Below are 144179 nucleotides of genomic sequence, written 5' to 3' on the forward strand. Positions count from 1 at the left end.
AGGTGCTGATTTTCATGAGAGTTTTTCTTGCAAAATTTAACCTCGGACCTCTTTCTGATACCTTCTGGCAGTGACATACCAAAGATCATTGAGTATTACTGGGCCTGTTACCTGAATATATAAATCTTACATTTAGTTCATCCATTGGTCTCCCTCCATCTTCTATTTCCTAAAAAGTTCTTGCCAAATAGTCTTGGATAAAGAATGCTTTTATTCCATTTTATTATTAAATGGGGATATGTTACATCCCCATTTTGTAGTGCCTTCTCTCTAACCACAGAATTGGTAGCCATATACAACATTCAGCCTCATTAGTGGCGTCAGTTCCAATGAATCTCAAGATCTGGTTACATCACTGTTCCCTTTGCCACCTAAATCAGCCTGGCTAAGCTAGCTCTGAAAAATGAGGGAGTGAAGATAGCCAATAAAAACTCATGAAGAAGGAATGAAAAATGGAACCCTGTTATTAGTAGCCTTCGACCCACAATAGAATCACAGAATGGTTTGGGTTGGAAGGGGCCTTTAAAAGTCACATAGTCCAACACCCTTGCAATGAGCAGGGACATCTTTAACTAGATAAGGTTGCTCAGAGCCCTGTCCAACCTGATCTTGAATGTTTCTGGAGATAGGGCACCTACCACCTCTCTGGGAAACCTGTTCTGAGTTTTAACAAGTTTAATACATAGACTCACTTCTTGTACAGTCATAAAGAGCTATAGAGGTAGAGGCACAAGGTCAAAAAGAGGTTTGATGAACTCATGGCAAGAGGTCTATAGATGGACACTAAAATGGTTGCATGAGATTGCTGGATTAATGTGGCGATTGACCAGGAAGGTGACCATGCTCATATACTCTCTTGAAATAGTATCTCCTGTTGCTGTCCTCAGACCCTGGCTACTGCCTGAGTGAGCAACTGGTCTGTCATTTCAGGTCCCTTTTATGTTTTTTAACCCCTTCTCTCACTGTCTGCTTGGTGCAAGATCAGTGTGCACATGGAAAAGAGACACAAAGCAAAGCAGAGCCCAGTCTCTTGCCGGGAGATCTTTGCAGTCCCCACTCCCCTCAGAGGCAGATGGCAAAGTATCACACCAGGAGTCAAGTATGAGTATCCCATACAGCTGAGCACAGTTCTCATGCTCAGCTCCTGAAGGAGGGTCAACTTCAGGAAGGTCAGCTTTCCTACCAGTGTAAAAATGGTGCCATCCACAGAGAGCAATAATTCCATTTTCAAATACCTGTTTCTAAAAATGCTCAACTTGTATATTTTCTCTAAAACCTTAAAAAGTTCTGTGAATGTTGAATTCTGTAGAGTTTTATTTTCAGCAAGTTTTACTAGAGATGACTGTTAATTTGAGGGGTTTTTTTCCCTGTAGAAAATGCAGAGGAAAAGAAATAAGCCAAATTATCATTGCCAAACACCACAATAAGCATACTTTGACCATCATACATGTCATTATCTTTATTATGGCACCATTTCATGTGGATTATAAAATGTCATAGAAACGTCATTGCTCCTTCTGTCCAAAGAGATATAACAATAATAATAAAAATCTCTTACAAGGTTTTTTTCATCTCTGGATGTCAGAAGCTCTTTAAAAAGATCATAATTATCTTCCCCTTAAGGCAGGGAAAAAAATGCAAAGGCCAAGCTGTTCCTTCTAGCTTTAGGCATCTAGGATCCTTCTGCCATCAGTGAAGGCAGAGAGCAAGATAAGTATATGCAAGGAGATCTGAGTCACTGTTTGGAAGGGACAAGTCCTCTCTGTGACTGCCTCTTACCCACGAGTTGCCTAGTGCCTTGCTGGGGCCTCTGTCAGACAACTAAACTCTGGAGGGTGAATTAGAGCCTTATCATTTGTGCCACATTTCTACCCATTCAATGACAGAGAGTGAAACATACTCCAGCTCCTGATTCCCACCCTCATGCTATGTCCTCTCTATTTCCTTCTGAAATAGTGATAACAGTGTGCTTCCAGCACTACTCTTGCTGTCAAGCTAGCATGGTATACTGCTTTTGCCTGTGCTAGAGTTAATTTTCTTCACAGTGGCTAGTTTGGGGCTAGGCTTTGGATTTGTGCTGAACACAGTGATGATAATATGTAGATGTTTTTGTTATTGCTTACAGCAGCACTTACACAGAGTCAAGGTCTTTTCTGCTTTTCATACATTGCCATGTAGGTGAGGACACTAGAGGTGCATAGGAAGTTTGTAGAAGATACAGTCTGAACATGTGACCCAACTGACCAAAGAGACATTTCATACCATATGACATCTTGCTCAGCATATAAAGTGAGGGGAAGAAGGAGAAAGGGGTGGACATTTGGAGTGATGGCATTTGTCTTCCCAACTCACCGTTTTGTGTGATGGAGCCCTGCTCTCCTGGGTATGGCTGAGCACCTGCCCATGGGAAGCAGTGAATTAATTCCTTGTTTTGCTTTGCTTGTGTGCACAGCTTTTGCTTTCTCTATTGAACTGTATTTATCTCAACCCATGAGCTTTCTAGCTTTTATCCTTCTGATTCACTCCCTGGTCCTGCTGGTGGGAGGCTGCATGGGCCTTGGTTGCTGGCATGGGTTAAAACACAGCATGTGGCTCCGTGTGTTGACAAGATTTAAAGCTTGGTTTGGGGCAGAGCAATTTTTTCCTGCTCATGCTGGATGGTGTAGTAGATAAAACACTGAAAGAAATATGCACTCAAGGTACTCTGCAGCTCTGCTTTCCTAAACACTCAAAACTGTCTGAAGTACTTTATCTGAGAAACCTTACCTTCCCACTGCTTTGTTATGTGGGGCCATGGGTCTGCTCTGGGATGTGTGGAAGTGGGGTGCAGGCAGGTGGAGGTGGGTGGTGGAAGTAAGGTGGAAGCAGACTAACATTCCCTGTCCCAGGTCCACAGCAGCCAGAACCATGACAAGAAATTCATCCAGCCAACAGCCCACTCTGCTTCTACCAAGGACACTGCAAACTAGCTGCTGGTCATGAATCACGAAGCATGATTGTATTTGGCCATGAAAGCGTCCTTGAAATTTGTTTCCTCCCTTATGAAAATAATTTGAACATTGCCAGTATTTCCCTAATTGCGTTTTTTTTTCTTTTGTGGTGGAGGGTGCCAACATTACTGCTGTTGATTTCACCTACAGCACAGGTTGACCCAGTGCAGTGGTTTCCCCTGTGTGTTTGTGGTATAGTTTTCCTTCCTGCACCTTATTACACTTTAGTTCTCCTGGGGAAAGCTATCATAAGTATCTTTTAAATTCTGCAGCTTCCACAAAGAAAATGTTTAAGAAACATGATACTTATAATAGAGAAAATAATGGAGTTATTAATCTAATTCCACACACACATACTAACATTAGTGTTAATGTGTTAATACAAATGTTAATGTGTACGCGTAAAATACAAAAAGGATTCTCACAACCCACTTGCAGAAGGGAGTTTGAAATTGCTGGGCATTTATGCACACTGAATGGCCTCCAACCTAATGAGATGCCCTCAAAGTTGACACTTGGATTGTGAAACCCACTTGCCTTGTAGTCAGCAATCCCGTCTGCCTGGCTTCTGGGCTGGGTAATTACAGACAGGCAAATTCACTGGGTGCATCCATGCTTGGTCTGACAGCTATCCAGATGCCCATAACCAGTTTGGAGAGCTCTCACTTTTCAATGGTGCAGAGTCCTGATCTATTCAGAGGGCCTGAACCCAAGCTGTGTTAATTTTGGAGACTCCTCAAAAGTCAGATGGGTAGTGACAGTGTAGTGTCACTCCTCCTGCACGCCATCCGAGTGAAGCAGAGTTGTGAAAGAGGGTTTTTATGCTGTGCTCAGACCATGAGAGATCAATGCTATTGGCTGATGATGGGAACACCAAGGTACTGAGTGAGGCTGTCATTGCACAATCAGACATGAGAGCAGGCAAAGCAGGAAGGAGAAAGCCCGTCTTGGGCCTTTGATCAATGTGTTCATCCAGTTGTTTGGGGACAGGGAAAACTAAACCTCTAGCCAACTGTGCTAACTCCATAGCTCACCCTACTTTGAGCAGGAGGTTAGATTAGGAAGAAAACTTTCAGAATGCTCTCAGGTTAAAGAAAAGATTGAAGGTAAATCCAAGACTTTAGCACACCACAGTAATCAATTTGAGGGGATTTGTTACCCAAGGAAGAACTCAAGAGAATAACAGCAACTAGTCAACTGCACTATGGTTCAACTGTATAAAACAAGATGCTTATACTGATCAATTCTTCCATACTTCTTGCTTCAGTAGGTTAGCACTTGTAGATGAAAACTCAAGGCATTTTTCCTACTGTGCCACTCTGTGTCTGAGGCTGTATTCAAAGTACTTGTTAACAACAGCATGCAGTGAAGGCCATTGCTCGGGGGCATATGGGGTCCTTTCAGATATGTGCAGCTTTGCAGAGCACTGCAATGCTGACCAGAAGGACTCGTAGAGAATAACCCACACATTTAATTTTTATTCTGGTTTTTGTCTACTCCATGCCCTATCGTATGAAAGAGCATGTGCATGTGAAAAAATTAAGCAGCTGTTGAACGACATGTTAAATTCACTCAGACCCAGTATTCAGGTTACCCTCTCTTCCTATTGAAACACAGAAGATTGTCTGAAGAGCAAGATACAATCTGACATGGCTAAGAGCAGAGGAATCAAGGGTCTTCATTCCTCAGTAGCCTGCAAAATACTTTGGTCTCGCAGTGCAATTCTGCTTTCTCTTGATAACAGCATTGTAACAAGGCTGATAACAACAGGCCACATGTTGTACCTGTTGCACAGCTATGAATGCAAAGAAAACAAAGGCCAAATGTTACCTACTCACGTAAGGACAAGGTCATTTGATCACAATTAATAAAAGAAAACACACCAAGGCTTTGGCTAACTGTGTGGCCTAACACCCAAGTCCTGGCACTGGACTATGAACTGCTGCAAAGCAAACACCATCAGTCTATTGTATTTAGTCATAAATAATTCCTATCTCAGCACCTCCGGAGCTCTTTTCTTTATCAATCAGTTGATCTGTACAATCTTCCTGTGGTGAAAGGGAGGCAGTGCTTATCCAGGGTTCCCCAGGCTGACCCTGGCTTGGTGCCCAGGCTCTGCTCTGGCAGCAGACAGTGCTGCTGGTTCTGCTGCAGGCTGCCTGCGTGGCCACAGGCAGTGTTGCAGGTCTGTCTGGACCACCAGGCCCCACCTGCCTGTGAAAGGCAGACTGTACTTTCTTTTCCACCTCTATTCTCCCTCCTTGGACAGCTTTTGTAAAGGGGATTCTTCCTTTCATCTATAGCCAAAGGACTCTATACTAGGAGCAAAGTCTTTATGGCCCCCCTATGTTGGTTAAAGTTCCCTTTTTTTAACAGCAAATTACCACTGGAACTCCCTTATGAGTCTATATCAAATGTTTTCAACACTACAGACACTACCTGCTGTATGTACTAACCATATATCCTTGAAAAATACTCCAACAACCTGCTCGTAACAGAGTTTACAAAACCTTTCTGAGTTATTTTCAAACTTTGCTTTGTTATTGTTAAGTGCAGCTTATGAAAAGTCATCAAAAGAGACCACCCACTGAGCCAGGCAGTGCTGAGCTGGGGTACAACATGCTGGATCCCAGCCGAGGGCTGCAGTATCATGTGGCTATGAGGTGAGTGACATGAGTGCCTGATCTTTGCCACACATTGAAGGCAAGGCGAAGGCATGTAGCTGAGAAGTGACACAGGGCATGGTGCTGCACGGATGGGCTCTGTGGAGACTAGGTACTTAGTGGGGCCTCAGAGCAAGTGTGGGGCACCCTGGCTGAGGAAGCAGCCCTGGAGGCTGTACCACTCTACAAACACCTGAGTCATAATCCTCTGTCCTCCTCCTTCCTTCTGGGAGTGGCAGCAATTTGTTATTCATGTAAGCCTGCCAGAGCAAACCCCAATCAGAGGCCAAGGGACAAGCCTCCACCCCACTGTCCACCTACACCTTGCCCTCCTGTTCTGGGAGGAAGGGAACAGGAAAGACTTTGGTTGTCTGGTCCACGCCTGGGCCCCAGGTCTTGAGCAGCTCTGAGTTGTCAGAGGTGGTTTTTCCCAGGATAGTTTTCTTTCTTCTGTTTTGAGTTTGTTTGGTTTTTCTGCATGCAGAGGAAGAATTTGTTCTTGCTCTATCCATGTGTGGGCATGCTGCCAGAAGGTGGCTTTGGCAGCTTTTCCTTAAAGGTAATATTCCACCCACAACACCAGACCATCACTGGGTCTGTTCACCCAGCCTTTTCCCAAAGGTTTTACAGAGTAACTCTCCAAAGGAGGTAATACATGGCTCTCAGTGATTTCATATCTGGATCTGAGTGCAGCTTCTGAGGAAGGATCCTTCCATTTAAAAAAGCAAGTCACCTGAACTCGTCTAGCTCAACAGTTTCATGAATAATAGAATGGATAATGAATAACCATTTATCACCTTGGAATCTCCATTCTGGCAAGTTATGTAGGAGCAAGTGTCTATCCTAAATTCTGCATTTCCATCCCCTCTAGACTAGTGGAGTATGTGCATTAGTTCATTCAGAAATATATTTTTGGTCTCCCCATTTAACCTACTTATCTTAAACTATCTATTTGCCCCACAATTTCTAAAAAGATCCTACCACAGGACAAGATCATTCTTGTGAAATTTTTGTATGTATTGGTTTAGTTTTGGCAAAGTTAGGAGGTAGTTAAAATGAGACTTATAATGGAAAGCTAGCTGCTAGCATCTCTTCATAATATATGTCTACCTTGCAGGAGAGTTGTGAGGATTAATTAATTTGTGTTTGTCAAGCACTTTAAGATCCTAAGATTAAAGGTTCTATGGAAATGCAAATTGTTATTATAATGATAAATTCTTTATATGAGCTCATATGTTTTGCCTTAGAGGCACAGTCTCACCCTGAGTTGCGTAGTTATACACGTAAATCTTCAAACATTATGATGAAAATGTACCTTTGAGGGCCTGATCCTTCCTTCTGCTCTACCACTTCGTGAATAGTGTTTCCCTTGACTTCAGGCAGGTTCCATCCATGGGACAATCGCAGGATTCAATGTGTTTAGGAAAAGAAAATCCATTGTGTGCCTCCAGGCTTTGCAATGAGACACATAACTTTCTGTCTCACTCCATTAAACTACTTCAGTAGTTATGTTCATCTTATTAATGAACGTCCAGGGATGGCCATACCACCTCTGTCTCAGAGCTGTACTACTCTACTGGACAAGTTTCTCCTGATGTCCAACCTGAACTGTCAATGGCACAACTTTGGTTCTTGCTATAGTGTCTGAGAATACTGAGAGGACTTTTGCACCATCTTTGTACCTACCCTTCAGCTAATCATCTCTTAAACTAATCCCAAATTAATCTCCAGTGATGATCCAAAATGTGAGGCTTTCAGCATGAGGTGTTGCTTCATGGCTGTTTGCAGTGGGTATTGCACAGGTGAGATTGCATCTTACCTGAATATGAACTAAAAGTAAGGAACACTACCTATTCAAAGACTTGTACCATTTGTTGTGTAGTCTTAAAAGATTTCTATTGAAAGCCTTTCCAGGAGCAGAAAGTATGACATAGATATTGCATTATTCCCTTCCCCTGACACGGAAACATTCAATTCTCAATCTGGAATCTGTCTGCTATATGATACATACCTAGAATTATCAACAAAGTGAATGAATACTTATTATGTTTAACATATCCAGAATATAATCTTCTAAATTCTACACTTGTCTTTTTTTCGTCCAGATGTTCTGGGCCCTGACATAGTTTGGATGCACTATTCAATACATTCATTTCTACCATTCACATTATCAATTCCTCCTACCAAACATGATAACTGAAGACTAATATTGCCATAAACCCCAGGAAGCCACGCTGACTTCCGGTGGGCTTCTTATATTTTCTACTATCATAAGAGGAAAAGATGTCCTACATGTTACTGACACTTGTCTATCTGAAGACAGCAAAAGTCAGAGGAAGATTGTGGGGAAAATCAAGACACTAAGCTTTCTAGCTGTCCTTACTTTTACTGCAAAGCATTAGTGTGTGTTCAGAGCTCTGCACTGGGACATACGTTACTCAGAAGACAAACTTTTATGAGCAAATGTCAGTATGAGCAACATGCACACAGAAAGTCCTACAGGGCTGGGCTCTGCTCACCAGCACGTGCCATGGGCTGCTGTCATCCTCTGTCACCTTATACCATGAAGGGAACTTTGCATCAGCAACTTCAGCTTTGCTGGAGCAGTCTGTAAACTCACTGTGTTTGCATAGCACCTGAAGATCTGATCTGTGGGACAGATTTTACAATTTAAGTCTGCAAAGTGTTAATTTCTGAAAATTGTGGCATATTTCAGGTTCAGCTACTGCTTTCCTTGTTGCACATCATTCTCCTTTCTGAGTGGCCATTGCAGTGTGTGCCAGACAAGACACATACAGGAGTCAGATGCAGCACTGTCACTGTCAGTGGTCATCATTTGATGTGACACTCAATACATCTACAAGCACCAAATACTTGCTCACTCAAAACTGCTCAAACCTTCAGGTTGCTTCTTGAGTAAATCAAGGACATGCTCAGGTCAGCTCAGAAGCTGGCTATAACAGCAATGCTCCTTGGTCCCAGCAATGTCTTCACCGTGGCAGAAGACAGTCCTTTATATGAGAGAGACATGCAGTCTATGGACTGAGCACTACAGTGCTGTGCTAGGAGGACAGGCCATTGCTTCCCACTTGCTGGCTGCACACATGGAATCAGTCTGTCACTTCCATGGCTCCCTTTCCCACACTGATCCCAGAGACCAGGCTGACCTCTGCTTTTTAAGCTAATACTCAAGAGCTTACAAGAGCTCTTCTTACTCTTCCTGACTCAGAGAATGTTGAAATTGTCTTTGTTGAGAGCAAGATGAGAAGTCTACTAAGATAGAAAGTTTTTAAAAACTCTGCTGTACCATCATACAGAATCCATGTATTACCAATAACAACACTTATTATCTGACTCACCTCTGGTGGGTGCTGAGCTCATGGCGAGGAGGATGATGATGATGATGCTCAAACATCTTGATGTATCTAGTATATTTAACAACATGCATATGAGAGCACTGATTTTTTTCAATTTCTTTTTTTTCTATATCTCAGATCTATGAAGGATCATAAAAGCCTCAGACACAGAACTCATGCTGTAATGTTAGAGTTATGTGCTTTACCTCATAGCATGTAAGGTTTTGAACTTGTTTTGAACATATGGGGACTACTAAGCCTAAAAAAGGCAATTCAGAAAACAGATCCACAAGCATTTCTGCAGTTGAGTTGCAAAGCAAAGCTTTCCAGTAATTTCACAAGAATTTTGGTCGCTACATCTTTTTTAGTTTAGCCATTGTAAGGAGTTATTTTAGTTTATTGCTCTGACTCAAAAGCATACAACATCACATTTGCAGCACTGAGTGGCAAGAAACTGCATTTGAATGCTGAGAAAATGTGTAATAAAAGATGATAAAAATGTATTCTGAAAACATATTATTTTCTCTAATGGTCTTTCTTGGATGACGAGGACAATTTGTAGCTTTTTTTTTTTCTCTGTGCAGTGGTCAACAAACTGAAAGGAAACAAGGAGCTGCTGCCACAGGAGAGCTGGAGGTAGCCCCACCAGATTCCCTCACGCTCATATCCTGCACCCAACAAGATGTAGAGGATTTCCACCTCACACAGGCCCACAGCTCAGCACACCCCTTTTCGGATTTTACTGTCTGCAATCCTGGGTAAATCAGTGAATCTTCCTCTGAGTCACTTTTTCATCCGTTAAGTGGAGGTACTATTTACTAACCTCCATGAGCTGTCATGAAGCTTAATTTCTTACGAAGCGCCAAGTCCCTGAATAGACTCAGAGGGAAGGAAAGCAGACAAGAAATGACAGGCATTACCTTGAGCTTTCCCCCAAGTTGCTGTGATGGTGATGGCCAGGGAGCTCTTCCTTCTCCCACTGGGCATTTCTCACCACCTGGCCAAAGCGGAAGGAATCTGGGGCTTGGCTCCAGCTCCTCCCAAATTCAAGGGTCTGCAAGAGCCAGGAGACCATCATTCAGCAGGACCAGGGACCATCAGGTTGCTGCTGCTGCTGCAAGATGTAGGAGACACTGATAGCTGTGGGGCAGCCAGACTATCCTCTCCATCCCCTGTCCCTCCACAGCAGCAAGGGCCCTGCTTGGAGAGTGAGAAGGGGAAACAGTAAGATGTGGCCACAGTCTCCTGCCAACAAATGCTTTTCCAGTGCCCTCTTCTGGAAAACATTTTTGGCCCAAGCAACTGCTTCACATAAGGTAGTTTGAGACTGGTGGTTACTTGCAGGAAGCTGCAGGAGCATCCTCCAGCTCTTCACACTCAGGATCGGCTCTGCTCCTGTCACCTGTGAACCTGTGCAGCTCCTCATGCCCTTCAGAGCAGCTTGGCCAGACCCTCAGGGTACTGGTCAGAAAACGGGCGGCAAAGGACATGCCTCCTTTCTCTCATCTGATAAGACTGTAAGCTGTCCCTGACTGTCCTCTGGCATGAGCACCCAGGGGTCCTGAGCTGGAACACCTCCTGCAAAACTCATGCTCCTCAAATGCAGCCCTTTGTCACCACAGCAGCTCTCAAGGATACTCCAGAGACAAAAACTGGGAGATGGATAAAATATCTTGGTAATCCCATCCTTTTGAGGATCTGATGTCACATTGATACTAAGTACCTGCAAACAGCTAATGAGTGCATCGTTCCTCAGGTAATTGCATGCCATGGTTGTTCTTGTCACCTCTTTCCCTTGGAGTAGTCCAGCCTTTGCTCTCCAGCCTCAGGTACAGCTCCATGTTGTCTCACACCTGAGCAGTGTCTACCCACTGGCCACTGCACTCCAGTCACAGCCAGGGTTGGCCAACCTGGACACCAGTAGGGACAGAGCCACAGGCTCTTCTCCAAGGCTATCTGGAGTGTAGAAGATGAAGATGGAACAACAGCTGGTACTAGGGACATGGTGGAGTGCTAGGACCAGGTGATGGCCATTGTCCATATCCAAACCCTTGCTTTTGTGCCAGCTCAGTGAGCAACTGGCTCCTGCAGTGGTGGCACAGCCCTTCACTTCCCTCTCTGGCTGCTTTTGCAACATCAAAATTACATCTGCTGCCCATGGAATCAAATCTAGAGGCCCTGTTAATTGGCAGGTGAGGTGGTGTGAGATTCCTCTGGGGTTTTGATGAGTTACCTCAGCACAGACAACACTTGTGCAGTGACAGAAAAAGCTGTGGAGGGCAGGTTGTGTCCTGAGGACCAGCTGATGCGGGTGCTGCACACTGGGACAGTTTTCCCCAATGCTTGCTTGCTGTTATTAGAAAACCTGTAAGTCATGTGAGGATGTGTGGCCACATACCCCCTCACCCCCCAATGAATATTTTAAAAAATCTTTTCAGAGTTTTTGTTCCTTCTTTCATTACATTATTTTAACCAAAACCGGCAGCTCTGTCCCCTGACATTTCTTCTGGCTATATTCCAGCTTGCCTTTTGTTCATTACCTGCTTGATCTTGGTGCTTTCCTTTAATTACTCAAGGGATTCTTGTACAGCCCCCTGCTGTGCCTTCCCCCCAACCAACTCTGGCAGCTGAAGCCTGTGAGGTGCTCAAGGACATCCCATTGATCTCCATCTGCCTGAAATACAGTGGGTTTTCCAGCTAAGCTCAGTGGGAGAGATAGGAGGACGGGACTTGTCAGGCCAGTGAGCACAGCCTTTTTGGTATCTCCACAAGAGCATCTTGAGCTCCACAGCAGTCAGCACTTCCCATCACTTTTCCCTATGCAGGACTGAGGGTTTTCCTAACCTTTCAGTGCTCATCTACCAGCTCTGCAGAATGCCAGATGTCTCTGCCTCCAGACAGTCATGAAAATACCCACTGGTGAGTTGGAGATGGAGAGCAGGAGCACCCTGAGCTCCGTCCTGCAGCATGGGCTGCAGAAAGGTTCCCTGCCTCTCTTAATACATGCCCCCGAGGCAGTAGGATGTGAAAATCCCCTTTTCACCCTGGCAAGGGCAGCCCCATCCTTTAGAGCTTCCACAAATATCAGCAGGTCAGGGAGTCAGTTCACAGGGATGTTGTATGTACCATAGGGTAAAGCTTGAACTTTTTAGAGAGAGAGGAAGAGAGGCAGAAAGTGCCCGACTCAGCAAGGGCAGAAAGTGCAGTCGTTCCAGGGCTAAAGCAGAAAGAGGTTAAAAGGATTGTGCAACTTACACCTGCTTACAATTTCCACCAAAGCCCATTTTAAAAACAAGTCAACAGTACAAAATAACCTTACAGCGAAAACAGCGATCACTGTCAGAGCAAAAGCAGAGGTGTGGGGGGGAAATGTGACTGGTCAGTGCTAAGGGAAGTGTTTCGGGTCATCTCGGTGTGCAGGAACGGGGGCAGGGGCGGGGGCAGCGCCGCCGCGGGGGCAGCCAATGCCGCGGAACCGGCACGGATGGCTGCCAAGGGACAAACCGCGCCAGTGTCACCCCCCGGACAATCCGCGTGTGGCACTCCGGGTCCGCATTCAGCGGTGCCTCCCCAAAGGGCACCAAAAGCATCGCTGGCAGCCGGAGCCCTCCGGCCTCCTGCGGCTGCTTTTTCACGATAAGGTGCCGAACCTAGTGTACTGAAACGGGGGCACCGAACTGGGGGTACCGAAACGGGGGTATTAACCGGAGGCAGGGGCGGCGCCGGCCGTGCACCTGCTGGTAGCGGGCAGGGCTGGGGTCGCACACACGCGCCGCAGGTGGATGCCGCACTGGGCGGGCCCGCAGGGGAAGGGGATGCGGGGCCGGGCCCTGTCGGTGTCAGTGGCCGTGGCTGGAGCGCACGGCGGGGGCGCGGCGGGGGCCGGGCGGGGCGGGCGCGGGGCGGTGCTGCGCATGTCCGGCCGTGCGTCACAATAGCGGCGGTGGGAGCGCCCCGGTCCCAGCCGATCGCGGCTGGTTTGAGCTGGTGCGTTGCCACAGCGACGTGCTGCGCTATAAATAAGAGCGCGGCGGCCGTGGCGAAGCTTTGTCAGCCGCGGCGTTCCGCTCGCCCCGCTCCTCCTCGGCCGGCCCGGCGCTCCCGCCCGGCTCCGCGCACTGCGCCCGGCTCGCAGGAGGAGGAGGCGGCTCGGAGCGAGGAGATCAGCCGCCGCCGAGGCTTGACAGCAGCTCCGGCAGCGCTGCCCGAGGCGAGGTGAGGCGGGCGGCGGGCTGTGCCGGGCGGCGGAGCGGAGCCACGTGTCTGCGGGGCCGCTGCCAAGCGGCGCGGCCCGGGCCGGGCGCCGGCTCTGCCGTCAGGCACGGGGAATCCCCGAGCCCGGCGGGAGCTCCGGGCGGCTGCGAACGGGCCAGACGGGCTCGCCGGCTCGCCTGGGGAGTGTTGGCGGCGCGTCCCGGGAGCGGGGGAAGGGACGGCCCCACCGTGGCCGCCGGGCTGTTTCCGGGGCGGGGAAAGGCAGGTGCGTGGCAGGAACAGCGCTCGGGGCGCCCGGACTCACCGGTGGGCCCCCTTGCACAGCACACCCTGCCTGGGATGGGAGGGAATCGTGGGATGGTTTAGATTGGAAGGGGGCCTGGAAGATCATGTCGTTCCAACCCAGTTGCCCTCCAGCAGTGCCCAGCTGGCTCCGGCGGAGGGGCCGTCAGTGAGTGCGGGGCACCGGCCCCGTCCGTGCCCCCAGCGCTCTGCAGGGTCGGGATCACCTCGGGCACCTTTTCTAGACACAGCTTGGCTGTTTGAGTACAGACCCTGCAGGCATGACTCAGCTCTGTCTAAATACAGCTGCTGAATAAGGGAATGTTCTGGAGAACAAATTGTAAATGAGCACAAATTGCCTTTCTTCAGGGAAGCTGCAGACACTTTACTCGCAGTCCAGATAGAAATATACTCGAGGCGGCTTACCATTTGCACCTATATCATCATATTCTGTGTAATTACACTGTAGTTAAAATTGTGCAAGGAGATGGAGATGGAAAGAACTTGCAATAACTCCTTAATGAAGTCTGTTGTGGCCAGTAAAAGTAATTTCCCTTTTAGAGGTTAATAGGAAAAGTGCTTTTCATGCAGAGCTCTGCAGAGGAAAGGTTAAACTAAATTCTTCCTGATGGTGTTCACTTCTCTTAACCACAACTGGAAGTCCCTGAACTGCTTTCTGCAAAACTGCAAAAGAAAAAAAGCTGTGATGAGATGCAGCTGCTTCTTAGTACCGATCACCTTCCTGAGAAGTGTTTAATTTGCTGTTTCTTAGGGTCCTTTCAAAGAGGCTGTTAACAGAAGACTTTAATCCAGCTTGTGGAAAAATTATTGCTGCACGTGAATGAGAGCAGGGGGAGAATGAGGCTTAATGGATTATTGGATTTATCAGAGTCAAAGCTTAATCTAGTTTGAATCCCAAATTTGATTTATCTCTGATAAGTGAGAAATGATTAAGAGTAGTTCTTGACACTGGCCGTTCAGGTGCTATATGTTTCTAGAGGTTGAAATGAATTAAAATTGCTGATGTTTCCAAGTTACTCACTAAGTCGAGTTCAATGAATTTTGTTATACATAGTGTATGAAGTGAATGATTCTGTTGGTCTTAAAAACTTAAATCTGTAACAGCTATAAAATATTATTCTTCAATTGGTTTATAGCCAGAGTTTTTGAAAATAGAGTGAACAGTGATGTAACTAAAGATTAGTGAATAGTTTAGAGTTTGTATCCTTTTCAGTCCAAATCTGTATGACTAAAAAAAGGCTGAGACAAGGAAGAGGGTTGGATCCCGTTACATGAAACCATATCTTCCCTATGAGTCACTTGCAAGGCTGAGATCTTTAAAAGGTAGCACACACTCTGCTTAACAGCTTAATGTAATATGCTGTCATTCTCTCTTTGGGCTACCCAGTAAAAGGATGGCACATACATTTTGCCATGGCCTTGCTTCGTAGTTCGTGGATGGCAGAGGAATGTGCTTTTGCTCTTTAGTTCTGGTTCTCAAGGGACTTTCTGCTTGGGAGGTAGATTTCTGCCAGCAATGAAGATTTGTAATGGACTGCTGTAAAATCATCTTCTAAAGTGTTAATTGGGATCAGTATTAAAACTTTGTCTGCAGGTCAGAGTTAGGAATCAGTCTTTTAGTGCCACTCCTGACAGCTGAGATTTTCATACAGCTTGGAAGTCATGAGTAAACGCTCAAACCACCAAGAGAGCAACTTCAGGGAAAGCCCATGTCTCATGTCTGGTTTATGCTTAGTCTGAAGTGTAATAAGAAGTCAGATACTTGTCTTGGACCTAGTAGGAGTTGATACTACTCAGAAGTCAGTAACAATCTTGGATTCTGTATGAAGTAACGAGTAAACTGTTTCTGACTAAATTGGCAAGCTAAAATAGTGCTTAAGACTATTGGTTTTTTTCTGTGAGGAGGTTGAGTACATCATACAGTTGCTGAACAGAGGAGAACTTGCCTTCCAGCTAGCAATATTATTGTGGCATGCTTCCTTGATTCTGCTTACATCTGCTCTGTCATTATGCAAGTTTCCAGTCTATGCAGCTATTAGTGATAACTATAGGAATTGTATAATTGTAAGTGATATGAGCATAATGTAGTGGTTATATAATGACTATATGAATCCAAGTGAAGTAGTGAATGTAAACCATATGAATTTAAATGAAGTAATTAATGTTGGGGTTTTTTTTTTCCTCAGCAGTTCATACTTAAATCCTTTCACATAAATCTGAAATCTTGGAAACATGAGTAACTTCAGCAAAGAAGAATTTGAGCTGACCTTCCTTGATGAAGGCTTTACTGCCAAGGACATCCTTGACCAAAAAATAAATGAAGTGTCATCTTCTGTAAGTATGATGGGAAAACTGCTGTATTTCGTAATGTTACAAACTTATAAACTAATGGAACAAGTTGTCTTTGCAAATGATCTGCAAGGCAGCCTCCTCAAATGCTGACCTCTCGCGTTATCATGTTATCTGTTGTTTGTAATGTTAAGATGTGTGTTTGCTCTAGGATGATAAAGATGCCTTTTATGTTGCTGACCTTGGAGACATTGTGAAGAAGCACATGCGATGGCATAAGGCCCTTCCCCGGGTAACCCCCTTCTATGCCGTAAAATGTAACGACAGCAAAGCTGTTGTGAAGACACTTGCTGTTCTTGGTGCAGGATTTGATTGTGCCAGTAAGGTAAGATCTTGACTATGTTCTGATCTGTAATGTTAATACATGTTCAGCTTTACAAGATGTGCTTATATAAAATTAGGCATAACCCAATGGTGTTGCTTTTGTTGTTCTGATTACTTTAGTCATCCAACCAGAAATATCTTTTACAAGTGTAGTCTCTTCTTTCTTCAGACAGAAATACAGCTGGTACAGAGCATTGGTGTACCATCTGAGCGAATAATATATGCAAATCCCTGCAAACAAGTATCTCAAATCAAACATGCTGCCAGCAGTGGTGTACAGATGATGACATTTGATAGTGAAGTAGAACTAATGAAAGTTGCAAGGGCCCATCCGAAAGCCAAGTAAGTCATGCTAATTGTTCTATAATTCTTCCTTGTGTTCCCAAAAAACATCTGCTGTTGCCTGAAATTTGTTCTTTATTAGATAAGATAGGCTGCAAAATTGTGAGAAAATAAACATACTTCTAACCAGTGATATCTAATCCTGTATAGATTACTGGTGCATTTGGAAGAGATAGACAGGGAAGTTTGTGTCTTTAAGCTCAGTCTCATTCTGAGGTCATAGCTGCCTGATAATGATGTCTGTTCTACTGAAACTTAACTCCTCAATTTTTCCTATTTCTAGGTTAGTCTTGCGCATTACAACTGATGATTCCAAAGCAGTTTGTCGTCTGAGTGTTAAGTTTGGAGCTACACTTAAGACTAGCAGGCTTCTTCTAGAGCGTGCAAAAGAACTTGACCTTGCCATTGTTGGAGTTAGGTGAGTTGATAATGTCAAAACCCAGTAATATTAAATAAAATTTATTTAAATGTTCTATCTGACAATAGAGATGCCTTTGCATGTGCTGATAGTTTATAGACTTCTTGACTAATTTGCTGAATAGCAACTGATATTTTGTATCTTTTCACAGTTTCCATGTTGGAAGTGGATGTACAGACCCAGAGACCTTTGTTCAAGCAATTTCTGATGCTCGCTGTGTGTTTGATATGGGAGTAAGTCTTACTGTTAAATGCCTCTCTGACATCTGATCCCGTCAGATCTCGGAAGCTGAGCAGGGTCAGCCTCGGATTAGTACTTGGATGGGAGACCTCCTGGGAAATGCCGGGTGCTGTAGGTTCTAGTCCTGAGGACTTCACTGGCACGGTCCAAGCTCGCTCGGCCGTGGCAGATGAACCTCAGGACTTAAACGGTGGGGCCAGTTCTGCGCATGCTGAGCCTCACCTAAAATCCACTGTGCAGGCTGGAAGGGCACACCCACGTGGGGAGAGCCCTTCCCAAATCTTCGTTCGTGAAGTTTGGCCATACATACAAGTCTTACTGTACTTTCTCTGGAACTACTGCTCAGCTGTTGTGACAAAACTGAACAAAGTGTAAAACTGCTATGGGATTAAAAGCTGTCTAAGTCACTGATTTCATGTTGGAATTTTTGAGGTCATAATGGCTTACTTTGACCAGTTTGGCAAAACTCGTCTACAAATGCACTAAAATTGGTGCAATAGACTCAAGTGACTATTACTTAAACATGATGTTTCAGCTCTGTTTCAAATATTAATGGAATTACCTAACATTACCTTTTAGGCTAAAATAATAAATTAGCAACTGATTTCTTGACAGTATTGTTAATCTCATTTTAGGCTGAACTTGGCTTCAATATGTATCTGCTTGACATTGGTGGTGGCTTCCCTGGCTCTGAAGATGTCAAGCTTAAATTTGAAGAGGTATACTATTGCTAAGAACTTCTCAGGTTGTGTAGTCTCTTTGAATGTTGATCTGGATTAAACAAAATGGGTTTTTTTCTGTTTGTATGCAGACACATTCGCAAGAATGTCTGCTTGGTCAGAAATGTAATTTAGAGGAAAAGAGGAATTAATCTGAAAACTAAAATTTAGATGAACTCATTAGATACATAGCTAAATGACTGCATAAACATGCAGAGATCTCAAACTTGAAAAGCAAATTTTAATTGTAGGCTTGATTCTTACTGGCATAGACTTCTTCCAGTTGATGCTGTACTTCAGACTGTCTAGATTGGCACTGCTCCCAGATAGGATGAAAAAAGTAGTCCAGAACTCATACTGCCCTTGAGTGGCAGCAGACTAGATCAGTGTCTGATTTGATTTCGAGCTAGCTTTTGGATAATTTTTAAATTGTTCAGTGTTCTCCAGTCTGCTTTCACACAGTAGTAGTTCTGCTTTCAGAAGAGACAAGGGGGCTGGATATTAATAGGTCTTCCACTTAAAGCAATGTTGTCAAGCACCTGCCCTTCTAACCTATGGTGTGTTAAATATAGTTACATACTAACACAAGGAGACAGTAAGTTATATAACGAAGTTTGGCTTGTAGTGTTAGTATGGGTATATGTGAGACATCAAGTGCAAATAATGATGTCATTGGGCTGCATGGCAATATTTAGTCATGCTGTGGTTGGGGGCAGCTTAATGTTAACTTACAAACTTGGAATTAACTGTTCATGAAGGCAACTGAATTTCAAATGTGATAAGACCCTCTGTATTCTTATGATCCTGTGAGATGACTTCTTTAGGATGCAGTCAGATGAGGAATATTGCATCATTAGCAGAATGACAAGCGGACTAGAAATCAAATTTGAAGTTTGGGAACTTGCAGGGCATTAATGTTGGTTTAACGAATCTAGGAATGATGATTGCCTTTAGACTCAAACATGAGCTGGTTTGTTACTTAAATTTTAACCTGCAATTGATGCCTGCTTTTGTTGCTTCGTGTAAATTTAATCGCAAACAAGACTTTGAATAGAAAAATAAAGAAAAAGTAATCCATAGAGATTATAATAGGTGTTAATAGATGGTACATGTTTGACTAGTATATAATTGTGAACTTGAGAGTCTGACTTCATCTCAGCCTTTTAAAATAGCAGCTGAGTAAGTGCTGAAATTCTAACATTGGCTTCTGATTCTTCCCTAGATCACAAGTGTAATCAACCCAGCACTGGATAAATACTTCCCTTCAGATTCTGGAATAAATATTATTGCAGAGCCAGGAAGATACTATGTTGCATCAGCATTCACGCTGGCAGTCAACATCATTGCAAAGAAAATTGTATTAAAGGAGCAAACAGGTTCTGATGGTATGTAAATCTAGACCTACTCTTAGTTCTAGCCAGCTGTGTGTTTCTTTCCAAGCATTCTCTTTACTGATGTCTCAACTTCTTCCAGATGAAGATGATGCAAATGACAAAACTCTTATGTACTACGTGAATGATGGAGTCTATGGATCATTCAACTGCATCTTGTATGATCATGCACATGTTAAACCAGTTCTGCAAAAGGTATGCCCATTCAGGAGTACCACATACTAGTCATGTGTCATGGATGTAGGATAATCCTTGTCACAGCAGTCACTTCTCAGTTCACTGCACCCTTCCATGTTGCCAGAGTTTGGTATTTAACTCAGGAAGCATGCAGTGGAATTAACTCAAAGCCAGTGGTGAAGAAGGATCTGCAAACAGCTCTTTCTCCTTGGCGAAGTGGAATGTTACACTAATCATGATACTACTTTTGGAAGGTCTGTTTTGATAGTCAACTAATTATACTCTTCTCTCTCCTTTAGCGGCCTAAGCCAGATGACAGCTGCTACTCCTGCAGCATATGGGGACCAACCTGTGATGGCTTAGATCGTATTGTTGAGCGTTTTAATATGCCAGAGTTGCAAGTTGGTGACTGGATCCTGTTTGAAAACATGGGTGCCTATACTGTAGCAGCAGCTTCTACTTTCAATGGATTCCAGAGGCCAACAATACACTATGTGATGTCAAGACCAGCATGGTTAGTAGTGAAGTATTTTGATCCATCAGTGCTTTTGATACAGATGACTGTAGTCCATGGCCCATGTCAGTTGGCTGCCCCTCAACAAGCAGGGCCATAGTTTTCGTGCTATAGCTCTTTGGGTTGAAACCTCCTGGTGTGGGAAAAGGCAGTGCCTCTGAAGGTTTTGCCATGTGCTTAGAACATTGCTGACACTATTATTGTACTCCTTTTCTCTGATGTACATACTTCCAGGAGAGGTGCTTTTAAAGGAGCAATGTTCAGAGTTTTCATTAATCTGGGCTTCTATCTAGTGTTTTCACTTCGGCATAACACACAGAATCATTAAGGATTCTTTACAATTAGGTTCTGTGACCAGTAGTTAGAGACCAGTCAATCACAGTTCTAACAATATGTTGTCTTCTAAGTTGGTAGCTTGCTAAAACCTGATTGCAGGACACACAACAGTGCTGCTTCACAGTATGATCTGTCTGTTTATTTGAGAGCTGTTCCTTGGTTCAGGTTGAGCTCTGGCTCATTGCTCAGTGCAGAGTGCTAGATCTCCACAGGAAGTTATTAAACAGGTAAGCAAAGAAAGCAGGACCACCTATTAAGTGCAAGGGTACTGTGAAACTGCACCGTAAACAGTAGTTTAAAGTAACCTGGATGCTCTTCTGTGCAAAACAGGTTAATGGATTGCATCTTCTGTAAAAGTGGGATCTCTTAAGAGGAAGCTCTATATTGATATCTGCCTCCTAAACTGGCAGAAGGCATTTGGTCAGCAGGGTTGTGTTAAAGCGTGATTAACTCTCCTGTTGGGTTGCTTTCAAATTTATTGAAAGTTCTGAAGTTCAGGGAAATTCCTGCCATTTAAGTAAGGGGAAGCTTTCTCCATTGTTTTACTAGCTTTGTCTCCATAAGCAAGGCTTGTATTACTCCTTTCCCTTGGTGAAACCTCCTGTCGATTTAAACATTTTTCACATCAAATTAAGCTTTTAGACTTCCTCTAAGGCTCCAGAATTATGTCTAATAGAACTAAAAATGGCTCTGTAGGGGAATAATTAGCTTTTTCTCTGTCACACTAGGTTTCTATTAAAATTTAGTGTTTGGTCTGAGGCATACTGAGCTTAATTGTGCAGACATAACTGTTATCCAAGGCCATGGCCCTCTTTCAGCCCTACAGGACTGCCTGTGTTTTCTGTTTTGGCAAGAGAATTCTGTGATATAAGCTGGCCTTTAACCAAGGGTAATGCATCAATGAGATTATTGTGCAGATTTTTGTAGGCCAGGGAAAAGTTGTTTGCAATGTAATCTACATGTTATAAAGTTGTACAACTAAATTTGTGGCTAGAAACTGAAAGATAAGGACAAAGATGATTAGATATGTCTGTGAGTAAAAGCTAGTAGTACATGAGGAGCCATGTAGTAGCACAACTCTTTGCCCTGCATATCTAAGATAATTAGAACTATAAGATGACATCAAGCTGAGTGGTGCTTATGACACTCCTGAAGGACGGAATGCCATCCAGTGGGACCTGGACAGGCTCGAGAACTGGGCACATGGGAATCTCAGGCAGTTTTAACAAGACAAGTGCAAGGTGCTGCTCCTGGGTCACGACAACCCCCACTATCAGTACAGGCTGGGGTATGAACAATTCAAGAGCAGCCCTGCCAAAAAGAACCTGGAGGTGCTGGTGGATGAGAGGCTGGACATGACCTGGCAATATGAGCTTGCAGCCCAGAAAACCAAACGTGTCCTGGGCAGCAGGTTGAGGAAGGGGATTCTGCCTCCCTGCTCTGGTGAGATGCCACCTGCAGTGCTGCATCCAGCCCTGGGGTACCCAGCACAGGAAAGACATTAACATGTTGGAGCAAGTCCAGAGGAGGGACACCATGTTGATCACAAGGATGGAGCACCTCTCCGATGAGGAAAGGCTGAGAACTGGGATTGTTCAACCCAGAAAAGAGAAGGCTTTGGAGTGACCTAATTGCAGTCTTCCAGTACCTGAAAGGAACTTACAGAGAAGATGGTGGGGCAAGGCTTTCTACAGAAGCATGTAGTGACAGGGCAAGGGAGAATGGCTTCATACTGAAAGAGAGTAGGTTTAGATTAGATATGTGGAAAAAATTTACTGTGAGGGTGGTGAGGCACTGGATCAGGTTGCCCAGGGAAGTTGTGCATGTCCTGTCCCTGGAGGTGTTCAAGGCCAGGTTGGATGGGTTGGATTGAGCAACTTGGTTTAAATTGAAAGTGTCCCTGCCCATGGCAGGGGGGTTGGAACTAAATCTTCAAGGTTCCCTTCCAACTCAAACCATTCTATGAATCTATGAACTAAGTCCAAAAACTCAGTCAACTGAAATTTTTCTGAAGTTGTCTTTTAGTGCAACTATCTGAATATGGAAGGAGTTACATAGTTCTCACTGGTCAGCTCCTTTATATTCCTAGTCTGTCATCCATACTTTTACTTGATTCAGATTACCCAGAAATGTGAGAGTGTGGGGTCAAGTTGTCAGGGATTTTCAGGTCTCAAATTCTGAACTATTGAGAACTACGTCAGTAAATCTGTATAGCATGAGGTATACAGATGTTGCTACAGGCATATAGAGACATCTTTACAGATCTAAGTCCTACACAGAAATGGTGAAACCAACTTGGTATTGACATGTGCCCTAAAACTTAGCCAGCCAGAAGTGCCCTGCATGGATTCTGTTTTATTATTTTTGGTTTTTTCCCCTCTGTGGTAATAATGCCTAGATTGCAGATCATGAATAAAGTGTTCATTTCATACTCCCTGGCAGTGAAAAAACCCAAAAATGACCTTGCTTACTTTTTTAGGCAGGCTGTAGTGAAACACTTTTTGACTTTCTCTTCTTTTCTTTCTAGGCAACTAATGCAGCGGATCAAGGAGCAAGGGTTCCTAGCTGAAGTGGAGGAGCAGGATATTGCTAGTCTGCCACTCTCTTGTGCCTGGGAAAGCGGAATTGAATATCCAGCAACTTGTGCTTCAGCTAGTATTAATGTATAGGTAATATTTAGTAATTAACTGCAAGGTTAGTCGTTGAATTTAGGGCATTTGAGGGACCATTAACTTAATTCCTGCTAGGATTTTTAAGTGGTTTTTTTAAAGTTTAGGTTTGGCATAAATGCAACAAAATGACTAGGAGATGGGTCACAATTATCTGTGTTCCTATGGAAACTATTTGAATATTGTTTTATATGGATTTTTATTCACTTTTCATGTATGCTATTAAAGACTGACCCTCAACTGTCAAACAAGTATTTGTAGCTTGTGTATGGCAGAATGGGCTAAGCTTAGTGCTTTGTGACCTACCTGTTTTAAAATAAAGTATATTGAAATAACTGGTCCTGTGTCTGGTTAATCTGTAGATAATTAACGTGTCACAAATGGCTCTTTCAGCATGTATGAAGGCAGATCAGATGATGTGAGCACAGAACTTATTAATTAATGAGTACCACAATTGCCATCTCCCCTACCATTGCCCTCCCAGCTTTCTCAGAAATGAAGGAAACTCTCAATGGGTAGGGAAACTAAATTGTGTCCTTTTTTAATATGTGATTAGGAAAAGTTGACTGTCAACAAATTGGATACTGTGTGAATTCTTGTGGATTTGCATTTGTTTTTCTCTACTGAACATGGGCTTAACACAGTTTGTGTATTGCAAGGTCAATGCAGTGCTGGTTTTATGAAGTTAGTCCAAAAGTGTTGTTGCCAGGACTGATGGCTGTTTAAACACATCTAGTTATTAATGAGAGAATATGACACAAGCTCCATGGCTGCTACTGACAAGTTGCTTGTTATGTGCATGAGAACTAAAATATGTTACGGGAAAGCTGAAACACTGTGGATGACTCTCTGACCCATATTGCCTACGGCTTTAATATAAAATGGGTAAGAAATGGGACTTGACATCTTTGGTACAAGCAATATAATTACAAGCTCTTGTTTAATGTTATGAAAATACATGGTACCCTTCTGACAGGATTAAATGTGATAGATGACACTAAGTAGTAAGTACTAGGAGCTAATACAGTGTGTTGATGATAAAATAGTGAGTCTGCTTATTGAAGTAGAGCATTCTGACTTCTGTTTAACCTGATGCTAGTCTGCTGCCACTTGTTGCACTAAAATTGGAAAATGTTTCTGACAAACTGGTCCCAGAGCTGGATCTGATCCTTTTGCCAGAAGGTCCTGGACTGCAAGCATGGCACAGCAAATGTCTGATGTGTAAACAGGAAAAAACCTTAACATGTCAAAATGTAAAGCTGAAGATGACTTAGAGTAAGTGTTAAAATTTAAAGTGTTGTCCAAAGATTGGCATTGCTGATGGAAACAGTGGCTCTAGCAAGATGAGAAATAAAGCTGTTTCCTTACAAGTAGCTGTGAAAGGCCATGTTTAACCTCCACTCTGTGCTTTCAGCTAAGACTATGCTTTCCACTAGTTGAACTAGTAGGGTAAATGAAACTGAAGGTATCTCATTCCTGAGGCTCTTGAAGCATTCCAAATGACTTTTTTATTCACTTTACTCTTAGCTTCAGGCTTGCAGTTGAAATGGCACTCACCTTTATTCTCATGCATACAGCACATACACAGTGGAGCCAAAGCCTTAATCTCAAAGAAACTCCCTACATCCAAACCAGGGTTTCCTTTAGCTTCTCTGAATTCACCTGGAAACTTAGTGATTCTTAACATGAAAGCAAAAGTAGTGACTGGAAACCAAATGCTAATATTGTAAAAATTCCACATTTATATCTTGCCCTAGGAGACCTAAGTGCATTTAATTGTGGAAAAAAAAAACTTAACAGGTGTGCAGAAAAAGTATTCTTTGAGAAACTGCAGTTGTCCACAGGAGACAACTGTAGCTGTTTCATCAGTGTGCCTGTTTGAAGGCTGGGGCTGGTTGAGTCAGAAGGGAGTATGGCTGCAGTGAGACTGTTTTTGGTACCTTCTCCAGGATCTGGTGTCCTGATGGGCAAAAAGCACAGTCTGGCTTCCTCTACTGCCATCTCTAGCAGGTAGTTTGGAAGCAATTACTTATGGAAGCTAATTAGTAAGCTTCACCAAGAGGAATTTGGCAGGCTGCCCATTACTTTGACTAGTTGTTTTAGCAATTTCACTAGGTTTTGTCTCAAGTTGGGTTATGCTGAGCAGATGTTCGGGACTTTGAGATACTGAGTATATATCCTTTCATCTCACAGCTGCCCTGCTCCTGGCTTGCATGGAATCTTGTATGTTCATTTCCACTTTGTTAATTGATCATAAAATACCCCAAGTGACATGAATTGGTCTTAGGGTGATTGGGGATTACCTGTGCTCCCCACTAGGGAAATATGTTTCCTACTGGAAGTTGGAGCAAGATGTAACAAAGTAAGCAATGAGTTCTAGTTTGACCTCCCTTTGATCTCCTTTGCTCTGTTTTGAATTGATCAAATCCAGTTGTTCTAACTGCACATCTTAATTATTCCTCCCTGGGCAAGCCTGACTGATAAGGAGGAAGGGAGGAGCTCCATGCCAGAAAAATTGAGATCAGCTGCATGTGTCTGTTGTGATTAGCTCAACATTAAAGTTGGATCCAAGAATAGCCTATGCCTTTGAGCTCTCTCCTGGCTAACCTTGTTCTGTATGATGATGTCTGTCTCACTGTGGGCTTTGCTGGCCCATTTGTGGGGACTGTGGTGTTCCAGCATTTAACTCACATTTTAATTTTTAAGCTACTAACTTGTAGTCTACAATACAGGCCTTGCAGACAAAATGTCAGTGCAGGATTCCCTTGGAAGAGTCAAGTCTGGCTCACTTTCACCAGCAGAGAAACACAGCTGGAAGCAGCGTGGTGCGGGGACCCCACAGCTCCACCTTCAGGAGCAGGAACAAGCCTGAGCCTGAGGAGAGCTCTTCTGTCATAGACCTCACTCTCAGAAAGTACTGTAATTTAAATAGGTGTTTTATAGCTAAACACAGCACCAATTTGCAGCAAGAATGAAGTGGACAGCTTCCTTCCTGGTCAAGACCAACCTTTTCCACAAAACAATAAAAAAATCATTATCCACAAGTATTGCAAGAGAAGCTTAGGTTAACTGAAATGTTATTTAATTGTCAAGAAGTAAAAGATCATCAATCATTGCAACAATAATTATTATTTTTCATTTTCTCTTGGAAGAAGCACTGATCACTACCAAAAGAAGTGAGAGTGACTTGCTGCTTTGGAGAAGTGCCCTGGTTTAGACACAAACCACCTGGTTTTCTTTACAGTTTGAAGGCAGTTTCAGTACCCCTGTCACAAGTGCCTCCAATGTACATTTGTCTTTAGCCAGTTAAAACACTGACTACCTGAAAATACCTTAAGAGCCAGGAGTATATACAGGCCTGGGACTTAACATTTGGGCAAGCTTTGCTATTCAGCTGGTTTGCAGTCCTCAGTACAGGAAGTGTTTAATGCAGTTAAACCACAGTTGTGGCACCACTTTTAGAAAGCTGATGGTGAGCACTCAGAGGGGCACAGCCACCAGGACGTTGCCCTTTGCAGTGTGATCTGAGAGCTAATAAAATGGTGACCAATTTGGGCATGAACAACACTGGCCTTTGAGTCCTCTCCATTTCAGTAAGGAGAAGCCACAAGCATTACAGGCAAATGCTTAAGTGCTGGCAAACGAAGGGAGCTCCCTTAGGGGAGCTCACTGCAGTCCTGTGTGTGTCCATGTAGTCTTGCAAATATCACTACAGTCCAATAAATATTAAACCCTTATTTGCATGTGTTTCTTCATGCTTTTACTACAGCAACAATTTGCCTCCATCTGTTAGTCATTGCCTAAAGACAAAAGTTCGGCATGTTGAATTCAACCCTCCCTTTTCTTCTCACTTTAGAGAACCGGTGCCAGTCTCACTCACAGTATTCCCACAAAAAAGAAGTGCCTTCTGGTCTCTTCAATTCATACTCTCCAAGTGCTTTGCAAAGGACTAATTGGTTTACCCTGCTTTTGTGGTACAGGGCCAACTGCCATGTTTCAGCCCAGAAAGCAGCCAAAGACAGCAAGGCTGTGCAGCAATTCAAGGAAGGAAGGAAAGGCAAAGACACTTTCAAACCAGTGCTCCCAGCTGTGTCTCTACCAACACCTTAGCATTGCTAGGGAGGTGGTGAGTCAGACTGTACCTTGAGAACTCAGCAAGCACTTCATATGAGCTGAGAAAGGGTAACTGCAGTCAGTACAAAGAATTCCCAAAATACTTTGTAATCACAGATACTATTTCATCTGTCCTTATATGGCAGTTCCCTACCTGGTGAGAAGAATAGGATTTGGACATTTAGTGGGTTTAAGCATCACCTTTTTATATTTGGCCTCTAAGCTCACTAGCTGTGAAGAAAAAAATATCGGTAATCTTGCAAAGAACTGGGTTGCAGTGCTTGAACAGGATAATGTGGGTGCAGTTTTCAGTTAGACAACAGACTTGCTGTTGCCCTTACTGTGAGGATAAGGAAAAAAAATCATCTATTTTGTTCATAGATTTAAAAAAAAGCCTGCTTAAGAACTCCAGTCACTTGCTGTTAGCTATAGCTTATCAGTAGTAACAGCATTTCACCGTAACAGCTCAATATTTGTCAGAAATGATTTTTCCACTTTCCTGCAGTCAAAACTTGCATGAAACCATTAAAGCATCTTACTGGAGTGAAAAGCAAAAGAAAATCCAACTCAACACAGACTGATGATTTGGAGGGAGGGAGATTCTTCCTTCACCCTGCCAGAATGACTCACAAACTCCCCAGGAGGCAAGTGTTATGGGACTCACCTGCTTCTGCCATTCGGGTTTCATCCTCCAGTGGGAAATTCGATCATCCTGGTGTAGCGGAAGGTGTCCCTGCCCAGAGTAGGGAAATTTGAACTAGTTTTAAGGTCCTTTCCTAAGCAAACCGTTCTATGATTCTGTGGTTGATTCTATGGTTATACTTGACTGCAAGCAAAGTGAGTGATGTTCTTCTGACCCGGGTCAAAGGAGATCTCAGAGATATGGTGACTAATTAGCCATGCAAAAGCCCACAAGATGGAGCTCAGCTCAAACAGAAAGTATCAAAGAAACCCTGTTTCAGAGCCAGAGAAGGTGAAAGAAAGCAGCGAAATGAATTCCACACTCCTGATGTTAGACTGCAGCATGTGTGAGATGTTATTAGAGAGAAAAAATGCAAATAAAAAAGTATAAGGGAAAAGTATGTACAAAGTAATTAATTAAACTGTTGCATAGCTCAAAAAACCCCCAGCCAAACAAAGCTCTCATCCCATCCATTCACAGAGATGGGAAACAGAGGATTTTGAGGTTTTTAATACACAGAAAACTTCAAAAAGAGTTAGAGCCTTTTAAATTACTTACTAAGGCTGTTACCTCAAATGTCCTGTCAGCTTTCAGCTTCCTGCCTGGAGCCCAGTCTAAGGCTTGGCTCTTTCAGTAGCTATTCCTGTGATGTTTTTTATTCTCCTCTCTTCCTCCTGGGGTTAATTTAGGTTTGCTGAGTAAGTGCATGGAACCAATTTATGCCATTTTCTGTAGAGCAGCTTTGCAAGATTGCTGATGTCAAGTGCCAACGAACAGAAGCTGGAACAAAGGGGTCAGCCTGAGTGCAAGGAGAAAGTTGCCTCATGGGGACAGCCAGGAATGGTAGGATTGGTCAGAGTCCATCCCTGGAGACGTTTGAAGCATGATGGGTCAAAGTCTTGAGCAACCATGGGCTGATCTTGCAACTGATCCTGCTTGGAGCAGAAGTTTTGACTAGAGACCTCATGAAGGCCCTTCTAATCCTGTTGCGCTTGTCCTCACCCTGCTCCACAGTGGGTCTGGCAGTGCCATGAGTGGAGCTGAGCCCTACAGCACAGTCCCCTCAATCCAGCTACAGGTTTTGGCAACACTTACCAGCTCCTTGGCTGCCTTCCCTCCTGTGGGGGTCTATTTGATAAGGTGCCTCTCCTCCAGTGCTAAAACGGATCTAAAATGGGCAACAGCCTCTGAGGAGCTGCTGAGGAGAGAGGACCTGCTCCTGCCTCAAAAAAATGAAAAAGTGGTGGGGAGGCACTGGTAATGGATGCTAAACCAAAGCCACAGTGTGGCTGTTGGAGCAAAGGAAAGAGCCTTGTCCTGCTCCATGGGGTGAAGAAGGTTCACCTAGAAGCCCTGACCCTTACATAAGGTGGTGTCTCGTGTTCTTGAAGCAGTTTTCCTGTGTCCACAGCTGCATGTGCTGATCCCTGTTGGCTTCTACTCTTGGGTCAGCCAAGAGCTACGGATGTTGCAGGGAGAAAATGGCTTCAAGAGCAGAGATCCACTCCCAGTCTCAGGTTTAAGACACTGGGCAGAGTGGTGGGAATGCTGCTAGATCCAGTATCTCTCCCAGCATCAGGGCATGAAGGATGTCTTCCCCCAGGAGAGGTGAATCTCTCTGGGTCGAAGGATGCAATGCAGCATGTGTGGACCCACCACACTCACTGGATGGGAGCCCACGATGAGCAGGGGAGAGCAAGCGGCAGGTCCTGCTCTTGTGTGACCACTGGGCTGCTGCATGCCCTGGCACAGCTGTAGCAGCAGTCTTGGAAAGGGTGAGTTAAACAAAGAGATCTTAAAACATACCTTCTCCTTCGTGGCTCAGAAGAAGAAAGATGCAGAAAATCAGTAACTTGCACAGAAAATACCTGAAGAAGGTCGTCTGGGCGAGGGCTGAGTGGCGGCAGGCATGGCTAGATGGCAGCAGCAGCCCACACTACGGCATTGCTTCTCCTGCACCCTCGTGCATCCCCAAACTGGATGTCGTGTCTACAGCCAGGTGCTCCTCAGCAGTCCAAGGCCCTCAGCTCCAGAACCTCCCCAAGGCTGTGGTTACTGCCCACACACTTCATTTTAGGGAGGAGAGAGGAAATTTCTGTATTATCATCAAATAAATTGTCCGGTATTGAGGCAAGCTGAGATGGAAGTAGGGCTTGCAGGAAAAATATAATTCCTTAAATCTTTGGCTTTTGAGCTGGGGGGAAGAGGGTGGGAAGAGAGGAGGTCAGAGTGGAGGGGCCTAGCAAACATTGCCCAGGATGCATCCCTCCAGGTGGGTTGGCCAGGAGCTCCAGGCATCCTTCTGCCCATTGTCACCAAGTCTAGGGCTTTGTGGGACACAGTAGAGAGTCTCTGGAGTGTCTGCAGCTGATGAGAGACGAGGGCAGGGTTTTGAGGGGTTCCTAAAAATCTCTGCAGGAGATGAGCCAAGCTGTGCCCAGCTCCTTGCACTCCTGTTCATGCCCCCTTTCCAAGGCCAGACAAGCACTCTAGGTCTCAAAGAAGGCTGGAGTTAAAAGTCTTGCAGTGCCTATTGCAAGTGGGAAGTGAAGGTCACCTCATAACCAGGGCTGGACAGCTTAATCTGGGTGTAAGCTGAGGCTTGTATACACCTGAGCTCATGACCTGGGATTGGTCCTCAGTTTCTCCCACTGCTGTTGCCTCCTGAAGAAAACCACCCTGCTTGGGCAAATCATACCAGTGGGGCTGCAGCGAGCCAGAGCACATCTCCACTGGCCTGGCTTCTAGATACTGTTCCCAGTAATGCCCAGGAACACTTTGCAACCACTTTCTGCTATTCTGCCAGTCTCTCTGTGCTTCCTCAGAACCTGCACAGGCAGAAAGGGGAAAAGGAAAGACAAAGTGGAAAGGAACAAAAAGCTACCCTGGTCAAGCTCTTTATTACTGCGAGTATTAAGTGCTGAATTGCTGGTGCCTAATGAGAGGTTTTTTTCTGTCCTGAGCAATACCATGCAATAAAGTATAATTTATCTTTGGGACAGATGGATGCAGCTGAGTCGGTACCAGAGTTAGGACAAAAGAGTATTGACGTCACTCTCAGGAGTCCAGCAGCAGATGTTTAGCATTGTCTCCAGCCTCAGGCCAAAGGTACAGTCCTGGTACACAAATTATCAAGGCAGATTCATTGGCCTGCACTAGCTGCGGGGTCAAGAGGAGCTGATCATAATGTTCCCTGCTCTCATTAGGCAGCTGTGAAGCCATTTGCCATTGGTCTACATGACTATATGGCTGTCACTGTACATGATTTAGCCAGGTACCAGCTGCCATATAAAGAGCCTCAATATTTAAACTGTTAAGCAAGAATCTAAGGGCACAGAAACACAGACAGGCAGACTGCACAGGGAGGACATACTGTGCCAGAGCAGAAGAGAGAGGTTTGGGAGACCAGTATAACCCCACATGATATGTATGATGGTCAGAGAACCACTTTACCCAGGGCAATAACAGCCTTAACCATGAGATTGCACAAAAGCTTATTTGTCTTGTAAGGTGAACACTGAGCTGATATTTTCAGACCTCTACCCAAAGTGATCCCAATACCATATTAATCTGGGCCTCAAAGTGTATGAGTAGCTAGGACTACTGTTTTTCAGACATCTTTTGTTCTTAACTAAGCTTTAGTTAATGAGTAGCTTTACTACCTCATTATGAATTAAGAGAAAAACATGTGCAATATTTTGCATAATCTCTAATGATCCTAAACCATCCTGTATTGCCAGCAATCAATCTATCTATCTATCTATCTATCTATCTATCTATCTATCTATCTATCTATCTATCTATCCCTTTTCAAACCATTTAAGAATGTGTTACCTCTTCATTCCTGCAGAGATCACAGATTTATTAGGTACAACTTCCATTTACAAGAACTTATTTTATCTCTTCCCCTTATACACCACACTTATCTTAGCATGTGCAATGTCTTATAGCTTTGCTATAGCTTCTATAGCACCTTTTTCTGGTGCAGACATCAGGCTTACTGATTTGGAGTTCCTCAGATTATGCCCTGGAATCATTTAAAAAAAACCCAAAACACACCAACTACTACTACTACTACTAATTTGGTGTGATGTTTGCTGGAGACTGATTTAAATATTATGCTCTCATCCTTCTGCTCTTTGGGTGCACACAGGTGGATATCACCTAACCCAAGCAATTTATTTCTATTCATTTTATCACGGTGTTAGAAAACCTTTCCTGTAGCATTTCAGGTGGTGGCAGCTCCTCAGCCTGTGTCACTGTCAGCAATAACTGTAGGGGACTGAGGCTGCAACTTTTGATTAAGGAAATGAAATGTTGAAGCTTGGCTTCTCACTGCCATGCTGGTGGCATAAGTAGTAAAACATTACTATTTTGGGATGAAAAAATAAAACCTTGCCCTACTCTAAGATACATGGATAAAGGCAAAAACCTGCCTGGGTCAAATACATTCACTTCAGCTCTTCTTACCTGTATGAGACCCCAGCTTACCCAGGTCCTTACTGAGCAACTCCATCTTCTTTTCCAGGACATGACAGAGTATGCCCGTGGGCTCCAAGACAGGTAAATCACTAATTAGTCATCCAAGATGTTTGTTCCGCCTGGTAAGGATATGATCAATTTGATAAAGTACCAAAACATCCTCTCAATCCCCTGGATAGAGCAAGTGAACTTTGAGCTTGGCTTCCAGAGGCAAGCCCACCACACCAGCACCTGCAGCTGGATTAACAACTCCCCACACCACTCTTTTTCACATTAAAAATAATTTCCCCCTATTTTTAAGGAAAAGGAACGATCTGGAAGCAGTCTAAAGAACAAATCTCACTGCTGTTCAATGATGTGGTTGGTTACATCCACAGCCCCTTTGGGGGTCGTTTCCAACTACCTTTTGATTAAGCACTGAAATCTCTCTGTTTCAGAGGATGCTGGGCAATACAGAAAAATCTACCCACTGTGCCTGTGAGCTCCTGGTGCAGGTGAAGGCACGATGCAGGCAGGAATGGATTCAATGCCCTGGTAGCCCCCCAGGTGGCCCCTACAGCACTCAGAAACTGCTTTTCGGTATCAATGTAATGCACAACATGGAGATGTACCATTCTTTCCTATTTGTTCCCTTTTCCTTCATACATCTGCAGCGGAGGAACAAAGTAATCCAAGTTTGGCAGCCACTTCTCAAAAACCATTAGAAAGTAAACCCATTTCCTAGAAGCACCTTTCTCTCATTTAAGGTGCTAATTTGTTCTTATTGCCACAAGGTGTGGAAATGACCAGTGATTGAAGGGTGATTTGAATCACATTACTGAGGAGGGAATTGACTAGCGGTCTTGCTTCAGAAAAAGCCTTTAAAGCAGAGCGGTGCTACTGAGGGAAGTGAAGATTTTTGAAGTGATTCATGCTTCAGGTCAGAGGTAGGAATTGCTAATCCCAGAGAAGAACAAGGCAAACTCAAAGGTAGGATATATAGCTATATCCTTAGGAAAGTGCTTGTGCGTATAAAGCAGTGCAGCAAGGAACCACACTGTCAGTGCCATCGGGTTTGTGCTCTGCTGGTGGCATCAGCCAAGGGGTGGACATTTTCAAGAAAGTCTCCTTGCTTGATGATTCTAAATCCTACATCGGTGCTCTGCCATCACATGCATGTGCTGCACCACAGGCTCAACTCCCACTGCTAGTCCCTTTCTCTTTCTTGTGCCTACTCGTTCCTCCCTTGTTTCTAAATGCTGCTGCTACTGCTGAATTTTGTGCTTGCACAAAAGGTTCTGGTTCCAAAGCATTCTACAGGGAACTCAGGAACAGGAGATCTTTCTGGCAAAACATGTGGCTGCCACCAGTGCCTGCTGCTTATCCACAAGTTCAGCTGTGAGGAGGATTGCTGAGATTTGTGGAACACCTGAACCAAGCAAGCATAGGCTGCTGGAGGAGTTACCATCAATTGGTGCTGGCTCAAGCGTGAAAGGGAAATTTAAAAACACAGGCCACATAAGAGCACTGAAACTTGTAGCTGGATGGAAGAAGTTCAACAAAGGCAGCCAGCACAGAAGAAACTAAAACTAGAAAAATGATGGTGGAAATTCAAGAAAGAGCACAACCTTGCTGGCCGATGGACAAATGGTTTGTGAGCCTTGCGAATCAGCTACCAGAATACAGAAATATAATTGTTCTTCACAGTCCCCTTTGTCCTTTTCTCTGTATTCTGGGTAGTATCAAACTCCACCAAAAAACCCAGGGGAGTGCAAAGCACAAGTATCTTGAGAAAAACTTATTGCTAGAACAGAGAAGAGAAAAAGAGGAATTTGGTCCCTTCCATTGTCTCCTCACTAGACTATCCCATGTATGCTTTCACTCATGCTGCTGAGCAAGGATATTTCGTCCCATTCAAGCATCCTCTCCAGTGTGAATGCTGTGAACTGTGCATGGAAAGTGACGTTTTCCTTCAAGCAAGTTGCTTTGCTTTGAAAGGAAAAAAAAAAAACAAACAAAAAGCCCCTGGACTCCTGGCTCCTTTTTGTGTGTTGTCATAGCAACTGAGATGGCCCTGACCTCTGCTCTCTGTAAAGCATCATCTGGGTACCATGTGGGGGGCCATAGGAAGAACCCATGGAGGTGGAGCCAGGGTGGCCAGCATCTCCCTTCACAGGCATCATGGCAAAGCCTCACACTGAAGGTAAAAAATCTTTGTGTCCTCCCTCCTTTTTTAATTTTTTTGTTACATAGTTTTCAGCACCAGTGGTGGTAGTTACTAAATGGCTGAGTAGACTTGAAGTTGGCAAGTTGCATTGATGGAGCTATCCTGCAGGTTTCACCAATGTGGCCCATGACGCCTTGGTCCCAAAAGACTTTGAGATTCTCACGGGAGAGCTTGATCTTCACAGGGGCCTGCTTGGGGAGCCTTTCTATACGATGCAGCTGTCAGCAGGACCCACAAAGGACTGATGGTGTCATGCCTGAAGGTTGGCTGATGGCACCAGCAGCTCAGTGAAAAGTGGATGTGGAATCCCCTGCCAAGTAGCTCAGAAGAGTTCAAAATCTGCTTTTAAGCTGACTTAAGCCACTTCTGCTTAAAAATGAAGTTATTTCCTTACACATAATTTTCTTTAGCCTATAGGACTCACCAGGTGGTGCACGGGGGGGCTGCCAAAGCCAGCTTCCCTGAAGACCACATTTCCCCAGTGTGGCCAGGGTGTCTGGCAGCAGCAGCTCACTTGGGCATTACTGCACATGATGCTGGTGAGTTGGAGGATGGCACAGTGGGGGGAACCCTGGCACCTGCAATCCATTTCTAGAGCATCAGCACTGTCTGCAGTGTGCAGGCAGCCTTGCTCCTGGATGTCACTGTACTCATGCATTGGTGATTCCTGTCTCCTCCAGCAGGCATCAAACCTGCTTGTCACAGGCCTCACAAGTATTACTAATTCATAAGGAAAGCAGCAAAGGAATAACCATGGCTGTGCAACACTAACACCTAAATTAGCTGAATTAATTTTATTTTCTCAAAGGAAAGTGTGTGCAGTCTTTGTGTTTTGTTCCTGATTATAAATGGCATATTAAAGCATAGTCATTGCACTCACCTTTTCCCTGAGTAATCAGCTGCCAGTGTTGCACCTGCTGTCCATGGCATCTGCTCAGCAGTGGAATTTCCCCTGGAAAGGGTCCAGGAAAATATTGAAAAAAAGAATAAAGAGAAAAAAATATATGTGTTCAGTCATTGCTGCAGCCCCAGGAGCAGAGTGTTTGTTCACACCTGTTGGGTCTGTTGGGAGGAGGGAGGGTCTCTTCTCCCTCCTCCGCTTTGCCACTGCACCTTTGCACCAGAGAGGAGAGAGTGATAGTCCCCCGCAGGAACCCTGGGGGAGCTGGAGATGGGAAGCCTGCTGCTCCTGCTGGCTGCAACAAATGAGGGCTCAGTGTCACCAAGAGGATGACACTCCCCAGCTCCATGCTGTGACGCTCAGCACATGGCATTTTCCCTGGCTGCTTCCAAAACACTTAAAAAACACTCAAAAAGATATCTTGCTCCTCAAGAAACAGCCTAAATTGAAGACAAATTCCAGCTTCAGGCAGAGGATTATCTGTACCAATTCTGCTTCTCCATAAGAGCGGATGGGCCAATATCCTAATGATACGAGTTAGCTGATGCTCATCTCTGAGCCTGGGCACCTCAGCATTTCTACAAACAAGCCCAATTTCTTTTGTTGGATTCTTGCCCATTATTCACATGTTTGGTTTAAAACCTGGGTAAGGAACACCCCAGCCTTGCTCCACAGATTCCCAGCACTGGGTCTCATGGCCATGTGCAGGGGTGGATGTCCCTGCAGGCACTGCCATGGCAAAGATGCAGCAGAAAAGTTCTCAGAAGCAATGAAGGTCCTGCAGAGATGAAAAGGAGATTGCCTGCCAGATACTACTGTTGGAGTTCTTGACTGCTGGTACAGGCTCAGCACAGTACTGGCTACAACCCAAACCACACATGGGAGGAAGAAAGTGTTTCTTCTTGCACATACCTACAACGAAGATACCAGAGAGACATGGCAGTTTGCATCTTCTTGTGCAAACAAGTCAAGGAAAGCATTAGAGGTGCTTTAGTACACAGAATAAATACATGGTTGCTCTTTTCAGTGAGGACAGGCTAGAGCAGAACCATCCACAGCCACAGGGCTGGGACTTCAGACTTACAGAATCATGCAATCATTTAGGTTGGAAAAGACTTCTAGGATCATAGAACTATTTATGCAACCAAGGCCACTACTAACCCACAGCCACATCTACGCATCTTTTAAATACCTCCAGGGGATGCGGACTCAACCACTTCCCTAGGCAGCCTGTTCCAATGTTTGACAAAAGTGAAGAAATTTCTCCTAATACCCAATCTAAACCTACCCTGGTGCAACTTGAGGCCATTTCCTCTCATCCTGTCACTTGTTACTTGGGAAAAGAGACCAATGCCCATCTGGCTACAGCCTCCTTTTGTATAGTTGTAGAGGGCAATAAGGCCTTCCCTCAGGCTTCTTTTCTACTGATGTTGCCAGTAAAAGTCTGGATTCAGTTCTGGCTCAATGTATATACACATTCGGCTTTCAGGATAATACTTATTTCACTTGGAAACTAAAGAGCAAAATGGAAATATTGACAAGAAAGACTTCTGTGTCCTGACCTGGGGAAAACAATGGAAATTTATGCAGTGGAGGACTTTGACAGGATGGGACCCTTAGGCAGGACCTGTCCTCTGCTGCAGTGCAACCCCACCCCCAGTGCTGGGAAAGAGCAGGCACAGCCAGCATCACCAGGGAAAAACAAGCTCCCTTGCTTACACCTCATTACCTGCAGAATGGCCTGGGTGACAGCAACAGGAATCCAGAGGCAAACAAGCCAGGATATAATTTGTCATATTGGCTATAATTTATCTGTGACCAATTTGGACTTGAGTGTGACCTGCCTTATGCACCAGGTTCCGTACTGCTGCATAGAACACTTTAGGCAAAGGAAAAAAAAATAAGGCAAAGGAAGCTGCCAAGGTCCCAGGCAAAGTGTTCCAACAGTGGCACCGGTTGGACAGCTAAAAAATTGCTGGAGTGCAAAGCCCTGGGAGTACAGCTGTGAGCCAGCAGTGCTCAGAGATTTAGTGATGCAACTCCCATTGCCAAGTACAATGTAGAAAGGACACCAAAGATATGCTCAGAGCTACAACCCTACTGGCAGGAAGAGCTTGAGGGAGCTGAGTGCCAGTGTCAGTCTCCACTCCCCCATGCCCCAGGAGCAACAAACACCAAGGTATGGGAAAGTGCACAGAGCAGACCGAGGAGGGGACCTTGCTTTTCACCTTCAGGTGAGACAACTCCCTCTAGTGACAGCCCAACCAGTAAAGATTTTGTATTGTTTGGGATTTTGTTTCTCCACCAGGAAGAGCCAGCCTGCTGTTAACCTCTTAAAGTAACCTGTCCAGCTGGTGATTGTGGCCTTGCCACTCTGTCCGTGAAGACACCAGGAAGCTGCCACAACAGCTCCTTGCCTCCTTCTGGCCAGTGTTTTCTGACTTGTGTGACATGGCTGAAAGCCTAGGATTAACACGACCTTCAGGTAATGCACTGGTTGCCCTTTAACCACAGTGACCATGGAAGGGTTTTCAGAAGTGTGTCTGTGTCCAAACTATCACACTTGATACAGGTGGGCAACAGGCAAAATCTGCTGGCACACTGCTCCCAGCAATGCAGGCATGTCTCCAAAGCTTCTACACAGAAGGATGCTCTGCTCTCCTTCTCCCACTCTTTTTCTTCTTTACAGTAAAGCATCTCTCCTCCCAAAAGAAACAACAGCAATTATCAGGTTCATTAGCAATGTACCTGCCATGGTACAGCCCAGGAAGCTCAAAATGCCAGTCTGCCCACTGGACCATTAAAGTCAATGGCTGTTCTTAACCTTTAAATATGAAGAAAGGGTGCCCTGCATATTGGATCAGGGACTATCCATGGAGACCATCTGCCCTGTGGCTGCAGAAATGCTCACGTTGTTCTTCAGAGGAAGAACAGGAGTTTATTACTCAGAGGCTAATGCTAAAAATACATTGCAAAGGGCCTTATTTAAAAACAAAGGGACAATGAAAGTTTGGCAAGGGAGAAACACAAAACTGAGCCCAAGCACCTCCATCACCCAGGCTGGAGTTAGGCTGCGACCAGACAGGTTTTAACTTAATTTGAAAGGCAATGACATAATTCTGAATTAGCTTAACAAGACCTGCAATTCATACAGAAAAGCCTGAATTTATGTAGTAATTAGTCAGAGCTTTCAGAGTGCTACATATCTCCATGGCAAGAAAATAATTATATAGCTTATTAAAGCAAGGTAAAAATGGATCCATTGGTGACGGGTTTTTTGTGCAAAACCCTACTTTTGCTAAGTTAAGACTCCATTTTTGACTAATCATACAATTTGCCAAAACACCAGAGTCACTTAACAAGTTGAAGTTTTCTATTAATCACTTGGACTTCATTTCCCAAGTGATTAACAGCTCTACATACCAGTCCCTCTTCAAAAGACACCCCTGGGAGCTCAACAAGCAGCAAAGCTCGCTTAGTTTTTCATTCATTTCTCTGTTGGTTTTGAACTCTGTATCAACACTCAAATGACATCCTGAAGAAGGAGCCTGAAAATTCTCTCCCCTCCAAGTCCTCATTACTAGACAGGAAAGCAAAGACATCCTCCAAGGAGCTGTTCAAACACAGCCAAGATGATCAAAGTTGCCCAGTGACTGTGGATGCACAACTTCAGCCTCTGAAGCAGGTCTAATTTTAAGAGAGCTGCTTGGCAGTAGCAGATAAACCCCTTTCCAGTACTTGGTGAGCCTGTAATTAAAAGGTTCCCATGTCAGAAGCCTCCTTTGAACAGCTCAGCCTGATTAGGTTTCAGAGCATCTCCCACTCCTCCCAGGATGCCATGCATGACCACCTTTCCTGGGCATCTTCCTTCACTTTCTTCCCAAAAGGTGAGGAGCACCTTCCTTGCATACTGTGTGCCAGCCCCAGTCTGAAGTGGAGTCAACCCATTCTGTCCTGGAAAGAAGAAACTCCTTAAAAGCTGTGAAAGCAGTAAGGGACAATGTAAAAAAAAAAAAGCCAGACCTGGGACTGTACAGTTTAATGTGGCAGAGAGAAAGGCAGAAGAAATTGGGTCAGATGAAGCAGGACAAAATCCCAGTGTCTGCATGTGGGGCTTGTCAGACCACAGCAGAAAACTCCATTGTGGATACCTTGGCCCATTTCAGAACAAAAATTATAACATCAAAGAACTGGGAATTTTTTGACCTCTAAAATTCAAACTCTTTCACCTTCTTTCTGCAAAAACAAGGACAAAATGAGGTTCTATAAGGCAATTTTTTTTTCAAATGAGAAGAGTTTTGGCTTTGTTAAACAGCTACTTAAACTTGCTATTCACTACAGACAGCAGTGGAAACCAGAAGAGGTGAGGTGTCAGGAAAATGGGGAAAAGGCAACAAAAGTCCCACTTAGAAGAGCAGATGAATGATGACAGAGCTGCATTTATGAATGTTATAACAAAACAGTTTTTACACCTTTGGTACCCAAGAAAAGATATTGTGCAATGCTTGATGGAAAATATGCTTGACTCATTTTAAGATTACACAAATAAGATTCAAACGCTGTGGTCCCTCTCAGAGGTACCATCCCAGGACAAGGGCAGAGATGTTTTCTGACACTCTCCTGAATGCAGAGATGATAAAACCCATGGTGACCAACTCACATCTAAATAACTGCTGCCCAGTCCATGCAAGAAGAGCCATTAATGTAAGAACATCTGCATCATCTCTAACACCCTAAGTACCTTGTGACAAACAGCCAGCATGAACACAAAAAGGCTGGGGACAGTCTATCAGCAACCACAGGAATTACAATTTTTTCAATAGTTGTCTTTTTTTGCTAGGCTCGCCCAGGGAAAGCAGGCAAGCTTCTGATTAACCTCCCTTTCAGGGTTGCCTCATCAGCAGGGTATTGTGGTTGAAAGCACTGCCAGTTTAAGAGCTCAGATTTGAATTTCCAGGGAAGAAAATGAACACACTATTCTGCTCTGCAGCATTGACACAAGTCTTTATTTTAGACCAAGTCTGACCTAACAATGTATTGCCATTTGGATATTGCAACCATTTCTCTCTTTTAAAGTATTTCACCTAACCACTACTAGAACATTATAAACAGCAAAAATCCTTTAATTGCACACTCGACATTAACTTTGTGCCAAATAATTTGTTGATACTTTATTTTGCAGAGGACAGGCTTATGCAGCTATCTGCAGACCTGATGAATGTGGAGAAAACTGTTTCCCATGCTACCAATGTCAAACGTTATTCCAACAGGAGGTATCTGGTACCTGACCAGAGTTTTATTTTGTAAAGCTGTGGCCATGGTACCCAGTCAGCAGGGCCAGCAGCTTTTTCTTCATGGCCTTGAGCTGCTCTGCATCCAGCAGAAACTGAGCTATCACCTTCCTGCAGTCTTCACCTTGGATTCATCTGGGATGGGGCAGAATCCAACAGGCACCCACAGGCACTAACACCACTATGTTAACCCAGCCACAGCAGCTGGCTCCTCAAAACCCTACTTACTTACAAGGCAACATGTCTCAGGCAAGATGGGGACATGCCAGGCAGGGAACCAGCCTCGTCCTTCCCCAAACACCTGACACTAGGAACTTGTTGGATGGGTTAGACCAAGACAGACAGTGACAAGAAAAGTAGTCTTTTATTTCAATTAATATTTCTTGGCATTAGGCAGATATTAAATAACACTGGAATGCACAAGACTATTAACATATTGACAGCAAAAGGGAGGAGGTGTAGCCAAGTCGAGAACAGCAGTGCCAGTCACATCACCTTGGGGCACTCAAAAGCCATTTAATGCAGCAACCACCAGAAAGTAGGACTCCACTGAGAAATACAAAATGAGGATGAACTCCTTTCAGGTCTTTTGTTAATACAGTAACATTGGAATGACTGACAGTAAAAATGAACAAATATTTGCATTCAGGAATTAAACAGAGTGAAATATCCACAAACTGCTAGTCATGCATTTCTTTTGAAACAGCAATTTGCTAATGCATAAATATCACAAAAAAAACAATCTCCAAGATTTGAATAAATCACAGACAACTAGAAGAAACAAAGCTTGAATTCTATTTTATGCTTTAAATAGATGACCTAAATATTTAAAATTTTACTTCACCATATATATATAATTTATATATATATTAAAAGAAAGTAAAGACCATTAGATAAGTGCAAGCAATTTTCCTCAAAAAGAAAATTGGAACCATGCCCAGGAAAGCTGCTTTTTTTTTCATTTTTTCTTTTTCCTTTTTTTTTAACTTTCTACTCCATTCAGTCCACTTTTTTTTTTTCAACATAGTAAATTCTGAAGCAAAATAAATTATCTACCATCTGCTATGTTGGGTAAAAGTCCTACCTAGCATCTTCTTAGGAACTACTAGAACATCACCTTTTCTTATGGACTAAGTGAAATGGTATCTCACCAGTGATTGAACTCTCTCGTAGCTGCATGTAAACATACCTTTCGATTAATGTTTAAAATGTGTAGAGTGAATTGTAACATTACGGGGAAGCAGAAACGGAGCTGCCGAAGGAGAACTGCACTCGTGTTAGTGGGGAGAGCGAGGGCTGGTTCGCTCGGACACACACACACAATCTGGCAACGGGATCTTATCCGCGAAGTGTGGAGGGATGGTTGAGAAGGCATCCGTTTGCGAGCAAAGCTTGAAGGACACAAGCCGAGATTCTCTGAGCACACTGTCCACTTTAATCAGAATTGACTCGCACTACTGGGGTCGCACTGTAACAACCGCACGATGGAGGGATCACTCTTGGCACCTTTGATGAACTCTTCCAGTGACAGTTTACCTGAAAGGGAGAAAAACTCAAGTGGAAATAATTTTTGCAAAGTCAGTTGTTGCCACCACCATTACTGCAGCTTAAAAGAACTTCTCCGCACCAAAGCAACATACATTTATTTAATCTATGGCAAAAGCATTGAGGGGAATTTAGTGCAATGCACAGTAGCTAAATCCTACTCAAGCCTTTAAGCCCAAATGCATTTTTCTCCTGCAAAACAATCCAGTATACTGTTATTTTTTTCATTTATAACGACAGTCCTAAATATAAAAACAACTGTTCTAACATAATTTGGCAGCTTTTAGTTCAGAACCAGGGTATACAGACATGACACATGAACAAAAGGTATGGTACCTGAACACCTGTACACCTTGAAATAATGCTTGTGTTACTACAACATTTTAAACCTAAATATTCCAAACATCCACACTTTGCCCCCTTATTTGTTGTGACATGTAGGGCTGAGCAGTGATGGCACGTCCTAAACATACCAGATCAGGTTGGATGGGCAACCTCATCTAGTTGAAGATGTCTCTGCTCATTGCAGGATGGTTGGGCTAGATGACCTTTAAAGGTCCCTTCCAACCCAAACTATTCCTTGATTCTGACATTCTGCAAGCCACTTGCTGTGCCCTGCTGGAACAGGATGGATTTCATGGGGCAGCAAGAAACACCAGCCTTGGGGCAGCCATCTACTGCTGTGTGTTGCTCCTGAGCACTTCTGGTTTATACATCTTCAGTTTAGTCCAGAGGCACTAACTTGGATGGACCTGTAACAGTCTGAGGGTCTTAAAAGGTGACCTCTGGAAGAACAACCACGAGGAGCATCTATGAGGAGCAACCACCCCGACATCCACTGGCTCCAACAATCCTATGGCATGGCACAGCACAACATAATACGGCAACGAGGAAAGATCCTGTCTGGTCTTTCAGACCTCATCCTGGGGTGACCCAGCCCACTGGCAGGTTTTTCCTGAGCTCAGGACTACTCCCCTGCACAAATACCACAGGAGCCCACGAGCAGCCTCTGCCTTGCCTGCTATCATCAATAATCTCTTGCTCCAGCACTCTGAAAAGTGGCAGGAATAAGATGTAGAAATATTATTGAGATATGAAACTGTTTTCCCTATGAACTGGAGGAGAGAAGCATTTGTTACATTCCTAACAATGTCCAGTGATCTCCCATTTATGTCATGCACTCAGCACAACCTACCCCTGCCATCACACCACACAGCCCAGGGCCATCCTTACCCAACCTAAACTGCTACACCCAAGACAGGACCCATGCACAAACATCTTGCACTTGGCAGTTGCCTGCTGCTGCTTTTGGGCACATGCACCCAAAGGGAGGGAGGCACCACTTCATTGTGCCAGTTTTCACCAGCCCCAGGATGCTATCATGGAGATGGAAGAGGAATTACCTCAGTGGGCAGCACCCAAATCAGGATGAACAGGGAGGAAACTCTTCTCCCAAGTAACAAGCAATAGGTTAAGAGGAAACAACGTCAGGTTGCACCAAGGAAGGTTTAGATTGGATATGAGGAAAAATTTCTGCATCAAAATGCTTGTCAACCATTGGAACAGACTGCTTAGGGATAGGGTAGTTATCATCCTGGAGACATTTAACAGATGTGTAGATGTGGCACTTAGCAACATAGTTTAGTGGTGGACTTGGTCATTTTGGATTAATGATTGGACTCAATGATCTTAGAATCTTTTTCAACCTAAATAATTCTATGACTCCATGAATGAGCAAGCCTTCCTCTTGTAGAAATTACAGAAGCTCAAAAACCTGTGACACACCTTCGTCCTAATTTCTCACTAATGTTCCCAAACCAAGTTCTTAATCAGCCCGAAAAAGATTACTCCTAACTATTAAGACATTTATTAGTTTCCCCTCTCCTTGCATTACTTAAAAGCAAAGCACATATTAAAATCTATTTGCAATGCCCAACCAACAGTCAACTGGGGAAGAAGAAACATTTCCAGCCAACAGAGCACACATGCGCAGATGTTATTGCTTGGCACTGCATGGCTTGCAGGGCTGGTATTTTAGTGTGAATATAATGATTTTATTTCAGTAACAAAGTTGTGATGGGTACCCTGTCAGATAATTTATCAAGGAGCTCCATAACTGGCTTGGGAGCAGCTACATCCCTCTGATGTGCAGAGTGCAACAGAACAAACAGCACAGGCATGTGAGTGTGTATACGGATGTATACATGCCACGAACATGCACAGAAAATAAATACTATGGACCCTGGGGAAGTTTTGTTTTCAGGACATGCATTACTGATGACAAGCTCAGGAGTGCAAATCTGTCAAGGGCAACGGAAACAAAACCTCATGCTTAGTTTGTGTTACACCCTGATAAAATAATCCAAAGACAATGGACTTGGGAATTTTAGAGATGCCTTATCAAAAGGGGATTCACCCATGAAATGTTAGGAAAGACTGCTCTTATCTCAGCCCCCCAGCAGGATAAGTCTCTCACCCACTGCACACTGCCCACTTATTCATACTATTTGTCATGGAGTGGAGATGCTCACTGAGGCCAGGCAGAGACCAGAGGCACCAGTGGGGACATCCCTGCCCTCTACTCCCTCTCCCCAAATACCACAAACTACCAAGGCTAGGCTAAAAAACCTCTATTTCTAGGGCCAAGGAAGGGGTGCCCCTGGCGATCCTACCATCATTGTTTGTGTCCATTTGTCTGAAGATCTTGTCTGTTCGCTTCTCAGGGGTGGATTCATCCTCTGGCATTTTCATTACTGATGAAACCATTTTGTAAATTGCCTGAGTATTTAAAAGAAAAGAAAAAAAAGGAAAAAAATAAGATATAGGAAAAACACAACCCAAATGATCAAGCACCAGGGCAGAGAAAAAGAATTTAAGCCTGTAGCAATAAAAATAGGCACCTGCCCCTGGCAATATATGACTGCAGCTTTTTCTATTTCTTTCCTGTATTCATTCATGCTTCAAAAGAAGTGCTGGATCAGTTTAACTGAAAGTCAGGGTCTAGATTAATGTGTGAGCAGGAATGAGCTAAAATACAGGAGGCAACGGTGTGTAATCCTCTCTTCTGCAACTGGGCTAAGTCATCATCTCTTTGGCTGGCTCTCATCATACACTCGGTTACGTGTATGCATGTGGGGTGCTATATGGATTATGGTGAAGATGAATATATAGGAAAAGGGGTTGTTTTTCTTTGTGGATGGGTAAGGAAATGCATTTTCAGAATTACAAGAATGTGAATAAAGATGAGATCTCTTTAGGGTGTCTGCAGTCCTAGACTCCCAGCTGAGCCACAAGGACCAAGCGTCAGGACACTGCCTGATGCAGTACTCCTTTGCAGTGCACAAGTAATATATTTTAGCTGCAGAGCAGATGCCAAACAGCCCACTGGCAAGCCAAGCCCTGGATGGCATGGGGGGTAGGGGCACAGGGGGCACTGTGGTCTATGTGTCCTCTGCCTTCTGGAGACAAACACACACTACAGCCTTTCATCCAGAGTTCACATTGACTCAGAGATGAAGTTTCAAAGTGTTAAGTTTGAGAATAATCAAGTCAGTAGAATTTGCATTTAGGGTTTTTTGATCCTATTAACATCCCACAAAGAAATCCCCAGGGAGAGCTGAAGGATTTTGGCTGTGGGCCAGGTGCACAAGCGCCTTGTTCATGTCTCAAACCCTTTCCTCATCTCATACGTCCCACCATGGACCATAGCATCCTTTTGAAAACCATGGGCTCAGGAACCTCCCTGGGCAGGAATGACCCAGCTTATCGTGTTCCTCACCTCCAGCTCCAGCTGTCTCAGGGTGGTGAGGTTACAGCAACACAAGTAAGACATACAATAGAGACAATGCCTCACCTGCACTATTTCTAGCATTTCCCCACGGCTGATGTACCCGTTGCCATCCAGGTCGTACATGCTAAATGCCCACTTCAGCTTCTGTTCCAGCTTGCCCCGAGAGGTGACGCTCAGGGCGATGATGAATTCCCTAAAGTCAATCGTCCCATCGCCGTTCGTGTCAAAGGTGCGGAAGACGTGTTCCGCAAACTTCGACGCGTCGCCATAGGGGAAAAAATTTGCATATATTTTTTTGAACTCTTCTACAGTCAAATGGCCCGTTGGGCAATCTTTTAGGAAGCCCTTGTACCACTCCTGCAGCTCGTGGTCCGTGAACTCGGTGTTCTCACGCAGGTCCTGGAGCACCTCGGGGCGCAGCTTGCTATTCTGCTTCCCCATCCTCTTCTGCGTCCGGGTTCAGCAGCTGGAAAGCAAGAGAAAATCCGTTTGAGGTACAGCCCCACTAGGCAGACAAGGGACAGGGACAGGTAGAACCCTGCAAGAAACAGATGTCCCCTGGAGCAAGGGGGGAAAGATGAAAAGTACACTATAAAGCACCAGGAAAAGATCTAATTTCATTCAGCCTTCTTTCGACTCTCCTCTAGGTTCTCCCAGTCACTAATATGCTGTGGAAGGGAAAGTAGTTTGGGAGGAAATATTAGGGAAATATTAATCCTTATTGTTAATCCCAATTATCTGTGAAATAATAATCCTTATTATTTTATTTCTCTGCTACAATCCCACTCCTCCATCACTCCAGCTCTGGGTTCATCATTCCAGTTCTGGATTCCTACACTTGACACACTCCAACAGGCTGATCTTCTGCAATGACCAAGCAGGAGTGGGCAGGGACAGCAGCAACGATGAAAAGTAAAATCCATCTATTCAAAAGTGAAAGTAAGTGGGGCTGAACAAGGAGAGGAAGGCCAGATGGCTCTGTGCCAGTCACGTTTGTATTGTCCAGATGCTCTTTGAAAGCCCTTGGCTTACAGAGCCTCTCCTCCCTTCCGGAATCCCTCACCCCGCAGCAGCCCCTAAGTGCAGTGGGGCTTGGTTGGCATTCCTTGTGGCACTCCGTGGCTCAGGAGAGTGCAGAGGGGTAAGCACAGCCCATACTCAACAGCATCACCCTAAAAGACTCCTCCCTCTTTTTCTCAACCATGGACACAGCATGAGCAGATGGATCACTGTGACAGCAGCACTGGCACAAGGAATTTCATCCTTTCCAGCCCTCCCAGACAACCAGAGAAAAGGGCTTTTTAATGCAAAATGTTTGGCAAAGCTACTCTTTCCAGGTATACTAGGGTTTATACTTTTATAATTCAGTAGGTTTAATATTCCCCAACAGAAGCCAAAAGGCATTTAAATTCAGGATTTCATCAGGATGTCAGGAAAGGGCAGGGTCTGTCCTCTCCTTTGACAATGCTCATGTTTAGCCACGCAGGTGAGAGTGCCCAGCAACAGGAAAGGTCCTTTAGCAAAATGAAAGATGACCAATCTGCATTTAGGCAACAACAGGAAAAACCCCAAAACCTTGATAAATTTTTTTCTCTTATCTCTTGCAGCCTTTCATGGCTTCCCAGTAATATCAAACTGCATAGCCAGGCTAGAGGCTGAGAAGTATCTCCTTCCCCAAGCTCAAGAAGTTTATTCACAAGTTTACACAAAGTCACATCCAAACCATTGTGACTGGTCCCACATAAATGACATTTTTCTGCACAGCCTGTTGTGCCCATTAGGCTCACTCACAGCCAGCCAGTGGAGAAGACAGGTTAGTAACAGGCCAACACTGCATGATTACTTGAAAGCTGCATGAGCAGAGCAGCAAAGCATGCAGAGATCAGGAAAAATAGGGGCTAAGCACTTGTCAGAGTAAAATCCAAGGCATGCGTAAGAACCCTAAAAATTAAAAAGTTAAAGGTCAGCAAAAAATAAATTGCTCCACAGCAGAGAGATTTTCAGCCGTTGAATTTAAGCTTGTTTGTATTCCACGTAGTCTCTGCATTGCCTCAGCAATGTAAAAAATCCACATCCTGCTCTGTGGCTTAATGCTCAGAGACAAAACCCAGCCAGCCGCTCATTAGTTCAATGTATGGGGCTTAACGGAAAACTGTGTTATCATTAACACTTCTGTTTTCTAGCAAAGCTGCCAATATTTCAACTCCACAGCTTTACTTTTGTCCATTATATTGCAGTTTTCTCAACATACCTGACATACCTCTGCTTACTCCCATCATGCGGGGGTGGTACAGTTCCTGGTCCCTGCCAGCATCTCCCCTAGCAGAGAACTGGGCTGCCCTCCAGTTAAACCACTTGCTCTCAGCTGCTGCCACTGCCTTTTCATCTTTGAATCTCCTCTGCTCCAGATATTCATCCTTGTAGTGCCGAAGGCACAAAACACAATATCCTACTCTGCAGCAGTCAATTTGCAGAAAACAGTGGCTTGGAGCAAATAATGGATCAGATGTAGTCCTTTCTCTTTAAGAGCAGAAATTGTGACATTTCATGATTCCCAGGTCCTTTGTAAGAACTAGCGACAAGGTTGAAAAGCAGTCCCTGCCTCACCAGCCAACTGTCTTGGAATTCTCTGGGAGAGGGGCAGAAGGAACAGTACAGCCCACTTAATGCAGGAGCTGGTCTTTAAGCAGAAATAACCTCACCTTTAATGAACTCACAGGGTTAAGGACTGTAAAACTTCCAACTGGTGGTTACAAGAGGTTTGAAAAGGCTTAATGCCATTTCTCCCTGTTCCTATAATATCTTTATTATTCCTGTTCCCTTAAAAATAGAGACCACCAGACAGACGAGAGGCAAGATGATAATTCCATTTATTAGATTTCACTACTTCTACTAGTGGTAAGATACATCTTGTTATTTGAAGGGATGATCATTTAATATCAGCTTCAAAAGCTTTATATTCAAGCAATTTTTGCATTCAAAAGACTACAGGCTACTTCAACCCTTCCTCCTCTTTTCTATCATTTTATATCAGAAAAGGTAAAATGCTCTGAACGCAACCCTTTTAGCATATGAGCTTTCAGAAAGGCTTTGTAATGTGTTCACCCCAAATGCAACTCTGCACTTGTAACGAATTTGTTGCAAATAATCAAATAAACAACATTAACATTAATTTATTAAAGCCCATCTAAAAAAAACCAGCTTTGATGTAAATTGTGTTGCAGGTAGCTCCTTCAAAATGAAATGCCTAAATATCTCATTAATCATGACAGCAACCCCTGCTGCTGGCATCCAACTGACATTTCATTCGATTGCTATAAAATGCTTTCATCAAATCACTTTCCAGAGGCTCAGCTGCTGATTTAGCCACAAGACCACTCAGAGGATGGCTGCTAATGGAAATCACAGAGAGCAGGGCTGGGATGCTCAGGCCAGTCCTGTGATTAGGGCAATAGTTTGGGGTTTTTTTTTTTCAACAAGCCTTACCACTCACTGCAGTGGGTGTAGAAGGCAAGGCAGGAGAGATATCCTTGCACCCAACATTGCCCTGGGCAGTCAGCAGAGACCTAATTCCAGCACAGCCTGCCCTTCCCTCATTTCCCATCATGCCAGAGTGAAATCCAGGAAAGTAATGCCACATATACTGCAGCAAGGTCAGTCTCTGCTTACCTTGATGAGCAAAAGCCCTCAGAGCCTCTGGCACATCAGTAAGAAAAACAATCACAGCAATGCCTTTGAGGTAATCAGACAAGGAAAGCTTGGTAGTATAAATGCAGACCAGAGGACTTCACAAGTCTATCACTAATCAGAAAGCAATGCTCAGCCATGTAAGACTTAAACAGGGGGAAATGCAAATGCACTTTTGTTCCAGTTTCACACCAAAATGTTTGTTAAAATTACGTGCTGCCTGCCTGCAATTCTATCCAGTCTCAAAACTGAGCTGCCAGAGAACTCCTACTTGAAGAATGTAATCTCTGCCCTTCTAGGCTCAGCAAAAATAAACAATAATCACATAGCAAAAGCCTAGCCATGAGTGAAAAGGTCTTTTACTGAGGCTGAGACACACACTGGTGTCCTGGTTTCAGCTGGGACAGTAACAGGCACAGTGCTGTGATTTAGATTTAATGAGAATAATGTGATAACACACTAAAGTTTTAGCTGTTGCTAGGTTGTACTTACTCCAAATCAAGGACTTTTCAGTTTCCAATGCCCTGCCAGTGAGGAGGTGCACAAGAAGGTGAGAGGTAGAACAGGTAACCAAAGTGATATGCCATGCCATAGAACCTCATCACGGTCAGTATGTAAACTGAGGGGAGTTGGCCAGGCAGGGGGGCTGATCACTGCTCAGGTATGGACTGGCATTGGTCAGTGGGTGGCAAGCAATTGTACTGTGAGTCATTTGTTCCTCTTGGGTGTTACTGCACTGCCTTTTTTTCTTATCTCCCTTTTCCTTACAATTATTATCATCATTATTATAATATTATTTTATTTCAATTATTAAACTGTTCTTATCTCAGTTTACCTTTTTCCCCCCAATTTTCCTCCCCATCCCACAGGTTTCACACAGTCAGCAAGCAGCTGTGTGGCATTCGGTTGTCAGCTGGGGTTAAACCACAACGCCCAGTTATGCAGCACTACTGTAAGTAACTATAGCAAACTCTGAAACAGCTAAAGTAGCAATTCTGTGTTTTTACCAACAGATGGACTGGCTGTCAACATCCAGGCACTGAAGTATTTGAAATACTTGTAACAAAGCTCAGTGCAGCCAACTTTCACATGAACTCTCTGTCAACCACCAGTTACCGCAGGTAAAAGTGTGCTTTGAGCATGTAACCCAGAAAGGCAGAGACCAACACAGCTTTTTACTGCAAACCTTCTGAAGGCAGAACTGCCTTGAACTGAGCTCCTGATGGGATCCTCTTAGTGAATCAGTTACAGCTGCAAAAGGAGGAATGACTCCTTAGAGATGTACTTCCTTGTGCAAACCCCCTTGGATACTAATTTAGTGTTAATAAAAAGAGGAAAATTGATGAAATGCCTGTCTGTAGGACAGAGGTGCTCTCCAGCTGAGAAAGATAGTGCACAGAGAAACAGAACGAATATACTTTGTATTATCTGAGCTATCTGCTTTGCAGGGAAAGTGTGGCACCATTTCTGTTGCAGTGCTCACTTACAAAGCAGAACAAACGTGTCAGATCTGTTAGAGTCATGAAGCTGTAGCACAGTGCCCTCCAGGACTGCAGGAGCCCAAAGAAAATGAACAGCATAAGCCAAGCAGCAAAGGCTGCTCTGGGTTGGTCTGAAATGCAAGAACCATTTCAACAGGGGCAAAAGGGTTTTTTATTAAAAGACCTAAAGCACTGATGCATTAGGGTGCAGAAGAGACAAAAGGATTTAACCCAGAGGGACCCTATAACCCTGTAAGAAAGGCTTTCCTTGGAAGCACTGCTTTTCAGCAATGGTGGTCAAGCACTGGCATAGGTTGTCCAGAGAAACTGCAGTCTCCATCCTTGTAGGCACTGGACATGGTCCTGGGCAACCTGTTCTGGGTGACTCTGCTTGAGAAGGGAGAGGTAGACTGGATGATTTCAAGAGTTCCCTGCCAATATCAATCATTCTGTGAAATGCCCCCAGTATCCTTTTTCTATGGCCAGGTGAAGATGAGAATCATAAGAAGGTCCTTCAATTCAGCAAGCATGGTGCCATCTTCTGAGGCTCTCTTTTTAAAAGTTTGATCCTTGTATTAAAAAAAAACCGAAAACACATAACAAGACAAAGAAAAAAAAACCCCACAACAACCCCCAGCAAAACCCCACAACAAACAAAACAACCCAACAAAAAACCACAAAAACTTTACAGGTAGTCCAAATTAAAGCCTCAGTCACTAAAGATCTGTGCTGCTACACTTCAGGAACACACCATTCAGGAAAATGTTTTGTGCCCTGGTAGCACCAGAGTTCAACAAAGCCAACACACAGATGTGTTCAACAAGTCTCGAGCTCCCGTGGCCCAAGCTGCCAAGAGGGAGACGGGTTGTTCGGCACCCCAGCTAATTTAGTGGTAAAAAAAGATCATGTAGCAACAGGATGGAAAACAGGATTACAATGACATCCTCTGGACCATGCTTTGCCCAGGGCTGGTCAGCGGTTCTGATCTGAACTGGGAGGGGAAATGAGCAGTTAAGAGGCTGGGACAGATAATGAACTCCGGAGTAAAGAGCAGATTTTGTTACATGTTTTAATGCTAGTATCCTAAGCAACGAGTGTTGCAACACAGAAGGCACAGGATATACAAATACGTTGCTATAGATATCTGGTCCTGCCTGGTAAACTCATGTGAACTTCTTTCCTGCCCTGCAGCAAAAGCCGACACCCACATACCAGCCACTGCAGCACCTGTTTCTCTTCCCAGGCTGCAGACACGGGGTCAAAAGTAACACCTTTTGATAACGTCTAAAGTGTGAAAAGGAGTATCTGCACCTCTTGAAAAGCTAATAATAGAAGCAGCAAGATGAAAGAGAAAACTCACTCAATAATGCCGCGAAAAATTTGAACCCTGCAGAAATGGTGCAGGTTTGAGATGTGAAAGGCTGGAGTCCAGAGGAGCTGAAACTGCTTCCCCTGATGCCTTCAGGGAAACAGAAATGAAACCTGACAAGTGAAAAACAGATCAAAACTAAACAAATAAATGGGCTTTAAATTTTTTCACTTACCATGCGTTTATTTAAATAAAGAACGTTGCTTATTTGCAACTTATTTTCCAGTTCAATCCTTTTCAGCAGTGTATTAAAGAGTGGGGGAAAGACCAGGACCACCCTGCATATCACCCACATTACAGTTCCAGAAAACACAGTAACAATTCAGGTATATACACTGAATGTCCTTCCGAAGGGTGGAGTGAATTGCTAAGAGACCTCGACCCACCTTACTGGATAAGTTTATCCACAAACACATATCCAGGAACTGTGTGGTCTTGAAAACCTGATTCCACGTCTGGGAGGAAAACCCATTATAAATAACCACCTACTACCCCCAGCTTGCCAAAGACAGACATAATTACAAAGACTCCAATCCTCAAAATAGCTATGAGAAAGGACTATTTCCAGACTGGCATGTTCATTTCATGCAGTCAGCTGCAAGGGCTGAGATACTCACTTACAGGTCTCTGAATTGTTCGCATCTATTGAAGTCACTTTACTCAGGATTATACTCCTGATTTACAGGGAAAAATCAATTAGTCACTGACATCAAGCATCAGTGCATTAACCTGAGAACCATTTTGCATTCAAATCATCAGTGTGTGGTGAAGAAGCAGTTGTAGATCACAGTGGCAGGATCTTCCCAGTCGCTGGAGCCACAACAAGGATCCAAGGCATGCTGACACTGCTGCACCCGTTGGTACCCACTGCCCGTCCCCGCCCCCGACACTGACTCCCATCACCAGGAAATGCGAGTTTGCCATTGAGGGCACGGTTACAAACCCACTGCAAAGAAACAAAAGAAACGCAAACCACTCCCAAACATTCACGAATTGCTGCTAATGAGGAAAGAATGAGACCTGTGCTGGGACCAGAAAAGTGGCATTTCCTTGGGGAGCTCTCCATAAAGTTCTACAGCTCAGAGTAGGAGAGCTTATTATTATAAAGGACAAATATTCCCAATGCAGTAAGAAAAGCACAGAAATATTTCGAGTAAATTAGGAAATTGGGTTAATTTGGGTGGGAGCAGATTGGGCAGCAAGGCAGCTTGTGATTACAGACAGGAAAAGAAAATCAGGAGTGGATTTTCCTTGTCTCCTCCCTTTGTCCTTTTTTCTTTTAAACAAAACCAAGGGAGAAGCAGCCAGCCCTATTTTTAAAGACACTGCAAAGTTGGCAAGGCTTAAAAAAAATTAGTTTGTTTACACAATATTGCAGAGCAAAGAAAACATGTCAGCACAATGTCTTAGTGTACAAGGTCTTTTTCTGAGAAGGTTGGGTTGCCTGAGGAAAAACCCACGTCACGTTCACTGAATATACTATTGTGATACATAATTTTAAATCAAGTTCTGTGAATACTGGCTTGCAGGAGAGGAGAGGGTGCCTGATGGAAAGTTGGAAATAAGAGAGTATATTTTTAGAAAAAGGAAAGTGATAAAAATTAGCACAGGACACTATATTTTTAATATAATTAAAACCACAGAAGTAGCATGGTTGGACTGTTTTGTCCTTGGATTTTAGAAGTTTCATACATGCATTTATTTAATTGATGAACGTAAAGCAGAGAAAAATGCTCTACAGAATACTCACACACCTGGGAGAAAGGAACCTGGACTAAATTTCAGAAGAATTAGAGCCAAACTCTGGCAGTAACAAGAGCAAATCCTACAGCATCAGAGCCATTCATGTGGAAAAGACGGAGAGTTTGAGGCAATGACACTAGCTAACGAGACAGCGAGAGGTGATAACCAGCCCTTAGAGGGCAGGTATGGAAGACCATCCTCACTAATGATGCCTAAGTGAAAAACAAAGAAGAGATTTGACATCCTTCCTTTCCCCAGCTGCAGGTACTGTGTTGAGATACGGGTCTTGGAGGAATCCAGGGGATTTCAGGGTATCTAATTTGAAACAAACCATACAAGAGAGTTGGGTTTGCTTTCGAAGAGTGAAAAGAAACCTTTTTTTAACTAAAAGTGCATTATTTAGCAGGGGTATGCTTAGCAAAAAGATGCTCCAAAAGGTGGCTTTGCAGATATGCCAACTAACTACCTTTAACAAAAATTCAACCAACATTTATTAACTAAAAGTACTGAAACACTGGGGAGAAAAAAAATTAAACAAAAGAGACAGACTCTTTGTAACCAACACTTCCAATTACCAAATACTCAGCTATTTTTAACAATTTCTACTACTATCTGTTTGGGTTTTTTCCTAAAAATCTTAAATCTAATATCAGTGCATCCATTATATATTATCTAGCTTTCTAAGGTACCATTTTTTTTTTCATCAATTATGGCTTTAAAATAGTACAAAATCGCTGGTTAAATTCCTTGTAAAAATACATTCCACTACACCAAAATTCTTCTCAAAATAGTGTTCTCTTTCCTCTTCAGCAGTAACCACTAATAACAGTAATCAAATTGTTTCACACCTTTATTTTCCTGTTTGTTGAATGACAAAAACACACTCAAGTTTAAAATCTAATGGCAAACCTAGAGTTTAACTTTTTTGTTTGCTTGTTTTTTACCTCCCTTGCAGAGATATAAACCCTCTGTGAAATAAAAACTCTGTAAAATAACTCTATGAGAATGTTATCCCACCTGCAAGGAAGGAACCCGGTTCTCCTGGATGCAGCACTTCAAGCAGCAGAAGACCAAGCTCTACACATCACAGAGGGATTTTTCAAAGTTAATTTTTAAAATCAAGGAGCCAGAAGTACACTGAATACTATCCTGTGCAGGAAAGCCACGTCCCCAGGACACCTTCTGGACAAGAGCATCACATCAAGAATATGATGCAAGGTTTGTGTGCAGGTTAGCATCAGGGTAATCATAAGCCTTTGTGCCTTGAGAACACAATAGCAATTACCTCGTATTGAACTCCACCAACATCTGTGCTGGGATGTGGACACCCATCTGGGCAACATCCTGCTGTTCTCCCTCAATGGCAAGGTCTGCCCTGCCAATGTACACTAGAGCTGGTGGCTCCCCGCAGGCAACGTGTGTGAGGGCACCTGTAAGTGTTTGCCCCAGGCAGTGCCTGGATGGTGCGAACCCCAGACCAAACGTTCACAGAGATGAGTAATGCATTGATGTTCCTTTTTTTAGGTGGATCCTGAACACAATGTGCCATTTTGACCAGCAGTGATATGACAGACCATCTCTCTGGCCATGGTTGATGCTCAGGGATACAAGTAATACCTGCTCTCACCTCTTCATTTTCCATCCTTAAAAATGAGAGAATGTCTCCAGAAAACAGCAAACCATATGATTTTGCGACTAGTTCCTACAAAATCCAAAAAAATGGGCACCACCGCTTCACTGAGCTGCCAGAGACTGCACTGACTGGACTCTTCCAACAGTCAAAGCCAAGGCAAGAGGAGACTGGTGCAGCAGCATGGCAGGACACTTCCAGTCCCTGCCCACACATTAAGTAGTTGCAACTTTCATTAATCCTGAACACTCAACAGTATGATTTGCTCTTAAGTGCGTTCACTATAAATTATGCAGAAGAGCAATATAACTGTCTGTCTCCAAGAAAGGGAGTTCTCCACATCAGAGGAGATAAAGGAGACTGGTATTTTTAGGGGCACCAAGAGCAGCATCCGTCTTTTCTTCTGGCACTTCTGTGTAGCATTTAACACTTCAATGCAAATCATCCTGGAAGCAAACCATGCAATCTGCACTCAAGACATCACTTTTCTCATTAACCTCCACCACAGGACTCCATCCCCAGCAATATCCACACCAAATGTGCTTTTCTGAGCGCTGCGGGTGAGGGCTGCCTGGAGCTGAGCCTCTGTTACCAGGCTGGGTAAGACAGCAAATGGAAAATCAAATCATGTTGAATTTTATATTTGTATCTAAGTGATGCCAGTAGTGGCCAAATGGGTATATTTTCCTCTCTGACTGGGTACAGTAACAGGAAGGAGATGTGATGGATTTGAAGCAGGAAGCATCTCAACAAGGCATGGGATGAAAAGAGCTGACCTCCACCTGAGACCACATATGGGGCACATCCTCTCCCACCGCCTTGGTGCTGCATCGGTGAAGGTCTTGACTGGAAAAACAGGAAATGTGCCTTCTCTCAATAGTAACGTCAAAGATGGATGTTCACATAAGGGGAAGGGGATGAGGGAGAAAATCTACTCCTGATATCCCCTTAAGGTCTCTCTTTCAGATGGCACAATCTTCATCAACTTCATTTTAGCAAAGACAAAAAAAAAAAGCACCTAATTTGTAAGGTTTTAACACATCAGGCCATGGAGAGGTAAGCTCTCCTGAGTATGACCATACCAGGATACTGACCTCATACACTTTTAATTTATAACTCTGGTCTCTGAAAAGACCGTAACTTCCACCTGGTATCAACTACTAGGCTGTTCCACTTCTGAAGGGGCTAAAGAAAATCCTACTAAACCAAACATCTTGACCAAATTCTGCATTTTTTACAAAGCAAGATCCAAAAAAGGCTGACGGTATTTTTGGGGTTTTAAATATCCCTTCCTCAAGGATGACATTATCTATTTTCCTGGAAATTTTCAGCAACTTTTCTGCAGAAGGAGAAGGTATCCTGTGTGAGAAACCATGTCAACAAGATCTTTCCGTAAATGCAACATTTGCGTAAGATCAACACAATAATTTATCATTTATTTTTTCCTCTTCAGAGGAACAGGAAAAAAGTGTTTAAAGGCCACAGCAGTGGGTAAAAGGAGGGCTCTGATGGTGAAGAATGATGCACTAATTGAAAGTTTCTGAAGTGAAGCCTTCTCCCGGGGTGTGCACACATCACATTTCAGCACACAACAGCAAGGCTGCTTCCCTTCACCTTGAAGCCTGCTAACATAACAGCTTTTTGTTGGCAGTACAGATATTGAAAAGAGAAGGCGGGCAAAGGTACCATTTTTAGGGTCAGAGGAGTCAGTTCCATGAACAGTGCAGACATCTGGAGTGACACTGGCATTAGGGAAGAGGTTCCTGCCACAAGAAGGTAAAGCTTTGTCTTCTCAGCTGAAGGCAGTCAGAACTGTGGAAGCACTAGGTAGATACTCCAGCTGACACTGACTGAGTCTCAGCCCTGACTGAGATTGTCATTCAGTCTCTTTTTATTCACAGGCATGATCCTGCTACTGGACTTTTCTGAGATAAACCCAGCACAACAGAAATAGTCTCACAATTCCACGCCCCTGCTCTGAAGAGAGTAGGCAAGTACCTCAAAAGCATTTTAGACCCTTGCATTCTTGTAGTTAACACTATTTTTTTAGCTTCTTGACCCTCTATTGCAGAGATCATGACTTGTCAGACCTATTTTGAGACCTTCTTTAAACTAAAACGCAGCAACAAGTATCAAATAGACTCCTAGAGGAAGAACGACCCTCATATTTCCTCTGCAACACCAACATTTTCAGTGCAGGAGGGATGGTGGGGCAGAGTGGACAGACAGGCATTTATACATCCCATAGCACAAGGCAGAGGTCTTCAGTGTTTTGGTGCCAAAACTTTCTGTCTTGGAAAAGAAGAAGAGCTACAGCTAAGGATGATCCCATTGAACAATAGTGCATGGCTCTGGTGTGCTGGGTTTTGGAGCAACTCCAGCAGGGTGGGACTGTAAAAAAGTGGACAAAAGCGTTGGATAGAGATCTACAGGGAGGAAGCACTTCCTACTTCCTATACTTCACAGAAAGGACCAGGGATTTAAATAAAACTCCTTCTGAGCTCTGCCGAAGACCAAAAAGAGCTCCTGCTGGAACAAAGTCCTATCTGGCTGCAACCTGGCTGAAGGCTGACGGAGCACTCCCAGGGCATGTGGCCATCCCACTGCAGTTCCTAACATATTGGTGGGAAGGGCAAGGCTGAGCTGCCCACAGTCCTATTGTGACTGGCACCATCCAAGCAAAAGAGCCTGTAAAAACCCAGGACAGGGCTCTCAGCTCTGACACCAAAGGTGCAGAGTCAATTTGCCTTTCAAGTGCATCCTTTTTTGAAAAAGGAAAATCAAAGTGTACATTTACACTTTCCAATGTCATTTCTACATCACACCATTTCTCAGACCCATCTACCTTTTAGCCCTTTTCTCTATGGCCTATAGGGCTGCAGCAGTGGACATTCAATCTGCTCCACCCATCCTTCCCAGCCTCTTCCCCGTCTCTCCACCTCTGCAGCCACACCAGACCTCCCTCTCTTGTCTCCCTCCTGCCTCTTACATGGTCCCACATGTGGACCAGACCAGACTAGAGCCAGGGTAACCCATAGGTTGGGCAACAGTGCTGATAAGCAAATAACTGGCGTTGACAAAAAAACACTAATACCTGTGGATTATTTACTTTGCTTGGTTGTAGCAGAATCAGACTCTAAACACAGTAATACATATTTGCAAACCACACAGATCTTTCCTCTGTACATTACCACATCAATTACCTTATCTGTCCATTTTAGTTTACATATTCAGTTGTAACAACCCTCATCTGCTCTGTAATTCACCCTGAGCATCAGTCTACAGCAGGAAGCCTGTTTGTTGTTTTTCAACCCATCCTTAGTCTGCTAGAGCACCCACTGCCTATTAACCCAATAGAAGGCGACTCATTTTGTGTCAAAATTGCTTAAATCTACATCTCAGATATTGTCAATGGGTTGGAAGATTTAGTAAGAGAAAATAAGGGAGAGAATGAAGGAAACCACAGGTTTGGAAAATATCAGGCTAGACAGATTAAGAAGCAATGTGGAAAAAAAATACGAAATTATATTATCCAAACAAAAGCAAAGCCATAGGCAAGTCAGAAAGAACTGAGTTGTGCACGCATTTCACTACAGCAAGAAATGGCACTGCTCTGAAATGGGATTGAATAAGCAAACCTCACATTCCTGGAGGAAAAAATTCTTTCATGAATGGCTTTGCACAAAGCAATTACCCACAGGTTTTGAACAGACATCTGTAATTTTGACCTGCCAAGACAGTCATCAAAACTGCAGTTGGTCCAAATTTGGGAAAGTTAGCAACTCCTGCCCTGTTTTACAAAGGATTGAAAGAGTCAAAAGTATTTCTCATAGAAATTATCTGTCATATTACTTGACCCTGAGATTAGCTCAGTTGGTTAAAGCATGGTGCTAATAAACCAAGGTTGTGTGTTCAATCCTCTCATGGGCCATTCTCTTAAGAGTTGGACTTGATGATCCTTGTGGGTCCCTTCCAACTCAGAATATACTGTGAACTCTTGTGACAGCAAACTGCCTTCAGTAAATGTACTGTTCTTATAAAACTCCTGGATTTTCTCTACTAATTCACACCACGGCAGTAACACTGAGCACTCAGCTGAGGAGGTGATTCTGTTTGGCTGAAAAAAGGCAAAGTGCAGTAAGAAACAGCCCATGTCAACACCAAATTGGCAGGCAAGAGTGAGGGGGCAGACCCACTTGAGTCCCAGCCCTGGAGAGGTAGCGTATTCACCACAGGCATGCACTGAAGCAAAGATGCTGAGTGCCACTGTTCCTGCAAATTCAGCTTAGTTATCACAGGTTACTTCCCTGTTTCTTGTTGTTTCTAAGCTTCCTTTATGTCCTATAAGCTTTCCTTGTTCAGCTTTCTTATAATGGCTTTTGTACAGACCTATGTCAGAGTGGATATATCTCAATATACTTGTACTTTAATGTAGTCAGTATTCATTATTTTCAATATTCCTAAAGACAAGTTGCTCCTCTTGGAAATACCATGTTCAGGCCTGGATATGGCAGATGTAGTGTCACTCATTACCTTTATTCCTGAGCTTTATTCAAAAGCCAGCCAGGCTTTGCTCCCACTACGCCAGTCATGGCCTTATTTCTCTACTGGCTCAAAATCATCTTTTAACTTCCAGCCTAAATGTATTCAGTGCTGGTGACCACATTTGCTCTGGCCCCACCATTGTCTTTTCAAAAACTTCCCCTCTGCTATATACATGGATAAAGAGCCATCACTCCCACATCAGCCTTGGCTTTCCTGATTTGACTGATCAGGCTCTTCTCACCTCCTCTCAGACACACATTCTCCTTTCCCCATGTCACAGAAATCCTTCCCTGCACTTAGTGCACTGACAACCTCATGATTCCTGGCCCCTGGCACCACATGCACCATCTTGGACAAAGTCTCACCTCAACATCAAGTTTCCTTATCTGCACTGGGAACTCATCCAAGAAGGGGATTTGCCTTTTGACCTTAGTGCCTTGGGTCAATCTGTGTGCAGTTCTGCCTGGACTCTTCTCTGTGCTTCCAGATGAGCAGCTTCTCCCCTGTTCAGAGATGGGCTCCCCCTGCTTTTCATGCCTTTTCTGTGCCAGCCTTCCTCAGGGTACCCTGCTCTGTCATAATGATGTCCTGATCTTTCATGTTGATAGAAAATGGCAGTGTCATGGTACCAGATACCTGATCTGTGCACCCCCAAATGTGGAGCTTCAAAACTCATCTGCTGAGAAGGTCTAGTGGAAGAGATGTAAAGATCAGAAGGAAAATAATGTCAAGAAATAAGAGATCTGACACCTTACTGGAACATCTTCACATGTAAAAGCTATTGATGCAAGTCACACAAAAATCTTCAGTTTCCTCTCCAGTTCTGTCTGGTGACCAAGAAGGACCACTTCTACCATTCATCCAGTGCATGAACAGGGAATAACAGCCTATTTATTTTATAAACAAAACAGCATGGTTGTACAAAATCAACCAACCAAACAAATCTAACCACAGCCTCAACTAGGGGATACCACAATCACTCTCTATTTGCTATTCAATAGGATCTGTGTACAAGAAAATATTTTCAGCAAGTGCAGCTTCTAACACATATATATTTCTACTTTATTCAGAATAAGGTTAAGGGGTTTTCCACCTAAAGAATGACATTCAGATCTGGCACATCAGAGGAACAGCTGCAACAAACAGAAAGGCCATGAGGCAAGGCAGTTTGCTCTGAAAAAACAATAAAAAAATCCCCTTTTACTAGAGCAGTGATAAAGGTGACTGAAAATACCCCCAAGTGCTATGACCAGGTTGTAGCCTCCTTGGAGTGTGAAGGAGCCTCAGGATCCACCATAGGGGCAGGGGAAGCAGTTTAGCAAATGTGTTCATGCACATTTACACATAGTGCTTATAGTCAATGAAATATTCACCACTGAGAAAAGCATCTTCCCCTCCCCACCTCCTTTTTTTTCAATTTTACATCTTTGCTGCTCTAACCCACCAGTTGGGCCACAGGGCACAATTCCTCCCCTAGCTCCAAGCAACACTCAGACCAGAGCAACACAACATGATGCTCTGCAAATCAGAAAGGCCCTCTGGACTGATCTGCAAACGGATGGGGAGAAACTGTCCAAAAATACCACAAGTTCACCAAAACCGAGCAGTGCAGTAGTGGTATTTGGATGTACACTGGGACATGCAGGTAGCTTTGGCCAGGCACAAGTCTGCTCAGCCAGGCACTCACTCCGATGGCCCATCACTGCTGACATGTGAGTTGTGAAAAACTGTCAAGCCCCTACATGTCTTGGTACACCAGTGAATAAAATTTGCATATGCATAAAACCCCCAAATTGACTTTTCCTATGGAAATTGACTGCTTCTCCACAGAAACCACTCTTTCCAGCAGGGAGGGAAGCTGGGGCAGCACATTCCTCCAGGCTGCAGGGGCTGCTGGGAGCACCTCAGGTAGAGCTCACAGAGCTTCTCAGAAACAGAACACCACTCTCTACCTACAAATAACCCCACTAAAAACCATCCAATTCTTGATTCTGCTGTTGCTGTGCCAGCATTTCCAAGCCTGCTGCTTTCCTGGAGAAATCTGTATAATGCACACACTGCAACCTGCACTACGTTTCACATGAGTAGCCTGGTTTTAAGCAGTGGGAGCTCCCATTTCTTTGTTAAAAGCACATCTTAGGCTGGTACAGGTTAATGTTAACAAGTGGCAAAGCCTGCTGCTCTGGCTCTGCAAGGGGAATCACACCTGCCAGTGGCTGCCCCAACACAAAAGCAGGATGCTGGAGGGCTCCCGCTGTGATGCAGAGAAGTGGCAGCTGAGCTGTTGCAGGCACCATGCACCAGGCCAAAAGGAGCCTGTTGCTGTGCCAAAAAGCAGATAATTTAAGCTGTAAGGCAGCTGATGGGACTTCCCTGCTTTGCCAGACAGCTGTCTGCAGAAATACATCTTGCAGCAGCAAATATAACTCCGCACAGATGAGGTGGACAGTCCTTTCAAATCAGTCCTGAGCAGGTCCAAGGACAGGGGCTAGGGATAAAGAGGAGCTGCCTGACAAATAGCAACACTTGTCAAGCCTAAAATAAAACATATCCTTCCTCTCCTTCAAAAGGTTATGGTCCTTTTTCCTACTGTTGCCTTCCAGCCCATAAAATACCATTAAATTTACCTTGACTGAAAATATTAGAGGTCTTATCTCTTAAACTTGAAGAACATTTTTTCCACCCAAGACAGAAGAATTTTGCTTACCTTCACCGAGCAGTAGTGCCTACAGTTGTTAAATTACAGTATAAATATTAGCTTTTGCCAGTAAACAAATGCAGATTTTGGTACCAGATCTCACTGGAATAATCACATAATCACAAAATGGTTTGAGTAGGAAACGACTTTTATCCAGTTCAACCCCCTTGCCATGGAGAGGGACACCTTACACCAGACCAGGTTGCTTAAAGGTCCATCCAACTTGCCCTTGAACACTTCCAGGGACGGGGCATTCACAGCTTCTCTGGGCAACCTGTTACAGGTTCTAACCACTCTCACAGTAAATTTCTTCCTTATGTCCAAACTAAACTTACCCTCTTTCAGTCTAAAAACATTGCCCCTTGTCCTGTCACTACAGGCCCCCCCAAAAAGTCTTTCTCCATCTTTTTTATAATCCCCTTTATATTGAAAGGCTGCAATGAGGTCTCCTCAGAGCCTTCTCTAGGGTGAACAACTCCATCTCTCTCAGATTGTCTTCACAGGAGAGGTGTTCCATCCCTTTGATGATCTTCATGGCCTGCTCTGGACTTGCTTCAACAGATCTATGGCTTTCCTGCACTGAGGACCCCAGAATTGGATGCAGTGCTCCAGGGGGGGCCTCACAAGAGCAGAAGGGCAGGATCACTTTCCTCATACATGATAATACCTTGGAAGGAAAAGCTCAGCTGGGGAATACCAGCACGGATTGAGCAATCCTGCATGTGGGACTGAAGAATGTATATGCAGTTATGCTGGAGCACAATAGCTAGAAACTCCATTTCCATGATTTATTTATTTAGTTGTATTTAATAAAATAAAACCCTAAGTGACAGACTGAAGGCTCAGTGACAACTCATACCAAACAAATTAGCTACTCAAATCATTGAAACACTTGAGAGTTGCTTTGGTTCCTCCTGTTTATGCTCTACTAATCTCTACACTTCTCTCAGTCTGAAGAAGCAATTAAAAAAAAAATCCACTCCCCTTTTAGTTTCTGACCTGAGGAAGTACCATGGGTTCACAAGCTACCAGGATTTTTTTTTCTTTTTAATAAGAAATACTGTTCTCCATATACTTTCAGTAAATAATCCCACTGAGTTTAGGTATGAAACAGATCTGCAAAACTAAATAGGCAAGAATGTAAACTTGGTGCCTCTGATTCAAAATACTTCCAGCCTCACCTAAGGACTGACTTGGCTAGAAAGTTATTTATTGAAGCAAAGAGGCCAAGTGATGCAGGAGTGCTGAAGGCACGCAAGGAGAGCAGGGAGGGTAATGCCTAAGTCAGTTATGTAAGTGGGGAAGCACAGGGTGAAAGGACGGGAGGACTCTGAGGGATGCATGGCAGCCAGCCGCGGAAAGCTCATAAAGAGCTTTGGCAGGAAGCCGCTGCCCTGCCGGTGACAGGGAATCCAGGTGACAGCGAATCCAGGCTCCAGCACCACCGGCTGCAGCACCCCACGCCCGGCACCCCGAGCCGCAGCACAAAGCTCCCGGTGGTTTGCTGCCGAGCTTTGTGTTCGTGGGGCACAAGCACAGAGCCTGCAGGATGCTGGGGAAAACAACAGGGCTTCGGTGCTTTCTCTGTCATCTATTTAGGGTTTCAATACTGGTTTTGGTGGGTTTTTTTTCCTGGGTTTGCTACTGAAGTGCCCACAGACAATGAGACTATTGAGCATTTACTACGACATGAGGTTAGTTTGGGTTTCAGTTTCTGCTGAACCAGCGCATTTCCTTCCACATTCTTACAGGAACAGATGCTAAAATATAGATGGGCAGAAAAAGGAAAATCCTTCACACAACAGCATGAATTTAAAAATACTTCTTCACAGCTTTAGCCAGAGCCATTCAATAGCTTGTTCCTCTGTCTAATTACATTACATTAAAGAGGCAAGGAGTTATTTTTGTTTCTCCTTAATAATAAATAAGCCCCAAACACATGCACACCTCAAAACATCAAACCCCCAACCAACAACAACAAAACTGGTCAAACTAGCCAGATTAAAAGGTATTTTCAAGGGAGCTAAATAGAAAAATTAGTTTTGTTCCATCACACATGACTGCAGTACTGTCTTCAGACACGAAATTCAATTGCTGCACCAATTAGTCACAAAATTCAAGGTAAGTTGAAACTGCCAGATATGCCAAAGGGAATCCCTGCACTAAAACCAGTTCTTCCCCCACACAGGCAAACCAAGCAGATGAATAACCTGCAGCCAACAAAAATCATCCCTTAGATATCCATGGGCTGCAACAGCAGCAAGGACAAGGTGATGGCAGCCCTCATTAAACAAACACCCAGTCCTTGTGCCACTACTCCAGTCAGTGCAGGAGTGTCTCTTCCCTGGGTGCTTTGGTACTCAGTGGCCACAGACAGAGCATCCCCATGGGGCCATTCAACAGAGACAGAGCCATGAGGGCTGGAACTTTCTTTAGGGAAAAAATAGGAGGAAAGAAATCACATTGCCCTGTTCCTCCACACCATCCATGCTTCTCCTTCCACCCACAATTAGTCCCTTCACCATTACTCATACAAAACTTACTACAGTCTTCCAGAAACTAAATTGTACCCGCCAACTTTATCCTTGCTCAGAAAAGTCCCCAGTATGGCAAGATCCTTCACTATGCAGTTCTGCCATTCAGATGCTCTGCCAGCTAGATGGGAAACCTGACCCCTGACCCTGACAATTTTTAAAGTACTTTTTACATACAGATGTAATATCCATCATGCTCTAATGCTTTTAAAATGTCAGATGCTTCTCATCAGCCCCCCCAGATGTGCAACCCACTGCTCAGCAAGCCTGTACCTCTCTGGTGCCACTCCATCAGCCCACTGCTGAACCTGCAAGGATCATCATCTCCAGGCTGGGGGAAAATACATTAATACAGGCCAGAAAACTGAGATCACAAAGGACCAAAGCCACTGATTCCCCCATCAGGCTCCTTCAGTGTTCAGTGCAAATTTTTCCAGGATGTGTCTAAACCTCTGGAAACTACCAAGCTGTGAAGTATAAATACGCAATGTAAATACACAGATGATACATATGTTGGTAGGACTAATGACACAAAATCACTTGTAAAATTTAGGAGGATTTTCAGACAAATCTGTCCAAATCATCAGCTTCTGGATTTAAGACAAATAAGGTGGGTTCATGGAGGTTCAAACAAGGTTCAAATTTAGCTCACATGGAGAACATATAGGTCCCTCCTGGCAGCTTGGTCCCGAACCAGCTCTGCAATGTCTTACTGACACAAGCTGGGGGAGTATCAATTCTGCCTGTAAGAAGCAGAGAAAACAATGCAACTTCCTACTGCTTTTGTCAACTTATTCATAAACACTTTACTATTATAAGCACTTAAATCACCTCTGCGTTGCCTACACAGTATCATTATGTTTTCTTAAAAAACAAACAAACAAATGTTGCAGCATCCTTAATGAAAAAATAAACTCCCAGGGCAACTCTCCCCAAAAATAGCTGCGCTGTCATTTCATGTGGGTGCTGCCTTTCTTCCTTCCTATCTGCAGCTCTCCCAGCACCAGTCCAGCAAACCACCCCAGTGGTGCTCCTCCCAACCTGCAGAGCAAAGCCCGCTGTGAGCTGGCACAGCTGCTGTCAGATGGTGTCCTGGTGGCTCTCAGGCCAAGTTTTGGTGCCAGTTACACCACCCTAACACCACACTGCTGCATCAGCACGGGAGGCTGCAATTAGATTACAGGTTTTGATGGCTTCACCATTGCTTTGCTTGCTCACCCGTTTGACCTAGACCTCTAAACCACTCTGGACCTCTAAACTACTCTCTGGGATTTAGGGTTTAAAGACAGCCCCTTCCCTCACTACCAAAACATACATTTGGGACTGATGAAGGACCTAAACATTTACCTGCAACAAGTTATGGGCATAGAGGGACTTCAGGCAGCCATGCCACACAGCACAAACACCTACAGGTGCCTCCATACCAACTGACGTCAGTGTCGCCCTCCAGCACCCAGAGAAGAGCCAGTCCCACACCACCAGCCCTGCTCCTCACTGGCTGCCCAAGAGGGTGCTGGCTGCCCTCTGTTTGTCCCCTTACCTTGCCCCTTCAGATGTCTTGGGCTCAGGCAGGGGGGTCTCCAAGCTGGGCTGGCCACCCCATCCCTTCAGCTACTCCTCTGCAGCCCTGTGTGAACCAGGAAATGGAGGCAAGCCAGCAGTTTATTTTTAGCTTTTTTTTCTCCCCCTTAAATAAAAAGCAAAACCACATGTATAAACCACGCGTTCACTCTCGCTCCACCCAGTGATGGGTTTTACATTTTACATCCTTCCAACGCTCAAACATTCCTGGGCAAGACGGAGAGCAGATGTTACTGCATCACCCCACACATTTCCATTAGGCCTCTCAGTATCTCCATTCCTACCCTGGCAAAATAAGAGTCTCTCAAACACTGAATTGAGTCTCTCCACAAAGCAAGCAAAGTGTGAAGACAGAGCTCAGAGAGGGTGGCTCTGTTTTCAGCTTGTCTTCTCCTTTCCCTCCTCCTCAAAAACCATGCAGGAGATCCAGGAGCACTGACAAAAGTTTCAGCTCACACCTTCAAACCTTCACTGTAGACATTTCAGAGAAAGAAGAGCTAGTGTGGTATTATGTATCCCTTTCTGTAACTTCAACCACAGCTTTGAATCCCTACTAACTAGAAGTTGGCTGTTGCTTTTCTTCTACAGCTCTTCAGATGTCAGTACTTGCAATATTTTTGAATGTTCACATAAACAAGTTACAGGATCTCAAGAGATGCGCCAAACTTTAGTTCCAGAGGTGCAAGCAGGTAGAAAGAGTTGGAGGGTTTCCCAGCAGCTGATAGTTCTGCATTCTACAGCTCTCCAGTCTGAATTTTTGGAGTTAGGAGGAGACCACTCAGTTGGTTGCCCATTCATCACAGGAACTTCTGGTACAGAACTCAGCTTCCCTTAAAAGTAAGAATTGAAAAATCCATTTTTTTCCAAAATGTGTCCATTGAAACCTCACAGAAATTCTTTAAGAAGAAGGGGATCACTAAGTCAGCACACACATATCTACACCTTGAGCAGCAACCCTTCTGCATCAAAGAGACAAAAACCTTCAAGGAGCGAATGCATTAACACAAGACCCAGTTTGTGCCCACAGCCTGATGTGGCTACACACTCAGGCTTTAATGGCAAAATTACCTGTTTTCAACTTTTGTTCAGAAAGAAACCTCATGCCAACAGAGTGCCACTTAGATACAACCATTATTAATATAGAAATGACTGCTTCAGTTCTTTGAAAACACTAATTAATCACAGCACTGGTTTTATGAGTCATCATTTGCAAATGCCATGCCAGCCCTGCACCACCCTGACGTTGCTGCAAATGCCTTATCCCAGACAGAAAAATGCCCTCACTACTTGCTGGATACTTTACTGCTTAGACAGCAACTGTAAGCCATCATTTTGATGAAAGCAATTTGAGACATAAAACAAGGCACTTAAAATCATACGAAGGCATCTACCTCAACTTTAGTATCTCACTACTGACTTTTACCTCCAAGACAAGAAAAATTTGGTGGGTATACCATTGCACAGCAGCTTAGGGACAGACTCGACAACTTCAGTTATTGCAAGACTTGAAGACATAAGCTTTGCTCCACAACTTCAACAATAATAATATGTTTGTGAATATAAAAAGATTGGTCACTCCAACCACTACATGTTCCTTTATGCTAGGATAAAAAGTAGATTCAATGCAGCCTTGTAGATAAATAATTCAAAAATCTTTTGGAAAAGCTGACAAATATTTTTGTGCATTTTAGGAAGCAGAGCTGAAGTGGAACATCTTTTTCCAGTCCAACCCAACAAACATGTGGTAAGCTGCTGGCTTTAGGACAGCAGATTACATTAGCTAACAACCATCCCTTGCTTCTGTCTTGCTCACCACTCTTGGCCTATCTCAACCAGCTAAACTGGGTTTTCAAAACAGGTCCATGCATTAGGGCTCCCAGAAGGCACCAGGAGGCTACAGGCTGTCCTGCCCTTCAGACACACTGCAGCCCAGATACCTTGACCAAGCAGCTGAACTTGTCCTGTCAAAATAGTGTTAAAAATACACCTTTATCCTGTCTTGGATGAAGGCTTGGCCTCTTTCAAGGATGCCAGGATGGGGATTTGAGCAGCATTGTTCTGCTGCTCCAAACCACCTCACCCTGAGTGATGCTGGTAACCACATCCTGAATGCCTCACCACAGAGATCAAAGCTTTCCACAGCCTCTGCTTGTTCAGCTTGCCAGAAGTTTTTCCTACACTGTTAACAAAAAAGTTCAGTAACTAACATAAAAGAGGGTATTTGTCAGAAGAGCCCTAAGCTTTTGCTACACTGGAAACATTTCACACAAATATTGCAGCAAGACTGCAGGTGTCATTAAGCCACCCTGTCCACGCTTTATCCAGTTGTGTACAGTGCCCATCCAACATCCTCCAGCAACACCCTGAGATGACTGGTGCCAAGTTTAAGTATTCCCTTGCTTAAAAACTGCAAGTTATTTTATGCAGAGTGATGTAGAGGTGTATTTGCTGAGTAAAGGGAAAGTCTTATACTGTGTCCCAAATACTGAAGGAGACTTGAATTTAAACCCTCTGACTAACAAAAACCATACTCTGCAAGGAGCAGTGTGCTTACTGCTAGGAAGCATTGCCAGAAGCACCAGTCAGCTACAATTTCCTATTTCCTTGCTCTGCAGAAGTATCATCTTCCCTCTCCCACTGCCTGAGGCTTTGCCTCCCTCTTTGCCGGCAGGGAGGATTTGAAACTGCAGTGACACCAGCCTCCTGCTCCCTTCCCACATGAGACCACCCATAAAAAGGCTGCTCCCTCTTGTCTCACCACAGGGGTGGACACAGACACCCCACAGAACAGCACCAGTGGGCTGAAACGGGCTGCCAGCCCCCTCATGGGATGCTGGTACAGAACTGCTGAGGCAAACACTGTCGAGTTGCCAAAGGAAAGGCCTTTAAGTGTCAAGACCTCTCCTTTTCAGCCTCCAAAGAAACCTACAGACTTCTTCAGAAGCTCAACTGACTGTTTATTGCTGTACCCTTCACTTTGTAGGCCAATATATACCAGAGATCCAGCAATTCTCAGTTAATCAAACTGCCATGCAGACTGATAAATGGCTCTCCATAAGAATATAAAAACCCAGTAAAATCAACAGTCTCTATAATCAACTAACTTGATGCAATGCAGTAAGTGTGCAGAAATCTCACACACTTTGTTTATATGTTTGATTATACTTTGTGGCAGATCTCGGGGGGCTGGCAGCAGTGGGGGGACCCCAGCCCAGGCTGGCTGCTGGAAGGATCATGTTCTTGTTCATCTTTGTTCGTTGTGCCTCACTGGTGCTATGTTATTTTGAAATTAAATTTGTGGTAATATCTTGACATACCATTGGTGCACTTGCCAAATGCTAAAGCTTAAAACCAGATCGTGAACACACACACACACACACAAAGGAGGTCCTCGCTCTGCCACAGAATTCTTCCAGACTGGAAACTTCTTCTAGGTGAGTCCTTCCCATTTCACCAGCCAGACCGGAAAAAAACGTGAACTGACATTGCCAATGGGGTGTGTGAATCTTTCCCATGAAGACCAAGAACCTATCCTTCTTACCATACCCTGCAGTTCTGCCACATTCTGTCCCTCCACACTCCAGATCCTATGCACTTTACTCATACCAAGATGAGCTTTAGAAGTTTAATGACATCACTGACAAATTTATGGTGTCCCTCCCCCTTCCCATGGCAAGGCTCATGGTGACAGCAGGGCACTGCATGCCCCAGGAACCAAAGAGCTGAACCTAGCGAGTCAGGAGAAGAGATGATGTGCAGAGATGCAGGTGGAAAATTGCAACTTCCTCTTCCACAATGGCCCTCAGATAGTCTTAGAAGACCACTAGGATTTCCAACTAAAACACTGGTGCTCTCAGAGGTCTGGCACCTGAGCAGCTGAGCAGGTAAAAGGGACGGTGAATCTGTCAAGGTCCCTGACTAGGTGTGAAAGAAAAGCACTGTGCACACAATACTCTTACTGCAGCTATAAATAGTGCCCTCTGTACCAAAGCTGTGCACACTGTATTGACACCCCTGACTTAATAGGATTTGCTAGGTAGCCCGAACCAGCTTGGGCTGCTGCAGGGCAGCCTTGCTGAGCCGTTTTCACAACACACGCATACTGGACGGTGCCGTGACTGGGGGGAGCACAGGGATTTCACTGTCCTGGTCACCTGAAGGCAGGAGGAGACTGTGAGGAACTCCTAAAGGATTGTAATGAGTTTGCACACACAGCATAATAGGGAGAAAACTTCCGGGCTGGCCTTTTCGATGTACACAAGCTTATTTCACAGCTACCTTTCAGCAGCTTCTGTTCTTACTACAAATGCAGTTTCTTTTTCCTTTACATTCATAGTTTTTTATCGTGGTAGAGTAAGATAAAAAACAATACTCTAATAAAATATATATTATAATACCATTTTTATGTCAAATAATGTAAAATATTATTTTACTACTCAAGTTTATCATGTCATTTCACTTCCTGTAAGTTAACTAAACCAATTCTCCTACTAGTGACTCATTACTGTATTCAAACAAATATGTAAGATATGAATTTTAACATCTCTTATATTACTTTATTCCTCCTAAAGAAATTTCACCCTGTTTGGGTTAATGCCTGTTAACCTGACATGCTGACCCAAGAACTGCTAACCAAATAATGTTTTACTGTATCATTTCCACATCACCTTTGCCTCTGTGGTGCTTCACAGCCTGCCAGTGATGCTAGGAATCATGTCCAAATTTTTCCTTGACTCTCTGAGCATGTACAAGATGTATCTCCTGCCCTCAGTCCCGAGGACAGGTTGCACTGCTGTGCCTGTGCCTACCTTCCCAGGCACAACCACAGTATCGCTTCACCTGGCCCTGCCCCATCGCTTCCACCACTGGATAAAATAATCCAAAGCCTGTCCACTCATCTGCTGTGAATAAACCAATATTGACAATTTCATGCCCAAAACATGCAAGTAGCAAGGGTTATTTACACCAGAAGTGAGCAGGCAGAGTCTCCTGACTACTTCCCCACTAGCCAACTGTCACACTTGGCCCCAGTTTTGCAAGGGTTGAGCACCACCTGGCTAAAAGCATCACCCTGGCACCTTGGGGCCAGAGCACCAGACGAGGAGGCAGCAAGACTTACGCTGTAGAGACTAAGAACAAAAAGATGTCTTCTGGTACTTTACCATGTCATTACCATCATCACTGCCTCACAGGCAACAATCCTGAGTAAGGAATGATGCTACATCACCACAAGCAACACAGGAATCATTCAGGGCACTTATACATTCCCTCCCATGGGCTAATTATTGCACGCGGCTGACCTGACTTCTTCAAGGTGAGCTCTGTCATGCCTGTTGCTCTGGGCATGCTGTGTCTCCAGGGCTTAGGGATGTAAACTCCCTGTGCAGCACTTCTGTGTTTTTCTGGAATGACATTTGGCTATTTGGAGCACTGGGAACTCGTAACACAAGAAGTAGAAATAATAAAGTTGACCTCAAGCTGGTTCAATACACTCATTTTGAAACTAAAGTAGCTAAAACATAGTGCATCATTTTTTCCTACCACAGCCTTAGCTGTTATGGAAAATGCAGCAATGAAGAAAAGAGCTGGCTCATGGGCTAACCCTACCTGTCTGCACTTCATCTGCTTCTTCAGTATGCACTGCATACCATAGCATAGATATACATGGTGTTTGCATGGCTATCTAAGAACCTCAGGCAGAAGTGATTGCAGAGAGACATGTAGCTTAAAATTTCATTAAAGAAATGGCTATAACACAATCACAAGCCACTCAATGCACTGGAGGCTGAATGTTGCTAAGGAAAATTATGAACTCCTCCTGCAAATATCCTTATCTACTCAGAACAGAAAAAGAACCAACAGTTTAATAACATCTATATTCAGCACATGCACTAGACCAGAATAAGGTGATCATTAAATAGTTTAAAACAAAGAAGCTAGCAAAATGTAATGAGTCTCAACAAACCAAGTGAAACAGGGCTAAGAGGCTCTACCAGCTATGCCTTGAACTTATCCACCTCCTAGGAAACCTTCTGTAGGAGATGGAAGGACAATCAGCTCCACAAGAGCTTTCACACAGGATGGATGATGGACAGGAGCTCCTTTTGCAAAACCCAGTTTCTTTATTCTGCACTACGGATAATTCAGCTCAAGGGTAAGGAAAAAAAAAGCACAAGGGGAGGTAAAGAAAATGCTACAAAGTTAAAATAGCCAAACTACTGAGCTAGAAAATCTAGATTAAATTAAGCATTCCTGCAAAATTGTAATAAAGAAATGAATAGCTCCCATCTGGAAGCTCAGCAAATTAGTGTGGATCTTGGTTAAGACAACAGCACCAGAGCCTGTTTCCAGAAATGTAAATATCCAGTGTGCACAGGCTAAAAATATAAGACAACTTGGAGCGAAAATGTGATTGTGTGTCTACGCTCTTAATGGGAAATAAAACAGTAAGTCTGTAGACACAGCAATCTGGACTTATTCTTCCTGATAGGAGAGATGCTGCAAGATGGCTTTGCATCAGGAAAGTCTTTCAGCTGCAAGGCCACAAGTCATCTGTTGGAGGCCTGACTGTTCTCCATCTCCTTTTCCATCCTGTGTCCCCAGCTGCTCAACTGTACTGTCCTCAGCTCTCTATTTATTTACACCACTATACTGGATTCTTATTATTAAGAATATTCTAGTTCCTTTACCCCCTAGAGATTTATCTCTGGTCTTCCAATAAGAGATGAAGTGCTCCTGCTCTCAGTGTGCAGATGAAGAATTCAACCACAGGCATGACCCAGGCTCAGGACTAAATTTAGCCCAGAGGAGGATAGTCTCTCTGCTGGTAGACTAGGAAGGCAATTTGGAGCAGAAGCCTATTTTAGATGCTCCCTGGTGGTGCCTGCTTCCCTCTAGGCTACAGAGAGAGCCTGGGGAGACAAGGTTTAGACTCTAAGCATCATCCCTGAGGACTTTCTTTCAATGCTACAAAAAGAAGGAAAAGCTATTACAAGTTAATGTCATCCATATGGTTAAAGAGCTGACACTGAAAGGGAAGTGTTAGGGTGTTCCACCATGAGAAGGCATTCATAGAAAAAAGGAAATTTCTCTGTGGATGAGAGAGGTCCTTCTGTGATCACAGCAGGCACAAGCAGGAGTTACAGAGGGAAAAAAACCCCACTTCTAGCCACAGGATAAACAGGAAAATCAGCTAATTCTCATATCTGGTTTTAATAAACAGACAAGTAGATTGGTAAATATGGGCAAAAAAAGCATGGAATATCCAAACTTAGAAGAACAAAGTGCATATTAACTTCAATAGCAGCAATCAGATAGGATGGTAGATAATCAGCCAGAAATTCAGATGATGAATAAGAAACAAGATTAAGGATTAACATATTGATGCTGGGAGAAAAGGCAATGCAACAGAAAAGTCAGGTAGCAGAAAAAGAAATTCCAGAGGACTGCAGTAGTATGGGGTTAACACCAGCTGGGAGAAGGAGGGACAACTGCACAGATTATTCTATACCCTACAGTTTGCATGGTGGTGCAGTGTGGATTGCAAAGTCCACAGCAAGATAAAAGTGCTAACAGGGCTTATCTTACTGTGGGACTGTAACTTCCCAAAATATTCAACTGAAGAACCCACTATTAATGTAAAGACCTGACCACAGATATTCCTGGAAGCAGTAGACAGCAATTGTAATCCTCCAGCTGCTGAACTGGAAGAGGGCAATTCTAATTTAGACACCCGTAAGTAGCTGTATGTGCTCAATGAAAGTAACTTTAGAGGCAACCGTAATCATAGAGAGGTGATTTAAGTAGAAGAACACTATAAAGGGAAGCACAAAAATTAATCTTTTCCATTCCCCAAAAGCTTTGAGGAATCTAAGGAACTCACCATGAAAGTCCACTGGACAAAAGTGCTCAAGAACACACTTGTAAAAAGCTTAGAGTATCTGTGTGGTGGAGATGAAAAAAAAAAAAAGTTGGTACTTACCAACCCCAAACAAAGCAGGAAGCACATTTAGGGAATAATTCCCAATCTAACTGGAGAAAAAAAAATCACCAAAAAAGGGATTTTTAGGATTAAGGAGAGTGAATGTGAGGCGTGGAAAGGAAGGGCTGTTCAGCAAATACAGCTGTGTCAGAGGTCAGGAAGCAAAGGGGTAAAGAGAAATTGCCAAAGTCAAGCTGAAGTAGATCATGCAAATAAAAATAAAGAGCGAAGACCAAAATGTTCTTCAATTAAAAATACAATAAAAGAACACAGAAAGTGGCAGACTAGCAGCACTTGGCTATGTATCTTAAAACAAAACAAGAAGGGAGAGGAGCTTTTGCTGTAACCACATCAGGATGGTGAACAGTAGATAGAAAAAAATAAACGCACAACACTGACAAAAAACCCATTCAAACTATTAAACAGCCCCCGAGCAACTTGAAACTGAAAACAGGGCAGTTGCTAGAAAGGGAGGGAGGTGAACAGCCTGTCCTCAGGGCAAGCACCCAAGAGGGGACCAATATGTTAGGGCTGGAAATCTACTCCCTGCTCACTGCAACAACATGAGATTGGGCTTTGCAATCAACACTGCCTCGTGAAATCTGCTATTTTGAAACATTCTGACACAACCAGCTCACAGAGAAACCTAAACAACAGGGTCATGAGAGAGTTTCAAGATGTGTATAGAAAAATATTTTAAAAATAAGATTAAATGGGATTAATTGCCACCTGTAGCTTCATCCCACAGCACCCAGAGGCAAGGGTGCTCTTGGCACTCTCCTTCAGTATCTTCAAATCCCTTTTCTGACCTCAGCAAAGGTCATCCACACTTGGAGGTTTAGAGGAGGGGAGGGTGGTTATTTATAAGCACTGGTCATTTGAGTCATTTTTGAAGAGGAACCAAAGATACATCACCAAAACAATTATAATCTGTTGCTGGATGACAGGAGTCTGTCTCATGTTTACCTAATAAAATTTAGTAGCAAATACATTAAGATCAAAACCAAGCTTTGCTCTGAATAACCTCAACATAGCAGATATATCCCTGGAGTTCACTCCCAAACTTCAGCATCCTGAGCAAATACAAACTACATCATTTATAAGCACTGCCGGACTGTTTTTCCACTACATGGAATAAAGAAAAGGTGATTCATGTACTTGAAAGACCCAGGACTATAAAAGTGTGCAGTATGAGCTGGTATTTAAGTTTTCTCATTCTCCAATGAAAGCATTGCTGTCAGAGCACAGGATTGCCTTTAAGAGACGAGAAAATATTTCCATGTGCAGAGAAACTATTCTGTAACTCCATCAAGTCATGTTCAACCATGCACACAGTAACTGGCTTTGTGCCTGCTGTTTATGCAAAGTTAAATTCAAAACCTCTGCAACAACAGAATTGCCACCACACAAACTAGGGAAGCGAACCTATTACCGTCCAGAATTATTATTATTATTATATTGTATTATTAACCAAGACAACTTAAGGAAAAGGTAAGAAGCCATGAGTAACTCCATGACTTATGTCCAGCTCCACTGCTGCTCATCTCCAAGCTAGCTCAACTGGGCATACAAGCAAACATATCATTGCTATTCAGAGTAATAAGGAACAGCTCAACTTCTAACCTCACGTCAGATTTAAAGATATCTCTTTAAATAGAAAGGCAATTAAAACCAGAACTAGCAAATAGGCAGGTTCACAGCATCAACGGCTGTTGGAGGATTCTGAGTCAGTTGTTTCAATGCAATGTGGTAGGCAGTGTTATGGCTTTTAGCTGTAAAAATGTTAAAAATGTACAAGAATGCATGAGGAAGCAAACTGGAATCTTTTCTGTAGTCTTGTCTTTTCTCTCACAAATCATTGCATTTTACAGTGTTTAGTCACCTTCCTAAATTCAGCTGCAGATTCAGCTCCTTAACTAAGCACTGGGAAATTCTCCATCTGCACCAGGTAAAAAAGGCAAAGACCTTTGGAGAAGAACACCAGGATATAAGAAGGTATTCCCATTACAAGGACTGCCCCAGACAAAGAGATGATCAATGAATATTTTCACATGCTCTGCACCTGATGCCACTAACACAAAGAAGAATACTTATAACCTTCCATCAACAAAAGCTTTCAAGCATTGTTATCCCCACAGATTAAGCATGCATATAAGTGCATGAATAAATCCAGTCAACCCCATGATAATTCAAGCATATGCCTCAAATGAAATACAAGTCTGAAGGTTGTGGCTGAGGGCAGACTTTAAACCTTTCATTACACACTTTTCAGTGCAATGCAGAAGCCAAGGAGGAAACTGAATGAGAACTAGGTTACACATCACAATTTATTTTATGGTCAGTGTCTTATCTTTCAATCAGATTTGCAGGAAAAGAACAGCACAGAAGAGGCTTAAAAATTCTTTCAAAGGCACAACCGCGCAGGCTTTCTGCTAGTAGGTCAGCCTAGCAATAACTGAAATTGTTTTGGAAGACATCCATATTGCAAAATTGTAAGACCATATAGTAACACTGAGTTAAGTCAAATCTTCATTAACATTTGCTTTAGATGTATTTTCTCCAGTACAGAAAGAACCAACTTCAAGAAAAAACCCACATCACGTAGATTTAAAGTTATTGATTACCCAGACACTAATTCCACCCCAGCTATTTGAGATATCTCCAAAGGGAAGGGAAGAGATGGTATTTACAGAAACTGCTTCTAATGAGAAAACCTTAAGGCAAGGAAGGTGAACCAGAGAGCAATGAGTACCAATTTTACAGAATACAAACAAGTCTTTGCTCTCTTGCTCTTGTAATTGCATTTCCCTTTCTAACTGCAATCCTTATGCTCTACCTTCCTTCAGAAACACCCACTGCTAGGCAAGGGTGACCAAAGCTGGCTTACATCACTGTAACTATGGGAAAAGCATGTCACGCCTTGCTTAAGCTCGCTTATTTTCAGGGACAGCTGTACATATATCAGTTTAAGAAAAACACTACAACAACCAGTGTCATGGAGGGATTGTCTTTTTCCCCAGTGACTTGAACAGCATAGTTTTGCACAGAGTTTCATGATGTAGGACTATTTTATTTCTAAAACAAATCTCAATGTTCCAAGCAGAAAAATTCACTTCAGAGAGGGCACTAGGCCCAATGAAGTTACTTCTCTTAAAAAAAAAAAAAAGAAAAAAGAATGGAACAGACATTCATATAGCATCATGTTTTTATTTAGAAAAGACAACAAAGAGAAACATTACATACAATTTGCAGATGGTCTGTCTCTGAGTGGCCCTGATAAAAGCCTCTGTGCCCTGACTCTGGGCCAGACACATTCCATTTTCTGCACAGCCTGCAGAAGCATTAGCAGTAAGTAAGAAAAGCCAACTGTAGTAATAAGCTAGATCTCTATAAAATACATATGTGCTGATACAGATTCATTTTTTTTCCTTCACTTTTTGGTGGACTAATAAGGTACACTCCTTATAAAGACATTTTTGAGCACTTCACAGTTGGTCTTTTACCTTTGATTTACTTAGTCCCAAATGGGGGGTGGGGGGACACCCTTGGCATCACTCATCCCAGCAGGTCTCCAGGATAGCACCAAAGACTTCATGTGTGGTCACCATGAAGATATTGCTCTTTCGAATCATCATGCAATCATCATGCACATGTCTGAAGCACAGTGCCTGGGAATTTGCTGCATCTCACAAAAAGCATTGAGAACCACTGATCTAGTCCAGTACCTCTTCATTGAAATAATTTCTCCAAGAATTGTGGCATCCAGCCACCGCTCATTTGGCCTATACTACTTGTTTTCAAGAGATGCAACCCTGACCTAAAAGCCTCCAGACGACGAGAACCCACCATAGCCAGGAACAATTTACTTCAAACAGTGATGTTGCCCCATCATTAAGCAGGCAAACAGTGCACAGCTTTTTGCTGTGATAGAGTAGGAAAAGGGAAGTTGATAATTTTGTGTCATCTCCCTGTTTGTACCATATATAGCTCAGTGCTCACTTGTGCAGCTCACTGAAAGATTAGTTGGCTCGTTCAGACAGGCAAGGGTAGACTCTTAAGACGTTTAAGTGATTTGGGGCAGGATGATCATCTGTCTCCTCCCTGCCCACAATTAACTGTTCCATGGCCCTGGTCTCTGCTAGGGCTGAGCATGCTAGGGAAACAAGTGAACCAGAGGAGCTGAGCTCCTTCCAGCATGACCAGGAGCATCCCTTCTCCCTCAGCTTTCAGTGCCCTAAAGGAAGATGGAACTGATCCCATCAATGCTCCAGGATCTTGCTTGTTCCACCTAAAATTCAGTGTTTCAAACAGCAGGGAAATTAAACAACAAAGCTTTGCAGTAAGCTAATAAATGGTGTTCTGTATCTATGCTCGGATAGTTGTAAGGAGCATGACAAACTTGAAACAGTCTGCAAATTTCTAAAATTAAACAGTTCTTGGTGTCACAGAGGTCAGCCATCTGTTCTAGTGTTCATGTTATAGCTAATTTAACCCTTCTTCTTCCACTCTTCTCTCCTGACTCAAGCATACTCCCTAGGAAGCAGAGAATATGGCTGAAGTTACCACTAGACAGCCTCCCTCTTTCACAAAGAACTGTCCACAGAAAACACATTTATGTGTAGGACAGACTATTGGAAATACATGAGAAAAGTGGCAGAAACAGTAGCATGTTATCCAGGCCTTGTAGGATAGCCAAAGCCTGAAGGGAGACAGGACAGCAGGTGACATTCAGAAAAGAATTTATCAGGTTCTGAAAGCTGCACTCAACACCCCTGACTTAGCAGAAGACCTCTGCTCAGTCTTGCAGGACTCCTAGGAACACTAGATAGCATTGCAACATCCAGCTTTAAACTGTCATCTCATGACACAGAGAAAGTGAAATATGGCTGTTCTCAACAGATTTCACATACATTTCTAATGAAACTGCTTGCTTTATTAAAAAAATCCAGTTATCTGGAGTTATTCAGCAAGCAAGGCCAGCCCCAGGTTGAAACTGAGCATACAGGGAGAGAAGTGGGCTCTAAGTTGTGCATGGTATTAAGAGAGATGACACAAAACAACCAAATTCTGCTGCTTGGCATCCTTTCACAGTTCTGGGTTACTCCATTCTCTCCTCTATTCCTGGCAATAAAAGAAGGAACAAAAGACCAATGAGTTCTGATAAAGGTGAAGAATGAGGGGGACAGGGAGACAGAAACAAAGCAAGCTATTTTCAGGAAGAAACCAAGAGTGGCCAGGGGAAAAATTAAAGTTAAAAAGATGTGAAAGTGGTTGGCTGAGAATGGGTTGGTCTTCTGCAACCGTTAACCCTCTTAAAACATGTCTTCAAGGAAACCAACCAACACATTTTAGGTCATTGTCCACAAGGACCTCTGGCACGAAGTAAAAGGCAAAACATGTATCTTTACATCTTCAGTTTTAGGCTGGCAACAATGATTTCAAAGGAGACAAGACAACACGTTGCTTTATTGTGGATCATTTTAAACCAGCAGGAGTTGGAACAGGTTTTGATGAAGATCTTTCGATAAAATTTTGAATAACAGAGACATTGTGCAGTACTACCTACTCAGTTAAACGCAGCTGAATTTACATGGAGAAAAGCATCTCCATACTCACTTGGAAACCCATCTTGGAATAGGTGTGAATCCTTGGTATTGCATGTGGGTTAATTCAGGGGAATAACAGAGCATGAATTACTGCCATTCATTATTTTCTAACACCTCCACCTTAGAGCCTAGCAAATGCTTAGCAGCACAACCTTTGGGAAGAATGTAAAAGCAGTGTTACAGCACCAAAACAAAACATTTTCCTGTTTTTTTTTAAAGTCAATAGGACCTGTATTATTTGAAGAATGGTAGCCTAAGGGAATCTGTTTTACTGCAAAGCCATTTAGGCAGCTGTCATTAGTTTAAAAGCCCAGTTTTGTTTAATGACGGCAGTTTCACATACTCCCAAAGCCATGCATCATAACTGTCATGCCTAGACCTTAGATTTATGAAAGCATACAGCAGCAGCACTGTACTCAGGGATCTGCTGATATTCCCTTTATTAAACCACTTCTCACAAGTTTTGACTTGCATTTAGGCATAACAAATCCCGTATTCTCCGTGGGTGCTGCCATGGAGTCAGATACTGCTCCATTCCCCCAGGATGCCTGGGTGTCCAGGCAAGAGACATTCACCACTCTTGACCAGAGCATCTTGCAGAGGTGAAGGGAGAAGGATGCTTCAGATCCAATGAGAAATAAAAATTTTACATTTATTTAGGTAGAAAACTCCCTTACTACTATGGGAAGGATTTGGGAGGCATGGAAAGCATGGTAAGACCCACTCTTCTCCTACTAAGTCCCACTTTATCCAGGGTGCAGAGAAAACATATGGCTAGAGGTGAATGCTACCATGGAGTTATTAAATATCTGGAAACAACAGAACAACCAGATAACCTGCAAAACCAGACCCCATGCCTTAGAGACCCAGCCTATGATCTTAAAAAGAGCACTGATTCAAGAGGACAATCTGAAGTAATTTCCGAGGTACTCTACTAAGTCTATCATTTAGTACCTGCCTGCTTTGAAATGCCATTCACTTCTACTATCAGTTCTCCATTCAGCTGCCACTCTGCAGGTAATTTCATCTTCCATTATCTTTATAGTGATGAACAGGGACCATTCAATCCTCTTACCATACTCTGCAACTAAGGAGCAGAGTCTGTCAAATATGCTTGGTCAAACTTACAACAAAAAAAACAACCAAAACCTAAACAAAATAGAAGAAAAAAAAAGCTATTTTCTTCACATTGAAAACACTTAGAAAACCCATGAAAACTCAGGGAAGGTACTCCTAGTATATTCTGAAACCAATCAACACAAGGTTTTACATCCGGAAGTTTCTATTTTCAGATACTTAAATTAACATATCTATTGTGCTCCTTGTTACAGTGTTAAAATATTTCTTTATAATTCAGAGAGAAGTTATTTTAAACTAGGAGAAAAAAAGAGGCTAAAAAGCAACCTGCCTTAGTGATTCCAATACAAATGATCAGAACTAGATAATTAACCATCCTAACATATAAGTAGTAATGGTACATAAAAGTGAGACAGGACATACATGCCCATAAGGATACATGTCTTAATAGTGATGTGCCATGAAATAATTTTTTATGGTAAATCCCTAATATGTTTCCTCCCTAAATTATAAAAACTAATATTTCCCCTATATTATTTTTCTTCTGCATTTCATTGAATAAAATGTCAAATTATATTGCCTTTTAAATTCAATTAAGATCAAATATTATTTTTTTGTGGAATGAAAAATTTTGTAGTTGAATCCACTTCATTTTTACTGTAGCAGATTTACTACACTTTGTGAGCACACTCCATTTGCTGATTAAATCAATATTAAGACAATTAATCCTCAGGCTTTATGAGGTAAGACAGCCATCCAGAAAGCACCTAGCAGAGCAAATCTCTTCCACCTCTCCTGCATCAAAGCAGGAACACAGCTACAGCTGGGATCTATAGCCCAGTCCTCTTCCAGGTCTCCAATCCTGTCTGCACTTGAATAGAACAGAGTAGTTCAATTCGAAAGGACCTACAGTGATCATCTAGTCCAACTGCAGATCCTAATGCTTCATTCCAGACAACAACAAAATCTGGACAAGGGACTGACAACCATGTCTGCTTTCCACAGGAATGCATGTCAGCTCACTGGAAGGGAGCAATTGGGATTTTGACTGCTAAGAGACCAGATTTTCTGGCAGCCCAAGGGTGGTATTTATAAATACCAAATGCATAGGGAGAAGGAAACAAAACTGTCTGGCTTAGCTAAGACTCTCTTTGCTCACACAAAAACCAGTGTTCGCCCTACCAACCCCACTGATGCTCCACTGGAACTTCACCAGAACATCGTGCAGGAGGAGGACAACATCTGGACACAACAGCAGAGGTACACACAACACTTGGTAGTGTCAGGAGGAGCTGCCCCCTCACAAAAAAAGCCCCAAACCAAGCCTTCCAAAGAAAACCATTAACAAGGACATGGAGCCCAAGCCCCTGGCTGCAGCAGGCATGCAGCAAGAGACCTGCAGCACAATGCTCAGACCTGTAAGTCTGTGAGTGGTTAGCCAGTTAAATGGTTAAATTTGCAATTGAAACACTTAAATATAGTTTAAAATATATGTTAAGTATAAACGGGACAAAGAAGCAAACATAGTAAATAGATTAAATCCCTCAAAATAGTATGTGGTTTTCAGCCCTCACTTCAAAGTACCTTTTAATTAACATAATTTTTTCTCTGCCTTTCAGTCTGGCTAGGCTCACACCCAGTGTGCCTCCCATGTCAAAATTATCCATGTATTTTATTATGGCAAAATCAATAGTTTATGTTCCTCTACCCTAAATGAGCCAGTCTGTGGTCAGCAAGACCATGCAAGAAGCTGGCTGTGGAGCTGCACTGGCAAACCTACAGCATCTTCTCACCCCTTCAGTGGACATGCTATGCTGTCCATACTGAACTGTGGAGCATCCTGCCACTACTACTGGCTTTTTTTTAATGTGAAAAGTAGTACTCAAGTAGTTACGGAAAGTTTTTCTGCATTCCTGATAATTAAGAAGAAGGTTGTATTTCCATAGTCAAATGTCTATTTCATTTCAAAAGAAGGCTTGATGGGGATGGAAATGCTCATTTTGTCTCTCTGTATGTTCATGGTCAAACATCTGCAGACCTCACTCAAGACAATCATGGCTGCTCATGGCAGTGTTCCCACCAGGATCGTGGTGACTTTGGCTGCCACAGGCCAATTACAGCACCTAAGATGCTTGCCAGCCAGGCTGCTGCAGGACCCAGAGCCCAGGAGGTTGCCTACATTCACCCTCTCTCTACATCACCACTCCTCTTCTGTCAACAATCACCTCACCTTCCAATGCCAATGAAGGCCAGAAAGAAGCCCAGAAACTCTCCCTCAGGAGACAGCCTCCCACCCCATTGAATCCCGGAGGTGGGAAGTTTAAGGGTGGCAATGTCCTTTCTACTGAGCTTCCTAGAAAGGGAACTGCATCCAAGCAGCTTATGGTAAACATTCCCTGGGCTATTGTAACTCTGCTAGGTGACTCCTAAAGAACCAAAGCAATGTCTTGGAAAGTCCTTTTCACTCCCACCATCTCTGCAAACGATGCTGACTATCAGTCAGACCCACTGCAAAGGAAATTTATTTTGATCAACTTCATATTTGTCCCAGTTGACGAAAATCACACCTCATCTCATTGCATTTTGTTTTCAAGTAAGGCCATGATTTTTTTCCTGTCCCTTTGAAAACACAATGGTTGGCAGTCTGTCCAATGTGAAGGGATCCAGCCAGAAAGACAGGCTGTCTGTAGATATTTCTGACTGCATTCCTCAGCCAATCTCAAGCCTAGGATGCATTACCACGGTACCAAGCTGATACAGGGTAATGAGGAGTAGCGGAGCAAGATAAGGATCCACTCCAAACTACCATCAGTTTTTTAAGAGAGGTGGGGCCTGATGTAAAAGCCAGTGAGAAAGAGGGACAGAAGTGCTGGTACACTGTCCATGGGAGGTCTCACTTGCTTGAATTAGATGGTTCCACAAGGGCTCAGATGGATGAAACCCACTGCACTTTCCTAGTGGCTGCCCAGGTAAATCCACTGAGCATCCCCAAACCTGCCTCCCTCTTACAACAAACCCTCTGTTTATACCAAAGCTTCTCCCAGTACAAACCAAGTCCCTGACACCATAAACCAAGGCACCATCTTATTCCAAGCCTGGCCAACATGATGTAGGTGAAACAAAAATTAAAATGTAACAACTCACTGAAAAGGAAGGGCGGTGGGGCAGGGGGGAGGAGTGTAGAGTTCATGACTAATCTTTGCAGCTCTAGCCATGGACAGGATTTGTACAGACATGTTGATTTTTTATAAAAATAGTAAATCGTATTACACCCATGCTACAAGACCAAAGATTCACAATGATACCTTAATACAGCTTAAATAAAAATAGCACTACCTGAGTCAATCTGAGCATGATAATGCTTTGTAATCCCACACTCTTAGGGGATGAACAGTTGTATAGCAGTGAATCAACATTAGATACTTGCATTAAGAGACACTCCTTTTCCATAATATATAGAAATATCTCTACAAAATGCAGAAGGCAGGTGGTGTTTGTGGGAGGCACAGTACACAACTGGGAAAACAGGGCAATTATAGAATCACACAATATACCAGCTTGGAAATGTTGGCTAATAATTAACTTTTTTAAAAGGAAAGATTACTTTTAAATTTTCCCCATCACAGTACAGAATTAATGAAAAAGTTTGAATTGTAGAAGTGTTTGAAGAATGAGCACGCCTGTGTGCACTCATGCATAAGACTCATTCACAAAAAACAAACACAGATGAACAGCAGTGCTGCACATTCATTCTGTTTGTTTTTTTCTTAATAGCCTTGAATGAGCAAACAGTGTATATGGAAGGCAAATGTGCAATACAACACAAAGCCCCTCAACAGTGGAAAAAATGATAAACTTATTTATAATTAAAATGTAAAAGACAAAGACTGAAAAAGCAATTTTTTAAGGTGGTTACGGAGAAAAATGCAAACTTTGATTAATGACACATTAAATCATAATAAACTCTTCTCAATTACTTTGTTACATAAGCCACTCACACAAGGTACTTTGTTTTCTTTTGTGCTCCCCATTTGTTCTTTTTTAAGACACATATTCCAATTAATTGCACTTCCCCCTTCCACCCCACCCTTGCAGTATAGTTTTACGTATGTCAGACATCTGGCCCTCACAGCTCCCTCCAGACAGTGTGGAAAGGTAACAAAAAAAGTTAACAACACTGAAGGGTCTCCGTTTCCCCAACAGGACTTGAATTTGAAATCTGAAACAAGGGAGTTTTCCCGGACTGTAGCTCTGATGAGGCCAAGGGGAAGGAGAAAATAGCCTCAAATTCCCACTTGTCTTCCCTGCTCCCTTCTCCTTCTCTACTCTGATGCTCAGCCCAGCACTGCTGCTGCTTTTTCCTTCCTGCAGAGCCTAGATCCTCACATGAAGGGTGATCTCATGGGACCCTGGATATGGGGACATGGATGGGCTATAGAGAAAGCAGGTTGATGCTGGCAGGGGCACTAAAGGATGCTATAAGGCATTGTGAGTCAGGGGTGAGGAATCCTAGTGAGGGAATATGTTCCTGTGATGGAGAAGATCCCAAAGCCAGGTCATGGGGAGATGCTGAAGGCTCTCCTCTATGCACAGGGCATGGAGTGTATTTCCAAAAACATCCCAGCACCAATGGCAAGAACATTCCCTGATTTCCATGCATTGATGCAGGTGGTCCTGAGGTATCTCCAGAGCTCAGCCCCTCCAGTACTCCATGCAACCTCCCATTCAAGGGGACCCTCCTTTCCTCAAAAACAAATGCTGCAGAGGTTTCAACTCAACTTTCAGTTTAAATATAGAATGTTTCTCAAAGCCACTTTGGTAGGGCAGATCTGTCAGTCTTTGGCTGCAGAAAGTTTCACTTTCATGTTCCATCGATGCACGCTAGCTCAGGACCAGAGAAACAAGGAGCCCTTTCAACCTCAGAGTCCCATGTCCATGCAAGCAACTGACAGTTTCCGCTGTGGTTCACACCATTTCATGTCCCATCCTCTGCCTTCCCTGCCCACGGGTCACTTATGTGCCCCTCCAGAACGGCACAGAGGCCACAGCAGTGTCACTGCTGTGGTTTCACTGCATTGCAGCTGGGACAGAGACTGCTCTCATGCCCACATCACATCTCCATTCTCCCAGCACAGTCCATCCAGCAGCATCCTGAAACAAGACCTCCCAATACAGTTGTTGATTCGGCCATCCTGCCCAGGGTGGCCCTGACACGGGTGCAACTCCCATCATGTGTTTGGCTCCCTGGTCTTCCCTGCCCAGAGCTGCTTAAGCACTTACAGGCAGAAACACAGGTAAGCAGCTTGTTCAATCAGAGTCTGTGGTATCCCAGCAGGAAAGCACCCACGTGCCTATTCCCTCATTCCCTGACCAGCACCCTCACCTTCAGATGTGTTCAGCTGGGGCAAAATTCAAGCTACTTTCAGGCACTTGTTTTCATGATGCTATACTTCACTCTGAAGCCACCCATGTGCCACTGGCCACACACTACATTTTGGAAAATGCCCATCTGGCTCAGCACTGGTCTGTCTTCAAGGCTGTCTCTTACTACATGTTAAATATGAACTGACACAACCAGACCACTGTAGGCTCCATACAGGAACTGCTATGCTCTGGAGATGTATGTTCATACTGGTATGGATCACGTAAACTCCCAGACCGAAGTCATGGACACACCTGAACATGAAAGGGTGAAAAGGAATATACACCAATAACGAAGCAAAAAAATGTGATGTATAAACACCTGACACCTCTAAACTCTCTTTGCAAAAGTGCCTTGAGCCCAAGATTCCCTAAAAGACCAGAGGAGCTTCATGCATTTGAAATTTCTATCCAAAGGGAGTACAGAGGAGAAAGAAACATTAACTATGGCAAGCACAGTCAGGAGTATCAACAAGTGGGTTTTTACTTATACCCTATTCAGGTGTTACCTGAAATAAGAAGAAAAGAAAATCCAATTTTAAGTACAATTTAAACAGTTTTAAGTTGTCTGGGCTTTACACATGTGGTTTGACAGTTACCAATCTCATAGTCCCCTCTGCCCTCAGAAGAGAGTTCATTTCCTTTTTCAACATCACAAAAAAGATCCAGTGAATATTCAGGTCCCAGTTCAGCAATTAGCAGTACAAACCACGCAGGTTTACAATACAGATCCCGTTGTAGCTGTGGGGCTGGGGAACAGGAAGGGTTCATAAGCTATTGCCCACGAGTATTTTGGCAAAAGGCGCATGGAATTCATGATTTACCCTTGTAAGACTCATGTTTTAGGGAGCCTCAGTCAAAAAAACCGTCTCAGGTTAAATTAATCTTCCCTTACACAGAAAATATGGATAAGACAGCTTACAAAGTAAGGGATGCGCTCATTGATGAAAGAAGTAATGGATAACAAATACATTTAAGGAGCATTAAATAAGCTCCCTATAAATACAAAATAACCATTTTCTGGTCAAAATGAATATGTATTTAGGGCGGACAGAAGCACCACACAATACACCAAACCCCATTATCCCCCCTGCTCTGAGAAGTAACCAGTGCAGACAGCTACAATTCAGCTGCACAGACACTTCAAATCAACCCGGAACCATATGTACCAAAAAGCTCCTGATCTATGGGAAATACACAGATTTGGAAGATGGAGAAGTAGATTAGAGGTTTGGGGCATTCCGCCACAGTTCATTAGTCAGTCTGAGCACACAAGAGCTCTAATGGCTTGTATCCTGTGCACTAGGGAAACGCAATGCAAGAATGAACTTCCTGAGGATTTAATGGGCAATGATATAATTTGTTTAATCTCACTAGAAAGAAATCTAGACGTGAAAGAGGAAACAGAGTATGTATTTCTCTAGAAACAACAAAAAGTACAGAGCAAAGTCCTGGTGAGCACCCATTGGAGAGATCAGCTCCACCAGAGGAAAAGAAATTGCACTGATTAAAATCAGCGTAAGAGGTGGCTTTGCACCTGCAATGCCACCACACTGGCAGTTCTTAACAATCTCATTCTCCTGCAGCTCATGACTGATTTAATGTTTCACTTACAAATAAGAACCTAATGAAGTGCATACAAATGAAATACATGAAAGTCTTGGGTGCAGGCAGGACAAAATTAGTCACATGTAGCAGGGATTAGCACGGGTTATGCAGCTCATTTAACTCTCTGGAAGTTGTATTCCTTTAGATTAACACATTCAGACAGAACAGAAGATAAAAAAAACCCCAAAACCTGGGGTTGCTTTCTGACACAGAAAACACTGCCCCACTGAAATGTCTGGGCTTTCAGTAAAAAATACAGTGTAAAGGTTTTCCCTAATTTCAAGTATTTTTAAAAATGTAACATTTAGTTCACTTATCAGCTCTCAAGAAATTCTTTTTGGTGCAAAGATGAAACTTAACATTTTGATGCCAACCTCCTGCTCAAAGATTAGCCCTGCAAGCTTTAAAATTAAAGCATTCCATTAACTCAGCAAATGCAAACTTCTGCACCCAATGCAGAACAAAAAACAATGCTTGCATTTTGTATTCCTCATTTAATTTTTCAATTAATAAATTAAGGAGTGCCTTGAAAGGAGCAGGATCTGAAAAGTACTCACCACCTATCTTGGAATCTCTTCAGAGAAGGTCCACAGAGCTTGATTACCTGGAAGAGAAGACATAAACCAAACATGCTTCACTTTACAGCTTTCTTGTAAGTGACAATGTTCACACTCTCGGCCTCCCCCATAAAAACCACCTTTCCCAGCGGAAAAAGAAATCAGAAAGAGTCAAAACATGCAAAAACTCTGATCCAGTTCTTACACTACACTGAGAAACAACTTTGCTCTGAGTTTGCATTTTTTTTCCCCAAAATAGAAAACATTTCCATGTTGAAAAATGCACAGATTTGTCTTGATTTCAAACAGCAAATTCTTCTGATGTGCAATAATCTGTTGAAATCACCCTTCTAGCTTTAAATCATTTTTTTTAAAACTCATTTTTCAAAATAAGCAAGTATCAAGGTCAGATTCAGAAGGTTTGTTTGGCTCATACCACAGAACATTACTTTAGCAAGACCTGAAAACTAGAGAAAAATACAAGAAAAATAGGAAAGAGCTAGTATCAAGTTTACTGAAGCCACTAAGCATTGCTCCGAAAGGTTGGAAGTCATTTCTTTTTCAACTGAGCATGCTTCTCAAGGAAGAGGATAATAATTTGTATTCCTTCAGCATCTGCCAGCTGTGAATGCTCAGGATTCATCAGCCCTTAAGGAGTCACAGAACAAGAGCACCAAGAGTGAGCTCACCTGCTCCTGCAATTCCTAATCTCTCAAAATCTGTGGATTAAAAAATTGAAAACAAGTGACTTGCTCTGATTCCCACTCTCTCTCACAGAGCTGACCATGATTTTCCTCTACCACTGAGGCCAAGCACGCAGCTGAGAAGCCTTTGTCTCTTCCAGCCCAACACACCAACTTCTTTCCTGTCAGATCCCTGTCTGACCCAGTAATCCTTTAAATTCTGCGAAGAAAATCCCAGTGGGTTTAGCTCCCAGGTGCCTCCAGCCCACCTCTAACATACACGTTTGGTCTGCCCAGTGCCAAACCCCAGCCACAGATATCCCATACATTACCAAAGCCTCCCAACATTCTCCTTCAACACTTCACCATCCCTACAAGCATGACTCACCACAATCCCAAGACATTTTTCAGTGGAGCCCCTCCAATCACCCCTGAGTAGTCTGTACAGCCAACCCATTCACCACAGACAACTGCAAGCCCACATTAAAGCCTTGGGGTGCAAATGATGGACCCTCCAAGATCATCTTCTGGTTCTGTCCAAAGCTATTTGAAGATCCAAACGCTCTTCCAAGTGCTTGTAACATCCCCCCAGTTTGGTGCTACCTACTTAGTCTGAGGCAGCATTTTCTCAAATGTATCAATTACAATGACCCAAGCCACAGGGTCCACCTTTGGGAACTCCTCACCCAACACATCTGAGCTTGATGGCACATGGAAGCTAAATCTGCGTCATGGTCAGCACACCTACATTGTACCAACCATAACACAAAAGTTTCATGAAAATTTCTTTTGACTAGTTTTCTTCTATGAATATCAAAACAGTGACAAAAAACCTAACTAGGACTGAAGTACATCATATCATCTGGTTTTTTTCTATCCACCTGTTACTCTGCTCCAGAAGATGCCTAGGTAAGAAATAATCTATTAACTTCCAGGAAAACACTGTAATAAAAGTCAGAGTGACTATCCTGCAATTCCATCTCCTTTTAAAAAGTTTAGCACTGTATCTTTTGCTTTTTGATTGTTATCGTAACCACACAAATTCTCCACCACTTTTCTGAAGTAAACACCAGGAAGAAATTGAAAAGAAGTCAAGCAGACAGCTGAAATCCACCTCCTTATATAAACCACACAAACAAGACAAATGTTACAGAAGTGAGGGCAAGGTATCCTGCCCTGATGTGGGGTCACCCCCCTAAGGTGCCCTCTCCCTTGATCACTGGTGATGCTGGTTGAACAGCCTTTACTGAAGACCAACCATCCCACAAGCATCTTCCCAACATCTGGGGGTTGTTTTAAACAAAACGTTCCCTAAGGTCTGGAGAACTTGGAAGAAAAAATAAAGAAAAAGAGAAAACCCATAAAGTGTGTGCCCCCTAAAAGACTGTGGTCTTATTTTATCCTGGTATCTTCCCTCATCAGTGAAGATTTTTACTACTTGGTCTTCTGGTCACAGGAAGGAAGTTCCAAGACTCCATGAAATTTTTTGTTACTCTTAAGATCCCTGGGCAGGCACCCACAGATGTTGCAACCTGGCAGCAACACAACCATTTCAGCGAATCATTTTAGATTCAACATCTTTTTATGAAGAAAACTTAGGATCCTCATCTCATACAGGGTTGGATGTTATCTCTCCAAGCTGCAAACCAAAGGAAACCAATGGAAAGGCAAGGTAAGGACTGAGCTTGGCCAGTGGCAAAATAGGAAACACAACTCACAAACTCTTTTTATTTCTCTTCTGTGTTGCTGCTACAAAATTGTTGTGCCTTCCCCATCCAATAAACCTTACAGAATAGTACAACATTATTTGGCCATATTTATACACTCAAAATAAATGGAATTTCACAGTCCAGATGCTAGATTTTGGCAACCCGAAAGACTTTCAGCGAGAAAAATGGCTACGTAAATTCTTATAATCATACAAAATTTTTGCTCCAACCTGAAGGAGTAAAGGGTATCTGGACAGCATAGGTTAATTTCTATGTCTACAATCCATGCAGTATTCAAATTTATTTCCAATTAAAAGTGTGGTATAATTGAATTAGCAGAAGCAACTTATGGCAGAAATTCAATTACAAAGCAGAATTAAAGGAAGCGATGTTAGAAACTTTTGGAGGCTGGGCAGGAAGAGGTGAGTGCATCAGTCTACTATTTTCAGAGCTACTAGCAAAAAGCTTAAAGAGGAGACTGCTCAAAAATAATTTATAAAGATCATCCTTATAAAAAGAGCTTCACTGACAGACTAGAGAAACCAAGGTGACAAGGGTTTTTTTCAGACCATTCTTTGACCTATCTGTCAGGGGTAAAACTCCTTCCAATGGTCAGACATCACCCAGCCCTGCTTACCTGTGGGCACTGCAGCTCTGCCATGTCCTGCAGAATCCTCAGACCTGCCTTGGCTTGCACCAAAGCCATGGCAGACACCTTTATTTTAATTTTGTCTTGTTTTTCAAAGTGTTTTTAACTCCATTCCTTTTCTTTGAGTCATAGACATTATATTTTTAGTACGTTTCTTTCTACTTGATGAAGAGGCCTCAAGTGTTGTGGGCACTTTTCCTCCTCTAACACTCACTATTTCATTCTGCCCTGTTCCAGCATCCATTTGCTCCCTTTGGCTGATACTATCCTTGATCTATCTTGATGATAATTATCAATTAGGGCCTCCCACACCTCCAAGGTTCATCTTTCATAATTGCATTAAGACAAATCAATACTGTTATTAACGTGGCCACATTTGCAGATGGCATGACCTGCCTGCAAATGCCACATGCAGCAGTGGAAATACTCCCAGCACTACAGGAAGTCTCTGCACTGCCTTGTTTGCAATTTCTTTTTCAACTAGACTCTGCTATTTTATAAAAATGAGGGGTTTTTTTTTCTCTTTTTCTTGCAAATGCCAACTGATGAGGGTTGTAGGACATAAAATGTTGCAGTCCCCTTCACATGTGGGTAGCAATATTCCATGGACAGCCAAGAAAGTAATTGTCCTGTCACTTGCTCTGCAGTTGGGCTCACTGATCATTGTAGGATTCTTCCAACTGAACGATTCTATTCTACTCTAACTTTACTCCAGGATCCCTTAGCCAGGCCTGTCCTCCCTCAACACTGCACCTCAACTATGGCTGTTCACTCACTTGTGGATGCATCCTGACAGCATGTGTAGCCATGTCAGCACTTGGGCTGGCTGTCCAACTGCTCTGGAATGTGTCCACCCAACCCCTTACTCTATTGAACAATATCTTCCCACTCATGTCTTGCCCCCTTTTCCTCCTCATCTTTCACATCAGGCCTGTAAGATACCATGCTCAGAGCCCACCTGGACATATAATTCAACCCACACTGCAAGGAAAGCCGTAGAGGGTTCTAGGCTTCTGCATTCTATAAGGGTGTTGGTCAGTTCACCCTGGTAATCAAAGGACAATCACTACTCAAGCACACTGCCAGCCTCACCAAGGATCACTTATCCTGCTTAGTGTGACTCAAGAGAGCCCAGATGCCACTGCAGCCCAGCACAGGCCCCTGGGCAGGTTTTCCAGCCCACACTGAGGTCCAGGGTGCTGTAACTAGAGAATTAGACACTGGCTAATGTAAATTCTCATTCAAGTCTTTCCCTTAATGCCCTGCTGTGGCTGCAGATACACCTGAGACTGTGTGTCCCCTGAGAGGCTGGTACTGCTGAGAGACATTTGTAACTGCTGCCCCTCCTTTCTTTGCCTCCAATACCTCTAGTGGCACCTTTCCATTATCATTTCACCTAAGCAATGTGCTTGCAACATCCCCACTAATTGTAATAATAGTAATAATGCCAGAGCATAAAGGAAACACCAAGCATTGACAGTAGCAGGAAACGGCAACAGGGAGGAGTTCAAAACATTGCTCAGAGGCCGTGTATGCTTATTTGGAGCATCTCCTACACCTCCTGACTGAACAGACTGAACAAGCTCCCAGGTTACCTTCATTTCACATGCTGTAAAGCAGCCTGCATTTTCAGAAGGTATCCAACTCCTGCCAGCTCTCTGCCTTCAGGGTTTCCCTTCTGCAGTTTATTTAGACAACATTCCAACACAAATTTTGGCAACCTAAAGCCTGTTGCAATAACACTGGTTACTTACACCTGCTCACAAATCCACTCTGACACTGCTTGCTGAATTTAACCTGTAACAGTGAGGTGAAATGCAAAACCAGGTCCACCTCTCAACAGAGAATAAAGAAGGAAGAATGGTGGATACAGAATCAGAGAATAGTTTGGGTTGGAAGGGACCTTTAAAAGTAATAGAGTCCAACACCCCTGCAATGAGCAGGGACATCTTCAACAAGATCATGTTGCTCAGAACCCAATCAAACTCAACCTTGAATGTTTCCAGGGATGGGGCATCTACCACCTCTCTGGTCAACCTGTGCCAGTGTTTTACCACTCTCAATGTAAACAAACTTCTTTCTTATATCTAATCTAAATCAACACTCCTTCAGTCATTACCCCACCTTGTACCATTAAAATCAAAACAACAAAACAAACAAAATCCACAAAAAAACAGTCAAGAAGAAAGGAGAGGCGGGCTGCTAGATGTTGTGGAGATGGTCATATAATCTCTGCCCTGTTTTCTTTTGGTTTCCCTCAGCACTCAGGTCTATCAGGTAAGTCAACAACTCCAGAGAGCACAACAACATATTCACCCTGGTGCGTTAATATAAAATCTTCAAGTGAGTAAAAGGCCTAACATCTGTGTCTGGAAAGCTGTGACTTATGCTTCTGCCCAAGCAGGAACATCACGCCTTAGCTCTGAGACATCAGAGTTGGACTCATGGAAGCCACAGAAATCCTATCAAATGAGCACATCTATCCCCTCTATTTTTCCTGTGGGATTTTAGAAAATGCTTCATGCTGCCCTGTACACATTTACTGCACATATGCCTGGCTGGAGCTCTCCTTATAGCACAGAAACATTTGGAATACAATCTGAAAAGGTAGGACCTACATTAGTAGACTAGGTCTACACCAGGTAACTGTTGCTCATCACCTCCAAAACCCCTATTCTGAGTATTCCCAAAGGTTTATTTATTGAACACAGCTGCAATGTAGTAGTTAAACCACTGACAGAAGAACAGCCTGAAGTGCTCAATAGAAGAATATTATTTCTGACTGATGCTATTGTAACAACCAGTTATCCCTGCCATATTCAGGGAAACAACAGGGAAATCAACAGAAGTCAAAAAAAGCAATGCAAAGGAGAAAACTGCATGCCAACAAGGCCTCTCATGAAATATATCATGGACTACCCTGCCACAGGTTCATCTTGGTGGAGGCAGAAGCAATTACTCTGGCTTTGGAGGAGTTTTGCTCACCTCAGTACAAAGTTCCAGATTGCATTGCTGCATTATATGTCAATCTGGGCTCCCATCTCTCCTGACTTCCCTTACTGAATTGCAGAGTTGTTTAGATGCTAGGGTTTTTTCCCAAAAAGACTGTTGACAAATGCCACATACTGTCTGGCCTGACTTCCACACAAGCAATCAGTCTACAGTTAAACAGGGTACAGACAGCTGGGGATAGAACAGTGCCAGTTATTTACTCTTATTTCCTCTTAAACTTTTTTCCAATACAATTAAGTAAATTGTGTCATTACACATTCATTGTCCGGGAAGTTTCTCTCTTCCCCTTTTTAGCCTCCTTTTCAGTTGCATTTCCCTGCTTCACAGGATGCTCTAAATTAAACATTACATTCAAGTTACACAATAAAGATTTGGGAGGGATGGAGTAAATGAGGAAGGTCACAGGAAGGGAGGTATCTGCTAAAATAAGATTTGCTAAGCAACTACACAAGACCTAGTGTCAACTGCCCTTCACTAAAGGAGACTGACATTTGTATTAGCTAAGCTACCAGGCAGAGAGATGTAACAAACAGAGCAATAGCTGAAATAGTTCAAAAACTTTCCAAGGACTGAATGAAGCCTAAATTAATTCAAACCCCAAATTACAGTGATAAATGCTGTTATGGCACAGCCAAGGTGCCTCCTATAACCTTAACCCTTTCTGGATATTGAGGCTTATATGCTACCTAAAACCACACTCCAGCTATAGAATATGCAGCTGCATTTAAATTAAGTTTATCACAAACTAGTGCTCCTAGGCAGATCGTTTATTCATTTAAAAAACCGACACATTGTCATCTTTATAATTATAAGAGGGAAACTGCCTTAAAAGTGAAGCAAAAACCAGATGCACCAGTGTCTTTTAACCTCCAAAGAGCAGGAAAAGCAATGTACAGTGCAAAACTTCCTGCACGCATCAATTGTGGCTTGAAAGGCTGCAAAATACGAACCTCAGGTGAAAAAGAATTTTCCAGGCTGATGGGTCTTCCCTGCTCCATCAGGACAGGCTGCCACTTCCTCACATGCGGTCCACAGCTTACCTTGGCACAGGATGTCCCAGCGCAACTGGGGGATATACAAATGGGTTCTGCCAGAAGGTGGGCTGTTTGAAACACAGCTGGGCAAACCCCTCCTCAGGAGACACAGGGACACTTGTGACAGCTCTGGAAACTCCCTCCTCTTTGTAACTGGTGCGAGCCACAACCCACGTGAAGCCAAGCACCTGGAGAAGGCTGATGGGTGACCAGCTTCAAGTCTATGCCTTGGAATCTGTCACCGTGGTTGCTCCAATTAGGGATTTTTTTCCCTCTCCTTCCACCCACTTCTAACAATTAAGAAATGGGTTTAAATGGAGGGTGATATTGGGAAGCAGGACCCTGGCATCTCTATGGCTTGATGTGGACAGCAGCACAAGCAGGGGGTGGAGAGGAGACAAGTCGGCACCCTGCAAACTGCAAGTCACATCAGCCACAGGCTGCAGCCAGACACAGAACCTGGCATGGGGATGTCACACAGCCACAGACAGACATGGCAGTGATGGTTGGCCTCGAGTAGCTTAGCCTGCAGCACCGCTCTGCCCCTCAGCACCTACACATCTTCCTCAGGTCAGACTGCATTTGAACACTGGGTACGAGACAGTGAGTGTGTTCACATGGAAAGCAGAAGGCACAATATGATACCCCTCATGATGCTTGTAAGCCACTGACAGTTCATCTTTCCATCTAAGGACTGCTCCACAAGAAGGCACCCTTGTTACAAGCCCCCAAGCAGCCACTAACATTCAATAGTCAGCTCAGCCTTTTGCATATGTACAACCCAAGATTACCAAAACTTCCCCCCAAAATGCTTTTGCAATACTCCCCTGAAAATGAGCAAGCAATGCAGAGCATTATTATTAGAAATATGCCTTCCCATCAAGTGTAAAAAGACATCAAACCCACTAATGACGCATACAAGTCCCCAGCAATGGGCATCAAGCACCTGAAAACAAAGGTTGGCACCAAGATGCAGCTAATTCAGAATGTTCCAACACAAATAGGACTAGACAACACCTGGCTGTGAAGCTCCTGGTGCCCAGAAAAAAATGGCTCAGTCCATTGCTGTAAAAGATCGTCCTTGAATGTATCCTGCAACAAGTCAGAGCTCTGGAAAAGGCCAGCAACTACACTTTCACTTTGAAACCATGCCTTCTGAATTACACCCATAAAAATGAGCACTCAGTAAATTCAGCTGTTTCTGGTGCTATCAGCTCAGAAAAGCTTGCCTCACTTAAGGGACAGGACTTCTGTAAAGCTGCAGCACACACCTGGTGAAGAGCCTGCAAACAGTCCCCGGCAGGGGTGATGAAAGACAGAGTCAAACAGCAGGAGATATGAGAGAGAAGAAATCACAGTTGGTGTGACTGAGAAGCTCAGATCTGGCAAACCCCAAGTGCAGTAAGACATTTTAGCAGAAGGGAGACCCAGTCCTGCAACAAGCTCAGCAAATACATCCATTCTCTCTGGACGGTCCAGTAGTATCTTGGCAAGTGCCAGCTATGGGATTTTCTCCTGCAAAGATTCCTCTCCTCTTTGTGGCTGGGAGGGAGACATTACTGGAGTCACAGATTACTCCTCCTGTAACCGCAAGCTGCTTTGGAAGGTTGTTCATGATCCAAACAGGACAAGACAGACTCCTTACTTCCTTGCCAAGTGCCATCAGGGTCAGAAGGTTTCCCATGGGGACAAACAAGCCTGGTTGGGCAAGTCAGCCTGCAGGTGCAAGGAATCCTTAAAGAAATGGGAGAGGAGGCTAAAGGATGAATTAAAAACTAAGGGTGATCTTCCCTCACTTTGCCTATCTCCAGAGAAAAACACAGCTCTTCGGAACAGAGCTTTAGGAATGAATGCCATTTTACGAAGCGTGACATAAGCAGAACAGAAAGTTGTGGCTGCAGTCTACAGAGCTGAATCGCATTTGCTTTCAGACCATTACCACAGCTCCAATTACCCTCAGCTGGAATGAAATCTAATTTCCATTAGAAAAAAATTATCTTTTGATGCATCTTCTGACAACCCCAGAAGAAACCCTGACTGGCCCTTGCACAGCTTCTGCTCCTCCAATGAGCTTGGCACAGAGGAGTGCAGCTCCCCAGGGAGGACAGGCACAAGTGCAGGGACCAAACTCTTGTCCTGACAACCAGAGAAGGGGCCTCAGCCATCACTGAGAGTGCAGCACGCAGTAAGCCACCCCCAGCTGATGAGGAAGCGAGCCAGCTAAAATGAAAACATCTTCCGCAACTGAGTTCAGCTGGTTTGTTCCACATAAAACCTAAGCCAAAGGAAATCATTTGCCATGGGCTTTGAAGGAATCGGGCTTCTTACAACAGGGGCAGGCTTGGTTTGCATCCTCCACTGAATGCAGCCACCCAGGCTTCATTGCACAAAGGCACATGCTCATCCCCATTTAAATTGTTCTGGCTTTCAGAGACACATATGATTACATGACTGTCAGATATCTGCATTTCCAACCCCCATTTTATTTTATGAAAGTGCTTTCTTTATTATACTCTTCTTACACATAGAAGCACGTATTTTTTGGAAATCCACCCAGAATGTCTCTGAAGCAAAGCTGACATATCTGTGCTCAAGAGCAATAAAACTTAGCCCAGCAAAAGTCAAGGTGTCTAACCACAGAGGGCCTTTTATGCTGAGCCCACTTTCTTGTCCCTTCTCCTCTGTACAACAAGCCCAGCTTTCTTGGTATAAGACCTTTCAGAGAATGAACACCAGTGAGAGAGGATGACAGAGGTGACTCAAGACACAGGTGTGCTGAGCATCGAAGAAACCTGAATGGGAAACCAGAAGGAACAGCAGAACTCCAGGTTGTTCCAGGACAATGCTCTGAGGATGACAAAAGGCAGCTGCCTGCAATACCCAGCAGCCAGGCAGCTCCAGCCAGGCCCCTGCTCCCAAGACTGCTTCAAGGTGCTGCCTTTCGTTCAGCTCTGACAAAGGGGATACAGGGGTTTCAAGCATCTTCTGACATATGGAACAGATGTTGTTTCTAAACTCTTTCCTAAGCATTGCAAAGTCTGGTTGCTTTATTTTTTTTGAACGTGTATTTCATAATTAAAGTTGGTGCTAATGGTTATGCATCCACAATGTCCTCCCTTTTAACTCCCACTCTCCTCTCACACACAAGCAGCTCTCATCAACCAGCCCCAAAATGCTCTCCAAAGGAAAGTCAGCTTCTCTCCAGGTAAGTTTTAAGAAAGAGAAAGCAATACGTTGTGAGAAACTAAATTTATATACTAAAAAAAAGCTTAATTAAGGAGAAAATGGAAAGGATGCTCTGCAAATGCCAACTGGCTTTGACGGTGGCTATCTGCATCATGACCAAAATCAGTGAGCTTTCTCCCTTTACATGGTGGGCAAGCTGCCAAGAACAGAGTATCCTGCGCACAATGCCCTTTAGAAAGAAAAGAAGAAACATGAAAAAAGGAAAGGGAAAAGCTCCCTTCTGCACAGACAGGCTAGCCTATGCAGAGCAGAGGTGAACGAGAAGCACAGCGTGAAAGCACTGGCGAGGAAGACTTGCAGCACACCCACATACTGCCTCCCAGCCCCCTGAAGGCATTTCTTTTCCTCCCTCCTCCCACCAACGCCCCCGACTATTCTTAAAATTACTTTGCATGAGCCACGTGCCAATTTCCAAGCACCAGCACCATCTATTTCCTTATCCCGTGCCCAAGCTACACCATCTATCACATTTGTGTTTTCAAGAGATTACAAGAAACTGGGGTTTGCACACTCAGGGACACAAATGGTCCCATTCCCGGGGGCACTCTGTGTGAAAAATGCGCTTGCACTTCTACTGCTGGGAAGTTCCCGATCCTAGTACACTGCATGGTTGGAGAATCAAAAACAAACACCTTTGCCACTCTGACTAGTCCACCAGTTAATTCATTACGATAAACCCATTGTCCAAAACAAAAACATAATTTAATTGCTAAACCAGCTGCCCAAGTTTAGCTGTTGCTCTTGGCAAACCTGTCAGGATCTCAGTATGCCTGGTCTTCAGCAAGCACCTCTGTAGGTGTAAGGCATGCCTTCTACTCTTGCAGTCTCCAAGGGTCCCTGTTACCCAAATCCAGTGTTTTTCAACCCAAGTAGATATTCAAAGGGATAACATCAGCTCAAACACCTTTCTGAATACATGAGAATTACAGTAACTGAAATACTAGCAAGTATCCTATTTTTATTTCTCAACTGCTAAATGTACATTTACCCAGCTGCACCCTTTCTCATTTAGGCAGCCTGATACCCTTTGAAAACAGGGGGCAGAAAAAAACCCATAAGGTTAAAACACATTTGAAGTAGTCACCAAACAAACTGGCAGAAAGTCTCAAAGGCTGACGCATGAACTGTCAGTAATTATAGCTATGTCTAAGTATTTCTTGCTGGTTTTCTCCCCAGACAGATTTCAAGTAGATTTTGCCACTTGACACAGGCAGCTCAATCACTGGGAAATATACAGCATGCAAGAGAACCAAAAAGCTGGCCAGGCTGTATCTGGTATCTTTTGAATGGAATGCTGCTGACATGAGTTTCCAAATATCTTGACTAACATAGATTGCCGGGGAGAATTCCTTAAACTGCTTGCTGCTTTCTTTGATTTTAAAACGATATGCACCTACAGGACAAGAAACACTGAAATAGCCAAAGTACCACTGCAATCTCTTTCACACTGGTTACTCACAGGTATCTACAAATCCACCGTGCAAATGATAAGGAGCATTTCTTAATGATAATAATAATAAAGGCATATTTCATGCAGTGCAATCCAGAACAATTGCAACGTTTTTTAGATTACAAGACCGATCTGCCCCTCACCTCCCCAGCTCCTGACTACTAATTCCAGCACAATCAGACCAGGAGAATGCATAATTTGTCCTCCAGTCGACCCTGCAGGTCTCACAGTCATGAAGCAACATAACACTAAACTTCCAGAAAGGTCAAATTTCCAGAAGGTTCAGCTGAAGGTTCTCTCCTAACCACTGAAAGACTCTTCAGGCATAAAGTAAGGAGCTCCTCATGGAGTATTTGCCTGCATTGTTCAAGGATTCCCAATTACTTTGCTATTCGAGCATGACAATAGGCAGAGGATATTTATCTGGGGAAGTCAAGAAATGCAGAAATCAATGGGTTAATTAGCAGGTTAGCAAAACACAATCGACCTGTGAAAGGTTTTATATAGCAAAAGGCTGACGAAGAGAATTGTTTGCATTTTTCAGGATGGTAGAGGATTATTGGAACAATGGAAATTTCAGGCATTGATTCAAAACATTTTCTGCTATTAAACTCCAACAATTTTGCAAGAGCAAATCTTTCTACTATCCATGGATAATATCCCACACAATACAATAATACAGTTAACACAAGCTAAAATAAACCCCTTGCCAAAAGAAATTTAACTTCACTCTGAGTTAAACTCAATGAAGACGCAGAAGTTGGAAACGATTTTCTACTACAGACAATGCACAAAGAAACTGATTCCACATAATAGATATTATGGAAAGCGTCCTAGGAATGTGAGAAAAAAACAAATTAAAAAAATAAGGGAAAAAAAGGCCTGTTTTTATTCCATTAACTGGAAAACATACTGCATTTAGTCCTGACTCTGAACACAAAGTCATACTTGAAGGAAATACCAACAGATCTTTGGAAAAGTGTGAGATCCTCTTCCCATGAGTATCACTGCATACAGCGCAACCTTATTGCTCAGTGTCACATCACTAAAAGCAAGAGAAAAAGCCAATGATATAGAACTTTATTTGACATTGCCTCTTGGTCTACCAGCATTCTTGCCTCACCCATGTCAAAGTAATCAACACTCAAAAGAATGTTGTCTTGCTTGTAAAAAAAAAATCATGTTGCATGAGCATTTCTAACTGCAACCATTTCTAAACCAGATCATATGCCCTCTTTTTTCCTGTTTTTGTTTTGTTTTGTTTTGTGGAGTCATAATCCCTGTTTAATGTTGCTTAGGCTACAGATTAATCTCTATCCCGAGCTCCCAACAACTGGCCTATGTTACTGCCATGCCCATGAGCTCGGGTGGTAGAATGGGGGCACCGTGGTGCCAGCTGCGACACACAGTGAGCAAAGCACCGCCTGCACCAACACAGTGACAGACTCATCTAAAAACTCAAAAGGTTTGTCTACACAAGTTCCTGCCAGTGCAAGCAGCCAGCAGCAAGAGCAAAACCCCACTCCAGCAGCTGGCAGAAACTCTTTTCACCGTTGCAATTCTCTGAACAGCCTAAGCCATGCCAACAAAAGCAGTATTTTTGCCAGCAGAGCTGACTCCTCAGTAAAGCTGCTGCCAGCATTGAGACAGCCACTCCATAGCGGCACATGCTTTTTTCCCTTCTAGTTTCCTATACTTCCAACTCTACACAGAGAAACCCTAAATTTAAGGCAAGAAACAAAGAAAAGCAGAATATAGGTGTCAGGACAAGGTGATGCACGTTCTGTGGGCTGGCCAGGATCTCCTCACCTAACCTATGCCGCCTTCTCCAAGCCCCACCAAACTAGATGAAATCAAACACACATACTTGTAAGATCCTGTTGCCTGAATTAAATGGTTCCCAAACCAAGCACCTGAGAAGAGTTGAGGCATCAGTAGATGCAAGGGGGATACTTGGCCCTGGAACAAGCAGTGCCCTGCACAGGCTCCTCTTGGCTCTGCTCCCTGGCCAGAAGTACCCAATGATGCTGGTGGACACCATGCAGGACAGCATGTGATATTAGTGGCTGCTGAAATAGACCCCTAATATTTGCTCAAATTTCATCTCAGGCAAGAAGAGCTTTCGAATCTGAAACCACGACAAATGGCTCCCATTGGGAAAAACGTGGAATATTTTGGGGAGGGAGCAATTGTTTCCTCCTTTCTTTTTCCCACAGAGAAAATCTGATCTTCCTACCAGATTCTCACTTCTGAATAGGACTGCAGGACAACACTCAGCTCCACAAGTATTTCTGTGAAAAAGCTCAGGATTTTGTCACAAACGTATAAATCACCCAGCTGGAAACAGGAGACAGACCTACTGAACACGCAGCTGTTTTTCTCAGCAAACCTTTAATTCCTGATGATGCATTACATGACCTTTTCCCAAACCAAGTAGAAACTTATTTGCATGGAAACTTCCTTGTAAACACATTTGCTTTGTTTTATTCCCTATTTCTTGCAATTCCCCATACTCCGGCAGCTACTGAGTGCTGGAGTCCTGTGCTCCAGCAGGTCTCCCCAACAGCCACGGCTGGCAGATGCCTTAGCTGCCACAACCTCCCAGGAGTAGGGTGTCCCCCCTTGCCCCCGGGGTCAAGGGAAGGGGGTGATCTTGGCAGCAGCCATCCGGCTTCCAGCACAGCCTCAGACACCTCCGGGGGAGGAGACAGTCAACTGACCAGAGGCGAACGCCAGCAATTTTTAGAGGCAGTTTGGGAAGGTGACAATAGGAAGTCCGGGTCTGTAGGACTTGACTCGAAGCTCCCTGCAACATTCATGCGGCGGGAACTTCTCCGGGTAAACCATTAACCACCATAAAGCAGAGCTGCGAAACGCCCCTCACCATAAAGGAAGCTCACACACACCCGAACACACGCGCGGGCTGCATGTGTATATAAACACACGCGTATGTACAGATACCCATACCTGTACAAACATACAGAGAAAGACATACAGATATACACATATGTTTGGGGGTTTTTTGAGGGCAGGGGAAGCACTGGCACTCCCCTCTGCTCGGGGCGAGGCAAGCGCTGACACCGCAACCCCGCGGCGGCAGAGCAAGGGGATCTGCTCCGCATCCCCCGGACGCGAGGAGGGCATTCGGCTCTGCTCGACATCCCCTAGCGGCGAAGGGGACACCCGCCCCGCTCCGCTCCGCGCCCCGCGCGGCTGGAAGAGATGCGCGGAGCGCCTCGTGCCGTCAATCCAGACAGGATACGTCCAACCCTCGCTACCCAAAAATACCCCCCAAAAAGCCAGCTCCGTCCTCCGACAGTCCCCGCGGCAGGAGAGACAGTGCGGATCTCCCGCAGCCCCGCCAAAGTTTCCGCGCGGCTCCGCGGGCGGCGGCGGGGCAGCGCCGGCTTCTTACCCAGCGGGCGGAGCGGGGTCCCGAGGCGGCCTGGAAGCGGCAGCGGCGGCGGCGGCTGCGCGGCGGCTTCCTGGGAGCTACAACTCCGCGGCGGCGCCCGGGCGAGCCGCGCGCCTGCGGAGCGGCGGCGAGCGGCGAGGAAAAGAGGAAATGAGCGGGAGGCGCATTGGAGGGAGGGAGGGGGAGGAAGGAGCCGTCGCCGAGGGACTGGGGAAAGCGAGGGACGGAGCGCAACTTCCCCGGCGGGGCAGCGGGCGCGCCGGGGGGCGGAGCGCACCGCGCCGCCGCTCCGCGGCCGCCCCGCGGCGTGCGCAGTGCCGAGCCCCGCGCAGGGGCCGCCCGCCACCGCCGCTCCCGGACACTTGGTATCGCCCTGCCCGGCCTCCCCCGGGCAGCCGCCGCCGCCGCCGCGGGCAGGAAGTGCGGGGCTGGCGGGGCAGCGCGGAGAGGAGGCTCCGAGGGGTGCGCGCCCACGGGGGGCTGCGCCCGCCCCACTGGCGCTCGCTGCCGGCCCCGCTGGCATCGCGGGCATGGGTAAAGGGGTGGGAAAAGTTCTGATTTTTGTTGCTGGGGTTTTTTCCTTCCCCCTCCCTTTTTTCCATTTTGTTTTTTACCCCGAAAACAAAGAAGGAAACGCTGGGGCACGACTCCCTCCCGCGGCACCATGTCGCCCCAGGCCCTGCGCGCATCCCCAGCGCGGCTGGAATTGTCCAGCGCGTGGGGGCGGAGGGAGGACGGCGACAGCGGGGTCCACTTGGAGCGGCCGCTGGAAGCGAGGGTAGCCGCCTCCCGGCACATCCACGCCGCACTTTCGTCTGAACAGGGCAATGGGACAAGCCCCCCGGCTACCCACAGTACCCCCATCCCGTGCCAACAGTAGCGGTACAGGTGTATTTGGTGCCATCGGCTGAGTCTGTGGACGGGTGCCGTCCCACTCGCTGGAGACAGGTGCGCTCACCGTTCTGGGCAAGACGTGAACTTGCAGAGCCTCTCCGCATACCCCATCACAAAATGGAGGGGATTTAGAGATTGATGGTAATCTGCTTCCTGAGGGAGATAATTGGAAGCATTGCTCAGAAATACGGCCTGCAGCACAAAGTGAATCTTCCTCTCGGCTATTCCATTCCCCGCCTTCTCCCCACCCAACCCCCCCCCCCCGCCCCCCTTCTGCCTAGCACATTTTCAAGTCAAAAATATATGAGGAATTCAGTGGAGTTGCCACTGTGCCTTATCGGTAGCATTTACTCTGCCTCCCCTTACAGCAGCCTCCGTGAGCACATTCAGTGCTGTTGTGAGATAAGAGCTGAAATCAAGGCCACACCAAGAAAGATTTTAGTGACAAAACTTGGGAGGCAAGGGAGGGTGGGGGTAGGAGTGAACAAACAGAAAAATTCCACCACCACCAAAGCAGCATTTTTTGAAAGCTTATCTTTGCATTAAGTCCAACAGATTTGCATAAGGACAGAAAAACAAAACCACACACACAGAAAAAAAACCCAAATAAACAAAAACCCCTCAGAACTCCCACCAAACAAACAAACAAAAAAAGGCCCAAATCTTGAATACATGTACTCCAAAGCTTGAAACATTGAAATTGGATACATTGATGCAAAGAGAAGAAAATGTGGCAGAGATTAAAATGTTTCTCAACAATAGCCACTTTCTCCAAGGCCTTTGAAAAATAGTTGAACCATTTTGCCACCTTAAAAAGAAAATAATAAATACGTCAGCCCAAGGCAAATAACAAGCTTGGAAACTAAAGAACCTGAACAGTTAAAACTAGAAGCAACTCGACCAGGAACATATGATGGGAAACTCTTTGCAACCACCACTGTTGCCAACTTCACCTGCTTCACCTGGGTTCTCCTCGCAGGACATGATTACATGCGAGTAATTCCCTGGATTTCCGGGCGAACCCTTCCTTGCGCAAGCATTGCACACGTAGGTGCGGCTGGATGCAAGGTTGGGGCTGTGACTCCTGCCCTGCCCCTCCTGCTGCTCTGCCACGGTGACGACACCACTCCGCCCAGGAATAGGTGGTCACAGAGCAAGTACCTGCTTGATGCCTCCTCCAAGATATACAGCCTTGGGGACTGATGCCTAGTGAGAAAATAGTTTATTGCTCTCAAACCCACTTTCATTTTTAACACAGTTGTCACTCAGTAGCCTCAACAGCAGTAGGTTTTCCTTTGCTTCCAGTGCCTTGTGTCCTGTGATGAGCAGGCTGTGAGATGAGACCTGCAGGTATTTCTGAGGCTGCAGTGTCTCCTCTCCAGGATGCCCTGTTTTGATGGGTGTTGGCAGCTGCGAGTGCCCTGCTCGGTTTGAGGTGATCCTCTGGTGCATGTCTTTGTGCTGCTCTGCACCCTACTCAGCACAGCACTCAAACGTGTCTGTCAGGAACTGCCTGTGTTGGGAGACCCAGGGACGTTTTATGTCAGTGGGTACTTCCTTGAGAAGTGCCTATGGCTGCTGCTTTCCTTGAGCCCTCTAGTATTCTGTGTATGGTCCCATAAGAAATTTAATAAATACTGGAAATAATTCCAGATTCAGCAATTGTTGCAGAACACACAAGAAGAAACAAATGAGATGTTGCTACAATTTATACCCAGCTTCTTTCTTGAAGAATTTCACCCTTCCAGCTGCAATTGCATACAAGACGTACAATCCTGATAAACATCCAACCAGAGAAATGCCACACGGATTTCAGATTATTTAGAGTCCTGATGCTTCATAATGAGCAATTCTTGAGTTGCAGAAATCCCTTGGGAACTGATGAAAGATGGCCTTAGAGGGTTGTCAACTACTTACAATCTGTGATGAAAAGAATCTACAGATTCATTCCTGCAACAAGTTTGTGAGGGCTGCTGCTCTCCTCCTATAAGGCGATGGAGCTGGTGAAAGGTCTAGAAAGTGTGTCTTATGAGGAGCAGCTGAGGGAGCTGATGTTGCTTAGCCTGGAGAAAAGGAGGTTCATAGGGACCTTATTGCTTTTTATAACTCCCTGAAAGAAGGTTGTAGCCAGGAGAGGGTTGATCTCTTCTCCCAAGTAACAAATGTTGGAGCAAGAGGAAATAGCCTCAAAGTTGTGCTATGGAGGGTTTAGACTGGCTACTTGGACAAATTTCTTCACAGAAAGCATTGTCAAGCATTGGAACAGGCTGCCCTGGGAAGTGGTGGAGTCACCGTCCCTAGAGGTACTTAAAAGATGCTTAGATGTCACATTTAAGGACATGGTTTAGTGGTGGACTTGGCACTGTCAGGTTAATTGTTAGACTTGATGATCTTAGAGATCTTTTCCAGCATAAATGATTCTGTGATTCTATGAAGGCATTTGCGAAACTGTTTCCACTGGGTGTATCTGTATTTTTTGAAGTCCTTCCTTTGATGGCATGTGTTTGTTGAGTGTATCTGTAATAATCCCATGCTGACCTAGCATGAGCCTTTGCGAATTTAAATCCATAGCTGCTCTGGCATCTCACCTTTTGTTTGATTTTTCTTTCTGCTTTTCATTCTGTTTCCACAGTCAGGAGTGAGAAACAAAGAGGGATTGAATTAGATTCATCTGCATCATTCCAGCTATGCTGAGTTTGAAGATAATGTGTGAAATTCCTTTGGCTGCCTGGGGTTTAATCATCAAGGGGTTAGGCAGAAACTGAAGTATTTGAGATGTGTGGCATGCTGCTAGTCTTCAAATTTCTTCTGCAATAATGTGAGCTACACAAGGCTATTGTTAATCTTGAATTATTATCTGCCTTCCTGTGGTTTGCCATGATTAACTTGAGGAAGAGATTGAAGTGATACCTACCTTTTTTTGAGAAGTTTATCAACTTGACCTGGGCAGCCCAGCACCAAAAAGTAAAGGAAGGTGCTGCTGGCAAGGATTAAGGATTCAGCCCACTCTTTTGCTGTTGGTCTTCTGATATCTCTCATGCCTGTAGGGATGGAAAGTGCGGGTGGTGTCCTTGAAGGCATCCAATTGCTCCAGATGTGTTCAGAATGGGTCAGACAGGCTCTGATCTGCCTCTCCCAGAAGAGTCGGGACTTGCTTCCACTGCAAACAGTGACAGGAAAAACGTCTTCTAGCTTTGAGCTGGGGACATGGTCATCCTGGTCACACTGTCATCCTGGAGCTGGGTGGCACACACTTCCCCAGAGGAAGCTGCTGGCCAGCAGTTTTGCCTGGGAAGGAGCTCCTGCCTGGCTGGGCCATTTGCAGAACAGCCTTCTGGGAGAGGTTGAAGGAGCACCCCTGGCACTCCCTCTGAGATTCCTCACAATGTACATTTGACAGAAGAAAGCAATGTTTCGAAAGACAATGTAATTATATTTTTTATCCTCATTTAATCTTGTTTTTGAAAATCCCTCAATGAGGAATCACTTTAGAGGGATTCAAATGAGAATAGTAACGGAAAATGAGCCAGTGTTATTCACCTGTGATAAAACCAAACTGGTTGGCAGGTGTTTGGGGAAATATGAGGGAAAATTGTTTCTATTTTCTTTGATGTGTTTTGAATTCCAGTAATAAACCTCTGGATGCTCACCTATAAAGCCTATTTTTTGCTACCAGTTCCTGGGGCAACTTGAATCTTTGCCTGCATCAGTTTAACCCCTCTTTTTGCTCCTTTGCATTTCCAAGTCAGACTTAACAGGGAAACATAACTTGGGAAATGCCAGCTGCACGTATGGCTCTTGCCTGCAGTATGAGCAAGCAGCATGGCCCAAACAGGCAGACCTAGTATTTAATGTACTATCAAAACAAATGTGCCAAGAGGTTTTGCCAGTCATCTGGATCACAGAAACTGAAAGTGGAAAAGAGCAGGTAGGTTTTCACAGTGTGTTTTCCTGCCAAAGCAGGATTGTTCCCTGCAGTATTTTCTAGTGTACTTCCCTGACCTGTTTTAAATGACCTTGTAGGATGGGGAGAGGCAGGAGGGAGGAATCTGCTAGTTATCTCCAAAGTATCTTTGTCTAGTTTGAATAATACAATGTGGAGAAAGGGCAAATGAGTGTTCAGAGAATTTAGCTACAACACAATATTTAATGTAATTTTTATATGCTTTTCCATCTCCAACCTACTTGCTATGCCTGCCACTGTGCCAGCAACATCAGATAGATGAAAAAAAAAGTAACAAAAATTTTTCAATAATCCATCTTTGTATGATTATTTTTCTTTCTCTTAGCAGGAGATTGTCTTGGGTGCTTTCTTCCCCTGCAAGGAAAAATAAATGGTAAGAGCTGCGATGATTGGCAGCAAGCCTGATAACAGCAGATGTGAGTCTGCACAGCTGGACAAATAAAAGAATGTTCTTTCTACCTACATTTGTATTAAGGTTGCCCCAGGGACACCCTAGTGCCTACGGGGGCCTTAGCATATGAACAGCTAAAGCCATCAGGTACATTTACATATATGAGAACACTTGGTGTCCTTTTCAAAGTCTAAGAAAGTTACAATTAAAGTAACATAAAGGAAAATTGGCTGCGTGGTTTTTCTCTCCTATAATAGAAGGACTGAGGGTGGAAATATTTTAAAAAACTACGCTTGACAGAGGTGAAGAATTTATGAATTAAACTGGCACATTTTTATTTCATTTACTGTTGACTACCAGTTTATTAAAGGGAAATCTAAAAAGGACCTGATTTTGCCTCCCAGGCTGCAGTTACTGTGTCAGACTAAAGTTAAGTGTTTTAATCAGATTTTTATATTAAAGTTCCTTACAGAAAAAAGGAAAAACCTTGCTAAATAAGGAAAAAATAAAATCCTCTTTTCTCTCTGTGGTGCTATACTGCAGTTTTTCACTCTGAGATTTTCCATAGTGTTTGCTGGGATTTATCATCAAAAAAATTTGGTGCTAGGGATATTATAGCTGTATCTAGTAACAAAAAAATTGGAATTTCCTAGAACTCGTAGCCTGCACACACTTATTTCCGGTGGTATCTACCAATACCCCGGTTCTCCTGTAGGGTCTCCACACAAGGATACCCACCATCAGGACAGAGCAGCAGGGCCTTGAGTGTCTGCCCATGATCCTGTGGCATTCCCACCTGGGCTTGGCATTCCCACCCAGGCTATTTCCTCATGCTGGCAGCAGCAGCAATTTTGAAACAGAAAATGACATGTCTAATTTGTTTGAGCAGAAAATAACAGGGAGCCCTTGAAATGGATGAGGTTCCACAGAGCAAAGTAGCCATTGAAAAACTGTTGTGTCTGTGAGATCTAAAGAATGAACTCTGGTTTTGTAGTCCAACGTGTCAAATTTGTGTTGAGAGAGGTGGAATAGAATAAGAAGACTCAAGTGTTTCTGTACAGCAGAAAATATCAGTGCTGTTAGTTGTTGCTATTCTGAACCACAGCAGGAGAATGCAAAAGTCAGAAATTAAGTATGAAAAGCATACTGATGTGTCTAAATGAAAATCGATGTTTGAGCTTGGCATTACAAAAGCCAAGGGTGGCCACACAGTAGCATCAGGATGCTGCTGCTCCAGCGCACTGGAGTTAAAGGTCTTTGCACCACGTTTGCGCTTCTCGTCCAGTGATTAAACCTTCCTGCTGGGACACCAAATTCTTCATGCTGCTCACATCTTCATAAGTCCACCCTGAAATACTTAATATTGAAATTAATTTCCATACTTAAAATGGACTTATAGGAAGACGGGGACAGACTTTTTAGCAGAACATGTTGCAACAGGACATGGGGTAATGTTTTTAAACTAAGCATGGCATATCCAGATTAGATATAAGGAAGAAATGTTTTACAACGAGGATGGTGAGAACTGGAACAGGTTTCCCAGAGAGGCAGTGAATGCCCCATCCCTGGAAACTTTCAAGGTCAGGTTGAATGGGGCTCTGAGCAAACTGATCAAGTTCAAGATGTCCCTGCACATTGCAGTGGGGACTTTTAAAGGTCCCTTCAAATCTAAATGATTCTGTGATTCTGTGAAAACAGAGGGCCTCATAAAGCAGCATTTCCCATGGGATCAAGGTCTCCCTCTCAGTACCTGAAGGCACAGTCATGTGGATCATTCCAGTCGTGTGGATCATGCAATTTGGAGGAAGCGAGTTTAATTTTAGCACTGTCAGTGGAACACTCTTCTATTGCTTCTGTTGGTAATTAAGAGAAAGCAAATCACAGGGGAGGACACTAAAACTATTAATTAACAACACTTTCAATGAGAAAAAGTTAGTAATTTGAAAAGGTTGGTTTATGCCTGAAGAAAATACTTAAATAGGGTAATCACATTTTTGAGCATTTGACAGACGCACACTAATAAGTAAATGGGGGCATTGATTACACATTTAGATAATCACTAGGTCCTCCATGGTGTTGCAGGAATGTCCCAAGTCTCCTGTCTCAAGCTTTGATTTCAAGTAGTGAAAAATACACTTAATACCAAGCATTCAGACAACCACATTTCACTCACTGGCCTGGAAAATCCGTGTATGTTTCCCATCTGCTGAAATGGCAGTGCTTCTCCTGTGGGCAGGCCACTTTCTAGCCTTGCCAAGCATCCTGCACTACCTTTGCCACAGCACTACCAAAACATGCATTTTTTTTTCATAAAATCAACAGAGAGAGGGGCAGCAACTTTGCAACTAAAAGGACTCACAGTTTTCATGCATGTTTGATCATCTTTTATCATAACACAAACCAGGCAATTTGCTTTAAGCAGAGGAGATTTTTCCCTCCAAACAGACAGTAATCCAATAAAAGAGCCCACTAGCAGGATCCTGGACAACATGTAACACTGTGTTCTCATCAGCATCCCACTGGTGTTCTGACAAGGTACCTGGTGCTGGTGATACCCGCTGGTGCAGACACACTCAGCTGATCTGGCTGACAACATGCAAAGGCACAGCTTATTGAAGCCACAGCAGCTCCTCTGACCTCAGATTGCCATGCAAATATCACCAGATTTTTCAATATTATCATGATACTAGGTGTTCCATTTTATATAAAATGATATCTCGACAAGTAAGGGAAATTCAGTTATTTACTTCAAGCAGCATATCAGAAAAAAAATTATTCTGACAGAGAATTTAGACATCCCTTCATACTGAGAAGGGAAAGACTGAGAAATAAAAAAGGAAACCCAATGAGTTCCCAAACCAGATGAATTCCTAAAAAACACTGGATTGGATCACTTTTTACTTAGGAGTTTCAGTTCTTATTAATTAATGTACAGTTTGTCTTCAATCATGCAAAGAGCATGTTTCTGCCCTTTCTATAAACTCCCCATAGTGACACAACTACTGCTTTGCTTTGGGCTCCTTTCAGGAGCAACCAGCCTGTAATGGCATATAGAATTTAATTTTGGTAACAAAAGGATAGGTAAACAAGTTACAGTAGCAGGGGTAGAAAGCAAAAGTAGAGACTCTGTAACCTTTGGGGTCTTCCAGTGTCTTTATCTGCCGGCTGTTCCTCTTTATAATTTTCTTTCACATTAACAATGCATTTTTCCATTGGAAAACAGGCTGTTTCTTTTGAGTCATCTCTGCAGGGAATCTCCTGTAGTGGGGTTTTCTCTGCCAGGCAGCAGTGGTCACTGGCAGCCACTCCTTCCCCAAGGCAGGTCCTATCTCCTGGTGGTAGCATTGGAATAAAAACACAGACATCCTATTAATAGCCAAACTGTAGACAATTTCAGATGTGGAATTTGGTTTCTAAAATTACAGACCCAACCAAGCCAGGCCTGAACCAATAAAATTCAGCTGTGTTTCCTCTGACTCATAACTGGTTTTTCAGAGAGCTTTTTAGCAAATTTTTTCAGAAATTCCTCTGTTGTTGCCTGACTCATACTGAAACGTCAAAATCATTATTAAAGTGAAATCATAGCAAAGGGGGTGTGAATACTTGTTTTTTTATCAGTTCAAAATGCTTTAAAAACCACATTTTGCTATGAAGTGTGCTTTGACCAATAATTAAATACATTATTATTTACAAAAGGAAACATAAAATCTGTCATATAGGGCTGGTTAAGAACCAGCAAATTTTAAATGTAAGGTTAATTTATTCTTTAATAAACCTTCATTTATCCTTCTGACACATGTAATATTTGTGTTCAGCATCCCACCCATTTTCAGTCTGAAGCACCCGTCCATGCCAGAGGGAAGGAGGATGCTCATTGTGAAGTATGAGTTGTTCAGATATCCCAGGAGGGGCAGTGATACAAACTACATGTCTGTGAGCTTTGATTCCTGATCATGGGCACAGAAATATATGCAGGGGTGGGGCAGAGGTAACCCCACAGCACCACTCAACAGTACAACATGATGGGAGAGAGGAGTCAGAATGGTTAGAAAGTCACCAAAGCCTTCACTCCTGAGGAAAGACACTAAAACGTGTTGGGGTTTCCTACTGTCAAAGGCTGATCAGTTGCAGCAGGGTCATGCAGGCATGAGTCTACCACGTTCCTCACAGGTTCCAGCAATGGAATAATAACCCTTTGCCTTATGAAATGCTGTGCTTGGGAAGGACCTGGCCCCCAGCTGCAATGGGAGCCTGGACTTTGCAGTGTCATAAAGCTCAGAGGCTTGCGAAAGTGGACTTCAAAAGTGGGTTTTGTGGAAAAAAATGCAACCGTTTATTTGCTTTTTAAAGTAAAACTCAGACTGTTGCTGCAGAAGAAGGGACAGAAAAAAATTCCGCAAGTCTGGGAGCTCATATTTGCCTTCTCATCAGCTCTGCAGATACTTAATTTGAATGTTGCTTCATCTTCTGTCTCCCTCATGTATCATCACTAATTAAAGTACACACTCTGCACTTACCCAAAGGAGGATGTGGGAGGTAGAGGAGGCTAAATCTCATTTTCTGCTGCTGTATTGCCTCTGCAGTGCCAAATGCAGGGGAACCAGGATCCTGCTTAGAGCTTGCAGCTCAGAGCCTGCAGCTGCAACACAGCAGTATGGTGAAGGAAAATGCCTGGTATGTGAGTGGCAGTCTCTGTGGGAAAGGGCTGAGTGCAAGAAGAGGCTGTAACTCCCTGGGCAGATGGGGTGAGCATGGTGAGGGCAGGAGAAACACCTTAATGTGGGTGCTTCTCCCCACACACCTTCTCTGGAGACTGCTCAGGTCCCAGCTGAGGAAGCCAGAGGAGCTGTGCCAGCAGCATCCTCCCAGGTCTGTGATTTGGTGCCTCTATGCCCTCCAAACATGCCTCCTAATTCCTACTCAAGTGAAATTCAAACCAAGCCTTATGGCTTTGTTTGGACACATCTTCCCCAGCCTGCATCCCAGAAGGACACTCCTCTCATATGTCCCACGGATCCCGGCCATCCCCAAGAGCACATCCACTCACTCTCAGCAGCAAAATGAGATTGCTGACTTATCCCCAGCTTCTGGTTCCAGACTAGAAGTCTGTCTCCTTCAGTCTCCCTACTGCACCCCTGCTGTTCTTCACTCCCATCCCAGCCAAAACGTGTAGGTGTTTTTGCCAGCACTCAGCTCTGGAGCCACACTGGTCCTTGCACTCACAGCAGCCCCACCTGTCCCACAATGCTGCAGGTGACATCAACCTGTCATAGGTAAAGGGAGACTTTAAAGCCTACAAATGCCAGGGAGGGAATATTAGACACTATTAGTCTCAGAGATTATCTATGCTTTAAAAGATTCAAGAAGATCGTGTCAGAGGAGGACACGCTGAACTCAGCGTGTGTGACATTTGGACAAAGTCCCTTGTCCCCGTCTGAAGTTCTAGTGCATCCTCCGCTCTACATGAGCGAAATGCATCTGTGCCCATAAAAGCGGTGGAAAAGCACTGCTGAGAACTTCCACAGCTCTGAATAATTAATTCACAGAACTATAAAAAGCTACAAGGGAATGAAATTTAGAAAAATCTAGTTTTAGGATAATTATAGTTCAAATCAGGAGAGCACTTGGACCCAAGACAGATGCGTTAGTAGGACAATTGAGCGTAGTGGATCAAATTCAGACTTGACAGAACTGAATAGTCTTCTAAAGAGCTCCTCCTAGGGTGGATTCAGCCCAGGGAGAGAAAGCAGCCCCTGCAGATAATTTGATGAAGTGAGTAGAAATCTAAAATAGCACATCTTAGTACAGAAAGCATAAAAGAAAGGAGTAAAACTGTTTCAGTAGCATTCATGCCCCAGGTGTAGATAGGTTATGATATTTTCTGGAATGTTTTCTTATAATGCTAGTTTAACCTGCTTCCTTCCCACCCTGCCTCCACTGCCATGTATGTGTTACCACTGGTTCTATAAAATCCCAATTTGTTTGTAGACCTTATCACGTTCAGGCTTCTTTCAAAGCTCCAGATGTTGGAATTCATGTGTTGCTTGCAGACACAGGCCTTCCGTTTCCTAATCAGTTATATTTCTAGTCCATACTTTTTATGGCAAGCCTGAAAACATTAACCCTGAGCTCTGAGGCATCAGCAAGAAAACACAGAAGTTTTCTTCAATTTTCCCAAGTTTTAAGCCAGTCATTACTGTGTCCAATAAGATGTTGAATCCTCGGAACTACCCATTTAACTCACCACTCTCAGAGAGGGAAATGGGGGATTTTCATAGTTTGCGTACATGAGGTCAGGCTGTACACTGGGCTTGTTTTAACCAAGCACCAGAGGAGCCAATGTTGAGGGACTGGTTTATGACAGACATCAGGCAACCCCAGTGCCCTTGGCATCTCAGTGGGCTCCACAATGCTCCTCACAGGACTCACCCAGACAAACTCTGTCTTCACTTGTGGCTTTCTGGTAAAAGAGCATACCCATAGAGAGACAAGAGTTTATTGCCTTTTTTCAGTAACAGCAACAGATCACCTGAGAATTCAGTTTTATGCAAGTCAGAAATGGCAGGCTACTCACAGACCAACAGGGAGATTATCACTACTTCAGAGGAGTTGTTTTAGTGTCTAGTGTCCTATTTGGGTGGGACTCTTAGTGGCACAAGACTAGACACTTCCAGCCATTCCTCCTGAGCCAAAACATGTGAAATTGTGAAGGAGGGGTCTGTCCTTTGTCAGTTCATGTTTCCACAAGCTACCTTTTATGGCATTATGAGTATGAAGTTACTGGGTACAGCCATAGCATGCTATCAAAAAAGTACTCTTTTTATAGTGGTGAGCTGTGACTTTTTACAGACTTCATTTATTAAGAGCAATGGCATCCTTCAAAGCAAAACACTCTCCTATATGCTATTGCTATTCCTTGAATATGAAATGATCATAAAAGAAGTTATGTATTATATGCAGATATCCTCACCTTCAATTACAAGTACAGGAGCTGTTTGACATGAAAGGAAGCAATTGGAGAGAGGAAGCAATCATTACTGTAGCAGTTGAAAAGGCATCCAGAACTGCTGTGGGGTTCTTGCTGCAAGAGAAACAAAAGGCCATTTCTCCAAGACTCAGTTCTTTAGATCTCTTAAGTGGGTGGCAGACAAAGCATCACATATTTCCCTTGTGACCAAAAACATTAGGGTCAATTGAAGAAAAGAGCATCTGGTGAGGGTACAGGTGATGGAGAAATGGAAAGTATGTCTCTTACCTTACAGACAAGACAAAGAAAGTGGGAGCTCCAGGCAGGACGAGGGCAGGATGACAATTCAAAGCAATGATGACAAGCAGGGGAAAAGGCCTGGGAAAAGGATGTAGTTCACAGAGACACATGTGAGATAGGCAGGAACAATCAGCTGTTCAAACACAGCCTGGGTTCAGCTGCAGCAGCTCTGCCAAAAAAAGAGCTGAGAGGGTGGCTGTGGATTGCAGAGTGAACATGAATCAACAATGTCATGTTGTTATGGAGAAGATAGATGTCCTCAGTGCGGATACAGGAGGAGCAGAGCCCATACAATGGGAAGTTACTCTTCCACACCGACAGAGTGATGTGCTGAGGCGAAAGGAGTGCAGCTTGCAGAGAGCCTAGCTGCCAAGTAGGGGGGGAAAACACCCTGAGAACAGAGGCTAACTGTGTTGGGGTTTAGCATAACTCTGTAAAGGCTGAAGGGAAACATAATTCTCCATCTATGTAAAATGTTGTCATAAATTAGTGAGGATGTCTACAGTAAATGGGAGAAATGAGCTTGGATTAAAGCAAGTGAAAATCAGAGAATGCATGGGAAAAATATCCTGCAGATAAGGGTAGCAGTTGGGGAGATTGAAATTTCTGTCCTCCTGCAAACAGGTCAGACAGGTAGTGGTTAGAGATGCTAAAGTGGTACAACCTGCCTTGAGGCTGGATAAAAATTTAAATGAGCCCTTGTGCATCTTTCTAACTCTGGTTGTCTGTGATTTATCAGAGGATTCACAGCTGCAGTTTTCCACATTTTCATTGTTTAAAAATGTAGCTGTACCTGAAAACACCACAGGGGAGATGCTGGGAGAAAGTAGAAGCCCTCTTGTCTAAGCCCAGTGACACCTCATCACTTTTGGAGCAAAGCTCCTGTGAAATCTCCAGCAAGCTGTGCTCTGATAATCTTTGAAGCTTTCCTCTTTGTTTTTGTGGATCTAAATATCAACAACAAATTGCAGATGAATCAAAATAAGAGCAGTGTTTCAGTTCAGCTTCCACATTGTTTAATCTTTTTCTTTCCCATCATCCCTTGTCAATCCAACGCCAAACTGCTGACTTTTCTGGATTCCTTCTGCTTTTGTAGCAGAAATTATTCACAAATTGAAATTCATATGGCCTTTCAGGCCCCCAGAATCTATTATGAATATATTGGCTCAGTTCTAGTTTCTTCATTTGCTCTTTTTGATGAAAGCAGTAATGCTGCCTCCTGTCTAATAGCAGGGTGAGTTACAGAGAAGGACAAAGCCAGACTCTTCACAGATAGGCACCACAAAAGGACAAGGGACAATGGTCAGAGATGCAGCAAGGGAATCAAGGAAGACATTTTCATCATGAGGGTAGATAGCCAAGCACAGTAAGAGTTGCTCAAGGAAGCTGTGGTTTCTCCATCCTGGAGTTTCAAAACTGAATGGAATGAGGCCATGGACAATCTCATCTGATTTTGAAGTTGACCATACTGTGATCAGAGGTGGGACTACGACCCCAGAACCCCAGAGGACTCTTCTATGATACCCACAGACGTAAACCAGAAATATCCTATGTGACAGCAGACTTTCTCATGCTTCTTCATACCTAGAATACACTTTTCCCCTATATTTAAGTTGTCAGTGATTATGGTGTGTCTCCAGGCTGCCCGACTCGTACCCAGTGGCACCCAGCAGCTGACCCAGGATTTGCTGCTGGGTTTATTCCACACAGCATCCCACCTCTCATCTCTCCTTGGGTCACTTCTCCTGCTGGGCTCTGTCTGGAGAGTGGCTGATAAGGACAAACATCTCATTTGCTTGTTTTGTTTCATTATAACAGAATAAGTACATACACCAATGAGCTCTTTAAAATAAAAGGAAGGGAGGAGGGCAGGGAGGAAGGGAGGGAGGAAGAAAGAAAAAAGGAAAGGAAGGGGGAAGGGGGAAGGGGGAAGGGGGAAGGGGGAAGGGGGAAGGGGGAAGGGGGAAGGGGGAAGGGGGAAGGGGGAAGGGGGAAGGGGGAAGGGGGAAGGGGGAAGGGGGAAGGGGGAAGGGGGAAGGGGGAAGGGGGAAGGGGGAAGGGAAGGGAAGGAAAGGAAAGGAAAGGAAAGGAAAGGAAAGGAAAGGAAAGGAAAGGAAAGGAAAGGAAAGGAAAGGAAAAACACCCTTTATTTCATTGCTGTGCCACAGCAGCATGGGAGAGAACAATTTATGCTAACTCCTCTCTCTTTCTCATAGCATTTTTAGGGTTTTAAGGTCTTAGTAAATCCACCAAAGCTCAGCCAGAGAAGACACACCATAGCAGTAATGACTGTAATTGTCACAATATAAAAATGGACTTTACAAATACTGCAAAGCATTCTCCCTATCTGGAGGCAGGGTGGGGAAAAGTGTAAATCATCAAAACTAGATTCATAGAATCAACTGGGTTGGAAGAGATCTCCAAGATCATCAAGTCCAACTGTTGATCCAACACCACTGTGATTACTCGCCCATGGCACTAAGTGCCATATCCAGTCTCATCTTAAAAACCTCCAGGGATGGAGAATCCACCACCTCTTTGGGCAGGCCATTCCAATGCCTGATTACCCCCTCTGTAAAGAATTTCTTTCCAATATCCAACCTAAATCTCCCCTGGCAGAGCTTAAGCCCATACCCTCTTGTCCTACTGCTGGTTGCCTGGGAGAAGAGACCAACCTCCACCTGGCTACAACCTCCTTTCTGTTAGTTGTAGAGAGTGGTGAGGTCACCCCTGACCCTCCTCCAGACTAAACAATCCCAGCTCCCTCAGCCTCTCCTCACAGGACTTTTGCTCCAGTCCCTTGACCAGCCTCATTGCTCTTCTCTGGACCAGCTCCAGCACCTCAATATCTTTCCTGAACTGAGGGGCCCAGAACTGAACACAGTACTCAAGGTGTGGCCTCACCAACGCAGAGTACAGGGGAAGGATCACTGCCCTGGTCCTACTGGCCACACTATTCTGAATACAGGCCAGGATCCCATTGGCCTTCTTGGCCACCTGGGCACACTGTTGGCTCATGTTGAGCTTCCTGTCAATTAGTACCCCCAGGTTCCTTTTCACCTGTCTGCTCTCCAGCCACTCTGTGCCCAGCCTGTAGCGCTGCAGGGAGTTGTTGTGGCCAAAGTGCCGGACCCAGCACTAGGCGCTGTTGAACTTCATCCCGTTGGAATCAGCCCATCTCTCAAGCTTATCAAGGTCCCTCTGCAGAGCCCTCCTGCCTTCCAGCAGGTCGACACTCCCTCCCAACTTGGTGTCCTCTGCAAATGTACTAATGAGGGACTCAATCCTCTCATCTAAATCATCACTAAAGATGTTAAACAAAACTGGACCCAACACTGAACTCCTGGGGACACCCCTAGTGACCAGCTGCCAGCTGGACACAGCCCCATTCACCAGCACACTCCGGGTCTGGCCATCCAACCAGCTCTTAACCCAGCACAGAGTGCCCCTGTCCAAACCGCGGGCTGCAGCTTTTCCAGGAGCACATTATGGGAGGCAGTGTCTGTCCTAGTTTTGCAGGTGGGACCAGTTAACACTGTGTGGGGGTGATCAAAGCTGTGTATTCTACCCCCTCTATTCATTTCCCAAGGACAATGGACCATTAACAGCAGCTGCCCAGGGAGTCATTAGCACCTTCACACCCAGCCTGGGGGGGCGTGGCTGCTAGTGGGCCATCAATGGTTCAACAATACCCCCTGGCTCCCAGAGTTAATCACCCATTGTGTGAGTCCCCGCCCTGGGGGAGGGACTGGGTGCTCCTTGAGGGTACATAAGAGGTGGGTGAGAAGACCTTGGGAACTTCTCGTCAGATCCAGAAGAGCAGCAGGACCTTGATAGGAGGAGATCACTACTCTCAACCAGACTACAGCCATCACCTGCACCAACAGGTTTTTCACTTCCTTTTGCTTTGGACTTGGGGGAACCACGCGAATCTGAGCATAAGGGCCAACAAACCCCTTTGGGTTTGTGTCCCAGGACACTGGGTTATACTGCTGGGTTTTGTGAGTTAAAAGCAATTTCCCTTTGTGTCCGTGTATTCATTGTAATATTATTATTAAATTTTAGTCTCTGACATGATCTCTCCCATGGTGAGTTTGTTTCCCCTGTTGGTTCAACTTTAAACCAGCACAGTGTCAAAGGCTTTGCTCAAGTCTAGATAGACACACCCATAGCCTTTCCCTCATCCACCAGGTGGGTCACCTGATCGTAAAAAGAGATCAGGTTGGTCAGACAGGATCTGCCCCTCCGAAACCCATGATGGCTGGGTCTAATTCCTTGTCCACCCTGAAGGTGCTGTGTGATTGCACTCAGGATGAACTGCTCCATAACCTTACCAGGCACGGAGGTCAGGCTGACAGGCCTGTAGTTGCTCGGGTCCTCCTTGCAGCCCTTTTTGTGGATTGGCATGACATTGGCCAACTTCCAATCATCTGGGACCTTCCCAGAGAGCCAGGACTGTTGGTAAATGATGGAGAGTGGCTTGGCAAGCTCTTCTGCCAGCTCCCTCATCACCCTAGGGTGGATCCCATCTGGCCTCATAGACTTGTGAGGATTAGGGTGGCTCAGTAAGTCATTATTTCCTCCTGGAACACACTGGGGCTATTCGGCTCCCTGTCTGTCTACCACCGTGTTGCTTAGAACACAATGAGCACATTAAAGACCTGAAGGTAACTGATCTTGCCAAGACTCACACATATTTTTGCATAGGCTTTGCTCAAAACTGCACCAAACAGTATTTGCCTTCGCTGTATCTGCTGGATGTCTAGCTGTGATTACAGGTCAGTAGGAACAGCAGAAGCCATTTTGCCTTTCAGAGCCAGGGTGATTTGGCAAAACAGGACTATTAGGAGAACGACTGTCTTGTAACCAAGCCAATTTTAGCACAGCACTGGAAGCCCTATGCTGATGCAACTATAACAGTCTACATAAGGAAACTATCCTGTCTTCTTACAACACTTCTCTGCTTATTAGCTAGACAATAAATTTTCAGGAATGTCCTAGTTCGGATATCTAAAGCCAAGACAATGTTTAAAACCAGCATAGAAACTTCTTGGTTAAAACATAAAAAACCTGAACATACCTTTACATGCACCATTATAAAGGGATATGCAAGGCTGACAGGGCTTCCACCCTTTCCATGGTGTGGCTCTCCTGATAAGAGAGGTACTTAGTCATAGGTGGTGGTAAAATAGCTTTTCTGAGTGCTTGCATGGGGAAAGGATAGACAAAACAATTGATCTGCTTGAATTTTAAAAGATCTATGAAGAATAATTGCCTTCTAACTTGGCAGAGAATGTGTACTGCCTTTAAGGGACTCACAGCTGTGTTCTGTGCTCATGGAGTTAACTGAACTTAGAAGAAAACATTTGATCTATTCTTCTTTCCTTAATTCAACATAGCTGAGAATCTCCCAGGATATTTCTATTTGAATGCAGCAGGCTTTCCATTTCAATGTGTTGGCAGTGACTATCTGTCACATCGATGGCATTTTCTACATGGAAGGTATCACCAACACTTACAGTAGACAGCAGAATATACATCACCCAAATTGCTGTGTGTTCTAGGAAAAGCAAGATGGGCTACCTTTCTGTTTGACTGTGAATGCAGGTTGCCTTGAGCAACATGAGTTTTGCAGCCAGATTCCCAGATTCGGTACCATTTCTGAGCTACACTGACAGCTCTGGCATGTAGCTTCATTTAAAGCTAAGCCACAATTAAGGACAAAACAAATAGATCAGGCAGCAGCACCACTCATGTTCATAACAAGCTTCCAAACTTCATTCATCATTTCCTGCAACTCTGTGCAAAGATGTTGGGCTCTTACCTTTTAAAAAGACAGATTTTTCAGTTTTAAAGTTCATATTTGCTCAGTACTTGAACAGAGCTGGAAAATCCCTGTATAATCTTCTTCCCTTAGGGAAGAGGAGGTGGCAAAATCCTCTGCAGGAGCTCCTGAAAAGTGACCACAGAATTAAATGGGTAATACAAAACCCGTGAGCGTAAAAGAAGAGAGAAAAGTAAATTTCAGCTCCAAAGTCAGGTGTTTTTTTTCTTTTTTCCTTTTTGCTTTCTTTTTTTCTTCTCTTCTGGAGACATAATGATGCTTCAATAGGCCTATGTTGATGGTATCAGCACTGAAACCAGCATTTATAGAAATATGATTCAGCCACCAGCAGAAACAGTTTGCAAACCCTCTCAAGTTTTACCTATCTACCCTGACTCAGACTCTGAAGCTCATAATTTATATTCTTTCACTTATATGAGGAACCTGAGTTGAGCTCTAGAATCATATTTCCAAGGCAGATCATTAATACTCATGGAAAAGTCTGTCCCATGGAAACAGTATGTTCAGGAATGAGTTACATAGGCATGAATCCCAAGTTCTCTGGGTATGTTAAGCACATTATTTCTTCACTGAAAGTGTGTCTCAAGGCTAATTTCTCTTATGCAAACTTTTGCAAGGCAAGAAAAAGCCTGTTGTGGTACACACAATATCTGTTCAACTCTGTTGGATTTAGAGGGACCAAGACATTGCCCAAGTCCATGTTAGGAACTGGGTACATGCCAACTTCTCCCTTCACTCTGTGGGAAGAAAACCCTGAGCTTGGTCCCAACATGGAAATTGAGGCTGCAGGGGACAGGGCCAAAGATCTGTTCCTCATTTTAGCTTCAGTCCAAGTGCAGGTGAAGCAGCGCTCAATATGAAATTTACATTAATATATTGTGAACATTAAGTTGTTAAATTACATGTTTCTGCTAAATCCAGTATTTGAGAGTTTTGAAACCTACACAATTTTAAAATTAAGACCCTGACATATTTCTTTGTGTTGACGTTGCGTTCAAAAAGGGCAGTTTAGGCCATCTCTGCCAGAAAAGCATTGGCCTAGAGGGAAACCTTTTAGTCGTGTTTGAAATATCCCTGCATTTTCCTGAGAGGCCACCCAAAGGTCTGCTTCATGACCTGCATATTGAATTTCTCCTGGCACTTACAGGATATACATATGCTAAAGGGATGCAGATCTCAAACAAAGCTTCAGGAAAAATTTCCAAATGAGTAAAGTCAATTAATTGAGTTTCCTCTTGCAAATTCTATATTTTTTCCTAGCAGCTCTACAAACAAGCATTCAGTGACCATGGGATAGTTCATATTTCATCACATCATGGTGGTCAAAATCTGGGTGTAACTGAGGGCACAGGAGAAGTTCCCTTCATGTAGTAATGGCATGACGGCTCTCAAGAGAGCTCTGGGAGACAGCAGCCCCTCGCACTGCTGCTCATGGGGCCTGCTGAGACTGCTGAGTAGTCTCCTGGGCCCTGGGCACCAACAAGGGTGCACCTGATTTCCCTGCAAGAGAAACCATCTTTCACAAAAGCCACCTTGGTGCTATTCAAGAGCACTGATCTTGTACTGGAAATACATTGCTGTTGCAAATGTTAGCTCCAACAAATATTTTGTGGAGATTCAAGGCTGCTTGTTCAAACCAAGCCTGCATCAGTCATTCACAACTGAAGTACTGCTGCTCACATCTCCCTGGCACTGAAAGGAAGCAAAAGGCACCACACACAACCCTCCCACCCCACCAGCCTCCTTCCATCATGATTTGGCCACATCCTTCACTTTTTTGACAGCCTTTCCCTTCTTCTGCTCCCAGCCAAGATATAGAATCATAGAATTGATTGGGTTGGAAAAGACCTCCAAGATCATTGAATCCAACCCTCAGTGTGTGCTCCAGCTGCAGGACTGTCACTTTCCTATGATCAATGCCCCTTGGCTACTTGCTAGGTTTGTTACCTGCTTGGTCCTTTCATTGCATGCATCTCTACATTGACCCTGCTCAAACATTGTCAACCCTTCAAGTCCTTTCCTTGAGGAGACTGGCAGACCCATAACCTAAATGGCAATAAGTGCTAGGGTTCACAACACAAAGGTGCATGGATCACTTACGATTTGGCATAGAAACACACAGAGCTCTATTTTCTGCTGTAGGTGCTAATACAAAAGATATTAAGTTCAGTATCTGCTTTCTCCTGTACTTCTCTCCCTTGAAATGTCATGCATCCTGCTCTGGCAATCTGTTCCAGTTTTCTTGATGAAGCTTGGCAAAGCAATTCAATCCTTGGCTGATATTGTATAAGATATTAGAGTGTTCTGAAACTTGTCCGTCAGCATTTTGATAGTATTGTTCAAACATTGTCAGTAGATAACAGTAGAACACTGCTTGATGTTGCAGCAGTGTTCCTCAGAGATGGCTTGTCCCACACAGTGAATGAAGAAACTTTCCACTGAAATGCCTCAGTACTTTTCTGCTTCCCTCTGATGCACGGGCCTGTTGTCTCTTGTGTAAATGGAGTACCTCAGTTGTCTCTATGGTCCACCCCAAAGCAGTCCTTACCCCAGATGGGCTGCTTCAATTTATTATTCCCATCAAACTCAGTTTGTGGAGCAAACCCTTGCCTTCTGTGTAGGCACATATTCACATTTTACTTGACATTATTTCTAGTCCATTTCTTAGGGAAGATGCTAAAGAAACTCACCCACCCTGAATGTGGTCTTAGAAGGTCATATGTTCCAATGATTACAGACCCACCTGGCTCCCCACCATCTTCTCTTGCTTGATATCCCAGCTCTTTACTGTGCTTTTTATCCTGCTCCTATTCCTACCATCCAGATTACCCTATCTTTACATCTGTTCCCCACTCTCTAGTCTGCTGCATCTTCACCTGCTTTTCACAGCTTTGCCTTATGCAGCCATATGCTCAAACTGCAAGTGTAGCATTTCTTCTTCCTTGGCTCCAATGCCCAATTACAAAGGAAGAGCTCCTGAGACTATGCTGGACTGGAGCTTTAGGTCTGGAGATGAAATCATCCAAGGACTTACGCTCAATGCCATATATCTAAGGTGTATGTGAAATAGTGGTATTTTTTTCAGAGGTTTTAGTCTTGGCCAGCTTTAGGTGAGAGGCAAAACTGAAAATTGACCCAGTTGCAAATCAAGCCCTCCTACTGAGCTTCATTTCCTGCTCCAAACTGAGGCACTGCAGTTTAGGTTAAAGAGATCCAAGAATTCTGACATAAGGAAATTAAACTACTTTGTGTCAGACTTTTTCCAAATTTGCAGATCAGATTTGCTGAAGCTTGCAAAGCCACCAAGCCCTGGGATAGGCAGTATAATATGTAATCCACTTGGATTCAATCTTATTTGACAAGGTAGAATCAACTGAGAATAGGACTTGAGAATGGAAATCGTTTAGTAATTGTAGTCTACACAGTTGTGCAATTTTAAATGTTCTCCTTCTCCCAGAGTCTGGAGCATAGAGAAAAGGTAACAAAATACAAGTTACCAGTAAAAATCTTAATATTTAGTGAAAATTAGAGACTAAACAAGGATTATCACGCAGAGAAAATTCAAGTTTTGTTTCCAGCAATAATCTTGAGCCCCTCCTAAATACCCAGTTGTGGTAGTTTAGGCCTTAGTTTTAGTTAGGCCTAGATGAAGTCCTTAATTTTAGTTAGGCCTGATAGTGTTATGTAGATTAGGAGGGACAGGTGTCACTTGACTTAAGCAATCAAAGAAATATTTCATATCAGATGACGCAAACTGGGATATAAATACAGTAGAGTAGGAGGAGTTTTCTCAGTTCCCATCATGGCTAAGGTATAGAGACAAGACACAGCTGAGTGGGCCTTGGCTGCTGCTATTTTGCATTTTGTTTGAGTTCAGGGAAGTAAACATTTTATTGTTATTCTGTTTTTTGCTGGGTGTCTTTTGGGGTGCTTTATGGATCCGGAGTGATGGGATGTGTTTTCAGTGATAAGTGAAGGAATTATTTGTTATATCTAACTTGTAAGTGTGTTATATTGTAGTGTACTTTTAATTTTCCCTTTTTGTGAAAATATATAACTAGTTATGTTCAAGTGTCCAGTTTTTTCCTCTCTTTTCTTGGTAGAGAGAGAGCTTGTCCTTTGGTTTATACTTGACATTTTGCCAAAGTACTCAAACTAAAACACCAGTTTAAGCTTCTGAAAGACAAAAAAAAGCAAGATCAAGTTAGGAGCTGATGAAAGACTTTTCATGGTCACATATAGCTCCAGAATCCCATGCTAAGTTACCCAGAAAGAGTGGTTCTCTGTATTACCCTGCACCAGGATGCAAAACGTGATATTTCCAGGTAATTTGTGCCTGTCATGTCTTTAGTTTACTCTCAATCAGAAGAGAGTTCTTACCTCAAATCAAGGCTGACATTTGTTCTCATTTGTTGATGGCAGTCACATGTTTACCCAGCACTCAATGCAGCAGACACACAAAATTTGCGCTCTGAGCATTACAACAATATGAATCAAAAACATTACTGTTTTATTACCAGCACAGCTTTTCCCCAGTTCTTTCTTTCCATCTCCACGGTTCACAGGAGCAGGTGCAATTAGCCTCACTCCAGTGGCAAATTAACTGCAGTCTCTGGCTCTGTTCCCCTCACAACCCCTATGCCAAAAGCTTCCCTTCCCACACCAGTCCTCTTTCACACGTTTGGACAGAGATATTGGTCTGAACAAGAATGGGAGCTCTGTCTTCCACTTAGATTGTACCTGTAGCTCCTTTACAGAGGAGCCTGGGACACTGGTTTTTCTGGATTTGGGCATAAACTCTACCTACTCCTCTAGGGTAAATGAGAAAAAAACTATGCCTCTGGGCTAGGAATCTGCTAGACTTTGTTTCATCTCTTCATGCAAACCTTTCTACTTTAAGAACACAAGTTGGATGCCCAAATGCATGTGCCCAGGATGGCTCTGTACCTCTCTGCACAATACAGCCCCTGGACAAGGTGGCTTCATCCCACCACCCACATCCTCAGCCACGTGCACTTTATTCAGATCCTGTCACAACCTTAGGATGGGACTTCAAACACTGCAGAGGGCCCTTTGCCACTCCACCTTCATGACTCCATCTTTACCAACCCCTTCCAGTCTCACTGTGGTAAGTCAGGATGTCACTGTCTTTGAGAATAAGGCCCTGCGAAGACCCACCTACAAATAGCCAAGTAGGTTCAGCTACAGGTCGCCTCTTGAAGACCCTCACAGAGTTATAAAACCTGCACAGCATAACTGTAATAACTATATGGCAGATGAGACAGATCTTCCACTGCACAAAATTTTAACACAGCGAGAACATTTTCAGTCATTTACCACAAAGAATGACACAAACTTCAGAAAGAAAATACAGCTGCTAGTCTCAGTAACTCAGAAGATATGCTCTTTCAAGACTCCATAAATATATCTTTGCACATTATGTAAAATTAATTTCCGTGTCAGACAAAGCCAAAGAATTATTAGGATGAAAGGTCACTTAAAATGATCTGTGTTACTGATTTTATCAGTCACTACTTACAGCTTTAAAAAAGTCAATGCCATCTAATAGTGTCCATATTTCATCTGTTGAGAAATCTAATACTGTCAGAAAGGAAGCAATATCAGGCTGCACAGTCAGTTTTACTTGGAAGAGAAAATACAATTCTGAGAAATTTAATCTTGAACAATAAGAGAAAGAAAATTGTGGGATCTGGGTAATAAGTTGCATATATACACAGAAGGAAAGAAGAGACAAAATTATTGTGATGAATAGGGAGAACATCTTACAAATAATGCAGATACCAGCATAAGATATTCTTTATTTCTGGAGTTGCTAATGAAAGAGACAAAGATTGCTGCAATGTCACTCCAATACTGTGAGTGCATTGTCAATTCAGTCGATAATCCCAGTTACAGACTGGCATGCTTACACAGAAGGTATCAGCTTTTGAAATTCAGGAATGCAATGGTACATGTCTCATAATCATATTAACATCTATTTTACCCTAATTTTATGTAGTGCACCTCCACCCATATACTACTGTTGACCCTACTGTAGCAGCCAGATACCCTAACTTGGGGTCCTGCTGTGTAGGAAGCTGCAGTTTGAGTTCGCAAAGGCTGTGGCTGCTACCACAATGGGTAAGGGGCAGGGAGAGGCACACAGTACTCAGGGAGCAAGAGAATCCTGAAAAAGGAGCACGTCTTTTCTTCATTCAAACATACTCATAAATGCAGGCACAAGGAAGCCTAACTAGATTTATCTAGTAGCAATAAAAATCTGCCTCTGTGGGATAATCCTACCTCTCAGTATGCAGCAGTTGTGTCAGAGCTTGCTTACTCCCTCACCTAATCCAAGGCAAGACCATGGGGACTTCCATGCACATATCGAGTGGCAATAAAAGCACAGTAAAAAAGGTGCTATAACTTTCTGTCAAAATGAATTCAACTGTGGCACATCAGGGCATCACATGTGGATAGACAGAGCATGTTTCTGCATTAAGACAGGTGAGTTCAGTACTGGACACCAAGTTGCCTTAGTTACTGTCTCCTTAGCTCCTGTGGCAGAATGTCTTCTTTGGTGTGGACAGGGACACCTGGGGCCTGCTTTTATCCACCCTTGCAAAGCACTTGCCCCTGTCATCACTCAGAGCCAAGTGCGATCTGGACAGCCTGGCCCCTGTGCTGGCAGCCATCCCCTCCCTGCCTCTGTCTGCCAGGGCACGGGGAGCTGGGCATGGGAGGGATTTCCAGCAGTCACCTCCACTGCAACTGGGATTCCACCCATCCCCGCCTGCATTTACACACCCCTGTGCATCTGAAATTATCCCCTCCTAGTGCTTGGTGGGGATTGCTCCCGGGGAAAAGGTGTGGTCCTTTCTGAACTGCTCCAGGTCACCCGGGCTGGCAGAACACAGACAGAATCTTCTTTTACCCCGTTCCATTACCTGTTCCTGCTCTACATTAAGAAATTTTTTCCCCCCTCCTCATTTTTATTTTAAACAATTAGCTTTGCCAGTGTTCTTCCTACCTGAGCTATCCCAGGAGCACTCCATCAGCTCAGGGGGCAACCCTACCAACGTGAGTCTTATTCTGAAGCTGGTAACCCCATTACAGGTAATTTGCTTAGGCAAGTTTAGTACATGAGATTTCAGCATTTAGCACCCTCCCTTCCCATTACAGTTCTATTCATATTTTCTTTGCTGAAAAAGTGAGGGGGTTTGGTTTTTACATTTTTAATCTGCTTTTTCAGAGAAGCTGCATTTCCTTGATCTGTGCCATCCACAAAAATACCACAGTCAAAAGAAATCTGCCTGATTGTACTAGATTACCGATTTGGAATGAGGGCATCTACTCCTCAGTTCTGCCTCAAATCAGCAACTGAGATACTATCTCCCTAATCAGGTAGACTACTACATTTTGCTTTAAAAGCTACATGTGATAAAAACACATCGGCTGACTCACTGAAACTTTTACATGTCATTATCTACATGTGCATCTTATGACCAAATCTAGTATGTCTTATCCAAAGGTAAGTGCCTTGTTGTGCTGCAGTACTTTGTTATCCTAACAAATCTAGTTAGGAATGTTATTCACAATTGTTATTTTAATAGGAACTCACTCTTGAATTACCAGTGTCATCAGGACTCCTGTTCAGTGGGTGAATTTTGTGGTCTTGCAGAATTAGGCCTTACATTATCACAATTATGTGCAGAAATTACATGACCTTGTTTTGTATTTCCCTGACATGAAATTGTGTGTTTCGATTCGTTCCAGATTTTTATCTGATAGCACAGTGATAATTTCTCCCTGAACACCAAGTATAATGTACTTAGCAATTACAGCCTCAGAAAAGAAGCAATTTATTTTGCTTACAATGCTTTATGAATTCAGTTCACAAAGGTTGAGACAGAGGTGTCAGCTATTCTCCATATAATCTGATATTTGCATGTTAATTGAATCATCCTCCGAGGAGGCCACCCTGTTTAGCTCATCAGAGAAAAAGCAAGAAAGATCATTCATACCTCAGAGTGGGTAGATAAAGAAGGGAGCCATTACTGAACAATTACCACATTTCTTTTATATTAGATATAAAACAGAGACATGCATAAACCGGAATCAGTCCATGGTTTCTGTCAATGGGCCTCCTTTGCAGTCAATGGACCTATATGGATTTGTGCTGGCTGGGACTCAGGTCAGTGCCAAAAGAGCCCAGGAGCAGCCTATGGAAATAAAGGAAGATCTTAGTGCCAGATCTCCTTCAAAGGAAGCTGTGGCATTTGATAGCCATTCATGTGTCACCACCGAGATCCCTGAAAATGAAAACTTACCCAAGTTCAGGGTGTCAGAGGCATTACTAAGGAGGGAATACCTGGTTCATTCCAAATCAGGAGACCTCTGTTATCAGTGCCAAGGTTCAGCTGGAATAGATGCTAAATTGCATTAAGATTTAGCCAGAATATATTACTCAGGCCACCCAGCCATTCTTTATTTTAACCTATTGCCATAAATCAATATCATGCATGACTCTCTAGCTCTAGTGGTAACTTGCTTACAGACTGGGAAGAGAGATTACGAGATTGTTTTGGTTCCATTGTTTGCTCACACATGGAGTGGCAGACCACTTACAATTTTAACGAGATTCAACAAGTCAATTTTATTCATACCTTCCATGTTTTACTTAAAAAATATCTTACTTTCTGGCATCCACTAGGATGACACATTTTAAAACTTAATAAAAGATTGAGACATGAAGTACTATCTGAGGACTTGGGGATAAATTGTACCTGTACATCTGGCTTGTAAATTTTTATTGTAGCTCATAATTTCCTATTTTAAAATGTAAGTTAAAGATTTGTTATTTGTCTTTGACTTTATTTGCTAGGTAATTGGTGTCAAGCTTTGTTTGTCTAAAAATACAGATACAAAGTGCAATAGCAACTTTTAAAAAATGCAAATAACAATTACTTTGGTTGTATAGTTTCTTAAATCCTTAATGAAATGTGATTGTTATTGAAAAGCTATCTTATTTATTAATGTACACATTTTCTATGGAAAATGAATTGAACTGGACATTTGTAATCACAAGGTCCTTCAAAGCATTGAAAACATTAAAACTGGTCTCGCATCCCACTTCTATGATAGTGCAGAAAAATCACACTTGACTTTTCCCATTTGGAAAGAGTTTTTCAGGTCTCAATTAACTTGTCTCTGAGCTGAACTAGATAAACATGCTGAAACAAAAACCCCACTGAATTCTTGCTGAGATGAAATAGCTGTAAAACTCTCTTACTATTTTGACAAAAAAACTTGTTTTCAATGCCTGTATGGTGACTTTTATGAGCTTTATACTCTTTCTTTTACTAGCTTTGGAAATAAGCAATGTCATTCTTAAATAGTTTACTTCATTTATCAACTTAGATTCTCAGCTATTGTAGAATACATTTGTCATAATTTCATGTCTAAAACCAGATAATCTATTCTATTATTTGATTCTTACTGAAATCTGGTTTAAATAAATATCTTCTGGGTTTTTAAAGCAATATAATTTTCTATAATGGCAAATTAAGTTCACTGTGGATAAATAAGAGAAGAATAGTAGTTGCTTTACTTCCATAGTAGTGGTTTCTGAACAATGCATTGCCACTCAGAAAAAGGATGCTAAAGTTATGATAGATGTAATGAGCTGTAAAGAGTTTGAATAGTGATACCAAAAAATGTTGCTGATGATCGAGAGTTTTATAGAACAAAAAAAAACCCCTGAAGATTTTCAGAAGGACCTCACTGGGCAACACTTGGGCAGCAAGCTGATAGGTAATTTATGAATAGATACAAAGTGACACATGGAAAAGATACTAATCCTGCCTAAGATGAATTTTAAATTACTTTTATCTATATAGTTAACGGATGGGATAGCTTTTGAAAAATTCAACACAGTCATGGTTAGAAGCAGGGATCTTAAAAATAAGGAGAGAAGCAAAGAACAGAAAAGAAATTGTCCTAGGGGGACTGGGCCCAGGCAGAAAACATCTCCATCTAGCACTTGGTGTGTGGGTTGGGTGCCCTCCACTTCCAGCAGCATTGGCTGGAGCTGCGAGACACACAGGGAAGGGCAGTGAAGGCTCAACACACCAGTTATTTTCAGGTCAGTAGAGACAATAAATCAGAGGCACTACAGAGAGCTCCAAAGTCCAGGTGGGACAGGGAAGTCAAGCAGGATGATAATTACCTAACATGGCTCCTATGAGTTTTATTTAATACTTTCCAACTGGAGGACATGCAAAAAATATCTGTATGAAAGATCACCAGAGTTCCTTGCCACAGGTTACAAAAAGCTTATGGATACAAAAAATGGAGTTGCACAAACCTGGAGGAGGATGGGAGCCCACTGAAAAGTACTAACCTTGAGAAATACCACTTGTGTCTCTCAACAGATGGGAGATGCAGATGGAAAGAAGGTGTGACTGTGTTGCCACATACTCACTCTGTTCCTTCACTCTTTTGTAACTCTGAAAATCACCATGTTTCTAGGAAGGGCTGGATCACCATCTTGACAGGATTGTGCACTTGAGCAATTCCTTGCACCTAAAACCATAACCTAAAATGTGCTGATAGTTGTCAGGTTTTGCCAGGTAACTCCATTCTCTAAGTATGATACCATGCAGATAGTGGAAACATCTCAGAAATTAAATAGGAAATACTTTAATGTAGAAGGAAGGAATGTTTATTTTCATTTCTATGTAATCTGTTTAATTCTGGTATTGCAGATAACCTTATGCAAGGTGCTTAAGCATATGGAATTGTGGAATGATATCAGAAAGAAATCAGAAAACCCAATCTAATAGACTGATTGATGCAATAGAAAAATGATTCAGTTACCAAAGAAGTCATAAAACACTGAAGCATCCTTGACCACTGACTGCCTTCATTGCACAAAACACATTTTAGCATCTTTATGGATCAGAATTTAACCGTGACACTCAGAATCCAAATAGGACACCTACAGTTTGAATAGAACTCTACCCAAATAAGTAATTTAAATTTCCAAATTGACATCAACTTAGAAGGAACATAAAACAACAGAAACCCAACACTGCCTTCCACCTGCCCAGCCATTCATAGTAACTGAATGGGCAACGGTGTGTAAGAAGAGTTTTCAGCCGTAGGAATATAACCTAGCGAGGTTATCACTGTTTTGCATCTTTAAATTAGTGAACTACTTCTACACCTTACCACAGCAAGCACTGGACACTTTGTTGCTTAAGGATTTGTAGAGGTGTAAGTGCTGCTGGAGATACAGTAAGTTCTTTGCAAAATCTGGGTCCCATTATTCTCAAAGCATGTTATAACCTAATCCTTCATTGACAAAAGTGTCTTCACTCGGCCTCTTGGGATAGTGTGGACAGCAGCAGAGCTTGCTGTCTCCAGCTGTGGTGGCTGAACTGTGAAGAAGGGCTGGGAAACATGACAAAACCTGCAGCTGATTGCTGCATGTGAGAAGAGGGCACAATGAGCAGAGGCAAGCTAAAGATGACAAATAGATGGAGTAAGGGAAATAAAGGAATGTTTCATTCTCTCCATTTTTTCTGCCTTGACACCTCATTCATGACATTAACAATATCACCAAGCTCATATTTAGCACTTTATTTCAGCAATTCTCAAGCACTTTGTGAAGAGAGGCAGAACCCCTTCTGCTCCAGCCCATTTTATGCCAGTGCACTGCACCACCCAGCATCACCCGTGCCTTCGGTGATAGCCCAAGTTCACATCTTAACTTCTTAAAGAGTCATACTAAGAACATGTGCCAGACATAAAACCAGTGTTAATCCAGCAGGTTTCAAGAACCAAAATGTTCCCAATTTAAATCTTCCTAAGTGTTCCCCTCCCTACAAAATTAGTGTTTTGCTGTCATGAAAACACCTTGGTCTGAAAAAATATGACGCACTTGCCTGAAACCAATTTGAATTGACTAGACTGTCCACCATTGGACACAGTTCAGCTGTTAATAATGTGGCAGTTGACAGACAAGAGACATAAGCAAATAAAACATTTCCCCCCTGTGCTTTGCCATGATCTTGATTACTGGCAGTTTGGGAATTTCTTGATAATGTAAAACCATCTTTCTGAATTTTTCTTCCTGCAATTTTAAGGTTCTCATTTCCTATTCTATCCACCAAAGGCACAAAGAACTGATGTCTCCTTTACTCTCTCTCTCTCCCAGCAGCCTCATATGAGGGTCACCATCAGCCTGCCATTTCTGTCATCCCTTCCCCAGAGAGGGTCTGCCACCCACCCTCATCTTCTTTATCTTCCCCCCAACATGTCAGGACCTTATGTTTGTTATCACTGGCTCATCTCCTATATTTCTTTAAGGTTGTTTTGAATTTTCACCTGTTCACGAGTGCACTTGCAGATTCTCCTGGTTGCATGTTGTCTTGGTTTGAGCTAGCAAAATGCCAACTCCCCCAAGTACAGAGAGAAAAGCCTCTTTCCACCCACCGAAGAAAGAAAGAAGAAGGAGAGGGGGAAACAAACCCCCTTCAAACTACCTTTATACTAACACCACATGTATTTTACAGAAAATGAAAAGAATTAGAAGAAATTACACACTTACACAAGCTAGAATACAGCAAGGCACAATTTCCCCACCCCTCAGCAAACACACAAATTCACAATTTGACCCCAAATCACTTCAGAAGATTCAGTCCCCAGAGAAACAAAGCCCGAGCAGAGAGGAGAGAACTAGAGCAACACATTTCACTTTCCTGTGATAACTGTGCATCAGTGGTGGGCCTGGTTCTCCCCATCTCCTCTGGGGCAGCATTATGTGTCCTCCAGAAAGGAGGGTTAAAAAGCAACTGCCTTAACCACTCCCACACTGGTTCCTGCTTCCCTGGAGATAATGTGGTAATATGGTATGGAATACAAAATTACTGGCTAGAAGAAGTCAGCTGTTAGCTCAGCCCAGTTCAAGTCAGCTGACAGCTCAGGCCTAGTCTAAACTTTAAAAACTAAATTTAGGCCCACCTAGGTGAACCCATAACACATGTTGTCTGCAGATTAACATGCTCAGACTGCCTTGATCCATCATCCAGGTAATCCCTGATGAACACAGAACAGAAGTGCATCCAAGATGGATGCCTAAAAGCAACCTAATTTCATTTTGAAATGAACCATTACCACATTTCATACACTATTATCAACTGTCTTCCCCCATATGTTGTGGTAGTTTCAGCCAGACTATGTTTTCCTTCCTGGTCAGATGGGCCATTCACATGTAACATCCAAAGGCTGAGGACAGAATTTCTGATACCTGTATTTCCCTTGAGCACATTGGCTTTTATCTAACTTGAAAGAGAAAATAACTGGGAATTTAAGAGATTGGGTTGTATTTGTTGATACCTATCTTACCTGATCCTTCCAGATGCTCTCCCACAGCTCACTGTTTCACCTACTTTCATGTAGGAGGGTGGTACCTTCAACTGGTTCATATGTGAGTCTTTTCTCTCACTTTTTGTTAAGTATACCTGCATGCTTCTGGACTTTCAAATACTTCATCCATCCATCATGGTCCTCACATTGCTTTGTTTTCAAAGGTGAAAGCAAGAATAAAGCTCTTAACTTCAGAGCTACCCTCTAACCTGGTCTCCTATTTTGTGTTGAAACCTTCAGTTGTTGATAGGAATTGTGCTTGCAATGAAGCGCAGTCTGAAAGGGGGACTTTGGACAGTTGGGATGTGAGTGAGCTGGAGTATGTGGCCCCCTAAAGAGGCAGGAAAGGGATGTTTATGGCATGCCCACTCCCACAGCAGATGTCAAGCAGCTGAAGGATACCTCTGGAAGTGGCAGAGTAGCCAAAATGAGGAAAGATTTCCCAGGTAGCCCAGGAAAGTGTCATTCAGAGAAGCGTTCGCATGAAATCTGATGGCCTTAGGGAGTTCCCATCTGTGGGACCAGACCCAGAGAGCTGACTCAAGCACACAGAGAGATAACCCCAGCCCAGGGAAACTGCTTCCTGGCTCCAGACCAATACTCCCTTATAATCTCTCAGTTAAATGAAAGTAAATTTGATGGAAGAATCCATCAAACCAAACCCCTAACCAGACAAAGGTCACTTGTCCCTCAAGAGTGCTGTGCACATACTGCTATTGAAAACAGATACTGTTTACATCATTATTAAAACCTCTCCACAAACCTGATGAGCAAAACCTCCAACCAACTGAAATATTACAGGTAGAGGCAATGATTTTCCAGGGATCTTTTCAATGAAAATGCTGATACTATAAGCAACAAGGCCCTGGTCTGCGAGCCTTCAGCATCTTTCTTGTTGACAGTAAAACATTGCCACCTTCGAAAGTATTTCAAGAAGTCACGATCAACCCCACCACCAGCTGTGGCTGAGAATGGATGTTCAGGAACCCATCTTCAAGCCTGGCTGAAACCAGTGTGGGGTGCAATGGAGCCAGTGGATTTGACTGTTCTTCATCTTGCAGAATCAGACTCCCACTGACAGTGTATTTGGTAGATTGCCAACAAAAGTGGATTCAGCCAGTGAATGATAATCTCTGCATCTCATTTGAATTCCAAAAGGCCTGCTTCTTCCTGGTAATGACAGTCAGCAATAGCAGGGTAGCTCTGAAGTATTGAATGATTACAAATAACATTCACAAAATATCTTTCATCCAAAAGGACCATTATAATTAAAATTACCATGAAGTGACAGTCTAGCCTACAACACCATAGTCTTGTTTTGCTCCCCCCTTTAAAGCCCCAATGAAGGCACTGAAGCAGAAAGTGATTCTCAACTCTCATTTACTACTTCCGTGCCAGAATTTCACTAACAATTAACAGCATTACTGTAGCAGTGTCTTATTTTACAAATTATTTCACATGCATGGAAGAACAGACTTACCAGCTTTGGCAAACAAGAAGAAAAGGATCCACATCTCTTAAACAGAGAAAAAATCTAGATCCAACTGCTTAAGTCACACTGAAGTTAAACAGAAATAAATAACATTTCAAGCAGAGTCAGGCTTATGAAGTTACCTTCAGTGACCTTGTCCATGGCAAAGGTAGGAACTGATGCCTCTGATTTCAGTCCGAGGTTATAAGGACTTGAGAGCACAAACTCACAGTAAAAAAGGCACTTTATGCTCATTTGATCAGAAAAGTTCTCCCTTTCCTTCCTGGGGCAGAAGCTTCAATGTTAGTCCCTGATGGTCCCACCTGCTGCTAGAGCAGCAAAACCCAAGGGCTTTAACCATATCATGGAAGCAGAGGGGACGCTCAGGAGCCAGGCCAGGTTGACTGTTCATTCCAAAGGCAGTGCTAGAGATCAAGCCAACACAGCCTGGCTTTCTAAATAACATAAGGAAACTGTTGTTTATCCAGAGAATAAGGATATGGAAAAAAGTTTGACTTGCTTCCACTGAGATTATTCTTGTATCCAAAGTCCTGTCACTTTGCAGGAATGGAGAATAAATAGCAACAGCGAGAGGGAGAAGAATGCAAGTTTGGACACTCTAGGGAGGCACAAGGGCTGCAGGACTTTGGGCAGGTCAGTGAGGGTTTTAGTGGGGAGCATCACAGGACCACTACTGAAGGACTTCTACTGGACATGGAAAAGCCATTGAAGTTGCTGCCATGACTGGCAGTGCTTCAGGAAGCACTGCACATACGAATAGTGGTGAGTATATGAATAGATATGCCCAGCATTTAGCTGTATTTGGAAGAACTGAGGTAGAATCTGGGTGATTTTCACTAATTTAAGGATCTTCTGTCTCTTATTATGCAAAAGCACATGCTAGTAAATCATTCACTGTAAATAAAACTTGTTTCATCCAAATGAAAAATAAAAAATAAAATCCTGGAAACGTTTCATCATTTGCTATATGGTAACTCGCCTATTTTATGATCCAGTCTTTATTTTGGCAAGTGCTGATTTCAACAGTTATGCTGATGGAGAAACCATAACTAGCTTAATCTTCCTGTCAGTCTGGGGGGCTTTGATAGACCATGTCTATGTTAAAGACTGTTATTATATTTTTCTTCTCAACTCAATTAAACTCTCTTTTATGAGATGCTGTATTTGTAACTACTTTCCCCTTCCTGAAATAAGCCATCATTCTGGTACAGTAATTACAACAATATCATTGAATCTGTATTCTCAGCCCATTTTTAAAATTGTTCCCATTTCTGAGTGAATGTTGGTGGGTAGAAATGCTAATAGGATGGGTCTCTCTGGCTACACTCAGGCAGAAACACATGGATTGCACAGCACATCCCTTCAAGGGAAAGCAATTGTAAACCACCAAAGGGTGACACCCCCAAGCTTTTGTATTAGAATGATGCTTCCCTCAGCCCTGCCAAGCTGCCACCATTCCCAGAAGCACAACAGGATATAACCAACCACTTTTTTCCAGCTGGAAGTTATAGTTAAAATCCATCAATTCAAACTGGGAACAGGACTGAGCTGCATTCGTGAGACTCTTCAAAGGCGAGCACCGATCACAGCCCTGCAACTGACTGATAGCACAACCACAAGTGACTCACTTCATCTCCTTGTGCAAGAGCTTCCTTTCCAAAATTTGCCTCACATTTCACTACATGGAAGCTGTAGACATTTTCTTGTGGAAGAGAGTGAACTAGTTTTCCAAAAACTGTGAGCTACACCCACAAACAACTCTTGAAATTAAGAAAGCATTGTGCATTTAAAATGTCGTTCTGGAAGTCTGAAGATTTCCATTTCAATGTTTTAGACAATTTAACAAAGGGAAAATGAGCTAAAAAAAGGAGCAGCACATATTAGGCCAAAACTTTTGACCCAGTTCTTCTCTAAGCAAATTTAAGTTTGTTGTCTTCATCAGTTCTTCAAGTTTAGGCTAGTTTCAAAAAACCTTAGAATATCAAAGAGACCAAGAGAACACATGCTACAAGAACTTTGGTATAAAGAAGCAAGAGCTTGTCTTACGCAAATAAATCTGCAGTTAGACATAGATGGAAAAAATTATCAATCCTTTAAAAATGTTTTAAAGATAATTTAAAATTCTCCAACAATTCCAAATAGTTGAGGAAGAAAATTTATTCATTTTCTGCAAAAACTGTTTTCAGCCTGTAGTTACTGAATCAGAACCTAAATATCCCTAATTGTCTTTAAATGGCTTAGCATTTACCAGGCCTTTAGCAGAATGCTAACTGTTCACCTCTCAGCCACAGCTATATATACATATTCAGAAGACTTTTCATCTTTTTTGATGCAATATTGCATGTAGTGGGGCTGAAAATGGCTGGCTTTTCAACCCTGCCAGGTTGTATCATCATACCAGTGGGGAAGGAAAAATGAACATTTATAACAGAATCACACTGTCAAAATCGGAACAGGAGTCCCCTCGAGCCATGAACTGGGCTGGTATAAGTTCCAATTATCACTTTAGTTATTCTTCTGTATCTCTTTTCCATATTTCCAAGGCTTCAGTTGCTCTATTCTTAAGAACAATGTTTTCAAAAGGAGCCCAGATGACCACAGTAACCACTCATATGCAGGAATGTCAGCTTAGATTTGCGGAGGAATGCCAACTTATATTAAATTCAGTACATTTAAAGACCACAATCCTGCTGAAGATGTCAAAAAGAGGAGCTTTACTGAGCAAGATGTGGTCCCAGAAGGCTACATGGAAATGGATATTCAGCAAAAGCAGTGTAGAAAGCCCAGAATGTGGCGTTCCTTTAGGAGATTTTGTCTGGCTTTCGTTTCCCTTTCCTTTCTCATTATTTAATAGGTCAGGGAAGACCCTCCACAGGTTTTTCAAAAAATACCTTTCATGCAGACCCAAGTAGAGTCTTGCCCACTGAACAGGAAACATGCATCTTCAACAGATAATCATTGTTGTTCTGCTTTGTGACCCAGCACACACATCTGGTCAGGAGTCTAAAGGACAGCCTTAGTGTGCAGAACAAGCTGAGATGCTTTAGGGCATATTGTGCTTGGCATGGAGAAATAATGTGGGACGACCTGGGGGAAAAAGTTTCTCCATAATGCCACAGCATACTGCCTGACACACCATGATAACTTGACACTGCAATATGATTCTGTACAGAGGCATATTGAAGAAATATGTGAGTTTCACCCAAAATTTTAGAAATGCTGTTCATTCTGGCTGACTTCTACTCAGTGTCACTCAAAAAACTGTGAGAAAAGCCCCCAGATTCCCAGTGACAGGGCATAATGATCACAGGACACTCAAGTAGAATGTGTGTACTAGGAGGACTGGGTCTCTGGGAGGCTGTGCTGAAAACATGTCTTTCACCGGGTGCAGGCATGCAGACCCTTTTTCAAAATAAAGTCTCTATCTCACCCAGGATCAGCAGCCTGAAGAAGGTAACCAGGAGAAATCTTCCTGGTGCCTGGCTGACAGCACACAGGAATGAGCATATGAATATGAAAAGCAGACAGCAACTGCATGTCCCCCTGTCCCCAGCTGAGCTCTCAGGAAGAGCAAACTGGCTCTCCCTTCCTGCCATCTGACAATGAATACATGTTTCTATGGGAACAAGGTTTGGCTTCCACACTTCTTCCATGTCTCCTCCTAATAACTTCTGAACCTTTGGCTCATCCCAGCCAAAACCTGACAGAAGAGAAAAAATTCAGGAACAATCTAGTTCCTCAAGTATCATGAACACAGGGGCTGAGCAAGTAGCAGAGTGAGAAAACATTCTGTAAGTGCCTTGACAAATGGAAAAGTTGTAATCCAAGCCCACACCTCAATGCCAGCTATGTGAGCCTTTCTATGATGTCCTTCTGTTCCTTAGGAAGAAGACATCCACTGGGCCAGCAGTCAATCTGCAAACAAATCCACTGGAAATTAGGCTTCATCAGTACCTGTGCACACAAAATTGCTTGCTCTTTCTTATCATCCATTAGGTAGAAATTTAAATAGTACTTGATTCTGAAATCCTGAGGGATGAAAGATCAGGCTGATTGTCATGTTTGCTGATGCTGGACAGACTTTCTCCTCTGTTTTTAACCTTTTCTTCTCCTCATGATTTTTATTTGAATTTTTGAATTTATTTTCTATAATGGTGTAAACATTTGCAAACAAACTTGCATATGCATGCCTTTTCTTTTGCTCTAGTGATATGATCAGACAGTTAAAATTGTGAATGTCTGGGTGAAAACCTCTATGTTGTTCCTGTTCTCATGTTGTAACTCTGGCTCCAGCTGCTCCTCAGGGAAGTGGTCATAGCACCAAGCCTGACAGAGTTCAAGGAGCATTTGGACAACACTCTCAGGCACATGGTGTAATTCTTGGGGATGGTCCTGTACAGGGATATGAGTTGGACTCGATGATCCTTGTGGATGTCTTCCAAGTCAGCATATTCTGTGATTCTGTGATTTGGGAATTCCAATGTAGTCTGCGATGGGCTCAGAATTGCAGTTTCACTGCATAAGGCTCAGCAATATGCACAGTTACTTTTTCAGAAATTGCAGAATTTAATCCCAAGTGAAATAAGTACAATTACAAACTGCTGTAGAAATTGTTTGACTTCACAGAATGGTTTCTGATTTTACCAACAGATAAGATCTTAATTTCAGGTGAGTGAGTCATGTCATAAAGAAGAGAGAAGGTCATACCGAGGGCCTTTTTTAAACTGTGTTGTTCACCTGGGGATGCTATGAAGGAATAGGGACAGGGCATAAGTGGTGTTTTCCCCTATGGCAGGTTCTCAGCTGACAGAACAACTGAAGTGTAACTGAACAAAAGCATAAAAGCTGCTCTAGGACCACTGGATATTCTGCCTATCAGTAATTTCGCATGTTTAAAATGGAGGATCCTTTCTACAGTGAGACAAAAGATCACCAGCTTGCAAAATTTGAGGTTTGACTGCGCTGTGAAGTCTTGGGACAGCCAAATGAGAGGAGAGGTGCTCAGAGCCACAAAAACTGCAGCCAGGACTGGCTGCAGCCCTTCCATTAACAGCCTCGGGCAAAAGACTTGCCTTTTGCTAGCAAGAGCCAAAGCTGATGGCTTGCATTTTGCAGTGCTTCACTTTCTGATTTTTGACTGCTGTTTGCACCATGTGAGCTTCTATATTAAACCACTGCTGCCAAAGCCTCAGGTACAGTGGTCAGAGCAGCCTCAGTCCACATGCCACAGCTCATGTTCCTCAACTCACTTGTGACATGATTCACTCCTGTCCTTCATCCTCCCAAGACATTGTGTTAACTCCTGTTGTGTATCTTGCTTAACTGTGGCATCCCAGTCAGGGCAGGCTTTTATTCTTGCACATTGATAGTGACAATAACAGTTTAACAGGGCTACAAGCTGCGCATTATGAAAGCAAAGACCCCAAAGGTTCCCCTACATCTAATAATAGAAAACAAAACCCAGTCTTGCCCCATAAATTTTGTGATAACATTGTTATACTGGATCACAGATATTAGTCTCCTCCTGGCATCCTCTCTTCCCACACTTCAGATACAAGTGATTCACTGAGGTCTTAAGAAATCAGCACAACATGAAACAGGATATATGAAACGTGATTTTTTTCCCTTGGATTTACTCATTTTTACAATATTATCAGAGGAAAGTCTCACAATAGTCCCAGATCTGTTTTTCCTTACTAGCTCATTTAAATTGTCTCTTGGGTACCCTAACCTACTTTCTGAGACTATTCAACTGCCTTTCCTTGTAGCATGTTTGCTTTGCAAGTTTTTCCTTCATAATAAGATTGAGTATTTTGCTCTCAGCTACTTCGGCTTTTGTTATCTCCTTAAATAGTACTACAGTCATTGAAATACACAACCTGTATCCTGCCTTATGTCACAGCCTAAATAAGAGAAGCAGTAGGCTGGAATAGAAACACAGGCGTATTACAGTGCAGAAATGTCATTAGAGGGAGAGGAACTCAGTTCTCCTGCAATAGTATGGCAATGTTTTCTACTTCATAAAGTAGAAGGAAAAATAGGAAGGAAAAATAGAGCAGTGTATTTTGACTTGTGAGTATGAAAGAGTTTTTATATTACTCTTATTTGGAACATGGATGAAAGTATTTAAAGAGCTGTAATTCAGAAACAACCATCCTGTAGC

The 144179-nt window shown here is 43.5% G+C and overlaps 2 protein-coding genes and 1 long non-coding RNA gene across 5 annotated transcripts; 1 reads left to right on the forward strand and 2 right to left on the reverse strand.

Moving 5' to 3' along the window:
• Positions 1–12948: 12948 nt before the first annotated feature.
• Positions 12949–23341, forward strand: ODC1 (ornithine decarboxylase 1). Of its 2 annotated transcripts, none has more exons than XM_071548345.1 (11): positions 12949–13224; positions 15714–15861; positions 16028–16201; positions 16370–16542; positions 16826–16960; positions 17112–17193; positions 17836–17919; positions 19142–19304; positions 19393–19505; positions 19787–20001; positions 22865–23341. In XM_071548345.1, exons 2-11 carry the CDS (start codon positions 15760–15762, stop codon positions 23004–23006), a joined length of 1383 nt encoding a protein of 460 aa, XP_071404446.1. In that variant the 5' UTR covers positions 12949–13224; positions 15714–15759; the 3' UTR covers positions 23007–23341. The 2 variants fall into 2 exon arrangements, with proteins under 2 accessions (XP_071404446.1, XP_071404447.1); XM_071548346.1 differs by having other exon boundaries at positions 15717–15861.
• A 17687-nt stretch (positions 23342–41028) lies between these two features.
• On the reverse strand, positions 41029–105045 carry HPCAL1 (hippocalcin like 1). Of its 2 annotated transcripts, XM_071548347.1 has the most exons (5): positions 104733–105045; positions 89535–89581; positions 46080–46482; positions 44899–45004; positions 41029–42217 (listed from the first exon to the last, which is right to left on the reverse strand). In XM_071548347.1, exons 3-5 carry the CDS (start codon positions 46455–46457, stop codon positions 42120–42122), a joined length of 582 nt encoding a protein of 193 aa, XP_071404448.1. In that variant the 5' UTR covers positions 46458–46482; positions 89535–89581; positions 104733–105045; the 3' UTR covers positions 41029–42119. The 2 variants fall into 2 exon arrangements, with proteins under 2 accessions (XP_071404448.1, XP_071404449.1); XM_071548348.1 differs by lacking the exons at positions 89535–89581; positions 104733–105045 and adding an exon at positions 67244–67337.
• Positions 105046–109920: 4875 nt separating this feature from the next.
• LOC139668268 (uncharacterized) lies at positions 109921–113576 on the reverse strand. Its single transcript, XR_011697011.1, has 3 exons — positions 113115–113576; positions 111732–111834; positions 109921–111337 (listed from the first exon to the last, which is right to left on the reverse strand). It is a non-coding gene; the product is annotated as an uncharacterized lncRNA (long non-coding RNA).
• Between the last annotated feature and the right edge of the window lie 30603 nt (positions 113577–144179).

The sequence above is a fragment of the Pithys albifrons genome, chromosome 2, assembly GCF_047495875.1.
Source record: "Pithys albifrons albifrons isolate INPA30051 chromosome 2, PitAlb_v1, whole genome shotgun sequence".
NCBI lineage: Eukaryota > Metazoa > Chordata > Aves > Passeriformes > Thamnophilidae > Pithys > Pithys albifrons.

Coding starts and splice junctions, on each gene's coding strand:
- ODC1 (XM_071548345.1), top strand. CDS start 15,760: ATGAGTAACTTCAGCAAAGAAGAATTTGAGCTGACCTTCCTTGATGAA. Junction 17,194..17,835: donor GCTGTGTGTTTGATATGGGA/GTAAGTCTTACT, acceptor ATCTCATTTTAG/GCTGAACTTGGCTTCAATAT. Junction 17,920..19,141: donor TCAAGCTTAAATTTGAAGAG/GTATACTATTGC, acceptor ATTCTTCCCTAG/ATCACAAGTGTAATCAACCC.
- HPCAL1 (XM_071548347.1), bottom strand. CDS start 46,457: ATGGGGAAGCAGAATAGCAAGCTGCGCCCCGAGGTGCTCCAGGACCTG. Junction 45,005..46,079: donor AAATGCTAGAAATAGTGCAG/GTGAGGCATTGT, acceptor TTAAATACTCAG/GCAATTTACAAAATGGTTTC. Junction 42,218..44,898: donor AATGGACACAAACAATGATG/GTAGGATCGCCA, acceptor TCTCCCTTTCAG/GTAAACTGTCACTGGAAGAG.